The following is a 144,179-nucleotide window of genomic DNA, read 5'->3' as shown; positions in this document are numbered from 1 at the left end:
TAGTTGTGATTGCAGTATCCCACTCTCTCTGATACTCATCCACACAAAAAATTCTGTGAAGAAACAAGAGTTAAACTGTACTACGGGTTAAATTAACAGACATCTACAGAGCATTCTATTCAACAGCAGCAGAGTATACATTCTTATAAGCACATGGAACTTTCCCCAAAATATATCATATTTTAGGCCATAAAGCAAATCTTAGAAATATAAAAATTTGAAACAACTTATTGCAACTATCAGATCATAAAGGAATGAAATTAGAAATCAACAGCAAGAGAAACTACAGAAAATATACAACCATACTGAAAGTGAGCAATACACTGTTGAAGGACCAGTGGGTCATCAAAGAATTAGGAGGAGGATTAAAACCTTTTATAGAATTCAATACAAATGAAAAACAACATAAAAGAATATGTTGGATATACCAAAGACAATTATACATGGGAAATTTATAGCTATAAATGCCTACTTTTAAAAAAATCAGAGAGATCTTAAATAACCTAATGATGTATCTCAAGGTCTTAGTAAAATAAGAACAACCTAATCCCCAAAACAGGTGGGAAGAAATAACAAAGATCAGAGCAGAAATTAATGAAATAAATACTAAATTAATAACATTTATTAATTCCCTGAGGAGCAAGTGGCAAAGCACTTCTTCCATTCTGTAGACCCTTCCTTCACACTTAAATGTTTCCTTTGATATGCAGAAGCTTTTAAATTTATTTGGAAGCTATATCACAATAAGGGGGGATAAAAAGGAGGGGAATTCCATGAAAATAGGAAAGAGATCAGTGGAATAGAGGTAAGGATTTGAGGGGAGGGAGGAGGGACAGAAAAAGGGAGGAATGGTAGAATAAATCTAACCAAACTTTCCTGTGTACATATTTGAATATTCATAGTGAATTTAATCTTTATGTATACCCACAGTATACTAATTTAAAAAAATAAATAAATAGAAAAAAAATCAGTGGACTAGAGGAAAAGGAACATTGGGAAGGAGGAAGGGAAGGGAAGGGGCAATACTAGGGACCAAATTAAAGCAAATTATAGTCCTTGCTTATATAATTATGTCAAAATAAATTCAAGTATTATGTATAATGATAAAGAACAAATAAAAAAATAAAAAACTTAGACCAATAACAAGCAATGAAATTAAAGAATAAAACGTCTCCCCCAAAATAAAAAGCCCAGAACTGAATGGATTCATGGCTGAATTTTACTCCTCAAACTCTTCCATAAAATATAAAGAATGGAACACTTTCCAAATCATTATTCAAAGAAAATATTATCCTAATATCAAAACTGGGTAAGGACACAGCAAACAAAAAAGCTACAGACCAATATGCTTGATGAACACTGATGCAAAAATTCTCAATAAAATTCTTGAAACCAAATTCAGCACTGTTTAAACTGATCATACACAATGATCAAGTTGTTTTGATTTCAGGAATGCTACTATGTTAAATTTGTTTATCAGATCTAAAAGTCTTCTGATAGAGTTTTTAGAGACATCTAAGGATCATTCAATACATGCAAATAAATAAATGTAATACACCAAAAAATCAGGAATAAAAATCTCATAATAATCTTCATAGATTCAAAAAAAGCTTTTGACAAAATTCAACATCTTTTCATGATAAAATTCCTGAAGACACTACATACAGAATGCTCTTACCACAAAATAAATAGGCTATATATGACAAAAAACATACTAAATAAGGAAATACTGATATTTCCCCTAAAATCAGGAACAAGACAGAGCTGTCTACTCTTACTATGCCTGTTCAATATAGTACTTCAAACTTTAGCCAGAGTCATTACACAAATGAAAGAAGTAAAAGGAACACATATAGGAAAAGATGTCAAATTATCACTGTTTGCACATGAGATGATTCCATTCTTAGATGTCTCCAAAAACTCTACCAGAAGACTTTTAAGGGCTGGGGATATAGCTCAGTTGGTAGAGTGTTTGTCTCGCAAGCACAGGCCCTGGGTTCAAATCTCCAGCACCACACAAAAAAAGAAGACTTTTAGATCTGATAAACAAATTTAACATAGTAGCAGGATACAATATCAAAATACAAAAATCAATACCTCTTCTATATCACTAACAAACCAGCTCAGAAAGAAATCAAACAATTCAATTGACAATAGCTTCAAAAACTTAAAATACCTAATAATAGGAGGTGAAATGCCTCTACAATGATAATAAGAGAATGCTGAAGAAATTGAAGAAGACCCTTGTAGATGGAAAGACCTCCCATGCTCATGGATTGGCAGAATTAATACTGATAAAAGGCCATATTACCAGTCGTGATCTACAGATTCCATGCAATCTAGAAAAGACAATCCTAAAATTCATGTGGAAGAAAAAAAAAATCCTGAATTACCAAATAAATCCTCAGTAAAAGAAAGAGCGAGCAATGCTGGAGGTTTCAAAAAATCCAACTTCAAAATATACTACAGAGCCAGGTTAAAAAGAAACAACAAGCAAGCAGAATAATCATTTTTCTATGGTATAATTGGTTGCTGATACCATCTTGGCTCTCCAGGACATTGAGTCTACTCTAATGTCAAGTTCTTCCTCATGTTTCCAAAGGTAAAGAAATAAGTACATCTCTGAATACTACTACAATTTTACACTTGGATTAGAGAAACTGTGGAAAATATTAGCAAGTAGTTCCTAAGGCTGATTATTTCATGACTTATGCTGAAGTGATTATGGTAAATAGAGTTTAGTGTATTCTCTCAAAGTGGTGCTGATACTAGGAAGAGCAGAGGACACACATTAAGTGAAAGAATGAATACCTGGTTAATCACTCAGCTCAGGGTTCTTAAGATAAATAAGCTTGCTAAATAGTCCCTTACGAAAAACTAGAAGCAATAATCATTCCAACAGATGGGTAGGCATACAAGCAGTATAAAAAAGGAATGGAACAAACCACCCCAAACAGACCACAACAATTCAACAGCTGATCCCATTAATATCATAGTGAAAGAAATGTCAGAGAAAGAACTCAGAAAATCTATAGTTAAAATGTTCAATGAGCTAAAAGAAGAAGTAAAAAAGGAACTTAGAAAATACAGGAAGCAAAATAATCATTTCAATAAAGAGAGATTCTGAAAAAGAAACAAATGCTGGAAATGAAAGGCACAATAAATCAAATTGAAAATTCAATAAAAAGATCACTAATAGATTAGATCGCTTTGAAGATAGGTTCTCAGACCTTGGAGGCAAAGTATATAATCTTGAAAATAAAGCAATAAAGAAAATATGTTAAGCAACCATGACCAGAGTATGCAAGCAATGTGGGATAACATTAAGAGACCAAATTTAAAAATCATTGGCATAGATGAAGGCTTCAAATAAAAACTAAAGAAATCCACAACCCTGTCAAAGAAATAATAACAAGAAATTTTCCACACCCTAGGAATAAGATGAAAATACAAGAGGTATATAGGGCTGGGTGTGGTGGTACACATCTGTAATCACAGCAGAGGGAGGCTGCGGTAGGATGATCACAAGTTCAAAGCCAACCTCAGCATCTTAGTGAGGGTCTCAGCAATGTAGTGAGACACTGTCTCAAAATAAAAAAATAAAAAGGACTGGGGATGTGGCTCAGTGATTAAGTGCCCCTGAGTTCAATCCCAGTACCAAAAACCAAACAACAAAAAACCCATAGAGAACTACAAATAGGCAAGATAAAATGACTTATACAGAAAAAATACAGAATTTTAAAAGCCACAATGGAAAAATGGCAGGTCACATTTAGATATAAGCCAATCTGGATTTCAACAACATCTCAATCCAGACCCTAAAAGAAAACAGATGCCAACCAAAATTGCTATGTCCAGCAAAACTATCCTTCAGAATTGAAGATAAAATAAAAACCTTCCATGATAAGCAGAAACCAAAAGAATTCATAACCACTAACCCTGCACTATAAAACATATTCAATGAACTATTTCATCCAAAGAAATGAAAAATAAAAATGAAAAGAGCATAGGGGGAATTGCATTAGAGAAAGAGTCAATTAAAAAAGAATCAATTTTGAATTAAGCATTAGAAATAAATAAAAAGCAGCTCAGAACATGAAAATAAGGAAGCAGAGTAAAAGAACTCTTAGTCACCAGGGACAAAACATAAATTTCCCAAAGGCTCTGCCCCAGTGATCTATCTCTTCCAGTCATACTTTTCTGCCTAGGGTTATCACACAGTTAATCTCTATCAGGGGATTAAGGCACTGATTAAGTTAAGGTTGTCATAACCCAATCCTTTCACCTCTAAACTTCTCTTGCATTGTCTCACACAAGAGCTTTTGAGGGACACTCCATAGATATGTCCTTAAAGAGCTCCAACATTAAAAAATAGAAAGATACAAAATAAATACTCTAACATTACATCTCAAGGATCTAGAAAAAGAACGAACTAATACCAAAATCAGTAAAATACAGGAAAGTTAAGATCAGAACCAAAATTAATGAAATTCAGAATAAAAATTTATACTCCAATAAACTAGAAAATCTTGAAGATATTGACAAATTTATGGACACATATGTTCTACCCAAATTGAAGCATGAAGATATAGAAAATTGAAACAGATCAACATCAAGGAATGAAACTAAATTTGCACTTAAAAAATATTTAAATAAATTTCTTTTAGTTTTAATGAGTTGTACAATTAGTCACTAAATTATTTGTATTTCAAATACAACTTACCCTTGAGGAATTTAAGAAAAATTTTTTTCTAAAAAGCTTTCACTTAACATTCTGTTTTGTTATATCCAGGTAAAGAAAACAAAACAAATATCAAATGCTAATATTGATGAGATTTTTGCCACTTTAATGTTAATGGGTAGGGTAGCCAAGAAATAAGGAAAGAGTAGACTAGAACAATAACTATACACCAAATGAATCTAGCAGACTTATACAGAACCTTCCACTTGCTCTGGACTGAATTTTTATAATGCTTGAGACTGAATGCACTGAAACCTAATTCCCAATGTGAAGGGATCTTATGGTGGAACCTTTGATAGGCAATTAAGTAGTGAAGGCAGAATACTCATTAGTGCCCTTATGTATTTAAAAAAAAAATCCCTTGCCCCTTCTGCCATGTGAAGCAGACAACCATCAGCAAATAAGGATGCAGGCTTTCACCAGACAATGAATGTTCAGTGCTTTTTTAAAAATTTTTTTTAGTTGTTGATGGACCTTTATTTTACTCATTTATTTATATGTGGTGCTGAGAATCGAACCCAGTGCCTCACACACATTAGGCAAGTGCTCTACCAATGAGCCACAACCCCAACCCCTTCTAGTTCCTTGATATTTGTCTTCTTAGCCTTCAGAACTTCTAGAAATAAGTTGTTCATCAGCCATCCAATGTATGACATTTTGTTTTAGTAGATTTAATGGACTAAGACATCATTCAATAGCAAAAAGATAAACATTCAATAAAAAAAGAAAAAAATTTAAAATTATATGAAATGGAAAAAACAATAAGCTTTCTTCTTAAGCACATGCTATACATTCTCCAGACAGACCAACCACATGTTGATCACAAAACAAGTCTTAACAAATTTAAGATTAAAATTATTCCAAGTATCCTTTTGGACAATAGTAGAATGAAACTAGAAATTAATAACCAAAGAAAGTTGAAATAATTAAGAAATATATGAAAATTATAAAACATAGTCTTTAACAACCAATGAATGGAAGAAATCAAAATGACACAAGAAATTATCATGAGAGAAAAGAAAATTAAAACAGGACATAAGACTTAGTAGTTGGAGAAAAGAAGTATCAAGTCAGAAGTTTCTAATGATAAACACCTACATTAAAAAAAGATCTCAACTAAATAACCTAACACTTAATGGGACTAGGAAATGAACAAAGTTCCAGGCTAGTAGATGGAATAAAATAAGAAAGATGAAGGAGTAATAAACAAATAGATACAGAATGATAAGGAAAACCAATGAATTTAAGAATTGGTTTGTTGGAAAGATAAGCAAAATTGATAGTTAGATTATGAAAAAAGGAGAAAAGTCTCAAAATCAAGAGTGAAGGAGGATAATTATGACCAATACCAAGGAAATTTTAAAAATATGAGGGACTATTATGAATAACTATATACCAACAAATAGGGTAACCTAAAAGAAAATTGATAAATTCCTCAAAAGAAGCATCTGACCAATCTTGAATCAACAAGAAACGGAAAGCCAAAATATAAAATAAACAAAAAACTGATTGAATCAAAAATTTGAATCAAAAATCTGATCTCCAGATTCCCAGATCAGATGGCTTCACAGATGAACTCTACCAAATGTTTAAGTTAGAGTTAACATCAAACTTTTTCAAAATATTTCCAAAAATATGAGAAGAATCACTCACAAACTGTTGTTTTGAGGACAGGATTGGTGTGATACCGAAGTTAGACCAGGACACTACAACAAAAGAAAACTGCAGGTCAATATTCCTGATAAACATGGATGCACACACCATCAATAAAATAATAGAAAACAAAATTTAACAGTACATTAAAAGAATTATATGGCATTTCTAACTTGGATATACCTCTGGAATGCATGGATGATTATATTGTAGAACACCTCAACAGATTCAGAAAAAAGCATTTGAAAAAATTCAACACCCTTTCATGAAAGACACTCTCAACATATAATGTATAGACGGAACTTACCTTAACACAACACAGCCCACATTTGAACATCTCATAGCCAACAACATATTTGATGATTAAAAACTGACTGCAGATTTTTCTGTAAGATCTGAAACAAAGCAAGAATGTCTGTTCTCACCACTTTTTTCAGCTAGTACTGGAAGTCCCAGCCCAAACAAATGGGCAAGAAAAGAGACAAAAAGCAACCAAATTGGGGGGGATGAAGTAAAATTACAAGTTTGCAGATGGCATGATCTTAAATACAGAAAAAATACATAAACATATTATATATACATAAATACATACATATGTGTGTATACATATATATATATGTTCATATTTTAGACAGGTGCAATAATCCTAGCAACTCAGGAGCTGGATACAGGAGAATCACAAGTTCAAGGCTAGCCTCAGCAACTTAGTGAGGTTGTAAGCAACTTAGGGAACCTGTCTCAAAATTAAAAAATTAAAAAGGGATGGGAATGTTAGCTCAATGGTAAAGCACACTCAGGTTCAATTCCCAGTATACATCATATTTATATATTTATTATATATACTTTATATAAACTATAACTACATATTTTAAAGTAATAAATTCAATAAAATGGTAGGATACAAAACCAACATGTAAAACTTAGGTACATGTTTCTATACATTAACAATGAACTATCCAAAAAGAAAATTAAGAAGAAAATTTCATTAATAATATCATCAAAACACACTTAGGAAAACTTAACTAAGCGAAGGACCTAAATACTGAGTATGTCCGCTAATATCGGGATCTCAGTTGTCTATTCATCCCCAGGGTTTTCCACATCACACAGGCATTATCTTGCGCAACCTTATTAACACTAGGGTCTTATTTTCCTATTAGGAGGCTTCTCCTTAAGCCTGTCCACAGCAATGATGTTTCTCTTCTTTATAGGCAGTCCATTAGACAGCCCCCTTCATTTAAGGGTCTTCATCACACGAACAGATTTATGGGTAACCGGCCCCCTGTAGGATGTTTCATTTCTATTGGCAAGTTTCCCCTTAGCACCACCCACATCGTAATGCTTCTCTCTTCCATGGGTCATTTCGAATGCTCAGGTAGGATTCTTTATCATACAGGAAAGCTGTACCATAAGTGCACATTTCTCTTTTGCTTCGTTAACTTAACGGGATAGTGCCGCCATAACAGTGCTTTTCTCTTCCTCATAGGTAGTGTTCCGCTCAGCTCAGCCTCTTCAGGGCCTTTCTCCTCAGTATAGTAGGCTTTTGGTCATCAACTGCTAAACCTTGGTCTCTTCTGCAATAAAACCACCTTCAGGTAGTTCATTGTAACCTTCCACAACTGTATTTCACCATTTCAACTCGGTGCTATTCAGTCTTCCAACAAACAATGGATTTGTTCTAAAAGCATTTTAAAAAGCTGCATAGTATTCCTTAGCCGCTTTTTTTAACCGTGTTTAGTACACCTGTTTTTACACTGCTATTAAACTATTTTTGAGCATTGCAAGCAGTATTGTGGCATATTTACAAGTGTTTTCTAGAATACATACCTAGAAGTAAAAATTGTTGGAAGTCTTCAGACTGTAATTTTTAATAGCCACTGACTAATTGCTCGTTGAAGTGGTTACACTAATTTATACTCCCACAAGTGGTGGATGAGAATGTTTCACTTGTTTGTCAAAGCTTGATATTTTTGCTTGTTTTATTTGTTTTCATTTTGATACTAGGGCTTGAACAAAGGGGCACTCCGTCACTGAACCGCATCCCTGCCCTTTTATTTTGAAAAATTGAGAAAGGGTCTTGCTAAATTGCGTAGGGCCTAGCTAAATTGCTAAGGCTGGCCTGGAACTGTCAATCCTCCTGACCTCAGCTTCCCAAGTTTTGGGGGTTATAGGTGTAAGCCAAGCGGACAGCTTTTTTTTTTTTTTAACTTTCCAAAACCAGGGTATAAACTAATACCTCAAAATTATTTTCCCCACATTATAACTTCATTTAAAATTCTCTGTGTATTTCTCCCTTAAACCTATTATTAAACTTCTGTTTTTAAATCTAGATATTTAAAATAGTATTATCTTGAAGCCTTTAAAACTTCATTAAATGATGACATATACAATACACTAGTTTACAACTCTTTATTCAAAATTATATTTTTGAAATTAATCCATATTGAAAAGCTACATATTTAGATAGGTAGCTACAATTCACATTCTAATATTAGAATAGGCCATTATAATGATTATATCCTAATGTAGATACCTTTTTCCTTTCTATAAAGACTAAGTATTTTGCTTATTTTTTATTTGTTCTACCATTTCACACTGTGCAGTTTTCCTAAATATTTCTCAGTGTACACGTGTGAAAGAATTTTTCTTGAACATACCTAAAAGAAGAATTACCAGGTTGTTTTAATTGTCTTCAAATTTGCTACCTATTATTAATCTGATGTGTAGCTTCTCCTTGGTTTGTGGGTTGTTTTGCATTTCTTTGGTTACTGTTGAAGCACCTCTTGGGTTTTATTGCCCATTCAGGGTTCTTTTGTTCTGTACATGGGCCTTTTAATATACTTTGCGTATTGTTAGGTCATCTTTTCTCATTGATATGTCATAGTAAATTGCACTGTGATCAGCAAAAGGGTCTGAATGTTGTAGGTTATTTGAACTTTTTAAGACTTCCATTGTGACCTAGTGTATGGTAATGTTTTGGAAATTCTTGAATTTTCTATTTCTTTGATGCAAGGTTTTATTTATATGTGAGTTGATCTTTTCAAATTTATTGTTCAAAGTTTCTCAGTTTTATTTTTTTCCCTTGATCTGCTTATAATAGAAGGGGTGTGATTCTGTCTTGTTCGTATAAATGTCTGTTTGTAATTCTTTGAATATTTGTTTTATATATTTTATTGCCACCTTGTGACATATAAGTACATGGTATTTTTTTATTATTTTGAATTATCCCTCTTTATTATTAGTTATTTCTGTCTTTAATTCTATTTTCCCTGATATTAATAGTTTACATCCACTTTTCTGTTTGGGCATAGCTTTTCATACTTTGATCATGTAGTGTTTTCTTTTTTAAGTGTAGTTTAATTAACAGCATGTAACTATTACAAAAAGCTATTCTGGTAACTTTTCCTTTATCAGGTGAGATCAATTTTTGTACATTATTATGCTTTTTGGTATATTTTGACCCATTTATGCTTTTTATCTGTTTTCAGTTCAACATCATTTTTCTTGGCTTTGTAGTCTCCCTACTATTCTCTGCTGTTTTGGATGCTGTTAGTTTTATTTATGTTCCCACTGTATGTTTTTTAGAAATATACATGACTGTAAATTTTTGTTACAGAGTCTTCATTTATTTAACATTTTTACCCTTCCTATTCTCTCAGTTATGGCTTCATTATGTCATAGCTACTCATTGAACTGTTCATTATTTGGGATAGTTTTTTTTGTTTGTTTTGTTTTGTCTTTCCCCTCTTAAACACACAACAGTTATTATAATTCTGTAGATAGTCTACTAGTTGCTTTGCTCACTATCGTACTCTTTTTCCCTCTGGCTCACTTCTTTTATTGCTTACAATTATTGTATACCTTTGTGTGTAGTGATTATCTCTGACCAACAATTGAAAATGTCTTTATTTTCTCCTCAAACTTTACTAATTTTTTGAGTACAGGGATCTAGATTGACAGTTTTTTTATTTCAGCGTTTGTAAAAATTTCCATTGTCACCCATCAGACTAGTTGATATATCTTTAGAAGAAAGCATCTTTGTCCTCCAGTGGCTTTTATGACTACTGCATTATTATTATTATATTATTATTTTACATAGGTATATGCAATGGTCAAAATTGATCAAATGGCATATGTTTATTTCATGAATTAAATATAAGTAAGTTATTTCTAAATTTTTTTTTTACAAAAATTATTGAGAAGGGCTTCACAACTTCCTGCAAAGAACTCTTAGCACCCTTTGTACAAAGGTCTCAGAAGAGTCCTTATGAAACAGTCGGGAAAATTCTTCAAAGAAAAGAAGCATGGTATTTGGATCTGTATCTTCTCCAAATTACACAGCCAGGTTTGAATCAAACTGGGCTCCAATCTACACTGTCATTTTTATATTGTAGGTGAACCAGTAGTTCTGGGTCTGCACTCTGGCTTTATCATTTAAAATATTAGTCTTACAGACTGTCTAAGCATTAATGTTAATTTCTCTCTTTCAAATCTGGAAAGTAATTAGCAATTTCTCTTAATCAATGATTCTTTATCATTGTACTCATATTCCTTTGAAACTTCTACTAGATGAATGTTGGAATATATATGTGTGTGTGTGTGTATATATATATATATATATATATATATATATATATATATATATATATATATGTCTTTTACACATGTTGGGTGGTAAATCCTCTATCTTCCAGTTCACCATTTTACTCTCTGTGTCTCATCTGTTGCATTTTAAATTTTCATTGATATTTTTCATTTCCAAATCTCTCATTCTATCTCTTCCTTTCATTACAGACTTTTTTTTTTTTTTTCAGTGCTGGGGATCGAACCCAAGGCCTTGTGCTTGCAAGGCAAGCATTCTACTGACTGAGCTATCTCCACAGCCCCGTTATATACATTTTAATGTATTAGCTTGTCACTTTCAGTATCCTGAAAATACTTATTTCATTTTCCAGATAGCTCTATAATGTTTTTTGAAGTGAATTCATGATCTAATTGTTTCCTTATTAGTAAATTTCTTGATTTATTTTGGGATTTTGGTTTTCAGCCTAATTTGAATGGAAGGTTTTGATTCTCCTCCTCTTGCCTACCTATATTCCTTAGTCTATGCTTCCCCCCATCCATGTCTAGAATATTTTTGCTGATTCCTCGCAGCATTTTCGGCTTTAGTCTACCACCAGATCTCAGGATAAGAGTTCCTAGTTACTGCCAATTGATTTTACTGGGGGTATCACAGATCCAGTAGAACAATTTATAATAGCTCACAGTTGCAAGGTTTTTGTCCGTGACTTTCTGCTGTCTTAGCTTTTTTTTTTTTTTTTTAATTTGCTAGAGTTTGACAGCCATACTTTGAACATTTTTTTTTTCACAAGCAGATGTAGCCCTTGACTTTTGGTCTCCTTTCCTCCCCACAAACAAGCTGGATTTCTAATTCTTGCTTTATATTCCAGAGTCCAGGAAGCAAATAGCTTAATTTCTGCTCACCATTTTGTGTTTCTGGTCTAATATGATTTTTTCTTATATTTGAACCTGATTGTCTTTCACAGTATCTGTTTCTCTATGTAATTTTTTTCTTTATTGGTTATATGTTCAGAGTAAAGGGGAGAGGATTACAAAAGTATGTGGAATCACTGTGCCATACTGACCTGGCTACAATATGTGTTTAATATATGTATAGTTGTCTGACTTGCTCTCTTGAGAATTACAAAAAGCAGCTGAAATGGTATGAAACATATTCTGAACCTGAGATCCTGACTCTGCTTTCTGTCCTTTCTATGTCCTTGAACAAGTGTCACTTAATCCCTATTGTAGAACAATTTCTTTGCATTTAACAATGTGAAATTTGTCCTGGGATATAGCCATCTTGACAGAGTTTTCATTTGATTTTATGTTTTGTTTTGTAGAGAGTCACCTTCCTAGGCATTTGAGGTCAAGCCCTTGGAAAACAAGTAGTAAGTGACAATGGGTTATTTGATCATCAAACTATCTCATAAAACTTGGGAAAATGTATTCCAAATAAAAATATACTTTTACCTCATAGTTTCAGGACTCTCCAATCTCTAGAATAAAATAAGTCTTAAAACTTTGAGACTTTGGATCTCATATTACAGCTCCCAAATTTAGTGTTAATATCCACTTTCAAGATTGCCAAGTTAAGTGAAATTTCCATGCATAGTAATTAAAATCAGTCCTCTTTGTTTTCCAATGTAATTTGTGTATAACATATTCATGTTTAAGAATCTACATTCCCCTTAAAAAGAACAGTATAATTAAGAATTTATATTTATGGAATGATGTTAAATTAGGTCTTAGACCTTAATTGATAATTATCTCATCTTATATTCTCAATAATTCATTAGGGTAGAATCTTTATTATCTCCATTTATAGATAAAAAAAATTAGTAAGATGTAGCAAAGATAAGTTGATCAATCAAATGGCAATCGGTTATTTTAGTAGCCTACCATAATTTGCTACATACATAGCTTCAAGCATAACATGTCTAAAATTGAACTTTTGTCAGTTGGGTACACATAAGAACACTGAAGAGGTCTCCAGAAACTTGGAAAGTCAGTTTGATTACTAGACAGAGGAACTAATGAGAGTAATGTTAAAATAATGAACTCCTGTGATTATTTAGTATTCCATAGCTTTTATACATTGAGAGGAATACATGCTACTATTTGTGCTTTGTTTGCTGCTCAATTTTACTAATTTCAAATAGCTCATGAACAAAACATTTTAAACTATTTTTATAGGCCATCTAAGCATTTGTCACCAATTTGATTAATTAAATTCCCTATGAGTTTTAAACTTCAATTATAAATTTAATGTGACTTTTTGAAACATGTTGAACAGTTGTAGTAGCATATGAAAGCTATACAAATATAAGAATTAAAATATATACATAAACTTGCTTTTGATTCTATTATAAAATATGAACATCATGGTTTTAACTTATTTCTCCTTTATTTCTGCTGCCCTTACATTTTTCCTACTTAGGTTAATGTTCTACTTATTTAGATATCTTCTCAGGATTTCACTAATTTTACTTCTTACTTCTTTTACATTTTTTAGGATTTCAATAATCTTACCAGATTGAGGGAAAAGAGAAATACCATCTCAGACTTGCCAAGGTAACAAAATGCAGATTATCAACTAATTGATTTTTAGGGGGAAATAGTATATGATTATGTAGTAAAGTGATTTAATTACAAGGTATTGTCTGAAATCCTTTCAATAGCAATGTTTTATTGGTTATCTCATGGTACTTCTAATTCTCTATCACTTGAGGATTTTTTTTGGTGACTTGTCTTTAGCAAAAATGAAACATTCTCTGATTTGTGCATGTTTATTAATAACCACTATCCTGTCCTTTTGATATATTTTAGTAGTACGTTCACATTATTTCAATTTATATAGTCCTTATTTGTATTTTGTTATAATTAGTGGGGTTTTCTAGAGGACTCATTTTCTAGAATATAAGGGATTAGGTCATTTTTTTTTTTTTTTTTTTTTTTGCGGTGCTGGGGATCGAACCCAGGGCCTTGTGCTTGCAAGGCAAGCACTCTAGCGATTGAGCTATCTCCCCAGCCCAGGGATTGGGTCTTTTTAGTAGTTTTCTTCTTTATATTTATGTTGTTAGTCATCTTGCAACACCCTATTGGACTTATTTCTACTGGATTATTATGTGTATCCTTCAATGTTAATTTCTTTTGCCAGTTCTTGGTATACATTGCTACTAATCTGTGCATATGTATATGTGTATGTATATGTATATGTATATGTATATCAAGGAAAAAGATGTCCTCTCTACAAGGACATAATTTGTGGCACATAGCAATTGGATGATACCAATGTAAGAATTAGGAAATGGTACCTCCTATAGATTGAAACAGCCTAGAACCGGAGCACTCAGTGTGGATAAGAGTTCAGGCTGAATTTTGTGCTCTCTTATTGGGTACCCTTGGGCGATTTACAGCCCATGGGCTGTTTACATCCCATAGGACAGCAGCCATTGTATGGTATTTGTTTTTCTGAAACAACATGTGACTTCCTCATTGTTTTTCCTGTACTCTTTCCTGCTTTCCCACTGATAGAAACAAGTATGTACCTATATTACATATAATTAAAATGAAAAAAAAATCTGTGAACATTCAGCATTTTCGTACATAAAACAACAGAACTTAGATATGCTGTAGCATTTGCCGTTTTTCACTACAACTACCTTTTCATAAAAGCTTTGGGGTACCATCATGTTCCTCATAGCCTTTCACTAACTGAAAATAGTTTCAGTTAATGATAATGTGTTTGGTCAAAAATTACAATTAGGTAGTGAAAGTCACTTGAAGGTAATTTTCCATCCTTTTAACACTGGCTCTGACTTCCTTGAAAGACAGTTTATTAAACAAAACTGGAACTTTTAGTCATCCAAAACATGTATTAGCTACCTGTCTTACCAATCCTGAATATGGACCAAAATCTGCTTCTGAATATTGAAGACAGGCCAACATACTGCTTCTACTGTTGTTGAACTATTTGTGTGTCTGCACTTGTGCACATGCATGCATGTGTGGCTATGTAAGAGAAAGAGGAAGTATAAACATACTTATGCTGGAAAAGGATATTTTTTTTATACTGGGGATTGAACCCAGGGGCACTTAACCACTGATCCACATCCCCAGCCCTTTTTATTCTTTATTTAGAGACAGGGTCTTGCTAAGTTGCTTTAGAAACCCATGATCCTCTTGCCTCAGTCTCCCAAGCCACTGGGATTATAGGAATGTGCTGCCACCACACCCAGCTGGAAAGAATACTTTTAAGATCATTATGGGTTCCACGTTTTTCAATGTAACTCATTATGTTCTTCTATCCTACTTTGCCTACAACATGGAGTTTCATAAATCACTGACATTTTTGTTTATATTAACACTTGGCATGGGTGGGGCCTGGGAAACAGAATATCCACAAGCATGAGTTTATATATTTTTTCCAGAGTGTGTGAACACCCCAACTCCTTTTTTGAAGCACACTTCAAGTTTCTGGTTACCTGACTGGCACATGCTGGCCTGTTCTCCATGTCTCTGCATCTGGATAACATGTCTTTTAACCTCAGGAAACACTTACTATGGGGATGCTTTCTGATTACTACCATCTGGTTTGTTTCACTTCTTTATACTTTCTTAGCATAGTGTCTAGCATGTATCATACTGTATTCTAATTTTCTCTTCACTTGTCTGTCTTCCATTGGGCTTTTATATCCTCTTGGGTTGTGTCTTATTCACCTGGCAAGCCTGTTGCACACTGCATGGCACATGGTAGATGCTCAATACCTAAATATTGAACATTTTAAATGAGGCTTAAAGAAATAGACTACACAATTATGACCTGGTTTCACTAGCCAGTCTCTCAATATTGAACTGTGTTTCCTAGTGAAAATAGAAGAGAAATTCTACAACACTTGAGCCTACACATAAGGAATAAGGATCTCGGGTATTGGCATAATAAGCTAAATATTTCAGGTTCTCTCCCCTGTTTTGCCCAGGCCAGTGCCCCTCTATGAAGGGGATCCATTAATTCCCTGCATGGAGGTGAATGCAGCATTTCTGCAGTCTTAAAAATGAGTAGGGGTTAACCAAGTCAAGGTAATTGGGCATAGACTATTCTCAGCAAAGGTTCTTGAACAAAAGTTAGGTGGGATGTGTGGTGAAAATCCCAGCAGTTTAGAATTTTCAGCATATGAAATATGAAGCAAAGAAGCTGCATGATGTTACCTTGGAAAGGTAAGCAGGAGCGGGATCCTGGAGGACCTTTTATACTTCATGGAGTCATAGAATTTACTGTTGTAGTACAGAAACAGAAGAGACTAACATAATGGATAAAAGCACGTCTTCTGCAGCAAAACTACCTGGGTTTGAAACTCAACTTTTTACTAGCTATATAACTTAGTGTTCTTTGTGTTGTATGATTTTTATTCTGCAAAGGGAGAATAACAGTAATCACTCCATTAATGAGTTTAATGAATTTAATTACTCCATTAAGATTAATGTGTTTAATCACAGAGTATTTAGAGCATTCAATAAGCATTAACAGCTGATACCATTGTTATTAATTTTTATATTAATGAAGTAGAAAGACCATTCTGTCAGCCTCTGTGAAGGATGATTTTGAATAGATTAGAACCAGAGAGTGGAGAAACCATAGGGAAATTAGTGTGCCCCTTTCATAGCTTCCATTGGCATTTGCTGCATACCTCTGTGATAAAGTTCTAAGTAATGGTTTTAGTGAAATCAAATACTTTATGGATGGATTTTTGCAGATTGGACTAAATGAAACCTTCTCATCTTATTCTTTAAAAAATGTACTTGGCATAAACATACTAGAAAGACAAACTCTGGAGCTTCCAGGACCTTGCATGGCATGGCTAAACATTGGACCTGCTGTCTTCACAGTATATTTCAAAACTCATTTTCTGAGAAGGTAATTTGGAGAAAGGGAAACAAGTTGTTTCTCAGGAAATGATTGGAAATAACAACAAGGTTGGGTTCTAGCATGGGTTTGAGACTAACGGGCCAACTTCTGATAGTTACCATTTTATTCTAAAACCCAGGTTACACATGATTTTTACTTGTATCTGTCTTTTCATTAAATGAATCCAGCAAGAGTTGGAAGATAGGCCAAATAATCACCTGATATGCAAGCTACCCTAGTTTTTAGATAAATCAAAGTTTGCTGGTTCGCCTGTGGGGAACTCCTGCTTTCAGTGAAAGCTCAGGAAATATACTCAGGACTTTTTTCCTGTTAAGATGCTCTTTTAAATTATGTCCCTGTTTTTATCTCTGTTCCAGAAAGCTGAGTTTTCTCCAGGTCTGATCACTGACCATTGAAGCATTGGTGTCCCTTTTTCCAGTAGTTCTGGAATGCCTTCTCATAAACTCCCTGGATAAGAGAGACTGCATCAGTGCCCCAACAAAAGTTTGAGAAGTGCCTGAGAGACTTCTGTCCATTCGGAAATTTTCCTCCACCTGTTTCTACTCTAAAGATGGACCTAAAGCTAAAAAATCCTGATTTCTGGTACAGTCTTCATGGACAAGTTCCAGGACTTCTGGACTGGGACATGGGGAATGAGTTCTTCTTGCCTTGCACCACTGACCAGAGCCCTTTAGCTGAGCAGAACCTTGCCAAATACAAAATTCGAGTAATGAAGCCCCCAGAAGTACCTCAGGAGTGTAAACCTGGTCCTGATCAAGATGCTCCTTACTCTGAACCCAACTTGTGGATGTGGGTGAACCCCAACATTGTGTGCCCTCTCAGTAGCCAGGAGGCTTCAAAGCCCAGCAGTAAGGATCTGACAAGCATGGCTTCTTCCCCTGAGGCACCCACGAAAGATGAAGAGTCTCGCTTCTCAGAGGCTCAGGGAATGGTGGAGTCCCTGCCACTTTCCTCCAGTGAGCAGTCTCCCCAACAGAAGCAACCTGTCTCTTCCTCAAGTGACTTTGAGCTCACAGAAGAGGAGGCTGAGGAACAAGAAGACAAGTCTTCTATGACCCTCAAGCCCCTTAACAAAAGGAAATGCTTCCAGAAGCCAAAGCTGTGGCAAGCTAACAACCAGGAAAGGAAATCCTGGCCACGGCCCCCACTCAATTACAGCCACCTGATTGCCCTAGCATTAAGAAACAGCCCTCCTTGTGGCCTCAATGTGCAACAGATCTACAATTTCACTCGACAACATTTCCCCTTTTTCTGGACAGCTCCAGATGGCTGGAAAAACACCATTCGCCACAACCTCTGTTTCCTGGGCAGCTTTGAAAAGGTGCCAGTCACTCCTCAGGATGAGGCTGATGCAAAACCTCGATCTTGCCTCTGGAGGCTCACCGAGGAGGGACACCGCCACTTTCAGGAGGATACTCGTCTCTTGGCCTCTGCTCGAAGAGAAAGCATCGAACAGTGCATGAGCCAACCAGATTTAATGCCCTCCCTCTTTGACCTTTGAACAACTGCTCCCTTTTTGGATCACTGCTCTCCTTTCTATGCCTACCCATGTTCTGTCTGACCTTTATTAATCCCTCAGCCTACCCTGTCTGATTGGTGCCAAGTTGATCTTTAGTTACTATTACAAAAATTGTGTAAAATAAGGTGAGAGGTAGGTACAGAGGAGGTGGGCCTTTAATCCAGGTGGGAAATCATAGAAGGTTTCGTCAGGATAGTGGCAGTTGTTTTACACCTTGAACAGAGGCAGAAAATCCCAGAAACAATGGCATGAAAGCTAAGGAAAGAAGGGAATATTTTTATGGGAGAAAGGAATTCTGTTTACTATTTACTTTCCTGTTTTGAGCTGTTTCAGAAAGTTGAGGTTTCTCCAAATCTGATCTCTGATCAGTGAGATAGCCATGCCCCTTTTCCCAGTACACTGGCAGGCCTACTGCTGAGCTCTCTAAATGAGATAACTACGTAAAACAATGCATCAGCAAACATTTTGAGAAATGTCTGAGGAACCTCTGGCCTTTTGGAAGTCTTCCTTCACCTATCCCTATACTGAAGACCCAAAGTTGAAAATCTTGTGACTTTTGATAGAGTTTTCATGGTCAGGTTCCAGAGCCACTATATGCTCACACATGAAAGCAAATAGTGGGATATAAAGCATAAAATATAGTATGGACCCAGACTGTGGGCAACCCTGAGTACCTTGTGAAGTTCTATATACATAAAAAGAACTGAACCTGATGTTTAATCACTTTTTAAGTGACCCGTCTTATTCTTCAGATCCTCAGTTTTCTCTTTGTGGTCCTGGTCTGCTCAGCCTTGTTCTGTTGTCATGCAGTTCCAGTACTAACAAATAATTCCAAGCAGCTACTTTTAGTTTGACCATTGGAAAACCTTGAATTGCTCTGGTATTAACTCCCAAAGCTTTTTGATGACAAAGCTTGGTTTCTTATTTTTTCGTTCACCAAACCTATATTGAAGAAATGCCAATATTTCAAGGTTCACCTTAGGTGCTAAAGATAGAAGAAACTGATAGATATTAGGGGGAGATAGATAATTCTATGTAAATGTGATAAAACAATGAAGTTGTCATGGAGATGAGACAGTCTTCCTGGGAAAGACATAAAAAGCATTGAAAAGAAAACGTTTTTTGAGCTAGTTTCAAAGAGCAAATAGGAATTTGTTAAGCAGATAACCAGAGAAAGGACATTACAGAGGCAATAGTATTAACAAAGTGAATGGGGTGTTTGTGGGAATAAGAAGTTCAGTGCAGTTTAATTATATTAGGGCCAGGAATGGCTGTAAGAAAAGTAACCACAAGACATTTTATGTACTAATTAAGTGTTTAGACTTTATTTTGTAGGCTTTGGGGAATCAAGAGACATGAGTGACATGTTAGAAAAGAACAAAAACAAAACAACAAATGTTTCATCATTTGGTTTTCTAATTTCAAAATTTATCTTTTTTGTGCAAATAAGCTTTTTTAAAAATCAGACTTAAGCATGATTTTTTACTTTCTATGTTAGTTTATTATTAAACAAATATATACTAACTAAAATCTAGAAAATAGATTTTAAGTTTCCATTTAGTCACAAAACTTTCAACTGGGGGTACAAAAATGTTAAATACAAAGAGTTAATTCAGTATTTAAACAATTGAATGATTACATTTCTAATGATTTAAAATAGCTGATGCGAAGCTATTTAGGTTGTATTTCAAAAGCAAGATATTCAAACAATTCTTTCAAAAATATAATTGTAAATGCTACAGTTATATTGTGTTTATTGTATTCTAGTTGTTCTGACCAAGTTGATAGAATATTTTGGGATTAATAAAAAATATTGTAGTTAAAAATATTGTAGTCAATGTTTGCTGATCATTTTCTTCCCAAATTAACACTTATAAGAAAAAGTCTAAAAAGAACAAATAAAAAAAATAAAAAGACACTGTTTTGAAATCGATGAAACTGTTTTTATAACAAACAGTGTTTCTAATATATCTACTCTAAATTTTCCAAACAGGCCAAACTGTCATTTTCAAAAGTGAACCTGAATTTTTCTACTGCAACCTTGCAACTTTGAGTATTAAATCCCTCTGTTTAGTTTTTTCTTTTTTCCTGATTCTTTCTTCTGCTCTTGTTGCTTGGAAAAAGCAGTCACTGAATCACTTCTTCTACATCTGAGATGATGCAACTGAAGGATGATCTTCCTTTGAAGGAAGTTTTTGCTCCTGCTTTTCGGCCTTCCCTGTATCCTCACTAGGATACTGCAAAACCACTGTTTTCCATAGCTCTTCCTTGTTCATTGATGACGGCAGCATTGCTTGCTCTGGCATTACTAATCTTTCCATTGGGAACTTCAGAACAGATTGGGGAAGGGGACGTATTCACCACTCACCACATGAATACAATCTTTGTAAATCTCAACATTTGCTTTGAAGATTGGCAGGCTGGCATATAGCTGATAGTCTTTTGCTTACACTGACACTCTTGTCAGTGAATTTGTGTGGTTTTTTTTTTTTATCCTGTATTTACTTAGGCCTTTTTAAAAGGTTAAGCAGAATGAAAAAAGAATACATACTTCTTGGCATAGAATTATGTTCTAAACTAGTATTATTCATTGATCGCACACTGGGGTTTGTATTTGTAACATCAATTTGAGAACTGCCTTGGATAAGAGTCAGTTAAGTAACACATTTTCATGCCTCTTTTCTCTGCTTTTCTTCTCTTAAGAGATTTCATCCTCTTTCACTGTAACAGCATGAGGATTTCTGTTAAACTTATTTATCAAATCTCCCTCTTATTTCTTCTGAATCCCACAATTCTATATCAGTAGACAAATTGGTTTTGAACATTATCTCTGCTACCAAGTATACTTCAAAATCTTGTATTTGGGGGAGTTTGAAGGAGGTTTAAAATCAAGCAGCTTCTTTTCTCTAATTTCCTTGTCCCTTTTAGTAATTAAAAATAAAAACCTTTGCCCTCTGGCTGCTCATACACAGGTAACTGTTATGATCCTCTGCCAAAGCAAGATTCCTTCTGTGGATTTGAGCTCACTTTCCAGGTTCTTTAATAATGACTTCTCTAGGAGGCAGCAGAGAGGGCAACAGCAGGTGATAGGACCACTGGGCTGACAGGTGCTGGGACCATGGGGTTGGTTTCTCAAATGGCTATAGGACCAGATTTGGGGTCTGCGATATCAGAGCAAGGTTCAGGACAAACAGCAGGGTCGGGGTGGATTTCAAGAAGGGAGGAGGGGACAAGAAAGGTTTGTTCAAGATGAGAAGGACAGGCAGGTCTGGGTTTGAGCAGTGAAACACTGAGTTCCTCTTCCTTGGTGATGATGGGGCTACCCAACCAGGTATTGTGACTGGGGTAGATGGAGGATGGTAATGAAAGCATCTTCTGAGGCATGACTTAACTCCACCTTTGCACTCCTGCACCCTTTTATAGCAGCCTATGTCAGCCCTCAGTGTCTGGTGGTCAACACCCAGAGTGACGCTGAGGCAATTTTTGTTCATATTTCTAGTCCACCAATCTGGTACTGGCAGTAACAAGTTGCCCTCAATAGCATCGCAACATTGTTGTATAGCTGCTGTAAGAGAAAAAAAAATTTGGTACTGGGGATTGAACCCAGGGGTGTTTACATCCCCATCCCTTTTTATTTTATATTTTGAGACGGGGTCTCATTAACTGCTGAGGCTGTCCCCGAACTTGGGATCCTCCTGCCTCAGCCTCCTCAGTAGCTGGGATTACAGGTATATGCCATCACATCTGCCTAATGAGAGAGGGTTTTTGTTTTTAGTTTTTTTTTTAAGGGTAAGTAACATGCACATTTAAAACCTGGAACTCAGTTAATCAGCTCCCCCTCCCCATATTGCCTCCCACTCGTCCTCACTAGTCTTGGTGATTATGAAGACAGCAAGTAGGAACTCTAAAAATACTAAATGAATAACATAATAAACAGTTGTTCCCCTTTTTTTTTTCCACATAACCAATCTGCAGGGATTTATTTTGGGTGAAACATTCTTATTTTAATTAACGATGAATTGCCTGGTGCTTATCAAGGAGAAATCATTCCCCAAAACAAAAAGCAAGAAATGGGACAGGGGTTGCTCCCTTAAAAAAGATTAGTTTGGTAGGGACTAGAGCTTGTTGTCAAAGAGAGGAGCAAATAAACTTCCTAGACTTGATGAACTCCAAGGACTATTTTACTACCCATAAGTAAGTTATTCCAGAATCTCTTTCTTCTCATCTGTAAGATAGATGAACTAATATTTACTTTAAGGATTGCTATGAAAATTAAGGAGAAGTTTTGTGGAAAGTGCCTGCTATATAATAGGCGTCATATGTTTATTCTTGCTTTCTCACCATTTGGGAGAATTGCAACACAGAAACTTAAATCCTCTTGACTAGAGGTCAAATATGTCTAGTTGCTGGTTTTTCTCTTTAATTTACTAGGAGTAAAAATGTCTATGCTCTTTGTTTAGCCTGTTAGTGGATAAAACAGAGAAAGATTAGATTGACCCAATTTTTCTGAAACAGCTAGAAAACCCCTTGCTACATCCATTAGATCAAACAAATATTTTAGCAGGTGATTTTTCTTTTTAACTTCTAGAATTCTATCATTTGAACATTAAATAGGTATATATCACAAAATTTCTAACAACATGAAAAAGCTTAATAGAGAAAATTTAGTTATGAGCCCTTTTGATTGTAAATTTCTAAAATATCATTTATTCAATCTGTTACAGGTGATTTTTCAGAAAAAGGTAAACTCATGACTCATGCAATTACAAAAAGGAACAATTGTTAAATATTATATTTTACTCACTCAATGAAGAAACTTGAAATGTTACAACCAATTCAAAGAAAAAGAGCAGCAAAGATTTATAGGTATTAAGGGAATATTGAGTTAAATTGCAAAAGGATGCAAAAGTGGTTTTCCAACTGGGGAAGTTATAACTGAACCTGAAGGATGTAACAAGACTTTCAAAATAATTTGAAGACAAAGAACAGTCCTAGATTTGGAAAACCCCAAAGGCTTATTATAATCAATGAATAATTTTCCATAGAAATACAAAACTTCTCTTCAGTAATCTCTACACCTTTGATCAAAAATGGTCTCAAGGAAAGATTATTCTTGCTTACAAAACAATAAGACTGAACTCATTAGGTTTAGTCTAATTGTTTACATAGCTGCCTCAAGACCTTCTTAAGTTTGGTTTTCTGGAAGGTTTTATAGGAAAGGATTCTTAAGGCTAGAAGGACAATGAAATCAATGACTCCCTACCAGATTTTCCTTATAGTGTCCATAAGTTAGGGTAAATTCTTCTTAAACTCTCCCAAATATCATCAGTTGCCTGGGCCTGTCTGGGAGTGACCTTCCTTACCTATTTCAAAGGCTGGGGACCCTGTAATCCAGAAGGCAGGCTGGTTTTCTCAAAAGAGCTTTGTAAGCAATATTTCCATAAAGGCAACCTTAGATCCCTAAAAGTGTTTTGTCATATGTAATTGAGAATCATTCTTAAATATGACATTCCAGTCTAAACCTTAGTTATATAACTTTTAATTCCAGAATTGTCCTGTTAATAAGAAAAACAGACTCTTACTGAATCTTGTTATGCAAATAGTTATATCATCATGAAAATAAGCATACTCAATAAGAATTTCCAAATTTTGGAGGAATCAGGCAAGGAGAAAAATATAATGTAATAATGTTTAATTTTGAAACTGAAGATACCCGAATAGAGTTATCGAGTACAAAACTCTTCCTCCATAAAGAAGAATCGCAATATCAGGTGTATAAGCAGCATTTTGAGGTGAGTGTTCATGGGAGAATACTGGAAATAGTAAGATAGTGACTGTGTTATGGAAATTATGCTCAGCAAGAGGGGGGTTTGGAGAACTCAGGTTTATTTATCCTGGTAAATCCAGGTGAGCCTAGTGCTCTGAAGTTCTGGGCACCAAACTGATGTTACATGGGACTTTTATAGGAAATTCGACATCATTTCTTAACTATAGAAACATTGGTGGATTTGAATTCTTGGTGTACATGACCAAAGACCATTCACAGGGAATAAGTAGTTCACAGGTGTAGAACAAAGACAGTAAAACACCTGCCAATTGTTAGTGTGAAGTGGCTTTCACCACAGACAGCAGTAACTCAGGATAACTTGAATTTATCTCCCTAAAAACTATATTTCTAAGAACTAAGCCAACAAGGTTATTTTTCAGATAGCAGTTAATTGGCATAGTAACCTACAATTAACACTAGCAGTTAAATAATGTAGCTACATTCCTACAGAGTTCAGACAGTTTCCAAGTATAGGAAAATTAACCCTTTCTCCAGGCATTGGTTCTTCATCATAATCTTATTATTTCATTTTATAATTAGGTCTGGTATCTCCATCAAAACTGTTGAGTTTGTAAGATTCAGAGACCTAGGACAAAAGCATAGAAAGAGAGCCATCTACCACCACAACTCCACAGCAGAAGTATGGGTGAAAGAGAGAGTCCTGGCAAATGACCAGCATGGATGCTGACAATCCTAACTACTGGGAAGTTTCAAAGTCTTACTAAGATAAGTAACCTGAAAATTACAGTAGCCTTGCTTTGGAAAAAGTTCTCACATTATTTTCCAACAAACTTCCATGGTGCTGTAGCCAGAAGCCATCTTTAGAAGGGAGCTATTATCTGAATTTGGACTTCTCTCCAAGTCATAAAGCCTTTCATATTCCCATATCTAGACCCCATAGACATTCCACTGCATTGACTAATTGTCTTTTGAACACAATAACCCAGAAGAGTGATTGTGAACCATTCCTACCTACTAGATATTCTGCACTGTGGGGGATGAGCAAAATGATATGGGGAGTAAGGGGTTGGAGGGTGCCACTCTACCAAACCAGCTGATCAGGGAGCTTTTCCTATGACACCAAAGGTTATGGCCAGCCATGTGCAGACTTGTGCATGTGCCAGGACCAAAGGTAGATGCCCATGCAGTTCCCACCACTCCTTCCACCTATGCTATATTCAGGTGTTTGTTATTGACAGGCTGGGGATGGAACACCATAATTCCTATTGCTGCCTTATCCATAGGACATAGCGAGGGGGCCTTATCAAACCCATGGCTCCAGCCATCAGCCTTCCACCAGGGGCACATGGCTAGAGAAGGATGAGAGGAACTTTGCCTGATTCCAGCTCCAGTCCTGCTGCGAGGTATGTGCTGAAGCCTGAACTAGATGGGGAAAAAAGGCTGTGGCTCCAGTATTTGTCCCACTTCCAAGTGAGAATGGCCAAAGGAGACAGAGGAACTTCAACCCACACTGGGTGCTGTCCCATACCTGAAAAGGACATAGATAAATTATTTAATGAAATAATAGCAGTAAACTTCCTTTTTCTTGGGAAAGACATGGATATCCAAGTACAGGAGACTTACAGAACCTTTAGACATGACCAGGATAGATATTCACTATGGCATATTATGGTCAAACTGTCAAAATTGCAAGGTGAAGAATTACAAATTTTGAAAGAGAAAGTTGCCAAGTCACATTTAAGGCTATCCCCTTTAGACTGACAGAAGATTTCTTGTAAGAAATCCTATAGGCTAGGATGGAATGGAATTATATATTCTAGGTCCTGAAAGAAAATAACTTTCAACCAAGAATACTGTATCAAATATAGCTACCCTTCAGAAATGAAAGAGAAATAAAATCCTTCTGAGATAAGCAAAAACTGAGGGATCTCAAGACAAACAGACCATCCTTACAAAAGATGCATAAGAGAATCCTAGATTCAGAAATGAAAAATGATAGCTACCATCATAGAAGTTTGTTAAAGTATAAGTCCCAATAGAAGAGAAGATACACAAAAGAGAAATAGAAAAGGATCAAATATTTTAAATACAGTAAACCATCAAAACACAAAAATGAACAGAAAGAAAAGAACAAAGAATATTCAAAGCCACTAGAAGAAAATCAACAAAATGACAAGAACAAGTCCATATTTTTTAATAATAACACTGAACATATATGGAAGAGATTCTCCAATTAAAGAGACTGGCTAAATGAATTTTTAAAAAGAAAGAAAACAAGACCCAATAATATGCTGCCTAGAAGAAACACCACCAATAAAGACACACAGACTGAAAGTGAAAGAATGGAAAATGATAATCTAAGTAAATGGAAAACTAAAGAAAACAAGAGAAACCCTACTTATATTTGGGAAAATAGACTTTAAGAGGAGACAAAGAAGGTCACTGTGTAATGGTCAAGAAATCAATTCATCAAAAGATGTAACACCTGTAAATCTATATGCACCTAATGTCAGAGCGCCTAACTTTATATTAAAAAAATAAAAAACACCATTTGACCTAAGAGGTAAGATTGGTTCTAGTACAATAGTAGTGGTGGACTTCAACACAACCATTGTCATCAATGTGTACGTTATACAGACAATCAAAAGGCAACAAGTGTTAAGCTCTACTATAGATCAAATTAACCTAACAGATATTTACAGAACATACAATTGTACCATAATACTCTATTCATCAGGACATATAATTTCCTCTAGAATAAATCATGTATTAATTTAATATATGAGGCTATAAAAAGTAATAAAAATGTTAAAAAATTGAAATCATATCCTGCATTTTATGATCAAAATGTACTCAAACTCGAAGTTGACAACAAAATACATTTTAGAAATTATACAAATACATGGAGATAAAACAAAAACATGTTTGCATGAACTATGAGTCACAATGGGAAAAAAAGCATACCAAAGCTTATGAGATACAGCTAAAGCAGTACCAAGCAGGAAGTTTATAGTAATACATGTGTACATGAAAAAGTAGAAAAATTTCAAATAAAATTTTGATGTATCTCAAAAACTTACAAAAATAAGAACAAACCAAAGCCCAAACTAGAAGAAATAATGAAGGTGAAAGCATAAATGACCAAAATAGACATTAAAAAGTATAAAAGGACAATGAAACTAGAAATTGGATTTTTTAAAAGATAAAAAAATCAACAAAACTTTAACTAGCCTACCTTAAAAAGAGAGAGAAAGAAGAACCAAATAAATAAAATCAAAGGTTAAAAAAGAAACCTTACAACCAAAACCACAGAAATACAAAGGATCATTTGGGATTAATATGAAAAAAATAAATATATGCTAACACACTGGAAAACCTGGAAGATGGGGTGGGTGGGGAAGGGAAAGATGGTAGAGGGTGAGACAGACATTACCCTATACACATGTAAGAAAAGAATTTTCTTTAAAAAATATTTATCACTGTCAAAGTTAATGAAAATAAATAAATAAAAGTTAAAAAAAAAAGGAAAACCTGGAAGAAATGGACAAATTTCTAGACAAATATGACCTGCCAAAATTGAATCCTGAAAACATAAAAAAATCTGAATAGACCAAAACAAATAATGAGATTGAATCAGTATTAAAATGACTCCTAGAGGAAATCAAATATGGTAAATGAGAAGAAACCACAATATCATAGCTACTCCATGACTGTGAATTGAAACAGCAGTTCTGCTGTTTCTAGAATAGAAAGAGCATAAATAAAAATATCAGATGACAGCATTATCCAACAAGTCGTAGCTCAGTGGTGAAAGGGAACTCCCCTTCAATGAGACAAAAGAAATTCTCCCATCAAGTTTAAGAAAAGCAAATGCCTCTGTCCATCATGGTCACAATCTGAGCAGAAAATAAGCTCAGAAAAAGCAGGCTGAATTGGTGTGGGAGAAAGCCCCAGCAAATCCCACAGGAAACAGTTAAAGGGGAGAAGCCAAGACCGCTTAAAAAGACTACTTGGACTTCCTGAATGGCAGACCAGAAATTCCAGGTAACCTTTGTTTCTCATATTACCTTCCCTATTTTTCCTCTCCAACCCCATGTTATAGTTTAGCTATGAGGTGTCCCCCAAAAAACTCATGTGTGAGACAATACAAGGAAGTTTAGAGATGGTGAATGGTTGTGTTATGAAAGCTTAACCTAATCAATACATTAATCCACTTGAATGGATTAACTGAGTGGGGTTTACTGATCACCATGTCCTTGAGCTACTTTCCTGCTCTGCACACATCTGCCATAATGCTCTGCCTCATCCTGGGTCCATAGTAAAAATCCTCAATAAACTATTAGCAAACAGTATTCTAAAGCATTAAGAAGATAATACACCACAACAGAGTGGGCTTCATCCCAGGGATGTAAGTTTGGTTCAACATCCACAAATCAAAAAATACAATTCTACACTCAATAGAATTAAGAATAAAAATCATTTAATCATTTCAATAGATACAGAAAAAGCCTTGAAGAAAAACCAGCACCCATTAATGGTAAAAACACTCAAGAAATGAAGGATAGAAGAAACTTACCTAAACATTATAAAGCTGTATTATTCATCCATGAGAAGGAACACAATTACGTCACTTGTAGGAAAATGGATAGAACTGGACATCACCATGTTAAGCAAAATAAGCCAGACTCAGAAAGACAAGTAATGTTTCTCTCATGCATACTAGGGGGAGAAAATGGATGCTATGAATACATAAAGGAAACCTTTAGTGTAGAAGAAGGGAATCAGGTTTTAGAGGAGGTAAGGAGAGGTATCAGGGAGTGAGACTGATCAAATTGTTTTATGCATGTATGGATATGCCATAATGAAACCCATTACATTCTGAAATAGGTGGTCTCTTGGGGAGAGAAAAAGAGACCCTAACTACATGGAGAACAAAATCTATGTACAACAGCCATGCTTGTCTCTTTAGTTAAAATGAACAAAAACTCCAGCATATGCTTGTACCAGATCAACTAGAAAAAAATGTAATCAATTTTTTTTGTTCTAATTAGTTATACATGACAGCAGAACGCATTTCAACTCATTGTACACAAATGGAACAGAACATTTCATCTCTCTGGTTGTACATGATGCAGTCACACCATTTGTGCAATCATACCTGTACATGTCTCCTTCCACCATCTTTCCCACCCGCACACCCATAATCAATTTAAATATCACCAAATTCAAAGATATACAAAATGTGCCCTCAACTTATTTATGGCTACACTACTTAACCAAGGAGAAACATTCTGAATACCAAATAGCAAATGATTAAAATAGGATTATATTTAAAAAAAAAAAAAAACTTGCCTGGGAACCTACACATTTCTTCCCAGAAAAATCCTATATATAGTCAAAGAACTCAATCCTGGATGCATCCCTTTTTTCTCTTCTCTTCTCTTCTCTTCTCTTCTCTTTTCTTCTCTTCTCTCTTTTCTCTGAGAGGTGAGGGGCATCCAACCTTGCCTTTGGTGTGTATTTACCTTTACTTTGCTGTCTTTTAATAAATCTTTGCTTTTGTCTTGCTTTCAACTTTTAAATTCTTTTCAGCAACATAAGTCAAGAATCCACCAGGACCAAGCTGAGGTAGACTGCCCCTTGGAAAGACCTCTCAGATCCCTGTCTGGTGACAGTTAATATGCATCAACAAAATAAATAAAGCACTGCAGTGGTTACTATAAAATTAGTCTTTCATATGGTAATTTGGGGCTGAGGTTATAACTCAGTGGTAGAGTGTTTGTCTAGTATGCATGAGGCCCTAAGTTCAACCCCCACAGCATCAGAAAAAGAAAAAGAAAGAAAATGTAGGACAGGGTTGTGGCTCAGTGGTAGCGCGCTTGCCTAGCATGGGTGAGGCAGTGGGTTAATTCCTCAGTACCACATAAAAAATAAACAAATAAAACGAAGTTTAAAAAAAGAAAGAATATGTATATGCATTTATATAGAGAAAATAAGGACTGTATACTAGCATCTGATTGGTTTGGTTAATATTACTTGAAAATAAACCAGCAGCTATTACTGACTATGTCAGTAATGTGAACATATTTGTTTAAAACCACATTTAGTGTTATGGCTAAAAGGTAAATGAGGAAATAAACTAATTAACTTGGAATTTTAAATTTTGTAAAAATTTTACATAAATACCCTTGTTTATAAATGTCTATCTACATTAAAAATAATCTGGAAAATTTTTTTAAATTAGCATTTTTGCTAAATTAATTTAAGCATCAACTGTATATACATAAATGTTTTCATGTAAATGTACATATACACAATATACATACATAATTATTTTGTACACAAAGAAGTTACTATTTATTCTATTTTATGGATAATGAAACTGAGGATTAGAAAGGCAGCATAGTCATTTGAAAACAAGCCACGTGTGTCCTATAAGATTCATCCATTATATCCCAAATGGCACTCATTCTCCAAGTAGAAGTGAGCATCTACTATGTTCTAGACTTTGCATTCAGCACTCTAAGATTTATAAATGAATGAATGATCTTTCAAGGAGCATATAATTAATCCATAAAGGGACACAAACAGGTAAATAGATGATTAAAATACAAAGTGCCATGTAATTTCAAGGCTGTAGGAGCACTAGGAAAGGTGGGCACCTGACTAAAAAGAGTGGTTATCATCAAAATGAAACCACAAAATTTAAAACTTCTCATAGAACTCCTTGGGACCCAAGTGTATGTCTGTAGAACTCTAGGTGTCCTCAGACTCTTAAGTGAAGAACCTAGACTATAGGAAGTATAGCATGAAACGGTGAGGAATTAACACCAGTAAGTTTTCATACTAGGAAAGAAAAAGTGGGGCAGAAACAAGCCTTGACTGATTTGAGTTTCAGGATCAGACTACAGCAGGCCTTGAAGTATATATAGAGGTATATGTAGAAGTATAAGAGTATAAATGAATCCATTTATACTCATTTTATCAAAGTGGGGAAGACAAATGAAGTATGCCTTTGAATATTATGAAAGAGTAGAGAACCCCTTATAAAAAGAAATAGGTAGAGACCCTCTGATATAAAACAAGTATATATAGTTAAGATCAACCAACCAAAATGGGTGTGAATGAAATCATTGAGTTGTGCTGACTGTGGTAAATACAAGGACATTACCCGAGATAAAATAATGTGGCCGTGAGTTAAGGACATTGTGACCATTTCTGTGAAGCAAACCATCCCTTCAGAGGCCCAAGAAGCTGCCGGTTTCAGACATGGGTAGTCTGGCTCCCCCCACCTAGCTCACCCTGCTAACCCACCAGGTGCAGCCTGAAATAGATAAGCTGGAGCTGGCTGCTTGCATTCCTTGAGGGGCAAAAAAAAAGGAAAAAGGCCCCTATTGTAAGTGTGCCAGGATTTTTTTTATGGTTTTCACTTTAAAAACCAGCTTGCCTGAAGTCACTCACTACTACTACTGTCCCACTTTGAGTAGTGATTCTGACGCGTCAGTCTGTTTTCCTTTATCTCTCTTTCCCAAAAATAAATTTTTTTCCTACTTTAGTTTCTGGTGGTCTCACTATGTGTCGATAACCAGACTCCACAACATCTTGGGGGACTCATCCCGGATTGACCGTGTGAAGATCCCAGCCCCGGACTACCACAGCAGCTGCTTAGATTTGGAGTGTTGTCTGCATGGTTTAAACCCTCCTTGTCCCTGGTGCCATTTGGTCCCTGGCAAAGATCTCTGCAAGCCTCCGGAGGTCAGTTAGTATTCTGTTGTGCACACTTTTCAGTAGACTCATGAGAATCTGGATGCAGCATTACTCTCTGAGTCAGGGGAGCCATGAGAAAGCTCTGGGCTCCCTTTGGTCTCACTCAAGGTGGCTGAGGGGGATTTTGGTTTCTCTGTAGCTCCTTTCGGAGTGGCCAAATGAAGGTCTGATATCTCTGTACTTTCAATTCTTTCACCATGCAGCCGCTTTCATATTGTTGCACTTTTGTTTTGTGTTCTGTGTTCTCTTATAGTCTTTTCTGCCCTTCTTTATCTTGAAATGGGACAATCTCAATCTAAACTAACAACCCCCCAAAACTAAATGAGCTTCATCCAAAGATAAATCTGCCCCGGCAAACTGAACACTCTTTGTTCACTGGAGTGGCCCACTTTTGGCGTGGGCTAGCCCTCTGAAATATTCCCACACCCAAGTCAACTGGGAAAGGATAATGAAAATCACTCAGGGATAGACGCCCCTCCCCTCAGTTCAACCACCTTTCCAAGTCCCCTAATGCCTCCAAGGATCCCCAAGTTACAGGGATGGTGCAGGGCCAAGAAGCAGGCAAATATTCCCCTTTTGAAGAGATTTTAAGGACACAACTAACTGGCAAATAGCCTCCCTTAACACTGACCAATCCAGCAGCCAATGGCATGTCTCAGTAAGGAACATGATGATGTTTCATAATTTTCTGCATCCTAACCTAACCTGAGACCAACCGATGGTAAAAAATAAAGAGGGGGGGGGGCGGGCTAAAAAGCCCTAGGCAGCAAATTCCCTGACTTGGCCTTACTAAAGTCTGCACTGGAATGTGCCAGGAAATTCAGCTAGGGACTAACCTGAGACTGAAGAAAGAAAGTGTCCCTTTTAAACTACTGTGTTACAACACAGAAAAATGGTTTTAAGACTCTCTCTCTCTCTCTCTCTCTCTCTCTCTCTCTCTCTCTCTCTCTCTCTCTCTCTCATACTGCTTTACAGAAATAATTAATGGCTGTGTTATTTTTTCTAGGACTCTCATTTTTTCTTTGATTCTCTATTTTTCGAGCTCATAATCTTGATCCTAAATACCTAGGTTAATGTTTTTCTGATCAGTCCTATTTTTATTCAACTATGGAGTGTTTTAAACATCTATAACATTGCAATGGAGATTCATCTACAGAAAACTTCAAGGCCTTTGCTTTTGTGTTGTGTGTATATCATGTTGTTTGTCTATATATGTCCATGTGTCCATTTATCATGTACATGATGTCAAAGTTGATACCTAGATAATGAGTACTCATGAACTAAAATTCAAAATATGGATCCAAATACCTTTAATTCACGTGATTTAAAAGGTTCAATTTAAATTGGGTAAACAAAAGTAGAATGTCTTAAAATTACTTAACTCACAAGTCTCTCTAGGTGGTAAAACTAATGTTTATTATAAAATGTCTAATATCCATTGTTCCTAGGACTTTTCTTCAATAAGGAGGAGAGAACAAATGCTGTTCAATACAGTTGTCTGATATCTTGGTTCTTATAGGAAAAATGAGCAAATTAGATTTAACATATATGGGATTAATCATGACTGTGTTTGTTAGAAACATCTGGTTAATTGACAAAGTTAAAATACCAATGGTTAATATAGCATCAAGTACTCCTGACTTCTTGAATTCCATGGGATGATGTACTGAAACGTTTGTGTTTTCACAAATTGGTAAACATACTGATGTAATTCTATGTATGACAGTTTTAAAGTTTCAATTGTTTCAATTAGAGTACTGTAAATAACAAAGTATTTCATCTTATTAAAATGGAGTAATTTATCTAAGTTCAGAAATTTCATAAGGGTTGTTTCAGAATGTGAACAAAAAAAAATAAGGTCAACAGGAAAAAAATGGGAGGTTCTACATATGGAAATGTATTTAGTAGAAAAAATGTTTCTGGGTAAGAAAGTCTTTATGTGATGAAATACATGAGGGTCTAAGTAAGTGCTAAGAAAGTCTGTGTGTAAGTAAAGGACAAATTTCAACAAGCTTGTGTGTAACTAATACATATATTGGTTATATGTATGTGAGACAATCAGTTAAAGCTATTTAAGTTTTTTTCCTAAGGTCAAATACTAATGTACTGATATAAAACTAAGGTTTAATCTATATGTTAAACTGACAAGGATTTCTTTGGAACACTGATTTGCTCTTAACATTGTATCTGTTAAATTTTATCCTTTAGAGCAATTAGTCTTAAAGAAATTGGGACTTGTACAATGATGGTTAAACAACAAATGTTAAAGTATTATACTATGTTGGAGTCTGAGTTATCCTTTAGAAACTAAACTTGGTTAATATAAAACATTAATGTAATTGTGGTACAATTACTCTTCTTTGTATACTAAATGTGTTCATATTTTCCAGGTATACAAGTATTTTAAGCAGAAAATTTGAAAGAATGTTTTTATCAAGCTGTTGTTCTCCAAACTAAATGGTAATGGTAATTCTAAACTTATAAAAATAGCAAATTTTATTGGAGATTTGCTTATATCATTTAATGTTCTATAACAGGACTTGTTATCAATAAGGTATATATAAAATTTTATATTACCTTTTACACTGAGGTAAAAATTTAAAATATATTTTTAAAGAAAGATGAGAGCCTGATCTATTTAAAGGTTAGTATTGTGAAATATAAAAATGTTTTGCCAGTTTTCCACACAAAAGGAAAGTTAAAAGCTCTCTCAAACTTTCTTTAATTTGTGTTTTAAATATAATGTTATATTATGTTAACTAATGTTTATATAGACTCTGGAAGCAATATATGCAAACTTTGTAAGATGACATTTAAGAAAGAGTGTGGAGAGCAATAACAGAGGATGGGACAGCAGTGACTGAGATTGAGGGTCTCTGATGACCTCATGGCTATGGCAATGCCCTACATGAGGAGGCTCTGTGCAAGAATACTATCAACTCTGAACTTGATTTTGGGCACACGGCTCCTGGGCAGAAAGGAATTCTTTTGCTAGACAACAATGTTTTCCCAGCGCCCTTCTACAGTTCCCGCCCACCTTATAGTAACTTTAAACAATGGACTTTCTTGAGAGCTACACAAATCTCCTAACATTACACTTTGCAATTGTGAGAAAGCTACATAGAAGTCCTAGTTTCTGTAACTTTACTGAATACAAAGAATAATGCTTACATAGTCTTTAACCTGATAGTGAGACATATATAAATAAAGATTGCGGGTATAACTCTTTAGATCTGCATCTCCAATACAGAATAGAACTCCATCTGATCCCAGCTTAATCTTCAAAATCTGTGTTTGTAAATCTTTATTTTCTGATCCTTCTTTGCCCCTCACTGGACTGAGAGTTTGGTCATGCTGGTCATGGCAAAAGAGGCAAAGATCAGCTTCAGAACTAGAACACTTTACCTAATATTTATAAAGAGCCCCGCCTCACCTGAGATAAGGCTCTGCCTCCCACCTTACTACATGTCAGAATGGCTCCAAAATAAGCCAGGCTTCAGTTTCTTTAGAGTTATATTCAAAGATTGGTTTTTTTGTTGTAAAGTTACTGTGATCTCAAACAGGGGATATAATGTGGAGCTCAGTCAAAATTCAAGATAGCTATTACACAAACTAAACATTTTTACTGTCATTAATTCCATTTTGTATTTTCCTTGTAAACTCTGTTGCCTGATTGATGTTTTTCAGAAGTACTACTTCAAGAATAAACAACCTAAATTAGAGATAATAAGTTATCACCTATAGGACAGATAAAATAATATAAACCCCAATTAAATAAAAGGGGGTAAAATGGCTGTAAAGTCATAAACATTAAAGTTAAAGTTAAGTACTCTTATTTTATGACTGGTGAGACTGACTTGCTGGATATTTAAGATCAAACTTAGAGATTGAGATTAAAATAAACGGGCCAAGAAAACAAGTATTTGGCTCTTGCCCTCAGAGTCAGCCTGAATCCAGAGAACAAGAGAATGTCTCTAAGAAGCTTTACAACTCTGGGTCACATGACCTCCCAATCAGGGAGATTGATGAGACCACTGGAGGATGAAAAGTCAATCAGTGCACCTGTTGCAGAGGAGGATCATTGAAAAAAGGGAAAAGTCCTGATGCTTCCAAAGGGAGCCACCTCATCAAGGAAACCCTACCTAGCAAATGGCAGGCACTAAAGGAACTAAGTTCCCCATGAGTGACCCCTGTGGGAACTCAACTGACTCTTTTACAGGAGCAGGACAATTTGACCAGTTTGGTCTTGAACACTTAGCAAAACAGTTAAAACCAAAATATAGCCATTCTTGAACATTTTAAAAAAAAAACAGTTAAGTGTAAATTAAGATATACACTTGTGTTAACCCCCTAGAATAAGTAAAGATTGGAAGCTACAAAAGAGAGATTCTTACAGATGTGCATGATAACTACCAAGAGAAACTGTCAGAGTCAGAAATTTTTAGTCAGTGTAAGGCCTACAGATCTTCCTAAACTACACAGGTAGGCTTAATCTACGTTTGCTAGTATGATTATCTAGCCCTAAGTAACAAAAATATAGAGATCTCTACTAAACAAATGTTATATCAATAAAAGGATATTTTACAAAAATCAGATAACATTAAGTGGCTTAACTATATTTTCTGGGGACATCAATGACATTAAAAATTAAATGTTGTGTTTACATTCCTGATAACTCTGACAATGTTAAAGTTCCCAAATACAGGCCTTGTCCTCTCCAGCCTTTGTTAGGCATTGTTATGGGAAAACTTCTCAGTTCTTCCACCTCCTGGTGAGAGATTATTGACTTCAGTCATTTTCATGATATTCATTGACATGTTCCAGATAATACAACATTTATTTTGTATTAATTTCATTTCAGTACTCACTTTTGCCTTACTAGGGTTCTATGCAATGACACTAAGATTCAATGACAAAATGTACATAATCAGTTGAATCTTTTTTTTTTTTTTTGGTACTGGGGATTGAATTCAGGGCCTCATGCATATGAGGCAAGCACTCTACCAACTGAGCTATATCCCCAACCCTGAATAATGCCTCTTTGGATGTGTTAAAATCACGATCTCAGGTTCTGGCCATGACTAATGCCCAACCACCTACTTTTGATAATAAGGAATTTGGAGCAGTTTAGCTGAAGGAGTATCTTCCATTAACCCTTTTAAGTACCTTTCCACACATATAGCTGGGTTACTAGCCTTAACAATACTGTTAATTGTGTCTCTGGTCTTATTTTATGTAATATGTCAAGCAGGATGGAAACAACTGAACCATCAGGAAAGTATGGTCCCAAGATTAATCATGTTTGCTATGCTCCAAAGGAACTGAGCCCATGAACTCATGGGAGAAGCACCCCAAATCTGATTGGGCCTCAACTATAATGTTTTTTCTTCTCCCTGTATTTAGTTTTACCATTTTTTAATAAGGAGGTCAGCTCAGTCGCAACTGCCAGAAAACATCCCAGAACATCCCTCTTCCCACCGCTCACCACCTGAACTCCTAGAGCAACATAAAGAGAATTAACATCGTTTGGATGACCTCAGGACTTCCCTCACATGCCCCTATGTTCACTTCCAGAATCTGAAGGGAAGCCCTTTCCCCCACTTCACCCCCTCCCAGCTCGAAGAAGCCAGAGAGTCGTCGCCGGATTTCCCCTTTCCTTTCAAAGTCTGGAATAATAGATATGGAAAATAAGAAATTCCCAAAATAAGAGGTCTAAAAACAAAGTGAGTGAAAACAAAGGCCATACATTGACAGCTTTCATCTCTCAAGATGAATGTTTTCCAGCTGCTGGTTGCAGGCAAAGAGGATATGTTTTATCACCCTCAAAAGAAAACAGTCTCTAAGAGGCATTATCTCCTCCAAAGCAAAATCTTTTTAGGCACTGTCCATAGACCTTGACTGAAAGGACCTCAAAGCCCAAGAACTTATTCAGTAAAGCTAATAGTCCTTCAGTTCCATTATACCTCTCTAACCCCAAGCTAGAATAAGTCAATTATTTGACTAATATTCTAGAGAAAGGGGGGAATGTGAAAAAATAGAGAGCCCCTTACAAAAAGAAAAAGGTAGAGACCCTCTGATATAAAACAAATATATATAGTTAAGATCAACCAAACCAAAATGGGTGTGAATGAAATCATTGAGTTGTGCTGACTGTGGTAAATACAAGGACATTACCCGAGATAAAATAATGTGGCCGTGAGTTAAGGACATTGTGACCATTTCTGTGAAGCAAACCATCCCTTCAGAGGCCCAAGAAGCTGCCGGTTTCAGACATGGGTAGTCTGGCTCCCCCCACCTAGCTCACCCTGCTAACCCACCAGGTGCAGCCTGAAATAGATAAGCTGGAGCTGGCTGCTTGCATTCCTTGAGGGGCAAAAAAAAAAAAAAGGAAAAAGGCCCCTATTGTAAGTGTGCCAGGACTTTTTTATGGTTTTCACTTTAAAACCCAGCTTACCGGGCTGGGGAGATAGCTCAATTGGTAGAGTGCTTGCCTTGCAAGCACAAGGCCCTGGGTTCAATCCCCAGCACTGCAAAAAAAAAAAAAAAAAAAAAAAAAGAAAAGAAAAACCAGCTTGCTGAAGTCACTCACTACTACTATTGTCCCACTTTGGGTAGTGGTCCTGATGTGTCTGTTTTCCTTTTTTTCTCTTTCCCCAAAATAAACTTTTTTCCTACTTTAGTTTCTGGTGATCTCACTATGCGTCGATAACTGGACCCCACAACATTTTACCCTCCCATTTAGTAAAAAGGATATTTGGCCCAAATTTCTTATTCATAAAGGGCTTCAAATTTAGACATTCAACATGATCTACAAAGATCTATTGTTACAGATACAGAAATAAATGAATAGATATTGAACATTTAAAATATGCCAAAAGTTTGTAACCTTGTTTTGACACTCCTTTTTCTTTTTCTCTTCCTCCTCCATTAAATATACAAATAAAAGTTTCTCTTCAGCTCCAAGAAACCTTGTATGAATTACTTTCTTCATTTAACAAATTCTTAATCACACTCTTGATAGAATTTAGTATACTTGACTTTGTAAATTGGACAAAGCATTTAAATTTATTTTTAGATACAAGTTGTATCAGAGACTTCTTTTCAGGAAAGTGGAGTAGATGTGCACTATCAATATTCTAAGGCTATTCTATTAAAGTATCACAATGTTGCTGGCTTAAAACAATAGAAATTTATTCTCTCAAAGATCTGGAAACTAAAAGTCTGAAATAAAGTTGTTGGTAGGACAAATCTCTTTCTGAAGTTTGTAGGAAAGAATCCGTCCTTGTTTCTTGCTAGCATCTGGTGGCCCCAAGTAGTCCTTTAGGCTTCTGGCAGCAGGATTCCAATCTCTACCTCCATCATCACTAAGTCTTCTTCAATGTATCTATGTGTGTCTATGTTTCCTTCTCTTTTTATATGTCACCAATTATATTGGATTTAAGACTCACCTTAATTCTCTACAATATCATCCTAATTACAAAGACACTCTTTCCAGACAAGGTCACATTCTGAGGTTCCAAATGGACATAAATTTTAGTGGTGTTTTACTCAACCCAGTAGCTGTATTTTCCCCCATTGATCTCACTAAATATAACTATAAACCCTGTACTCAAAAAAACAAATGACAAGACTCTGAAAGGTAGACAGAAGGCAGGCTGGCTAGGACTAGGCAAAGAGTCCTTAGATTTGATACCAAAAGCAAGAAACAAAAAAGGAAATACTGCAATTGAACCTCATTGAAATTTAAAACAAAAAACAAAACATTTTTTGCTATCTGAAATCCCATCTGCAGAGAATGAAAAGACAAATTACAGACTTGGAGAAAATATTTGCAAATTGCATATATGATAAAGGAGTAGTACTTACATGAGCTGGTGGTGGTGTTGTTATTATTTAGTGGGAATTACCACTGATCTACATTCCCCAACCCATTTGTAGTTTTTATTTTGGGATAGGGCCTCACTAAGTTGCTGAGGTCAGCCTGGAATTTGCAATCCTCCTGCTTCCGCCTTCTGAGTAGCTGGGATTGCAGGTGTGTGTCACCATGCCTTGCTATGTAAGTTATTTTTTAAATGATACTATAACTCATGGGTAACTTAATTTAGTAGTATTCTTGGATCTGAACAGGATGTGTCACCCAGGAAATATAAGGTGTAGCTTTATTTATAGTTCTTTTTTTTTGACATTCTAAAATAAATTTAAATTTGTTTTAATTAGTTACACATGACAATAGAATGCACTTTGATACATCATATATAATGGAGTACAATTTCTCATTCTTCTGGTTATACAAAATGTAGAATGCTGCTGGTCATATAGTCACAGGGTAATAATGTCTGATTTATTATACAGTCCTTCCTACCCCCACACCCTCTCCACTCCCTTCAACCCCCTCTCCCTAATCTGAAGTAACTCTATTCTTCCCTAGCCCTCCCATTGTGAATTAGCTTTCACATATCAGATTTTCTCTGATGTTTTCAATCGTTTTTTTTTTTTTGGATTGGCTTATTTTGCTTAGCATATTATCCTGCTCCATCCATTTACTGGCAAATGCCATAATTTCATTCTTTTTTAAGGTTGAGTAATACTCCATTGTGTGTATATATGTGTGTATATATATATATATATATATATATATATATATATATATACCACATTTTTTTTATCCATTCATCTGTTGGAGAGCACCCAGTTTGGTTCCATAGTTTACCTATTGTGAATTGAGCTGCTATAAACATTTAAAGTTCTTTATTAGCGGTTTATTTGAATTTGGCAGTGTGGTCTTCCCTATACTAGGTCTTAATATTATCATTAATAAACTATTTTTAGAGCAGTTTTAGGTTCATAGCAAAATTGAGCAGAAAATACAAAAAGTTCTATGATACCCTCAGTTTCCACACATGGACAACTTCCTCCACTATCCATATCCCCCATCATTGTAGTACTGTTGCTAAAAATCAATGAACATATGACATATCAATGAACATAATGACATATCATTATTACCCAAAGTCCATATTTTACCTTACAGTTTGCTCTTGGAGTTAAACATATTATGGCTCTTGACCAATATAATGATATGTATCCACCATCATTGTATCATACAAAATAATTTATAACCCCCAAAATCTTCAGTGTTCTGCTATTCGTCCCTCCCTACTTGGCAATCACTGAACTTTTTACTGACTCCATAATTTTGACTTCTCCAGAATGTCGTATAATTGGAGTTATGTGGTGTGAAGTCTTTTCAGGTTGGGTATTTTCATTTTGTAATGTGAATTTAAGATTCTTCATATCATAGTCTGTTAGCTTGTTTCTTTTTATCATTGAAAAAATTCCAGTGTCTGCATACATGACAGTTTATTTATCCATGCACTGACTGAAGGACATCTTGGTTGCTTCCAAGTTTGGTAATTATGAACAAAGCTGCTATAAACATCTATGTAAAGGGTTTTCTGCAGAAATAGTTTTCAACTCATTTGGATAAAAACCAAGGAGTGTAATTGCTGGATCATATGGTAAAAGTATGTTCAGTTTTGCAAGAAACTGTCAAAGGCTGGGAGTGAGTATGATGGTGGATGAGGAGAATATAATCAAGGGTACAAAGTCTTGAGGAGACAGGAGGAGTGCTTTTTTAAAAAAATTAAGATATATATTGCAAAATAAAGTGATTATAGTAAACAGTAAAGTTTTGTACATTTCCAAGTTTCTAATAGAGTAAACTTCAAATGTAACTGGCAAACTGTCCAAAAATGTGACTGTGTCATGTGGCATGCCCATCAGAAATGAATGAGATTTCCCATTGCTGAACATTCTCATAATCATTTCAGATTGTCAGGGTATTAGATTTTGTCCATTCTGATAGTTGGAAAGTGTTGCCTTATAGTGTTTTTCATTTTCGATTCCCTAAATACATATGGTGTTGAACAAATTTTCATCTGCTTACTTGCCATTCTGCATATCATCTTTGGTGAGGTGTCTATTTAGGTGTTTTGCCCATCTTTTAATCTTTAATCTTTAATCTTCCCTATACTAGTTTGTTTTCTTGTTTTAATCTTTCCCTATACTTGTTTGTTTTCTTATTGTTAAGCTGTCAGATATATATTTTGTTTTAGATATCAGTTTTTGACAGATGTGTCTTTTGCAAATATTTTATCACAGTCTGTGTCTTGTCTTCATTCACTTGACAGTGTCTTTCTTAGAGCAAGTTTTTATTATTTTATTTTTCTTGGCAAAAATGATTTCATTTTATTTTTCCATATTTTTATTGGTGTATCTCTGTTGAACATAATGGTGGGATTGTTGTTAAATATTCATACATACACAAATATAACAATATAATTTGGTAAATATCATTCTGCAGTATTTCCCTTTCTCTCCCTTCCTTCCTCACACTGATCCCTTTCCTCTATTCTCTTGATCTCCCTTCGATTTTCATGAGATATCCCCAACCAACATTTCTTTCCCTTTTTCTTAACTTCCACATATAAGAGGAAACCTTCTGAGTTTGGCTTAATTCACTTAATATAATGTTCTCAAGTTTCACTGATTTTCTTACACCCCAAAGATATTATTATTATTATTGCCATGCTGGGTATTGAACCCAGGGCCTTGTGCTTTCAAGGCAAGCACTCTACCAACTGAGCTATACCCCCAGCCCTGATTTTCTTACAAATGACATAATTTCATTTTTATTTATAACTGAATAAAACTCCATTTTGCATGTACACTACATTTTCTTTATCCATTCATCCATTGATGTATACCTAGACTGGTTCCATAGTTTGGCTACTGTGAATGTGTTGCTATAAACATAGGTATGCATGTATTACCATAGTATGATGACTTAATTCTTTAGGATAAATAGCAAAGAGTAGTACAGCTGGGTCCTATGGTTTTTCCATTCCTAGTCTTTGAGGAAACTACATACTGATTTCCATAGTGGTTGTATTAACTTACAATTCACCAACAATGCAAAAGTGTTCCTTTTTCTCCACATCCTCTCAGAAGTTTTTATTTTTAATGAAGTCCAGATTATCAATTGTTTCTTTGGTAGGTTGTGCATTTTTGTTGTATCAGAAAGGTAACATCAGATGTAAGGAAGATTCTCTAGGTTTTCTCTTCTGTTATTTTCTAGGAGTTTTATAGTTTTGCATTTTATATTTAGGTTTATAATCCATTTTGAGCTACTTTTAGTGACGAGTGTAAGATTTTTGTCTAGATACGATTGATTGATTGATTGAATGTAGATATCCAGCTGTTCCAGCACCGTTTACTGAAAGACCATTGTGCCTCCTTTGCTCCTTTGTGAGATTTCAGTTGACTGTATTTATCAGAGTCTTTCTGGGTTCTCTGTCCTGTTCCATTAATTGTCTTCCTTTTCACCAGTAGCACATTGTCTTAGTGAATGTAGCATTATAGTTGAAATTGAGTAGTGTCAGTTCTCCAATGTTGTTCTTATCCTTCAATAGCAAGTTAACTGTTCAGGGAATTTTTCATTTCCATATATACTTTACAATAATTTGTTCAGTATCCACAAAATATTTTGCTGGGATTTGGATTGGGATTACAGTGAATCTACAGATCAATTTGGGAAAAACATCCTGAAATATTGAGTCTTTTATCTATGAACATGGAATAGATCTCCATTTAATTCTTCTTTGATATCTTTTATCAGAGTTTTATAGTTAATCATATAGATCTTACACATAACTTTGTAAATTAATACCTAAGAATTTTATTTTGGGGGATAGTAATGTACTTGGCAATGTGTTTTTTATTTTCAATTTCCACTTATTGATTGCAGGAATATAACAAAGTAATCGACTTTTATAGATTAATCTTGTATCCTGCAATTTTTTTATAATAACTTATTAGTTTTAGGAAATTTTTTGTTGAATTTTTTCTCAAATTTTTTACATTGGGAATATCCTATCTGTGAAAAAAAAAAGTCTTATTTCTTCCTTTCCCCGTCCATAAACCTTTATACCTTTCCTTATCTTGTTGTCTTAGAAATTCTAGTATAATGTTGAAAAGCAATGGTAGGAGGGAACATCCTTGCCTTGTTCCTGATCTTAGTGGGAAAACTTTTAGTTTCTCCCTATTTAGCATGATATTAACTGCAGTTTGTTTTTGTTTTTGTTTGTAGGCATTCTTACTTGAAATGAGGAAGTTTCCTGCTATTCCCAATTTGCTTAGAACTTTCATCATGCATGCATGTTGGATTTCATCTATTGATATAATTATGTGATTTTTCTTCTTTAGTTTTTTAATGAGATGAATTATATTAATCGATTTTCATATATTGATCCACCTTTGCATACCTGGGATAATTCCCACTTAGTTGTTGTATGTAATTCCTTTCATACATTGACGGATTTGATTTGCTAATATTTTTTGAGGATTTTTGTATTGTATCTATGTTATTGAGAGATGATGATCTGTAGGTTTCTTTTCTTATAATATCTTTGGTTTTGCCACTACAGTAAATTAGTAAATATCCCTTTTACTTCATTCTTCTGTAACAGATTGTCGAAACATGGTATGATTTCTTTTTTAAATGGTTGGTAGAATTGACCAATGAACCCATTTGAGATTGATGCTTTTTTTTGAAAGGTTAGTAATTTAATTTCTTCAATAGATACAATATTAGTCAGATTGCCTATTGCTTATTCTGGGAGTTTTGGTAGAATATATCTGCCAAGGAATTAGTTCATTTCATATATCAAATTTGTGGATATATGCCTTTTGAAAGACAAATGAAAAGAGAAAATGTGGTATATATGCACAATGGAATATTACTCAGCCATAAAAAAGAATGACTTAATGACTTTTGCCAGTAAATGGATGGATCTGAAAACTGTTATGCTAAGCAAAATAAGCCAATCCCCCAAAATCAAAGGTCAACTATTCTCTCTGATATGTGAATGCTCACACAACAAGGTGGGGGGGAGGGGAAGAAGTCCAGTAGATTAGACAAAAGTGGAATGAAGGGAAGGGAGGAGGACAGAAATAGGAAAGACAGTGGAATGAATCTGACTTAACTTTTCTATGTACATATATGAATACACCACAGTGAATCTCCACATCATGTATGATCACAAAGACTGGGATCCCAATTAGAATAAGATGTAGTCCATGTTTGTATAAATATGTCAAAATATACTCTACTGTCATGTATATCTAAAAAGATGAGATAAAATATTGTGAGTATAGAGCTGTTCATATTATTCATACTATTATTGAAGATTATGTCCCCTTTCATTTCATACTAGAATTTCATAATAGAATTTTGTCTACTCTTTTTTTCTTAGACTGACTAGAGTTTACTTGATTTCACTGATATTTTGAAAAACCTACTTTTATTTCATTGATATCTTCTATTAATTTCCTGTTTTCAATTATATTTATTTCTGTGCTAAATTATGTTTTTGCTTCTGCTAAATTTTAAATTGTTCTTGTTTTAGATTATTCTCTTTTACTAGCATATGCATTCAGTGCTATCAATTTTCTCCCACACAGTAATTTTGCTACATATCTCCACTTTTTAAGTTGTATTTGTTTTTCATTCTGTTCAAAATATTTTAAAATTTCCCTTGAATTTCTTCTTAAACTCATGTGCTGTTTAATTTCCACACATTTTGGAATTTGCCAGCTATCTTCCTATTATTGATCTCCACTTTAATTTGTTGCAGTTTGAGAGCATACATTGTATAATTACTATTTTTTATATTTGTTAAATATGCTTTGGGGGCCAAATATGTTCTATCTTGGTGAATGTTCTATGTGAGTTTTACAAGCTTCTGTAATCTGTTGTGTTAGATGAAATAGTCTACGGATATAAATTACGTTCAGTTAATTGATGGCTTAGTTGAATTCAACTACATCTTTACTGATTTGCTACCTATTGACTCCTTCCAATTTTTAAAAGAAAATATTAGTGATATATAATAAACAAACAGAAAGCTGTGCATATTTGCTGTGTAAATTTGATGAGTTTGGAGACAAACATGCACCATTAGAATCATGACCACAATCTGTTCCATAAACATGACTATCACTTCACAAAGTTTCCTCTCAACCTTTTATTTTTTGTATCAGTAATTTTGTATTTTATTTGTGTAGTTCACTTATGCATAATTTTGGGGTTAATTTTCACATAATCATACAAGCATGAAATATAATTTGTTTCAACTCAGTCCCCAATATTTCCCCTTTCAATTCCCACCTCCCTCCCCCTGTTCCTCCACTCTATTGGTCTTCCTTCTTTTTATTTATAGTTTTTTAAAAATTAGTGCTTTATTGATATACAAGTTGAAATTCACTGTGGTATATTCATATATGTATATAGCATAGCTTGGTCAATTTCATGCCACCATTACTCTCTTTTCCTATCCCTTCCTCTCCCTTCCTATTCAATCCTCTTCCTCTGCTCCATTGATCTCCCTTCTATTTTTGTGGGATTCCTGCCTCCCCTGCTTTTTTCCCTAATTTTGGTCTAGCTTCAACAAATGAGATGAAACCATGACTTTCTTGTTTATTGTCATTATTTTGTGATAAGAATACTTAACCTAAGGTCTACCATCTTGGGAAAATTATGTCTTCAAAACAGGTTGTTAACTATATTGTGCTGTATAGTAGATCTCTCAGACTTATTCATCTTTAATAACAAAAACTTGATATTCCCCTTCTTCCCACCTCCTGGTAACCATCATTCTACTTTGTTTTTATGAGTTTGACTATTTTAGATTCATCATATTATTTATATCATGTAGTATTTGCCTTTTTCTGGTTTATTTCATAATACTATCTTCCAGATTCATCCATATTGTCACAAATGACAGTATTTTCTTCTACATCTGAATAATATTCCATTGTATGTTTAGAGCACTTTTAAAAATGTATTCATCCATGAATGAACATTTATGTGACTTTCATGCCTTGGCTATTGTGAATAATGCTGCAATGAACATGAAAGTGCAGACAATTCCTTGAAATCCTGATTTCAACTCCTTTGGATAAACCCAGAAATGGGACTGCTGGATCATATGGTCATTCTATTTTTAATTTTGGGTGGGGACATACATACTGTTTTCTATAAAGGCAGCATCAATTTCCATTCCCATCAATGATGTACAGATTTCCATTTTCTCCACATCCTTGCTAACAGTTATCTCTTTTTTTTTTTTTTTATGATGACGGCCATTTTAAGAGGTATAGTAATACCTCATTGTGGTTTTGATTTGCATGTCTCTAGTGACTAGTGATGGCAGGCACCTTTTAACATACCTGTTGTCCATTAGCATGTTGTCTTTGGAGAATATCTATTCAAGTACTTTGCAATTTTAAAATTGGTTTTTATTTGTTTTGCTATTTAGTTATAACATTGAGTTAATATCCATATTTTATTAGACATGATTTGCAAATATTCTCTACCATTATGTTAGCTGCCTTTTCATATTGTTGTTTGTCTCTGTGCTATGCAGAAACTTTTTAGTTTTATGTAAACCCACTTCTCTACTTTTAGTTTTGTTTTCTGTGCTCTTTGCTGACATATCCCAATAGTCATAATCAATCAGTGTTGAGAAGTTTTTTCCATGTGTTTGTATTATAATTGAATCTGAAATGTCCCCAAAAGCTCATGTATTAAATGCTTGTTCCATACCTTATGGTGCTTGGAACGGTATGTCACTGGGGAATGCCTTTGAAGGGTATACTTTATTTTGAGTCCTGGGCTTTCTCTCTCTTTTTATTTCCTGTCCATAATGAGGTAAAGACACATTGTTCCACTACATGCTCCCTGCCATGATGTTCTGCCTTATTTGGGTCAAGAGCAATGAAGCCAGGTAACCATTGACTGAAACCTCTGGAACCAAGAGCCAAAACAAATGTTTCCTCCTTTAAGTTGTTATTTTTCAGGTGTTTTGTCACAGTGATGAAAAGCTGACTTAAAGTTTTCTTCTAGGAGTTTCATGGTTTCAAATTTTCCAATTAAGTCTTTAATCCATTTTCAGATGAAGTTTGTGTATGTTGAGATAATGATCCAATTTCCTTCTTTTGTATGTGGATATTCAGTCCACCCAATACCATTTACTGAAGAGACTATTTCTCTCTGAAGTGTATTCTTGGTACTCTTGGTGAAGATAAGTTGATCATATATGCATAAATTTATTTCTGGACTCTCTATTCTGTTTCATTGGTCAATATGTCTCTTTTTATGCAACTACCATGTAGTTTTGAGTACTGTAGCTTTGCATTATATTTCAAATCAGGAGGTGTGAAGTCTCTAGGTTCATTCTCTTTGCTTAAAATTATTTTGTGTGAGTATTTGTGGTTCCATAAAAATTTTGGCATTTTTTTCTATTTCCATAAAATGCCACTTGGATTTTTTTAAGAACTGCCAAGTTGCTGCAAGAAACTAAATGTGCTCAGAAATGGGTTGGCAAGGCAAAAACATTTATTTTTCTGAAGAATGGTGTGTCCCCAGAGGGAATCTGGTGAGCAAGTACACTAGGCACCCAGTCTGCCTGCTTTTATCCATAATGAAGCACTGCCCCTTGCACTGATAGGAAGAGTTCAGGGGTATGATCTATACGATTAGCTAATTTAAAATTGGATAGGGCATGGAAAAGTGCTACAGTTGTGATTGAATAACTGTTTGGGAAATTTAAAATGGTTCCGCTCTGACCACATGGTTTCCTGACTTAAGATGCCTCCATTACATATGTGAAATTTAGAGTAAATATTTTCGGGTTGCATTACAGGATTAACTTTGATAGAAAGGAAAACATAAATCATTCAGACTTGACAGGGATTGCCTTAAATTTGCACATTATCTTGGGTAGTTCATAGACTGGATCAGTAATAATTCTTTCAATCTTTGAAACCCTGATATCTTTCCATTTGTTGGTGTCTGCTAATTTCTTTCACCAGCATTTTACAATTTTCAGTGTACCAGTCGTCATTTCCTTTGTTAAATGTAGTCCTTAGTATTTTATTTTTTTTAATGCTACTGTAACTGGGATTATTTTCTTTTTTAACTTTTTATTTGTTCTAATTAGTTATACATGGAATTATTTTCATAATTTCATTTTTGGAAAATTCATTCTTAGTATATAAAATAGAACTGATTTTTATTTTTATTTATTTTTTACTGTTTGTTCTCTTTAGTTATACATGACTACAGAATGCATTTTGATTCATTTGTACTCCATTTGTGTACAACTTTTCATTTCTCTGGTTGTACATGATGTAGAGTCACACCATTTGTGTTATCACACATGTACATAGAGTAATTTCACCATCTTTCCTTCTCCTGCTCCCTCCCCTCCCCTAATTTCCCTCTATACAATCCAACATTCCTCTATTCTTCTCTTACCCTGTCCCCCTGTTATGTATCAGTATCCACTTATCAGAGAAAACATTCAGCCTGGTTTTTTGGGATTGGCCTATTTCACTTAGCATAATATTCTCCAACTTCATCCATTTACTTGCAAATGCCATAATTTCATTCTTCTTTATGGCTAATATTCCATTATGTATATATACAACAGTTTCTTTACCCGTTCATCTATTGAAGGGCATATAGGTCAGTTCCACAGTCTAGCTATTGTGAATTGAGCTACTATAAATATTAATGTGGCTGCATCACTCTAGTAAGCTGATTTTAAGTCCTTTGGGTATAAACCGAGGAGTGGGATAACTGGGTCAAAATGTGAGTCCATTCCAAGTTTTCTGAGGAATCTCCGTACTGCTTTCCAGAATGGCTGCACCAATTTGCAACTCCACCAGCAATGTACAAGTGTGCCTTTTTCCCCACATCCATGCCAAAACCTATTATTGTTTGTGTTCTTGATAATACTCATTCTAATTGGAGTGAGATGAAATCTTAGGGTATGGAACTGATTTTTAAATGCCAATTTTGTGTCTTTCAATATTTCTGAATTTATTAATTCTAAGTTTTTTTCTTCATGGAATCTTTTGTGTATTCTTACATAAAAAAATCATGTCATCTGGAAACCAAATTTTACTTCTTCCATTACAGTTTGGAGACCTGTTATGTTTTGTGTGTGTGTGTGTGTGTGTGTGTGTGTGTGTGTGTATGTGTGTGTTTTGCCTAATTGCTCTTGCTAGGAATTTCAGTACTTGTTGAATCTCTCCATTTATTTTTTTTAATTTTTATTTTTTTATTATTATTATTTTTTTATTTAGCTTTTAATTTTTTACAAACTGCAGTTTGATTCATTGTACACAAATGGAGTACATCATTTCGTTTCTATTGTACACAATGTAGATTCATACCATTCATGTAATCATACATGTACATAGGGTAATGATGTCTGTCTCATTCATGATGGAGATGTATTAATGTCTCACCTATAATAGGTTTGTCTATTTCTTTTTGCAGTGTTATCAATTTTTTATGCCAGATATTTTGACACTCTATTCTTAGATTGAGACATAAAAGATTTTAATGTCATCTTTGAGGACTGATCCTTTTATCATTATGTAATTTTTCTCTTTATCCCTGATATATTTCCTTACTCTAAAAATCTACACTGCTGAAATTAATATAGCAAATCCACATCATTTTGATTAGTGCTTGCATGACAAATCTTCCCCTACTCCTTTACTATTAATCCATATATCTTTGTATTTAAAGTGAGTTTATTGTAATAAGTAGTTGGATCTGTTTTTTAAAATCTTCTCTGCTAATCTCTTTTATTTAGACCATCGACATTTAAAGTGATTACTAAGAGGGTTTGGGGTCTGTGGTAGAGTGCTTTCCTAATGTGTGAGGCCCTGGGTTTGATTCCCAACAATGCAATAAATAAATAAAGTAAATAAGTAAATAAATAAATAAAGTTGGAGTGGTACATACCAAATTTGTTACTTTTATTTATTTCTTGTCCAGTGGTTAGGGAAATTGATGCAAGAGGATCACAAATTCAAAGCCAGCCTCAGCAATTTAGTGAGGCCCCAAGCAATTTAGCGAGAACCTGCCTCAAAATAAAATAAAAAGGGCTGATATTTCTTATTTTGAGAGAGGGTCTCACTAAGTTGCTTAGGGTTTCACTAATTTGCTGAGCCTGGCTTTGAACTAGCAATCTTCTTGCTTCAGCCTCCTGAGTCACTGGGATTATAGTTCTGTACCAGTGCACCCAGCTATCTTATTGTTTTTGATCTATAGCCTTTTAAATTCTTTTTTTGGTGGGGGGTACTAGGGATTGAACTCAGGGACACTCAACCACTGAGCCACATTCCCAGCCCTCTTTTGTATTTTTTTTTTTTTTTTGAGCTGGGGATTGAACCCAGGGCCCTCTTTTGTATTTTATTTAGAGACAGGGTCTCACTGAGTTGTTTAGCACCTTGCCTTTTTGCTGAGGCTGGTTTTGAGCTGGAGATCCTCCTGTCTCAGCCCTGCCCCGAGCTGCTTTGATTACAGACATATGCCACTGTGTGTGGTTTAAATTCTTTTTAGAACTTCATATCCCTGTTTATATCATCCATTTTTTCCATTAAATGTTGTCTATTTTTTTCCACTAAAGGTGCGGGCTTCTACTCCGAAAATCTCTCATTCTTTATATCTGCTTATGTGACTCTCCCATTTGGGGCCAGGCAGCTTTTTTGTCCTGTGCCTTTCCTTCTCTGAAGAATCTAAGAATTGTTGATTTTCTGCTCGTTCAGCTTTTAACTTACTGTTAGCATGAAGAGGTGAGTTTAAAGTTCTTTACATGTGGAACTGGAAACCAAAAATTCCTCCACCAGGTCTTCATTCATCAAAGCTTTAAGTCTAACCTGAGAAACATTTTATTATATTCCAAGCCAAGGGATGGGAATATGGAGGGAAAAGCTGCCAGTAGGGTGTAGGAATGAAATTGTGAGACTCTGGGAAGTAATAGGGAACTACAGAAAAGGAAGAAGAGTAGGGTGGAGAAGAAAAATGGTAGGCAACTTATGAATGGCAATTTGAATACTGGAGACCTAAGAGTGGGTTTAAAGATAAAAGTAACTAGATTGAATTTAGAGATTATATGGAAACTGAGATTTTGTGGAATCTTTGTTAAAGGTCTTAGTACTTTTTCTACCTGAGATGAATGGCTGAAAAAAATTCCATATTGGGGTTTGGACAAAGAGAAGGCTGATGTGTTTGTATGTGTGTGTATCTGTGTGTGCACAGAGTAGAGCTGTGGTGTTAAGACCAAAACACTTGACAGGTATTGGGTTCTAAATAGAGTGATGTTTGTATCCCTATCATCCATCAAAGTTCCTAGCAATGAATGGTCGTTCCGTAAGTGCTTGTTGAAAAAGTTTGTAAAGAATTTAATCAACACTTTCTGAAAATAATCTAAGAAAAATTTTAAAAATTGACAATAATAAAAAGTGAACTTCGTCTCCTATTAATGAAAAGTTCCTTAATGAAAGTGTAAGAATTAAACAGTCAAAGGCACCTAGGTGGAAACCAGTATCTTAACAGCTAGACAATACAGGAATACATTATACCAATAGACTTATTCACCATTCTTTGGGATCAACCCTTAATGTATTTCATTCCAAAAGCTTTTTCCACTCCCTTTCTCTAATCCCTATTTCTCCTCCATCCTCTTCTCCTTTTCCCTCTCTTCCTTACCTCTTTTTATCTCACCACTTCTCTCCCTTTTTTACTTCATACATCCTCTTCCTCTTCTTTTTTTCTTGCCTCTTGGTACATTGAGAAAATATTAGCAATTCCTTATGAAGCTTATGGGAGGTGGAGGTGGTGGAGAAATGCAGCTGGTAAAGTTGCTATAAACTGGATCTTGAAGTTCCCTGTGTTGACACACTTTTTTCCTAAGTTACACAAGAGTTTTAAAGCAGAGAAATAGCCTTCACTTGGTGGAACTTCAAAAAAATCACTCAAGCAGCCAGTAGAAAGAATGGATGGTTTGGGAGAGGAGGAATTGGAAAACAGTATTAGTAGGAAGACATTAAATTTCTATAAACAGTAGTTTAAAGGAGCAATTTAGCTGGTGAAACCTGGGAGTTGTAGGGGGTTGAAAGACATTTGAAAGCTGATTTTACAAAGTAAGCACGTATTCTTTATATGTTGGGGGTGTGTGAGATGACTTGATAAAAATTATTTCACCCACCTCCAATCCATTTAGAGTTGCCACTGTAGGAAAACCAATTAGGAGACTGTTTCAGTGATTCAGGCTAGAGTTTATGACAGCAGAAGTAAGACTAGGGAGGTGTATAAACATTGTAGAAATCCAACTAAAAATGACTTGCTCTGAATGACTTGCATGGTGGGCAGTGAATCTAAAGTGACATCATGGTTTTGTATACAAGCTCTTTCACCAGGCAGGAAAAGCTAGAGTAGGAATGTGTGCGAGATAGCTGGTGGAAGGAGACAACAGATTAGCAAGTGACAAGGCTAAGAAAGGGGTTCTCAGAAAAAAATATTTTTTTCTTGTGGCATGCCAGTTTTGGGGACAAGGAATCGTATAGGACCTTTAGTGGGAAATATGGGAGCAAATTTTTGCGTGCTGTTTCTCTTCCTTCATTTTCTTATCTAAGTAATATACTCACAGGGTAATACATCATATATAAACGTATGTAACATTTATATATGATTAATATATTGTACAGAAGGTCTTAAGAGGGAAAGAAGGAATTCGCTAACCTATCTATTCCCTGCCCTGCTCTCCAGAGACATGGCTTTTGAATTCTTTGGAGGTGTGCTTCCTAGAAATCTCCATATCCAATGTATGCACATGCATACCAGTCATCAATTTTAGGCTTTATTAACTTCTTACTATAGCAGATGAGAACGTATTTCCCACAGTACCCCATAAATATGTACAAATATTACATGTTAATCAAAAAAATTGCCAAAACATTTTTTTTAAAGTGGAGAGAAGAATGTGAATACTAAAAGTCCACATGAATCCCTGGTCCCAGCAATAGTAACTTATTGAGAGCTCTCTATGAGAACGTCACAGTTTTAAGCACTTCAGATATATTATTAATTCACTTAATTGCAAGCTCGGTTACTGAGACTAACAACAAAAGGCAGGAAGCCAAAAAACGCTTGGCCTTCCCTGCCAAGAGCCCTTTAAGGGTAACCAGCAGTAAAAATGGCTAGCCTGGAGGCATGGAAATGCAATCTTCGCTTTTAATTCTCCTCAGCGTGTTGAGGGCGGGGTTAGCGGGTCGGCCCACTCTTAAAGAGCCTGCAGGCTCGCAGAGCCCGGCGGGGCTGGTGGTGCGGAAGGTAGAGCTAATGCCACGTGATAGCGACAAGCTACACTCTGGCTTTCCGGGAGTAGTCTCTATGGTATTCTTCTCGGCCCACCCTCCCCTTGGGCCTCGGCAGTCACGTGGCAGGCTCCGGGTTTACGGCAGGTGCCCACGTGATCCTGGCCTGCAGTCGGGTGGCTGCGGTGAGGTACCTGGGCTCCTGAAGGGCGGGCGGTTAGGTCGTTACCGCCGCCGCCGCTGGCTGACTAAACCGGGCAGCCAAGCGCGGGAGCAACCTGGCGGCTGAGGAGTTCACCGCACAGTGCCTAAGGCATCGGGTCAGCTCTTTCTGCGACCTCCGCCTTCGCGGTCCCCACCTTTTTGAGGGCGAAATCACTTTTGGGTTTCGAGACCTTGCGGTGTGAGGCCCCAAATCGGGGCGACTCCCCCGTTTACCTCTTTTCCTCCATCTCTTCCTTTGCACCACTGAATCACTTGGTTTTCGAGCTGGCCTGCGCGGCCGTGCCTTGAGGCCAAGTTCTGGGCGGTAAAGGTAACGGTGGGGAAAGCGGCCCCCCAGTGGACAAAGGCGGAGGCAGAATAGAGCAGGCCTGAGGGCCGCAGGCCATGAGAATAGGCAGCTGAGGGGGTGAACGAGGCAAAAAAAAAGAGTACTGCGGATTTAGAAGGGACTGGAAAGGACTTGTTGCACGATGGAAGAATCTGACTCTGAGAAAAAGATGGAGAAAGAGAATCTGGGGCCGCGAATGGATCCTCCACTAGGGGAACCGGAAGGCTCGCTTGGGTGGGTGAAGGGTATTGTGTCAAACCTGGAAGGGAGGGTGTTTGAACTGAAGAGTATTGTGGCTAAGAACACCCCCACCCCCATGATAAATTGCTTCGGTTTGCAAGTATGGTTGATTGATATCATACTTTTGACAACATAATAAACTGAAAAAGTAACTGGTGCTAACTGGGCAGACACAGCCTTTGGGATGGGGCTGATATTCACGGTGTGTGTGGTGGTTGTAAATGAGACAGGTCTACGGTGCTTTGAATTATCAGTAAAGGAGATTAGATCTCACCATGTGGGGGGATAAAAGGACTAGCATTTCCTAGTCAGAGACCAGTGACCTTAGAGTGTTTTCTGTGCCGATTTGTACCTGAATTTGAGACTTGCGTTATGTGTATTTTGTACCTAATATTAATGAATGTCATACAGCTTGGAAGAACTGCCAAGGTCCAAGGATACTTCCAAATTTTAAAATAGAAAGTTGAATTTAAAAAATATATAAAATTTAAACATGAAAATGTCCTTTGACTTAAAGCACCTCAATATGTTGTTGATTAATTTTTTAAGATAAGGAAAAGTCAAATCTTGGATTTTAATACCTCATTTATATTCTTGAATATAGCCTTCTAGGAGCTGTCTCCTGAGCTTGTAGTTAGGGACCAGGAGCATGAACCCAGTTTTATAATTTAAGAAAATGAGGACTTTTACTCAACTAAGATTCCCTACACAGCTGTATTCAGCTGTTGTATTAAACATGTTCTTTTGCACCTCCACATTTATTTATATTTCTTTAATTTCAATTTCTAAGGCAATTGGATCATGGGAACTCTTGTTTTTTGGTTTATATCTACAGGTGGGTGCTACCAAATACAGCCATGAAGAAAAAGGTAAGATGTGTTGGGTACATCAGAAACATGGTGGTAAAGGTAAGAAATTACCATTCAGGAAAAATGTAGTGGAGATATACCATCTTTCCTGTACTATTCCAGGAACCTTCCTGATTCTCACTCACTTTGATGTTAGGTTTAATTTTTCTAAGATTATGTAAATCTGATTGGGTGAATCCACATATGTACCCACTACATAGGAGTCTGCTGGCACATTTATTTTCAACCCAAATCAAAATATTACACTATAAGATCTTATATTAGTTCTCCAGCTAGAATTGTCCACTCTTTCTTTTATATTCTTGTGGTTCTATGCCCCACATTGGGTTTTAGGTAGAATCCCTAAGAGTGCAACTCTGGAGCAAATTTTTTAAACTTTGAGGCTTCAGTGTTCTTATTTTTGAAATGGTGATTTTACAAATCACCCATCTCATAGGCGATTGTGAAATTTAAATGAGTAAAATGCCTGCAGAGCACTTAGAGTGTAACATGATTGACCTTGGTAAGTCATAAGCAATTGAGGTAAGACCTTTTTATTAAAAAAAGAAATGTGCTTAACCTTAATTTCATATAGTAATTCAGTTCTGACTCCAGTTTGCTAAGGAAATGTTTTTGATGTTCCTTTCTAAAGTTATCAACAAGGATGCCTAAAAATACCAGAAATTTTTACATGATTAAGAACAAAATTTGGCTTACTCATTGCACAGTGTATAAATGTAGCAAAATATCACATTGTACCCCAGAAATATATAGCTAACTGTTGCTCAGTTAAAATGTTTTTTAAGTAACAAAAAAACACTTTTTTGTATCAATTTTTGGCTGGCTCAGTAGTGACATTTTCTTAATGAGGTAACGGTACACAAAGAAATTATTAGATTGAGTCAAGCCTGAGTGCAGTACATTTTCATTAATATTCCTTACATTCGTAATCAGACATTTTTATAAACTATCTGGGATTGAAAACAAAATATATATATCCATTTCATTTGAAAAGCAAGGTAATTGGAAACTGTATGTCATAAATTTTATATTTGAAAGGATTCTTTAAGTAATTTTATCCAATTCCCTTCAAGTGCAAGAATATACAGCATCTTTGACAGGTATTTTTCTCTGTGTTAAATGCTAACATCGACAAGCTGTTTACCTTCATAAGGTCATGCTTTCCACTGAACACTTCTCCATTGTTAGAAACTCTCTTTTGTATCTTTGTTTTGATAGCTTGTTTATTCTTTGAAGAACATAGTTTGAGCACTTATTATATGTTAGGCACTGGAGATACAAAAGGGACTCTCCCTGCTCTTTGGGAACTTAGATGCTTGTGAGAGTCAGGCTGAAAAATGAGTAACTGCGATGCATTATGTCCTTTGCAATGATAAAACAGTGCCATTGGGAGACTGAGATAAGATGCCTAAGTCAGCCTAGGGTTTTGGGGTCAGGGAAGCTTCTTGAGATGATTACAAAACCAAGTCTTGAATGATAAGTGACATTTAATTGAAAGAAAAACAAAGAATGGAACATTGCTGGGAGAGAGTTTGATATAAAACAGACTTAGAAGCAGGACTCCCTGGAGTGCTGGGAACAGAGACTATAAGCTGTTCTCAGTTCAGTGTGGCTGGTTGCTTAAAGTTCTAGCTCAGGAGGGGCAGGAGATGAAGATTGTGTAGTAGATAGGCTAGATCTTATTTATAGTTTAAAGGCTCAATCCTGTAGGTCATGAGAAACTTGTAAAAAGGAGAGACAGAGTAATTAAGGAAACAAAATCATAGAGGGAAGTGGAAGGGAAAACTTCAAGCGCTCCAGAAAGGTAGAAAAGTTGACCTTGAGCAGGAGGAGGAAGAAATTTCAATTATGGCAAACCCCCTGCTAAGTAGTTCAGTGCATAAAACATTAGGTTATAGGAGAATAGGGTTTAATTTCCTCTCAAGATGGTATTTTTGTAACCTAGTTCTAAGTATATTAATACTGCATATTAATAACATAAATTCAGCTGGGTGCTTTGGCCCATACCTGTAATCCCTTGGATGGCTGAGGCAAAAGGATCACAAGTTTGAAGCCAGCCTGGGCAACTTAATGAGACTCTGTCTTAAAATAAAAATAAATTTAGAAAAGGGACAGGAATGTAGCTCAGTGGTAAAGAACCCTTGGGTTCCATCCCCAGTACTACAAAACAAACAAACAAAAAATATAAAGCCACTGTAGTTCTGTAGCCAAAAGGATATGTGACCTGTGACAGGTAAGTGCCTGGCTCCTGGAATGCTAGGTATATGTGCATTCACCATTAGTTGGGGAACAGTTTAGTTAGTTACAAGTATCTATCTACATCAGATTGTTGATACTGTCATTTCACTAAGATGCCAAATACAGGAGAGAAATAGGTCCTGTTACGTAAGATTTACTCTAGATTATTAACATTTTTCTTTCTTTTTTAGGTGCTGTTGATGGGTAAAAGTGGGTCTGGTAAGACCAGCATGAGGTCTATTATCTTTGCAAATTATATTGCCAGAGACACACGTCGGCTTGGTGCAACAAGTAAGATGTTTTATCTTATTGTAAAGTGAGGTGATCTTAACTATTAATCTGCATAACACACTTGGTTGCATAGCTTGGGAATGCAGAGGTTGAAGGATTTTTGGAGCATGTTCCTCATTTTGCGTTTCACCTCAGAGAGGTGTGGCCTAATTCTGATTCTTAACTGCTCACTCCTGGAGGGCTTCTTTCCTTTCTAGTTTGCTTACAAAGTGGGATGCCCTCTTCCAACTTCTTGTTTATCCTGCTGTTTCTTAACCAGCATAGGTACCCTTTTGTTTGTTTTGGGGGTAGAGTGTTTGTTTGTAATTGTTAATTATACAAAGGGAAATTATTAGGTATTAAGAAGCATACAATAAAATCTAGCATACAATAATAATTTTTGAAGCTGTAGTTAGTCTTTGTCCTCATTCAAAGGTAAACTACAGGGGTGGGAAGTAGGAAAGTTAACCTGAGAAGTGCTCTGCTGCTTCTCTTCCTAGGTACACATAGATATTCTCATTGGAGTTTTCTACTCTGACATGGGAAATACCTTATTGCTCTTCATGGTTTAAATGTTGGCATAGATTTACTGGGTTGCTGTGGCTGTCAGGCCAGTGAATCTAGGATTCTAGGAGAGCCCTTCTGTCTGTGAGCTGCATGTCATTTCATTCTGTGGCATCCAAGCATTTCTGGATTCTGCCTTGGCCTTTGACTTCCAAATGAAGAAGGCCTGACCTTTAAATATTCCTGATCTGGGTTTCTAGCATCTTGAATGCTTTTAGGAATAAGTCAACCATTAAGAATAGTGTCTCACTGTGGTTTCAAGAACAATAAACATCTTTCAAACACATTATTCTCCAGACCCTGAGATACAAAGGAGAAGAAAACCTTATTTCTGTTCTTAGAGGGATAGGAGTGTAGTATTCACTTACATAATTGGGACAGGTTTGATGACTACAAAGCTATCTCTTAAGTAGAGACCCAAATCTATTTTCCTTTATTTCCATTAGCTGGTTTTCTCTGTGTTCTCATAAGTCTCTACAAATACTTGAGGATGTTCAGTGTCTCAATTTATCCTAGTCATCCCCTGCCTCCCAAATCTTGTCTTTCTTAAGTTAAGCATCTTCAGTTCCTCCATCTATTCCTCATTGGACATAATTTGGAAATATTTTTAAGGACTTATTCAAACTTGTTTACATTTTTCTTATGTGGTTGTAGCCTGATGAGGGCAGAGTAGGCTTATTACATCTCTTATTCTGGATCTTACATTGCTATTAGTGCAGAGTAACTCCCACCTTCTTTAGTGGAATGACTTTCATTACACTGAGTTATACTGAAAAGTCCCAATTCCTCTTCAGATATATTGTTTTTAAAACATATCCTCTTGATTCTTGTACAGTTAATATTTTGAACCTAAGTGTAAATGCTTATTTTTACTAAATTTTGTTTCATCCTGTGATATGTTTCTGTACTCTGTGTATATTAACTCTAAAATTCAAAACAAGTCACTGCCTCTCTGGGCCTCAGTTTTCTTATCTACAGTAAAGGATTTGGATCATATGTTCATTGTTACTACTTATTCTCTCATCTTATATAGTATCTGCCCTTCCAGCCCTATGCAGTTTGTACATTTGATAAGTATCTCATTTGGTTTTGGTATTGGTCAAAAATTTTGGTCAAGATAGTGTTTAATGGCCTGTAGTGCCTGTAGAGTTGACATCTGACTTCTGGAAAATCTGTTCTTCCATATTTCTGTCTTGATTTGGTAAATTTTGAAATTTTTCTTTTCTTCCAAGTTAAATATCTAGACCTAGAATCTGTATGATTTCAGTACATTAAGGGAAGCAAATATTTATTGAACAACTGTCATTTGCCAGGCTTTTGTATTCTGTTTTATTTATGTTAGTCCTCATATTGACTTTATTCTAATAGATAATGAAAGTACAACTTAGAAATTAATTTTACTTAGCTAGTAAACGTAAGAGCTAGAATATCAATCTTTGCTCAACTTCTGTTTATTACATCACAATCTATCTTGCTTACACTATTCTTAACAATTCCTGGTAGACTTCTTTTTCTTTGTGTTTAAAATTCTGCATACTTTGTTGAAGAACCCTTTTCTAGTTATAGTGATGTTTCTGATTTTAGCTGATCAGCAGAGTTGGTTTATTACTGAATCCACTGAAAAGACTCAACAACCAAAATTTCAGAACTATTCAAACTGCTTAAAATAGTTTTGACATAATCTTAACAGCATCATTATGAACAGAATGTTGCAAGTTATATGGATCCTGTTCACTAAAGTAGGCCATTTATTAAATGGGTAATTTTATGGACCTTCCCTATGTGCTCGGCACTGTGAATGGGCTCTTGTCCTTAAGAGTATCTCAAGTGGAAGCTTTATTAATAATACTTTTTAGCAATTGCTGTGTCTCCTTAGAGGTGGTAAAGGTAAACTTAAAAATATTATGTTGACCTTAATGCTTTAGCATATCATCATTAGCTAGTTTGTCATTGCTGAAGAAAGGTCTGTTTTATTGCTAAATATATAGACTAGCTCAAAATACCTATGGTGCATTGCTTTTTACTTGATATTCCTTTTATGCAGTTGCTAATTTTCTTTAAAAGTTGCAAAAGAGTACTTCTTTTAAAATTTACATTGCCTTTAATGTTTTAGTGTTTTCCTAGTTTGTCATTTCTTGAAAAAATCCAGTTTTATTTTGTTAAACTTAGAGACTACTGTGTTTGGAAATTTGAAGTAAGGATACAGAATGATGATGTTATTAATTTATTAGGGGTATATTAAAATGTGTTAGAATAGTAAATTTGTCAATAAAAATATGATTATGAAGTATTTTAGTCTCAAACACTGTTGACAGCTCCAAGATTTCCTACCTTCTCAAAATTCTCTTTTCTCTGGGCTTTTATTTAATGCTTTATTACCCTGGTTTTCTTCTTTTATCTTTAACCATTCCTCCCTGCTTTTAAAAAAGATAATCTTTATCATAATATTTTCTTCTTTCTGCCCCATAAGTGTATGCAATTCCCCAAAGCTCTGTTTTTGCTTCTTTTCGGTTTCTCATAACATCAGGGCAGGAAGATTAGAAGAGCCAAAGGGCCAAGAGTGTAAGAGGGAAATAGAAAATGTGGGTTAGATCATTCTGAGGTTATCCTCTGACCCATTTTTATCTGAGTATATGCAATCATGCATATTCAGAGAGACATATTCTCTTTCTTTTAAAAGAATGTAATAAAAATATGCCTTTTGGAGAGACTGCTCTATCTGTAATATGGAATATAGATCAGAGGGAGGCAAGGATAGAAACAAATTGTCTAGTTAAGAAACTATTTTATAGCAAACTAGGTAAGAGATGACTGCTTGATTTGATTTAGGGTGTTGGTAGTGGGTTATGTTAAGAAACTAATGGATTTGGGATATATTTAAGAGGTGGAGTCAACAGAGCTTGCTGGTAGATTTGGGGAGAATGGTGAGGGAACAAGTGATCTGAAGGATGAAACTAAAGTTTTATTGTAGACAACTGGTTGAATTGACTGAGATAGAAAAGACTGAAAGAAGAATCAATTTGAGGGGGAAGATGGGAGATGAGTTATATTTGGTTATGCTGAGTTTGGGATACTTAATGGTTTATTCAAATGGAAATGTACCATGTGAGTCAGAAAGGTAGGAGAGAAATCTGTACTGGAGCTGCTTATTTATGAATTATCAATATCCAAATGGTAAATAAAATAATATGAATATATTATCTTGCTTTGGGGAAGAATACATAGATGAGAAGGTGGCCAAGAATGGAGACCTGAAGAACTCCAACATTTAAGGGACAGAAAGAAGAATAGGAGCCTGTGAGGGAGGATCTTCCAGAGAGTTTGTAGGTAAATCAGAGACCAAGAAAAGAGATTTTTTTGAGAAGAAGAGAGTAGTCAACAGTGTCATGCTGCAGAAAGTAAGACAAGGACTAAAAAGTCCACTGGATTTGGTAATGGGGCTATTGGTCACTTGATGAGAACAATTTCTATCATATGGGAATAGAAACTAGATTTCTTTCCCATTTGCCCCATATCTTAAAAGTCACTGAATCCTGTCACTTCTTTTGTTATTGTCTTTCCCTTTCTCAGTAGCACTTCTTTCCATTTTTTTTTAGTACTAGACCGTATACATAGTCTTCAAATTAATAGCAGTTTGAGCACCTACTCTCTCGTAGACTCTGTTGGAAATACAAAGACATGTAAGATATGATTCCTTTTCCAAGGAGGGGGAAGTAAAGGGGAGAAGGGAAGTAGTTTGAGCACTTACTATGTGCCAGGCACTTTATATATGATAACTCGTTGAATCCTCACAGCTATCCTGTGAGGTCAGTTCTATGCCCCTTTTTTTCTTTTTAAATAGAAATGGAAGCTAATACTCAGAACTTAAGTGACTTTCCCAAAGTCACAGAGTTGTGGAGCTGGTACTTGAACTCAGATCTGTTTGACTCCAAAGCCTATATGCTTTACTTTTTAATGCTTTGCTATCTATGATCTAGTTTCTGAGAATGTAAAATTGCCCAAAAGTTAGACAGCAGTTAATTTAAGCAATAGCTTTGAGATAGATAATCAAAGAAGAAATGCTATAATAACATTTGACTATCATATAAATTATATAGATGATAATTTTTAGACTTAGAGTAATTTTCAGGACAAATATTTTCATTATTCCACCTTGGGATTTTTAGTGCCTGGCAGAGAGTAGATGCTTAATAAATGTTTGAATGAATTTAGAGGGAGAAATGACGGTAAGTGGGGTTAGCTAGGTAGGGCTTTCAGAGGAGGTGGGATTTAGTTTGGGTCTTGAAAGATGAATATAATTTTGAAAGAAAGATGGGGTGGGCTTTCCAGGCCAAAGGACAGAGTAGGTGAAGGATAGCGGGGAGGGAAGTGTAAGGCAGAGGTCGCAAACAGGCAGCCTGTGTGTTGGATAAGGCCTGTAGATGTGTTTTGTTTGGCCTGTCCATTGTTTTAGAAAAATTGGAATTATTGGTATCACACATCAAAATTTTCATAAAAAATGTGAATTTCCTGCGACTATTGAAAAATTGAAAGATTTGGCAAACCTGAGCCAACATTCCTGTAAGAGCTGAGTGACTGCTACCCATTCTACTGGGTGGATGTTTATCTTCTATATGTGGCCAACTTTGATGGTATATATTTACTGGCCTGGCCCATATTAGCAAGTTTGCGACCCCTGATGTATGTTGGGGTTGGGGAGGTAGTGGGGTTTGGGAGGACTGTGAATAAACCAAATTGGGCTGGAATGAAAGGTTTTATTAATGTGAATTATTGGGGAATGTATAGGTAGATTGGAAGCCAAATTGTGAAGGACCTTGAATGTCCCCCTTTAGGGACGGAGGAGCCATTGAAAGTATTTGAATGGGGAGTGACATGTTCAAAGTAGTGTTAAGAAGATGAGCCTGGCAGTAGCCTATAGGATGATGTAAAATGGGTAAGGTTTTTCTGGTAGTGAGGTCAGTTATGGATCTCTTGTAGCAGTGTATGCATGAGATGATAATGGAATTGAGAGATATTACAAAGGACTAGCAATGAATTGAATGTGGACAGAGGAGACACAATTGGGGGAGAAGTAAAGTCGTTAACTGAAAAGGAATCAATACAGGAGTTAGTTTGGTTATGTTTTATGTTTGTTTTGTGTTCGGTTTTTGTTATTGTTGTTTACTTTTTCATGGGGGATGCTGGTGAGGGCAGGTGGGACAGGGAAGATCTATTAAATGGTATATGTCACTGTCTAACCTGTGGAAATTTAACATTGGTATTATAATTGGAGATTGTTTCTACTCTGAGTACTAAACTACTAAAAAGTAAAATGACTTACATAAGAGCCAGTTCCATAGCTCAGGGTAGTTTAGGTGCCCAGCTTGCCACTAAACCACATTACTAAGCTGAAAAATCACCTTCTTGTTGTGGCTTTGAGCATTTCACTCCACTTTGGTCCTTCTAAATTCCATGGGTTAGCGCTTTGCTTATTTTGAATTTCACCTTGCATGTTGCAATTACTAGATTTGTCATACTTGTCTTCCAGTTGATGTAGAACATTCTCATGTTCGATTTCTGGGAAACCTGGTATTGAACCTGTGGGATTGTGGTGGGTAAGTACCATCATCTACTTACTTGTTTGTAAAGCCAATGGCAATAACCATGGCTTCTAGTATAATCAAGTATGACAAATATACCTAGAGTAACTGTCATTTATAATAGACACATTGCATAGAATTATTTTGTACTTGGCACTTGATTAAATAAAGATCTCTGATTTTTATTAATTGTGGAAATGCCTTCTGTATGTGATATGTTTAAATAGCTCTAACACAAACTTCACCTAGATATGTGTAGTACAGGGTAATCATTCCCTCTTTTGCAGAGGCATAAATTGGCTTTCTTTTGCAATGGCATAAATTAGGTGATTTGACACTAGTGCCAAGCTTTCTAGCTATTCTTATTAGTTTCAATCTCCAAGAAGTCTCAGCACTATAGATCAGACTCTAAGCATGTATAATCTGGCTGAGTTACCCACTGTTGGAAGAGTAGGAGACAGCTGTACTCACGAACAAGGTACTCACCAAAAAAATATCCCATGACAAATGCACACACTCACTGTGTTTCTATGCTAATGTTGACTGCTACTCTTTGGCTGTTTACACCTCTGATCTGAAGCAGCAATGTGTAGTGCACAGTGGTTAGGAATATAAGTACTTGAGTTGGGTTGCGGTTTATATCTCAGCTCATTATCTTGGGTAAATCATTTAAACTCTGAGCCACAGTTTCTTGTACAAAATGAATAGTAATGGCACCAATTCAGAGTAATTTTGATAATTAAGTGAGATTATATATATATATGAATAAATACATACCAAGAGAGGAGCAGAGGATGGTGTAAATTGTGTCTGAAGAGTTAAGGTAAAGGGCTGGGGAGAGCTCAGTTGGTAGACTGCTTGCCTGTCAAGCACAAGGCCCTGGGTTCAATCCCCAGCATTGGAGAAAAAAAAAAAAAAAAGAGTTAAGGTAAGACCAGACCTGTTTGCTGTTGTTTGCTCTGAAAATTGAAGCCTTAAGATTATCTTTTGCTTTGATGGAGCTTGAACTGAGGACTTGCTTACTATGTATTTTTCCTACCAGACAAGATACTTTCATGGAAAATTATTTCACTAGTCAACGGGACAACATCTTCCGAAACGTGGAGGTTCTGATTTATGTCTTTGATGTGGAGAGCCGTGAACTTGAAAAGGACATGCACTATTATCAGTCATGCCTGGAAGCCATTCTGCAGAACTCCCCAGATGCCAAAATTTTCTGCTTGGTTCACAAAATGGATCTGGTACAGGAGGATCAGCGGGACCTGGTAAGAAATGGAAAAGGTGCTGCACAAAATGGTTGACATGCTTTGCATATTCCTTTTGCACAGATTTGGGTAAATTTGTCCCATTCTCTTTTCAGCAGAAAATGTCTCAGAATAAGCTTTCAAATTGAAATCCTATCATTTGTTTAAAATAAAAATTCTTAAACACATTTTTCATTGTAAGAGAAATACAATATTCATTTAACAAATAATTTTTAGAATTAGGTAAGGAATCTGACCATGTGACATCACAAAGCATCCTTTATTTATTTTTAAAATATATTTATTGCTCCGTGTTTTACTGTCAAGTATAAAAGCCCCATCAGGATTGAAAGGAAGAAAGGTTGTTGCTGGTTTGAGTTAGAAACTGGTAGGCATCAGTTCAAGTGCAAACTATACTATGTTAGGCTGTATGCCAGGTTTCTCATAACTGCAGTGATGTATGTTTCTCTTGTTTTCTAGCATAAATGGATTAGCACTAGAGAAGACAGTAGGAGGTGAAGTCACCAAGATGGAATAGTAGGAAATATTAGCTTTCAACACCTCATTAAAAAAATACATATAGGTAACTACCTGTAAACTAGTATAGCCCAGAGAGGGCTTAAGGACCCATCAGAGAAAAAAATGGAGTAGAAGGCATAAAAGCCTACATAGCTTTGAGACTCCAGGACTGAGAAATCAAAAACTTAGTCTAGTTCTAGTTCACTTAATATAGGAGAATTAGATTTAAGGTCTGAGGTGAAAGAGAAGATTCTCCCTCTATTTATTTCTTAGGATATAACTCAGAAAAGCAGTTTTAGAATATAATGATCATATAGAAAAATACATTTCTTCCTTTGGTTGTAATGTTAGAGTTTAAGGATATTATTAGACTAAAGGAGTTTTGGTAATAGCTATGGTAAGGAATACTTTTTTCCATGACTAGTTACAGGATTGCTTGTACTATTCAGTGTTTTGGTGTTTCTAGGTTAGTTTGTAGGCTTTCAAAAACCATTTGATAGTGTTCTGCATTTGACTCAGAACTCTACTTTTGAATATCCAGTAGTCTTTTTTGTTCTTTCCCCCTCTGTCTCCCAGAAAACTATATATAAGCGTGGGTCCTGCCAGGCACAGTGGCACACACCTGTAATCCCAGCAACTCTGGAGGCTGGGGTTAGGAGGATTGCAAGTTTGATGCCAGCCTCAATAACAGTGAGACCCTATGCAACTTAGTGATACCCTGTCTCAAAATTAAAAAATAAAAAGGGCTGAGAATGTGACTCAGTGGTCAAGCACCCCTGGGTTAAATCCCTAGTACCAAAACAAATTTTTTAAAAAATAACTGTGGGTCCTGAGTTTGTGAAGCTTTAAAAATAACTTCAATCTTTGGCCAAAATTACAATTTAAAAATCTAGGGGATATAGCTCAGTTGGTAGAGTGCTTGCCTCTCAAGCACTGAGGCTCTGGGTTCAATTCCTAGCACCACAAAAAAAAAAATCTATTACTTTTCAATAAACGAGCTCCTTATGAATGTTCTAATCACTTATAATTTTGAATTATCATCTTATTGTTTTCTAAGTTTCATAGACCATCTCCCAAAGATGTATTAATATTCTTTAAGGGATTTTAAGCTTAATATCTTTAATTTCATTACAGATTTAAAGTTGGATGTTCTCAATTATAAATAGTTACAGTACTTTCCAAAATACAAAGTTCAGTTAAGATTTATTTCCCTGCATGTGCATGTATTTTGTGGTTTTCCAGAGAAATAGAGCAAACGAAATATGTTTGTGTATGGAGAGACAGAAAGAGATGGGAGGAGTATTAAGGAATAGGCTCCACTGAATGTGGAGGCTGGCAGTTCTGAAATCTTGAAAGCGGGTGGTCAGACTAGAAACCCAGAAAAAACACTCAGTGTTGTGGCTCAAAGCAGAAGGAAATGAGAGGGCAGAATCTCCTCTTCCTTAGAACATCAATCTTTTTCTCTTAATATCTCTTAGATGAAACCTACCCACATTATGGAGGGCAATCTGTTTTGCCCAGAGTCTACCGAATTAAATGATAATCTCATCTAAAAAAGTACTTTTACAGTGACATCTAGGCTGCCGTTTTACCAAATGTCAAGTACTATGGCCTTATCATGTTAACACATAAAATTAACCATTATAGTTCACCCCTTTTCAACTAGGCACTCATACATATCTTCTGAAAGCATAATTAACTTCCAAATAAATATAATAACATGAATATACTTCCACTTGATATAACTTTGTTGCATACAACTAGAAGTACACTTGGGTAATGTTTATTCTTCTCTCTATCCTATAATTTAAATATTACAATGTAAACAGTACTTAAATATAATACTGATATAAAGTCTATATACCATATGTTCATCATAAATGGATAAAAGAGAAAGACATACTTAGTATATATCCACTTATTCATAACAAAATCATAGAAGATATATATCAAGGAGAATTTTAAGTTATAATTCTCAGTTACAACTACTCATGTGGCCACAGCTGGTATTTGTAATTGCCTTGTTCAATTCTGGATTACCTTTGTACACAGCAAGCACCTCAGCTGGTTGTATTTCTTTATTGGTAGGGTGACCCTAAAACCATTAGTAGACCTAATGGTCTAGGCCATTAGTAGAACTGCCTGAATTGGGTAGTCGTCAGTTTCCATTACTTTAATTACAGGGTATGATATTGTTAAGGGATTCCTTGAAGGACCTCTTTTATTCTTGACATACCTTTCCCTACCTCCATTGTGAAGTAGTAGTCCAGTTTCTACTATGATATTTAGGATTAGTCACCCCATTCAGCCCAGCAACTCCATTTTTTGCCATTTCATTCAAAGTCATGAGGAGCCCATAGTGGCTGAGTGGCAGTTTTAATCTCTAGTTCAGTTGAATTATTATTATTTTTCCTGGTGGACTCATTCCTGCCATTGGAACTGAGACCTCTAGGCCACAGAGTGTAAAGTCATAGAGACAAAAACCAAAAATTTTGTTCTTTACCCTTAGTGATGGTTAGTGGATTACTAAGGGTAATGGTGTCACTCCCATTACCACCCTTTGAATCCTAGAGTCATGAATCCTCACTGTGTTAGAAAAAGCATGAAACATTGGTTGCTGACTGAGAGCATATACAGTTTCCTAGACTGTCTTGCCCCAGCCCTGCAAATTTTTGCCAACTAACTGGCACTGCAGCTGAGCTTTCAAAAGCCTACTCTATCATTCTGTCAAGCCAGCACTTCAGGATGATTGGGAATATGATAAGAACAATAAAGCCTAGATCCATTGCTTTATTTTATTTGCTGTGAAGTGATTTCCTTGATTAGAAGCAATGTCATGTGCCATACCATGATAGTAGATGAAGCAGTATGTAAATCCACAGATGGTAGTTTTGACAGAAGTATTGTATAAAGGGAAGGTGAATCAATATCCTGAATAAGTGTCTATTCCAATAAGTATAGAATGCTGCCTCTTGCATGATGGAAGCAGACCATTGTAATCAAGTCATCATCACATAAGGACTGGTGCCATTTTATGGATTTGGTGTTAGTCTCTGTTGATGGCAGATTGGGCACCCATCTGTGGCCAGAGCAAGGACAACCTTGGTGAGTGAAAGTCCTTGTTGCTGAGCCCACATATTACTTCCAGCCCTGTCACCATGTCCATTTAGTTTCCTGAACCCACTGAGGTGGGGAAAGATACTGACTGGTATCCACAGAACAGGTTATCCTAGCCACTTGATTATTTAAATCCTCTTTTGTTGAGGTTACCCTTTGATGGACATTCACTTGAGATACAGATATCTTCACATTTTTTATATATTAAAAGATTTATCTATATACCTTTTCCACAGACCTTGTCGCCAGTTTTCCAGTTACATTCCTTCTAAGTCCCTGGCCATCCTGCAAACCAGTTTCTGTAGCTCATGAGTCATAGCTGTATATCGGGTCATTTCTTCTTCCAAGCAAAGTGAACAAACAGGTGCTCAAGGTTCTTTTCACTGGGAGGATTTCCTTTAGGGATGTCCCAGAAATGGGCTGCAGACCTACAGCTGTCCACTTCTAGGTGGTGCCCATTTATCTTGCAGAACCATCTGTAGACCAAGCCTTAGTCTTCTCTTCCTCAGTCAACTGATTATAGGAAACGCTCCATGAGGTCTTAGGTGCATACTGCAAGAAAAGGCAATGTAGCAGGAATGGGGGACCACAGGTATTTGGGACACTTCTTAAAATGTAACTTATTTGTGCCCGCAAGGCCTTCTTGGACCCAGTCTCTCATATATGACTTTAATTTGGTGATGGAATGCTGCTGTACATATCTGACTTTACGGCTTGGTAGATTAAATAACAACCAGTTTGTGATGAACAGCACAGTTCCCACGGTAGCTTGGTGGCCTGTGGGTACATGTTCAGTTTGTATGTACTAAGGCCCAGTAGTGGACCAAGAGCTGTTTCTCAAAGGAAAGTAATTATCTGTAGAGAATGGTAGGGCTTTGATTCAGTATCCTAAATGTGTGCATTGCAGTTCACCAATAGTGGTCAGAGGCTCCAAAAAGCTTCCCTATTTGCTGCTGACACTTAGAGCATCATTGTATTTGCTAGACAGTATGGGCCAAAAGCAGCTTGCACAGCTGCCTGAACCTGTTGCAGAGCTGCCTTCTGTACTGGGTCCTACTGAAAAGTAGCAGCTTATTGGGTCACTCAGTAAACAAGCTAGAGTAATACATCCAGAGTAATCTTCTGCTTTCACAATCCACATAGGCCTACTAGATGATATGCATCTCTTTTAGGTTCCTAAAAAGTTGAGGTAGCATACCCCTGAATTTTTAGTCACAATATTTCCAGCCTTCTGACATTAGAATGTCTTTCCAGTAAGTCTAGTGTAACTACTTCATGCTCACTGGGTTCAATCAGCATAATGTCATTAGTGTGATAAACCAGTGTAATAGCTTGTAAAAGTGAAAGGTGATCAAGAGCCCTATAAAACTAAATTATAACATAGGGCTAGAGAGTTGGTATCTCCCTGAGTAGGTCAGTGAAGGTGTTTTGCTGGTCTTGCTACCTAAAAGGAAACTGCTTCTGGTGGATTTTATGGGCAAGTATGGAGAAAAAGGCATTTGTCAAAAAAATATGTGCATATATGTACCAGGGGATATGTTAGTTTGCTCAAGGAATTGGACCACATCTGATAACAGCATTTGCAACTGTAGTCACCACCTGAGTAATTCTATGTAAATCCATGTCCAAGAGCTAACTGCCTTCTATAGAGCCTGAAGAGGCAAACTGAATTGGAATGTGGTGGGAATTGGTAATCCTGTATCTTTTAAGTCTTTGATGGTGGCAGTAATCTGCACAATCCCTTCAGGAGTTCAATATTGCTTTTGGTTTACTGTTTTCCTAGGCAGAGGCAGGTCTAATGGTTTTCATTTGGCTTTTCCTGCCATAATAGCCCTCACGTTACAGGTAAGGGAATCAATGTGGGAATTCAGTCAGTTGCCAAGTATGTCTATTCCAAATATGCACTCTGGAATTGGGATGTAACCACAGTATGGTTTGGGGGACCCACTGGGCCTGCTGTGAGACAAACCTGAACTAAAACTTTATTGACCACCAACTTTCCTACTCTGGTGGACTGCATTAACATTTTGTGTCTCCTGGAGTTAGTGTCAGTTCAGAGCCATTGCTTACTTGTCCTCCCGAACGTCAGATCCTTTCCTTTTTTCCCAGTGCACAGTCACCCTGGTAAAAGGTCTTAGGTTTTTTGGAGGAAGCAGAGAAGAAAATTAATAGTATAAATTTTGGGCAGTATAGTGGTGGTCTTCCTTACCTGGACCCAGCCTCCTTTTCATTCAAGATGCTCTAGGTCTGTAAACTGGTACAAGCCTGAGTATCTATTGAGGGACCATGACTCTGTTCTTATGGTTCAAGTTAGATTTTGGACCACTTGACTTAGACTCTTCTACTTATATAGATCAAGTGAGAATTTAGTAGACTTCCCATTTATTTCACTTCTAAGTACCACCATGATCAACTACCTAACACCATAGGTCTCTGAGTCAGATTACTCTAATTGTTGTTTTCACTCTGCTGTACATTAAGACAACCACACCTACCTTGCATTTGGTGAGTGTCTCCGCCTTGCTCCTACTCTATGATCCAACTACCACCACTGCATTTACGTTTCCCAATTCAGTGGCAGCAGTTCCCAGTGTCAATTTTGGCCTATAGAGTGATCAGAGTGCAGGGAAGGAAGCTGGGCTCCTCTCACAAATTTATTTCTCACAGTCATGGTGAAAGGTCTCTTCTGGAACCTCCCAAGAGTGGTAAGTAGGTCTTAAATGACAAATACATTTGAACATTCCAGTCTTCCTAAGCTTTTGGATTCCTTCCCTTCCATACTAATGTAGTGTAGTCCACTTTTTGGTTCATTTTTTAACCAATCAACCAAACTGTTAGAACCATGTCTTACTCCTTGAGCTGCAACATTAAATGCAGACCCTCTGTTAAATGAACTCATATTGGTATGTTTGCCCTGATCCAACTTCATGTTCCTTTCCTTATCCCACACTCTTAATATCCATTCCCACACATATTCCTTGAATTTCCATCTGTGTAAGTTGGAAAAAAATTGTAGTTGTTTTGGAGCATGGGATACTTCCTCATGACTGACACTTTATACCTCACCTTTAGGAGTCTTTTGGGAATTGAGTCTAGCTATAAGTATAAAGCAAAGAGAGATGGTGAGGGTAAATCAGATCTATTGTGAGGCAGCTACCTCAGGGAAAATTGTTACATTTTCCTTAGGCAAAGTACCGTTAATTTTAAATAGCAGTGGAGTGACTGCTTTTGTTTGCAAACACTCATGAGAATTTAGGAGTTCAGTGTCCTAGTCTTCATCAAGATCTTCCCATATGACCCTCATTCCTCATTGTTTTCCAGAATCCCATTCTTTCAGTCAGCACCCTAACAGAAAATACTCTGCTTGGTTAGGAATTAAATTTGCATTGTGATTTATCCACTCACAGGATGAGAATCCAAGTTTAGTTTTCAGCAGTCTTAGTTCTGCAGTTAAGGGGGTTATGGGTTTCTTTTAGGGCACATAGAGAAAATATGGAATTATTTATATGGTGCTTAAACTGGGGATTGAAACTTCTGACCTTGTCTTTTTCTTTCCCGACTTGGTCCAGCACAGTTAGGATCAGCCAGCCAATTTCATTACATACTCATTGTTTTGACAAAAATATTTAGTTATATACATGCTCACCCAGAACCTTGGCTCTTACAAATATTTGATTAGGAATATTCAGTGGTAGTATTTTATGTATCTCTTCTGCCACATCACTGTGCTCTCTTTACTACCAGAAATAGAATTTATTAGCACCTTTAACTCTAATCAAATTAGAGAAATTCCAGAAACCCCAAAAACCAATCAAGAAGACTCATCCTTAAAATTCTCTTCTAGAACCCACAATCAGTGCTAACATCTGTACTGGGTTTCTAATAGAATGTGTGTGTGTGTGTATGGGTATGCGGAAATGGAGAGAGAGACTGAAAGAGGGAAGAAAGAAGAGTTATTAATTTTAAGGAATTAGCTCTCTTGATAATAGAGACTGCAAGTCTGAAATCTGCAGGGCAGGCCAACAGACTAGAGACCTGTGAAAAAGTTGATGTTACGGTTAGAGTTTGAAGGTAGTCTGTAGGTAGAGCTCCTTTTTTCTCAGTAGTGGAACTTTCTCTTAAGACCTTCAACTGAGAGGATGAGTCCCACCCCCATTAAGGAAAGTAATCTGCTTTACTCAAAGTCAGCTTCTTTAAAAGTTAACCTCTTCAAAAATATCATCACAGCAACATCTGGATTGATGTTTGACCAAATGCCTGGGTTCTCTGGCCTAGTCACATTGACACAAAAATTAACCATCATGCACATGCTCCCAATCCATTCACTCATGGAAAAATAGCTGTGTATATGCACCTCTATAAAGGTTTTCCCCATGTACATATGAGCATATATACATAGAAACATATCTAAGATTGGTAGATATTTGCATGTATGTGGGGGAGCTATATCTATATGTTGAAATATGTATAGTGCATTTGTAAATAATATATATGAATAGACATATATTTGGGAGAAATGTATATTAAAAGATTAAATTAAATTTTGATTTATAAAATCTCTGTATGGGTATGACTCTTACAATTACCCAGATTTAATGATTTGGAGTGTTAGATATTTTAAGATTTCTCTGTATGATAAATTTTATTTTCCATTATAGTGTTCCCAATGTGTATAGAGCACACACAGTATAATCCTGAAGAATTCTAGTAACCATTAGCACTTTTAGATGTGTCCTGAAATAATTTCTGTCATTCCAGTTTGTGAAATAAGGTACATACTCCAAATTCTTCTTAAGGAACAAAAGCTCCTGATTAAAATATGTTGAAATAGTTACATCATAGATTTTGCAGTAAAAGAGGAGAGCTGTTATGCTGATCAGTATGTTGGACCATTTAATTCAGATTTTTAAAGAGCGAGAAGAAGATCTGAGGCGTTTGTCTCGCCCATTGGAATGTTCTTGTTTCCGAACATCTATCTGGGATGAAACTCTCTATAAGGTGTGTATGTTTCCTAAGTTCTTCCATTTTAAGAGCATGAAAAAGAGCTAGAAGAATATGAACAAAATTGAAAGAAATTGAAATTTAAACAATTTCATATCCATCTTGATATGTTGTACTAAAAAATGAAATAATTTGCAACAAATTGTTTGAAGAGTACCAAACTTAACATTAACAGATTTTGGTTTTGATCTTACATTGGGTCGACATTGTTACCAATTCACACTGAACTTGCCAGTTTGGGTATGATTAATTTGATACTGAGCTTTGTGAGAGAGAAATTTTACTCACTGGCCATCATCCATTTTGACCTGTTGTGGTCTCAATGCTGATTTGAGTTGTATCTTGTATACAGGTACCTCTACATGATAATGATATAAGCTAGCCTACCTAAGTTTGAATAGCAGTAGAAGAAAATACTTAGTGGAGAGACTGGAGAAGGGAATCTTAGAATGAAACATGTTATGCCTAGTGTATAGTAGCTTCAACTTTCATGCCAGAATGGAGACCAGCATTCTTTCAACCAGGATTGTTCCCCTTGCTGGAATGGATACCACACTGCTTGAAGTAATTGTAGAGGTTATAACAATAATTCTGTATGGATGAAGCTGAAATTACCTATTGGCACATAAGCTCCTGCTTCTTCCCTTTTTCCTACTGATCTAGTGATTTAAGGACTGTCTCCTTTTGGATCCTCCTGTGGTCAGACCTTTCCTTCAGACTGCTTCTGGTATTCATTGACAAGTCTGACTCTGGGTGGCAAAGGATCCTTCTCTGTCATTGATAGCTAGAGCCTCAGTATCAACTGCATCTGACAAGTGTCTACAACCAGAAGCACAGAAACCTGACTTGCCAAGGAGAAAAGCCATTGGACTTTAAAAAATAGCCATTTTTTAAACTCATTCACTTTTTTCCCCAATATTATGTTGACCCAGCCTCACTCTAATAACATCATTTTGAGATACCTATCTAGGAAGTACTGTTCTAGATTAATATGGGCCGAATTTCTCTCAAAGCCTTATTCCCATAGAACAGGTAACCGTGAATAAGGATGGACATGACGCACTGATAAGAACCAACTGCGGTGTGAAGGATGGCAATACATAACACGACCAAAGACAATTGGCTAATCACAACACTGCTGTGAGTGACAATGTCTCTGCTGTGGTTAGCTTTGGTGCCTTCTCCAAGGTAAATTCAGCAGTGACATTAACACCGACCTGGGAACTTGGAACCTGAACCCCTATGCCTAAGTAATAAAACTAATTGGAACAGAGACATGGCACTACTATCCCTTACATCAATGTTGCATAGAACTGACTTAAATTTTTATATTAAGTTTTATTCAACAAGCACTCATTGCCTATCTGCTTGATGCTCTTGCATACCCAGCTGACTAAGATCAGGTTCCTGCTGTCTAGTAGGGGAGAGAAGAAGAAAGTACACCTAACCAGTCAAGTTGGAATGAAAGTGAAGAAAGTATTATAATGGAAATACAAATAAAAGGGTCTTAAGAGAATAGAGGGAGGGTGTGGATAATTTCAACTGCTTACATTAGCCATACTCCTCTGGATGAAGTCAGTTTTAGGCAAACACACAATGGATTTTAAAATTCAGTTGGATCAATAATTTTTCCACATGACAACGAACATTTGGGAATGATAATGCCACTAGTTTCTCTTGGAATGGTATATTGCACCATTGAAGGGAGGAGCCATTTGTCCATGTGGCTCTAATATTTTCACAAAATTGATTTGTGGGTATATGTTTCATATAGCATTATTAGGTTCTGATCTTTAAAGAAATTTGCACTGTTGGATTTAAATGTTTGTCAAAGGTCCAGATTAAAAGCTTTTTAACACAGTAGATCATATTTTGCTACTTTTTTCCTAAGGCAACATAATGGCATTAAATCATTTGTTTACTTTTAATTATCAATGGAAAGAAGTTTCTCCAGCATTTCAAAAAAGTGTTTCAACTTAAAAATATTCAATTCAAAAATAAAAATCAAATATTAGCTTCATTTTCTCATTTCATTTGTGTTGTATTTAATGTCAGTATTTGGGATTCAATTGTCATCATATTTTGCTGTTTGTATGTGGTAGTGTATTTACTCATTTCAGAGGTCTGGGACTCGCTGCCTGTTACCAATACTGCATTGTGCTTCTGTTCTGTTAGGCTTGGTCCAGCATTGTTTATCAACTGATTCCCAATGTTCAGCAGCTGGAAATGAACCTAAGGAATTTTGCTGAAATTATTGAGGCTGATGAAGTACTTCTGTTTGAGAGAGCTACTTTTCTAGTAAGAACTTTTTGTTTTAAAGATATATTTCACACTGTACCTTCTATTCAGGAACAGAGAATAGCACGTTTCTGTTTTAAGAAGAAACTTTTTCCCTTGTGTCATTACTTCAGCATACTCAGCCCTATTTATAAAGTAATATTGCTGACAAGTGATCTGAATGAAGTCCTTTGGTGTTTAGCTCTTTCGTGTTTAGCTCTTAAACCATAGATTTTTGCAGGTATATCTTATTAGAGGGTTTAGATTATTTCTGCTAATAACCATTTATTTGTGATGAAGGATTCCTATTTCCTCCTGACTTTTATTATTAAATTTAGGGTATTGTCCTTTTGAGATAATTATTTTCCCTCTCTTTTCTCCAAAAGACTGAGGTGAAAACTTTTTAACATGGAAGAAAAGTAATGGTCAACTCAGTGATGTAGCTAAGAGCAGATGGAGAATTTAAGGGGAAAAGATGCATGTCGGTACTTTTACTTTTGTATAAATTGAACTTAGAAACTATATAAGACCACACTGTTTTGTACAGCCCTGAATAGAAGATGCAAAAGCTAGTATTATCTTTATGAATAATTTTTAATAGCAGTGATAGAAAATAATTTGAGATGTTACAACACAATGGATAAGTAAGTAATTGTTAACCAGCTTAGGAAATGTAACTCTAAGAGCAGCTCCCAGTAAATACTTTGTTTCTGAATTCTACCACTACTTGGTAATTTTAGATGCATTTCTTAGTTTCTCTGAACTTGTTTCCCTTTTTTGAAAATGGGGATAAAACTATCTGTATCATAGGTTTATCATGTAGATTAAAATGGGATATGGTAAAGTTAAGCACATATCATAAGCTTTGACATAGAATTGGTAAACTATTAAATGTTGGTTCCCTTTGATACTATAACAACAGAGGGTAGAGATTATAAAGTACAATTCCTCTGTTCCTTTGTAGAAATATTACTTATAGTCGTAGCAGCACTGTGGAGCCATCCTGCCTGCTAGCTGATGTAACTGAGGTAAGGAGTCCTAACTAGAGTGAATTTCTGCCTCAGTCCAGTGGCATGGATTACTTTCTTGAAATTACTACTCCAAACCCATTTTTTCCTGCTAGTGTGAGTGACAGCAAGCAAGTAAACTATTCCATCTGTCTCAATATGCATGACACAACAGGACTCTGCTTCTGCTGTATTCCCCTGCCATATCTACACATGGTCATAGAGGATAACCTAACATGAACTCTATTACTCAATGACAATAACAGGTAGCTTTTGTTTCTCTTGATGACCAAGCTTTAATGTGATTGACAATTTTTACTGAGGGGGATAAGTCAAGCAAGGTGGATCTGTCCTGCTCTTTGTTATACAAATTATAAGTTGAAGGTTTCATGTTATCTCAGGGTATTTCCCTGTGAATTTTCTTTTGGCAATTGACTCATTTTTGCTTTCTACTAGAAATATTGCATTTGACCTTTAGGATGCTTATATGATTTTACTAAAATCTGAAAGTGTTAAGAAAAGTATTTTCAGGTTTTTAACTGGTGTGGGTATTTACCCTGAGTAGATTCATTTAAGGATAGTCAGTTCTCAAGGGTTGAAATCATCTAGTTAAGCTTCTTAAATATAATTCCGAAAGCTACTTGGTTATACACTTCATTAAAGTTAAATATATTAATAACACCTCGAGAATGGATAGGGCTGGGTGCAGTGGCACTTGCCTGTAATCCCAGTGGCTCAGGAGGCTGAGGCAGGAGGATCATGGGTTCAAAGCCATCCTCAGCAAAAGTGAGGTGCTAAGAAACTCAGTGAGACCCTGTCTCTAAATAAAATAAAAAATAGGGCTGGGGATGTGGCTCAAAGATCATCCTGTGAAATATTGAAATAAGGTGAACATTTAATGATTAAATGTTGAGAATTAAAAATCAAATTAAAAATTAAGAATGAACATCAGTGAATCAAAATACAGCTACTGCTTGACTCGGGATGGGTTTGTGTCCTGAAAAAACCCACTGTAAGTTGAAAATGCATTTAATGGACCTAACGTACCAAACATTATAGCTTAGCAACACAAGTACACTGAGATGTATCTGTTGTTTACACTTATAATCTTGTGGCTATCTGGGAGTTATGGCTCACTGCTGCTGCCCAGCATCAGAAGAGATTATCAGTATCACATATCCCTAGCATGGGAAAATTTAAAATATGGTTTATACTGAATTCCTATCACTTTCACACAATTATAAAGTCAAAAGTTGAACCATCATAAGTCAAAGACAATATGTAGAATACTTAAATGATCTAATAATGTTATAATCAAACAATACTGAATAGGTCATCTGGATGAATGTTGAAATCACATACAATCTTAAAAAAGATATGAGACAGAGAGAAGATGGTAAACCAGGTGATCAAGAAACTAACAGATGTCTGCTTTGAGTAACAGCAGAGGGTTATATGAGTATTTTGCCTGGATTCAAAGAACAATGTTCCTTTTCACAGGTGATTTCTCATTATCAGTGTAAAGAGCAGCGTGATGCCCATAGATTTGAGAAAATCAGCAACATTATTAAGCAATTCAAGCTAAGCTGCAGGTAAGAGATCTTATAGGTATGATATATTAATTTCTGGAAAAAAATATCATTTTTGAGAAGTTCAAATAACTATAGTTGTTGACTGAACTTCTGTGTTTGTAATGATTGTATAAATCAAAAAGAAAATTGAACTCCAAGGGAGCCTGCAGTTGACTAAAATACAGATCATCGTCCTTTCATGCAAACTCAACTAATCCAGAAGCATTTGAGAAATCTGAAACGTGTTTAGTATTATTTGGAAAGAAAGAAACAGAATATTCAAAGAGTTTTGAAAAGAAAGAAAGAGACTTTGCCTTACAAAATACCAAAATTGACTTATAAAACTATAGTAATTGAAGTAGCTAGATACTGATTCAGAAATGATACAGAAGAGAGTTTAGAAATGTCTAATTATGGTGTGTATCTGCTTTGATTAAAGAAAATTTGAGCCTCAGTATTACAAATAGAGGGAGAATGAATGGCTGAACATCATAATTAAGTAAAGACTTAAAATCAAATTCTTACCTGAAAAAAACTTGATGCCTAGAGTAGGGATAAGTTTACCTACTTTACACCTTAGTATACTTTGAGACTTTCTGGAGTGTTTATGCTAACATTTTTCAAGAAGAAATAGCAAATAACACTTTCAAAGAAATGGGGCAATTTCTTGAATATAAATGTAACATCAAACAGATATAAGTATTAATCACCAAGATAGAGAAAATCCAAATAAGGATGCTTCTTAAATATTAGAGAAGTCATTTTTAACATGATTTTACAACATAGATCTAGATCTAAGCCTATTTTCATTTCTTAGTCAATATCACATCCTAGCCTACTTTCCATTCCAGTCACACTCTAAAACATGTTAAATTCAATTTTAGACTTTCCTTGTAAACTTTCACATGATAAATTAAGGTATAATAATATTATTAAAATGTTTAACTTAAAAGATAAGAGCTTCTTATATTTTTATTATTTTATTTGCTTTAACCACTTCATTCCTTTTTTCTACAGCAAGTTGGCTGCCTCTTTCCAGAGTATGGAAGTCAGGAACTCTAACTTTGCTGCTTTCATTGACATCTTTACATCTAACACTTATGTGATGGTTGTGATGTCTGATCCATCCATTCGTAAGTTTAAACTTACATGACATATATTCAAAGCCACATATTCTTTAAGCACCTGCCCTAGAGGTAGTACTTTACTAGATATTTAAAAACTATTTTACATTGGGGATGGTCATACAACAATATGAAAATACTTAATCATACTCAATCATACACTTGAAAATGGTTAATATGGCTGGGCACAGTGGCACATGCCTGTTAATCCCAGCAACTTGGGAGGCTGAGGCAGAATCACAAGTTCAAAGCCAGACTCAACAAAGGCAAGGTGCTAAGCAACTCAGTGAGACTCTGTCTCTAAATAAAATACAAAATAGGGCTGGCCTGGGGGTGTGGCTCAGTGATCTAGTGCCCGAGTTTAATCCTTGGTACTCCCCCCACCAAAAAAAAAAAAAAAAAAGGTTAGCATGGTAAATTTTATGTAAATTTTACTATAATAAAAAAAATTAGTAACAGTGGTGAATAGGGGTTTTTGTTTAGTAGACACATTTTGAAGCTGAAAAATAATTTTACCTCTAGGGTCTGGTGTTTTTCTTCATTGGAACTTCAGAAAGCAAGTGACTAAAACTAAGAATTTTAAAGAAAAGAGAAGCCAACCATGATTTATGCTTATTGGATCTTTTTAGTTATACATGACAGCAGAATCCATTTTGATATAATTATACAAGCATGTAATATATCTTATTCTAGTTAGGATCCCATTCTTAGGGATGTACATGATGGTGGCATTCATGTACATGGGGAAGTTATGTCAGATTCATTCATTTCCTTTCCCTATCCCCTCTCCCTTCCCTTCAGTCTCCATTGTCTAATCTACTGAACTTCTATTCTTTCCTTCTCCTCCCCCCTTATTGTGGGTGAGCTTCCACATATCAGAGAAAACATTTGACCTTTGGCTTTTTGGAACTGGCTCATTTAATTTAGCATGAATGTCTCCACATTCATCCATTTTCAGTCAAATGTCATAAAATCATTCTTCTTTATGACTGAGTAGTATTCCACATTTTCTTTATTCATTTATCTGTTGAAGGGCACCTAGGTTGGCTCCATAGCTTAGCTATTGTGAATTGAACTGCTATAAATATTGATGTGGCTACATCACTGTAGTATGCCGGTTTTTAAGTACTTTGGGTATATACCAAGGAGTAGGATAATTGGGTCATTCCAAGTTTTGTGAGGAATCTCCATACTGCTTTGCAGAGTGGTTGCACCAATTTGCAGTCTTATCAGCAATGTATAAATGAGCCATTTTCTCCACATCCTCACCAACAGTTATTTTTACTTGTATTCTGAATAATTGCCATTCTGACTGGAGTAAGATGAAATCTCACTGGAGTTTTAATTTACATTTCTCTAATTGCTGGAGATGTTGCACATTTTTTCATATATTTGTTGACCATTCATATTTCTTCTGTAAAGTGTCTGTTCAATTCCTTTGCCCATTTACTGATTGGGGTTTTGTTTTTTGTTCTTTTGTTTTTTGGAGTTTTTTTTGATAAGTTTTTTGAGTTCTTTTATATCCTGGAAATGAATGCTCTTTCTGAGGTGCAGGTGGAAAAGATTTTCTCCTATTCTGTAGGCTCGCAATTATTTCCTTTGCTAAAAAGAAGCCTTTTAGTTTGATGCCATCCCATTTATGGATTTTTAAAAAATATGTTTTAGTTGTCAATCGACCTTTTTTTATTTATTTACATATGGTGTCAAGAATCGAACCCAGTGCCTCACACATGCCAGGCAAGAACTCTACTACTGAGCCACAACCCCAGCTCCCATTTATAGATTATTGACTTTACTTCTTGTGCTTTAGAAGTCTTGTTAAGGAAGTCAGATCCTGAGCATATATGTTGGACTGTTGGGCCTATATTTTCTTCTAGTATGTGCAGGGTTTCTGGTCTAATACCTAGGTCTTTGATACACTTTGAGTTGAGTTTTGTATAGGGTAAGAGATAGGGGTTAAATTTCGTTTTACTACATATGGATTTCCAGTTTTCCTAGCACCATTTGTTGAAGAGGCTATTTTTTCTCCAATGTAGGTTTTGGTACCTATATCTAGTATGAGGTAATTGAATTTGGGGGGTGGGGGTTGTTCTTGCATCTTCTGTTCTGTTCCATTGATCTTCATGCCCATTTTGGTACCAATACCTTGTTGGTTTTGTTATTATAGTTGTTTAGTATAATTTTAGGTCTGGTATTATGATGCCTCCTACTTAGTTTTTCTCACTAAGGATTGCTATGGCTATTCTGGGCCTCTTATTTTTCCAAAAGAATTTCATGACTGCTTTTTCTATTTCCATGAAGAATGTCATTGAAATTTTAATGGTAGTTGTATTGAATCTGTATAGCACTTTTGGTAGTATGGCCATTTTGACGATATCAATTCTGCCTATCCAAGAACATGGGAAGTCCTTCCATATTCTAAGGTCTTTTTCAGTTTCTCTTAAAGTCTTTAGGGTTGTGTTAAAGATTTTTCAAAGGATGGTCTATATAACCTCTGAACTTTTAAATGCCAGTTTTATGTCATTGCATAATCCTATGTGCCACACGTTCCCATCTTTCTGTTATGTGCATTAAGGGAAGTATAATAGCCATATGTACTACAAACATTGAGATAAAACTTTTTGCAGTATTTCTAGAAGTTTAAATTTTCTGTCATTTACTGACTTTTCCTATACTAGGCTAATATTAAAGCATAACATAAGGTAATGGATTTTATTCTGTTAGTCCCAAACCTAAGTTTTGTGTTTAGAATATGAGCAGATGTCCTTCAGAAAGATTAAACTTTGATAGCTTGGAAGTGCCTTTTCGTATATGTTCTCTGTGACATACACTGAAGGATTTGGCTCTCTTTTGTGTATTTGTTTTACTACTTAAACATTCCTTTGGCTCCCCATATTTATTCTGCTGTGTATTTCCCCACTCCTACCCTCAGCTTCTGCAGCTACTCTGATCAACATCCGCAATGCCAGGAAACATTTTGAAAAGCTGGAAAGAGTGGACGGACCAAAGCAGTGTCTTCTCATGCGCTAAACATTGCTTAATACTATTTCACACAAAAATTAAAACACTGTTTATTAATTAATCTTAATGTCGTATTTATATGTGTAGGCCCTGAAATGTTCTGATGCTTACCACTTCTGTGTTTCTTCTCTACTCCCTAGTCTTAATGTTTAACTTTGAATGCTATTTACTCAAATAGCCAGTGAGGAGTTAGGTGAACTGTCCTTGAAGTTGGTGTAACATAAAAGTAGGTGATATATGTAAGTGTTCTGATAATCTGGTTCTAATAGTGTTTAAGTGTTGTGATAATCTGGTTCTAATAGTGTTTACGTGTTCTGATAACTTGGTTTCAGTAGTTGTGTATGCCAAAGCCTTTCCCAGCATCCTCTTGTATTCCTCAGTAGATAGTAACCTACAAGTTTGAATATTACTGTTTTCTCAGCATGCATTAAAATATTCCTTAACTTCAACTGTAAATAAACTTTTGCTGTTAGGGATTTCAGTGTCTGTTTTTTTTCCCCTTGTTTCTTCATCTCTGCCCTAAGAAAGAGTGACGGAATTGCACAATTATCCTAGTGAAGGAGACAATGTTGGATGGAAGAATGGAGCCAAATTATAGCCTTAAAGCTAGACAGAAGAGTTTAGACATACAGTATCTAAATGTAGTCAGAACTAGGAAAGCATTGTGAACAATTGAGCACGAGAATTATGTAAAAGCTATTTGGAAAGAAAATTTGCCATGGCTACATGGACTGACAGCAGTTGGGGAAGCTGCTAATGATCCATGTCCAAAGTATCTGGATTGAAGGTCTGTTGCAGGATACAACTCAAGAAGTAATAAATAATAAGTGGATGGGAAATATATGAGGATTTATGAGATGAAATCTTTCTTCAAGGTCCAGCAACAGTTAATTTTATATATTCCATAGCACTTCTTGGGATGTAACTTCATTATTCTTGTAGAACTCTATGAAAACCTTTTATAAGCTGGGAGTTTAATGAGTTGTCTCCCAAAAGCTTGCATGTGAGACAATGGAAGAAGATCAGAGAAGAAATGATTGAGTTATGAGAGTCTTAACCCAATCAGTGAATTAATAGCCTGATGGGATTAATTGAGCAGTATCTGAAAGCTGGTGTATGACTGGGTATTGGGGGGTGTGACTTTGGGGTATATATTTGTATCTTGTGAATAGAGTCTCTCTGCTTTCTGATCATCATGTGAGCTGCTTTCCTCCACAACACTCTCACCATGGTATCCTGCCTCACCTTCAGCCCCAAGAAATTGAACCTGCTGTCTGTGGACTGAGACCTCTGAAACTAGGAGCCCCCAAATAAACTTTTCCTACTCTATAATTGTGTTGGTCAGGTCTTAGTCACAACCATAAAAAAGCTGACTGATACAGAAATTGGTACCGAGAAGTGGGGTTGGTGCTGTGACTAACCTGACCATGTGTTTCAGAAGATTTTTGCACTTTTTGGAATTGGTGGGAGACATTTTGAGATGTTTAGTAGTGCAAGCTGGGAATGCTTTAGATTGTTGTAAGCAGAGCTTAATTCTGGTGGGAACTTAGATGATCAGAATGCCAATAGGATGTGGACAGTGAAGACAGGGCTCAAGAGGGTTTAGAGGGAAAGGAGAACACTATTGGTAATTGGACTAGAGGCCATTCATGTTATGTTCTGACTGAGAAGTTGTCTGCATTTTGCCCATGTTCTGAGACTTGTGAGACTGATTTTAAAAGTGATGGACTTCTTAATCTGGCGGAAGAAATTTGTAGACAGCTTAGCATTTAGGTGGTGGCATGGATATTACTGGTAGCTTTTAAGCAAATTTATTGTGATATTCAGGAGCAGAAAGCAGAACAGAAATATTTAAAAACTTAGACTTGACAGGTGGGAGTAAAACTGAGGCTAAGGAAGTTGCAGTCCTTAAAGACATTACTACCACTAAAGAAATGCTAAAGACTGACCAAAGACAATAATAAAGATGGCTTGAGGGCACCTCAGGAGCTGGTAAGCCCACACCTGTCTCAGGCTCAAGGGAATAAAGTTGAAAATTCTTTTGAGATGAGACCAGTGGAGTACCCTTCTTGCATAAGGAGACCTAGGACATTCTTTCAACATGCTCAACTCCCCAGGCACTCAGAGGCTTCGGTGCCCAGGGTCTTTGAAGGTTTGGCTATAGCTTGAGATGGCAGCAGATCTGGGCATCAAACACATGGTGCTAGTTGTGCAGGAATGCAGGAAGCTAGAGTTAGGTTATCATGGAAGCTTCCACTAAGATTTCAAAGGAAGCCCTGGGAGGCCAGGCAAAGTACAGCAGGGTTAGAATATTGCAGGCAACCCCTGAGAGGGTGATGCATGGAGATGTGAAGAAGAAGCCAAAGCTGCAGTGGAGACCCCCAAAGATTAAGAAATGCCAGTGCCATGGAATGCCCACTGAGGAAGGCTGCAGGAATTCAGCTGAGACAAGCGAACAGAAAGGCCACTTGGGCCGCAGGGCGGAGCTACACAAGCCCTTTGGCATGACATGTACTCCAGATGTCAGATGGAACTACAGAACTTGTTTACCCAGCTGAATTTCAGTCTTGCTTTGATCTTATCCCTTCTTTCTATGCTCCTATTTTACTAAATGGAAATGTTTACTTTGTACCATTATATATTGGGTACTTGTAAATTGCTCTGAATTTTACAGGAGCTCACAATGTGAGATTGCCTTGAGCCTCAGAGAAGACTTTGGGGTCTCGAACATTGAACAGTCTCAGAAATGTTGACTACAGGAACTCTTGGAAATGGATTACATGTATTTTGTATTGTCAGATGAGTGTGATCTTTTGGGGGCTGGGGTGGAATGTTATGGTTTGGATGTGAGGTATCCCCCAAAAGCTCATGTGTGAGACATTGCAAGAAGATTCAGAGAAGAAATGATTGGTTTACAAGAGCATTAACCCAATCCATGAATTAATCATCTGATGGGACTAATTGAGTGGTAACTGAAAACTGGGGTGTTGCTAGAGGAGGTGGGACATTGTGGGCATGGTTTTGGGGTATATTTTGTATCTGGCGAATAGCATCTGCTTCCTGATCATCATCATATGAGCTGCTTCCCTCCACCACATTCTTCCACCATGATGTCCTGTCTCACCATGAGCCCCAAGGAATGAAACCTGCTGTGTGTGAGACCTCTGAAACAGTAAGCCCCAAATAAACTTTTTCTACTCTATAATTGTGCTGGTCAGGTCTTTTAGTAACAGTGGCGAAAAAGCTGACAAATACAGAGTCATGTTTAACTTTAGTCCCCTAAAGAAAAAATGAAGCACTCTGCACTGCAAGAAATGGCGTGTGAGAACACTGACTTGATTTGCTTAAAGCCCTAACCAATTCAGTTTCCATTGATGGGATAAGAAAACACAAACACATGCACATACATAGGGAATCTATAGCACAATAGACTCATCTCATTTCTCCTGTCATGTCTAAATTTTAGAAACTTCATCAAGACTACCAATCTCTCACCTTTCCTGTCTTAGTTTATTATTTCCAGTAGAAGGATAAATGGAGTTTTCACTGAGCAACAAAGAACATGTTTTTCAGGTAGCCTACATTCTGTTGTCTAAAAATCTCAAGTCTTAAAAGAACTCCTGGGACTAATTTTATCAGTAACTTTATTCATAAAAATCTGCAAGAGAGTTCTAAGTACATGCTCCAGATTCTTTATCTGGTTAGCATCTAGGAATAAAAACAGCAAATGAATAGTATTCTGTTCTGTGACTAATATGAGTCATGATTTGGCATGTTCACCTTACCTTCTGTATTTGGGGTGAAATTTAGAAGGAGCCACTTAAGTCTTTTTGTAAAGTTAGATGAGTGTAGAAAAATAATCATTTCTATATTTACCACTGTTTCACTCCTTGCTCAGATTCTACTTATAACTTGGACTTGGTGGATGTATTGCAAGGATGAAAGGCTAGAAAATAAGATAACGATTTGACTTAATCCTTATTGTGATGGCCAGCTAACTTTCTTTGTCATTGAAGACAAAACGTGTTTCAAGATATAAATTTGTTCAAAGCAATGTAGAGACTGAAGTAAACAGGTATGTATTAAAGGCATGCACACAGAAACATAAAACTAGGAAACCAAAATTAGAGATGATTAGTGACACAATGGAGTGATTCATTTCATAGGCCATGTTAGCCATGTGAGTAGTACAGGGCAATGGTTCTCAAACTGTAAGCAGAAGCATTTCTACCTGGTTCCTAAGTGATGCTGATGCTGATCCTACTGGTCCAGAGACTATTCTTTGGAAACTGGTTTAAGGGAATAAGGAGAAAATGTAGATACTGGAGCAGGTTTGTGAAAACATGTTCACCAGATAAGTGAAGACATAATTATATGAAGAAAAATTTGTTTTATATCACTGGTTCTCAGAATGATCTAAAAATCTGAGATTGCAGAACATTGTTTTAAACAAAAGCAATGAGTTGGATGATTTGTTTCATAAGTAATATATTGCAAATGGAAACTTGCTAGTATAAGGAGAGTATGGATACTGATTTATAGAGGGACTTGCTTTTTCCAGTCTCAACTACCTTTATTTGATGACTCAGTGGGGTAACATGAAAAGTTAGGCAGGTTGCCAAATAAAAAGTGTTTTCTTTAGCAGAGTTCTTACTCTGTCTCAGGTTATAAGTAGATTATGAGAATTACCTTATTTAATCTTCACACGTACCTCATATGGAAAGGCCATTTTGCAGATGAGGAGACCGGGCTCAGAAAGGATAAGAAATTTCTGTACAGTTATGCAATACTGGTAAAGCTGGGATTTGAACTTCAGTCTAACTCCAGAGCTTGTGTACTTAATCTGAAGTTATATGGCCTTCCTGAACTTCAGAGCCTACTCAGGATGCAGTGGAGAGTATGAGGTGCACTTGAGTTGTGGTACTTGACCGAGACTATCTCAGTGTTGGCTACTATGGAAATAGTAAAACAAACTTGTAAACCAATTTCACTCCTGTTTTCACTGGGAATCTGCCACATGCATTAGGAGGTTTGCTACAATAGGCAGTGCAAAGTAAAGTCGTCAGGAAAAACAAAGCAAAACAAAAACCCTCCAACTTGAAGAATTTAGGTCAAACATAATCAGTTTTTCAATATTTACAGATTTTTCCACCTGAATTGGGCTACTGTGAGGAATTATAGGTGCTTTTTCTGTAGGGCCCTTTAAAAAGAGGGGGGAAGAAGTGTAACATTTTTAGGTATCCTATAACAATGCATTACGAAGTCCAGTTTATAATTTCCCACTCAGATTCCTGGCATTCCTTAAAGAGCCCAAAGGTACTAAGGAACTCCAAATCCTTAGCCTTCACTAATGAAATTGTTTGCTTCATTAATATAGTCAAAAATGTTTTGTCCATTCCTGTTGTGTTTCAGATACTATTTTCAAAGTCCAGGATATGGGAGTGACAAAACAAAGCCCATGGAACAAAACAGCTCACGGAGCCTCTTTTCTAGTAAGAGGAGACTGACAAAAACCAATTAAGTAAACATACTATACATTAGAAGAGGTAAGTAATATAAAGAAAATAAAAATAGTGATGGAAGAAGGTGTTGGGGTAAGCTAGCCACCCGTATATATCTACATCCTAATTCCTGGAATCTGTGAACATGTTATATTGCATAGCAAGGAGAAATTAAGGTTGCAAATGGAATTAAGGCTACTAATTAGCTGTTCTTAAAATAAGAAAATAATCCTGGATTATCCAAATAATCACAAGGGTTCTTTAAATATGGGCAAGGGAGGTGGGAGTGTCAGTGTCAAAGTGACTCTGTGAGAAAGGTTCAACTCCTTGTTCCTGGCTTTGAAGATGGAGGCAGAGGGCCATAAACCAACAAATGTGAACAGTCACTAGAAACTGGAAAAGGCAAAGAAATACCCATTCTCTTCTCTAGCTCAGAAGGGAAATAAGCCTGCTGACACCTGCATTTTAGTCTAGTGGAATTCACATCAGGGGCTGGGGATATAGCTCAGTTGGTAGAGTGCTTGCCTCACAGGCACAAGGCCCTGGGTTCAATCCCCAGCACCACAGAAAAAAAAAAAGAAAAAGAAATTCACATCAGGCTTCTAACCTCCAGAACTGTAAGATAATAAATTAGGCTTGTTTTAAACCACTAAATTTCTGGTAATTTGTTAGAGCATCAATAGGAAACTATACTAGGGTTTTCCAGAAAAAGAAAATCAACAGGATGAGTGTGCGTAAAGATTTATATAAGGACTTGGCTCACATGATTGGAGGCTGAGAATTCCCAAGGTCTACAGTTGAGAAGCTCGGGATCCACAGGAGTCAGTGGTGTACCAGTATGAGTCTAAAGGCCAGAGAAGCAGGGAAACAGGATATAAGTCCAGTCCAAATATTGGTAGGTTTAAGACCCAAAAAGAGCCAGTATTTTATTTCACATCTGAAGGCAGGGAAACACTAATGTTCCAGCTTAGGGCAGTCAGGCAGGAAGAGTTCCCTCTTATGAATAAGGTCAGCCTTTCTATTCTATTCATGTCTTCAGCTATTTGGATTAGACCCACCCACATTAGGGAAGGCAATCTGTTTTACTCAATCTGCCAATTCAAATGTTATTCTCATCCAAAAACACCCTCACAGACACACCTAAGATGATGTTTGAGCAGATATCTGAGCACCTGTGACCCAGCTACATTGAAACATACAATTAACCACCATGGAAACTTTAATTAGGGAGATCAGAGGTAGCTTCCATGATGGGATCAAATTTGAGCAAAGACCTGAAAAAATGAGAGTGAGCCATGTGTATATCTAGGGAAAATCTAGGTAGAGGAAAGAGCAACTACAAGGCTCTAAGTTGGGAGAGTTTTAAATATTTGAGGAGCAACAGCAAGGTCAGCATAACTAGAGTGCAACCAAAAGTAGTGAGAGAAGTAAGAGGTAAGGTGGAGGAATGAGGTAAAGAAGGAGTGGAAGGGAAAAATTGGGGCCCTTTAGCCAATTGTAAAGATGTTGATGTCATTTCCTGTAAGATGGGGAAACCACTATAGAGTTTTAAGCAGTGGAGTGATATGATCAGACTTACTCTTTGAAAAGGATCACTGCCAAGGAATACACTATTTTGAGATAAGAGTAAATGTGTCCTTAATGCTGAATGCCTACAACAATAATCACAGCTAATATTTACTGATCTGTTAACATGTGTCAGGCACACGATCTAAATGTTACTTATATATACTAACTTGTAACTGTCACAGCAGCCCTATGAAGTGGATAATGTTATTATCTCCATTTTGCATGAAAAAACTGGGTAATTTGCATTATAATCAAGATTCCCTATGAACTTATGACAATTGTGTAAATGTAGAGTACTTTATAATTTTCAAATATATTTTTTGTTCTCAACAGTCTTGTGAAATGGATAGGGAAGGTAGTAGTACAAATTTATAGATAAGACCAAGGAGAGACAAAGAGGTTGTGATATATCCTAGGTTACAAAACTAGTGAAGAGTGTAGCTGGAACTGACACCCAATTCCACTGATTTCAAGCCAGCTTTGCTTAACTTGCACTGTCCAATAGAACTTCCTGTGATGATGGAAATGTTTTATATCTGTTCGTTTTCAATATGGTAGTCACTCAGCATGTGGCTATGGAACACTTGAAATGTGGCTAGTGAAATTAAGCAACTGATTGTCATTAAATTTAAACATGCGTATGGCCATTTCTGACAAGTAAATAATATATTGGACAGTATGACTTGAAAATATTTATAAATCACTAACAAAGGAAGATTATAAGAAATATTACTAAGGTACCCCCTTATCACTACATCACATGATGAATTTTTCCAACTATATCCAATATGGTTAATCTTACCTTGTACTATTTTGAAATATAGAAAAGGATGGTATGCTTTCCAGTTCGATAAGATAAAATAAGGTCTATAACCTGAAACCCCAAAATAACTTTACAACAAATTAAAAGTTCAGGCTGATCATAATGTATGAATATCAGCCATTCTTGGCAAAGCACATATTGAAATACTCTTTGGTATATAGAAAAAAATTGAAAACTAAAAGTACAATGTATGATACACACAAAAATTTAGGTTAAACCACCAATATTTACTTCAGGCCTATTAGGCATTTGCATATCCTCTTCCCCTTCTGTTTAGAATGGATCTAGAAACTCTTTTAACAAATACAATTTGGCAAAAGTGATGGGATGTCACTTCTGAGATTAAGATACAAAAACTGACTTCTGCCTTGCTCTCTTTCTCACATGTTTACACTGAGGAACTCAGGGTGACATATGGTCAACAGCTAGGAAGAAACTGAGACCTCACAAAATTGTCAAGTCCTTCTAGCTACCACATGAGTGAGCTTTAAAGGAAATCCTTTCTTAGCATAGCTTTCAAATGAAATTACAGCCCCAGTCAACATCATGATTGCCAGCTTATAAGACACCTGAAGGCAGAGATATTCAGCCAAGGCATAACTAGTTTCTTTACCTGCAGAAACTGTGAAATAATAAATATTTATTGCTTTAAGCTCTTACGTTTTATTGTAATTTTTATACAGCAATAAATAACGAATATACTAGGGAAATCAAAGGTATATTAGACTTAGCTCTGCACCATTAGGGAACTTCTTTTTTAGTGGGAGAAAATTCATGAGGCAATATACGAAGTAGATTATTTTGTAGAAAACTGCACTGCATATCAAATCGTCAAAAATTCATTTTAAAGCCAAGTGTAGTGGAGCATATCTGTAATCCCAGCAACTTGGGAGGCTGAGGCAAGAGGGTCACATGTTCGAGGCTAGTCTGGGCAACTTAGCAAGACCCTGTCTCAAAACAGAAAGGGTTAGAGATGTAGCTTACTGGTAGAGCACCTCTGGGTTCAATCCCTAGTACCAAAAAAAAAAAGAAGAAAAGCATTTCAGGGTTCCATTATGAATCTTTCAAAATTCAAAGAAAAAAAATGGCAGAGTTGTTGTATGCATGCATATTGCTGAAAGCCCCAAATTTGTCCTTTCTGACAAGTAAAATGGAAGAAGTAAAAAAAAAAAAAAAGAAAGAAATATTACACAATATTTCTAGCCCTTCAGTATGGTGACGATTACTTTTTTTGGGGAAAAATATCCTTTAAAATACCCAAATCATGTTTGTAGGTACAGGAATAATTTTTTCAATGTTTAATGCTGTTCAACAAATAATGCTAAACAATGGGAACATTTTAAATACTTAACAGTTGATTAAAGATGTTCATTTGATGCTGCAGCTTAATGTGATACAGTATAGTATTATATTAGGATATCATATTAGGATTAGGTTTGACTACAGATAACAGAAAAACACAAAAAGACAAATATGACTTTTTTTTTTTTCTCCATAGTAGTCAGAGACTTAAGTCTTGTTGTTTTGTTATCCTGAAAATGTCACCTCATGGTCCAAGATAGCTATTTAAACTTCAGCCATTACATCCATATTTCAAGCAGATAATGTTTTAGAAGACTTCCTGAAATTCATGCATGACACTCCCATTCATATCTCATTGGTTAGAATCTCCTCACATGGCTAGGGGAAGTTGAAAATGTCACCTTTTAGTTAGGTACATGGCCTCCCCAAATAAAATAATATTTTGTCATTAGGGAGCAAGGGAAGAATGGATGTTGGAGTAGGAAAATCAGATTTTGCCACAAGCTCATACTTATTAAGTCTATGGACTGAATTGATAAATGGAGAGTTGCATAGGTGACTCTAGCATTTATGAAGGGGGTCTCCTCAGAAATTGTAAATATCTTAAATCTGTAAAAATAAAAATGTTAATTTTAATGGATGTCTATTTCTGGTCAAGTCACTTACTATGCCTAGTCTCCTGACACAAATTAATCCCTCTCCAATTTCATTGTTTCCTTGATAATCGTTTTTCACAGATTATTTTTTCTTACTTAGTAAGAGTGCTACTCATATAACAATGAGTAGAACGTCAAAAGGAAAAGGAGAGAGTGCTAGGTATTTTTTTAGTGGATGGGTGACTTGCTGTTGTATAATTTGAAAATTTATATCTGAGCAAAATGACTAATTACTAATTCTTACATTTCAGGGTTGCTTATTTTAAAGTTGAAACATTCTGATTATGTTCACATGTATACACTGCAAGAAATAAAAAATAATTTGAGAATTATAAAGAAGCATAACATTTATTGAGTTGTTTATTTTCTATAAAATAATTTATACTTACTAAAAACAGTGGCATGTTTGGATACATTGAATATTTTCTTTTATATTTCCATTAAATAGATTTTGCTCTGGACCATAGGAAGACATAGGATGTAGAGGAAAACACTGCTGCTATCTCACCTGCCTCTACCTAGGGCTACAACATAGACAAATAGAGTGGGACTTAGTAAACAGTCATGGTGACACTTCCTTTACCATCACAAAGGACCATGTGACTGCAACTCAAGGTCTACTCAAAATAGCCAAATGTGTCATTTTAAAGTAGTTGTGCTGGCACACTATCAATGCTAGTTTGGAGTTGGCAGTGCTCGAATATAAGGCAAAACATCTTTAGCAAAGCCTTATATTCTAAGGAATAAATAAGAGAAGCTATGTGCTTGACTAGCCACCCTGATCTCTTGAAAGTCTCATGTGAAGAGAGAGGTGTGGATCTTTGTCTCTTCCTTTGGATATCTCCTGCACTCATTCTGCTTGTAGCCTTGCTGCTCACAATGCTTACTGAAGCTGCCCCACTATGATGTAGAGGAGCTGACTGGATAGATATTAGAGAAAGGGACTAATGCCTTTTCATGGTCTTTCACATGATGTATCAGAATGGGATTAATGTTATTGTGCTTATTTTTTTTCCCCCAAAGATGATTAAGTTTATTTAGGAATAGCAGAACATTGAAATGGTAATACATGTGTCAAAGGAAAATATGAGTATAGTCAAGGAGGATAAGGGAAAATTCTTACAGCAAAATAAGCAGGACTCCATAAGATACTCTGAAACTGTAATCTTGACTACAAAGATCGATGACAATGGTAGCATCAGTCTGAGGCTGAACAGTCAGTCATTGAACAGATGTCCTCATAGAAGCATATTCTGTGTAAGGTTGCAGTGGTTTATGTGCAAGGTTGTGGTTCTGTCAAAATCTTTCATGAATAGATCTTGTTATCAGGCACCCATCAACAGATCAATGGGTAAAGAAAATGTGATGCACAAACACATATATACAATGGCATCTTACACAGCTGTAAAGAAAAACAAAATTGTCATTTGCAGGTAAATTAATGGAACTGGAGAACATTATTATACTAAGTGAAATAATCCAGACTCAGAAAGTCCAGGGTCATGTGTTTTCTCTCATGTGTGGAAGTTAGAGAGACAAAAGGAATGAAAACCAAGATCTCAGGAAAATAGAAGGGAGATAAGTAAATTGGAGAAGGAAGGTCAGAGTAGGGAAGAAGGAAGGGGAAAGGAGGTACTGGGAAATGAAATCAATAAAATTCTGTGCATGCATAAATAAATCATAATGAATTCCACTATTATATGTAATTATAATAGACTTAATTTTTGGAAGATGTTGAATTACCTGTTTGTTATGCTACTCCTTTTGAGCTTCACATGAGGGACAGAATAAATTAAAGATATATTTTAGGAAGGAGTCTACCCATACACATATCTACTAGAAGACCTTTGATAAAAATTTTTTTTAACAAACTTTTTCTTTTTGGTACTAGGGCTTGAACCCAGGGGTGCTTAATCACTGAGCCACCACATCCCCAGCCAATTTATTTTTTATTTTTTTTATTTTTGGGACAGGGTCTCACTAAGTTTCTCAAGGCCTTGCTACGTTGTTGAGGCTGGCTTTGAACTTGTGATCCTCATGCCTCAGCCTCTCTGGTATCTGGGATTACAGGTGTGTGCCACTGCACCTGATTTTTTGTAATAAACTTTTTTGTTTATAAGAGTTTTAGGTTTATAGAAAAATTAGCAAAAGGTACAGTATGCCTATATATTCCTGTACCCCCTCTATTTTCCCCTATTATAACTTCTTGAATTAGCATGGTACATTTGTTATAATTAATGAGCCAATATTGATACATTACTATTAACTAAAGTCCATAGTTAACATTAGGATTTATTCTGTGAGCTTTGACAAATAATGTTATGTTCCTACCAACATCATGCAGAATAGTTTGCCCATGTTTTATCTATTCATCCCTCCTTCTCTCCCTTCAGTCAAATTCCCTGACAACCACTGTTCTTTTTACTGTCTTCATAGTTTTGCCTTTTTTAAAAAATTTATATTATTTTTTATTGTAAACAAATGGGATACATGTTGTTTCTCTGTACATGTAATAAAGGCATACCATTTGTGTAATCATAAATTTACATAGGGTAATGTTGTTTGATTCATTCTGCCATTTTTTCCCTCCCCCCACCCCTCCAACCCTTCTTTTCCCTCTATACAGTCCTTCTGTCCTCCATTCTTGCCCCCTTCCCTAACCCTAACCCTAAAACTAACCCCTCCCACCCCCCATTATGTGTCATCATCTGCTTATCAGCAAGATCATTCGTCCTTTGGTTTTTTGAGATTGGCTTATCTCACTTAGCATGATATTCTCCAGTTTCATCCATTTGCCTGCAAATGCCATAATTTTATCATTCTTTATGGCTGAGTAATATTCCATTGTACATATATACCACAGTTTCTTTATCCATTCATCAATTGAAGGACATCTAGGTTGGTTCCACAATCTGGCTATTGTGAATTGAGCAGCTATGAACATTGATGTGGCTGTATCTCTGTAGTATGCTGATTTTAAGTCCTTTGGGTATAGGCCAAGAATAGCTGGAATAGCTGGGTCAAATGGTGGTTCCATTCCAAGCTTTCTGAGGAATCTCCATACTGCTTTCCAGCGTGGCTGCACTAATCTGCAGCCTCACCAGCAATGTATGAGTGTACCTTTTTACCCACATCCTCGCCAACACCTCTTGTTGCTTGTGTTCTTGATAATCGCCATTCGAATTGGGGTGAGATGGAATCTTAGTGTAGTTTTGATTTGCATTTCTCTTATTACTAGAGATGTTGAACATTTTTTCATATATCTGTCGATTGCTTGTACATCTTCTTCTGTGAAGTGTCTGTTCATTTCCTTAGCCCATTTGTTGATTGGATTATTTGTATTCTTGGTGTAGAGTTTTTTGAGTTCTTTATATATTCTGGAGATTAGTGCTCTATCTGAAGTATGAGTGGCAAAGATTTTCTCCCACTCTGTAGGCTCTCTCTTCGCATTGCTGATAGTTTCCTTTGCTGGGAGAAAGCTTTTTAGTTTGAATCTATCCCAGTTATTGATTCTTGCTTTTATTTCTTGTGCTATGGGAGTCCTGTTAAGGAAGTCTGATCCTAAGCCAACATGTTGAAGATTTGGACCTACTTTTTCTTCTATAAGATGAAGGGTCTCTGGTCTGAGTTTTGCCTTTTATAGAGTGCTATATAGTTGGGATCATACAGTAGAATAAAGTTTCTACATTGTGGGCCTAGACAGACAGAGGCTTACCCTCTGCATAACCCTCAATGTAAAACAAGCACTTTTCCTCCCTGGAGTGCCTACCTAACTCTTTCCTATTTCAGAAAAAGAAAAGAAAACCTTCCTCTCAAGATTCCACATACTTCCACAGGTAACATCCTAACTATCTCCTTTTCATAGCCAATTTTTTTATTGTTTTCTCCACTCCCTTTTATCCTCAACACAGTTCATCTGCCTTCCTTCTTCTCTGTTACAACAACACAGCTCTTGCCATCAAGTGCCATCATCAGTGCGATCCAGACATCCATGTTATGAAATCCAATGGACAAATTTCAGTATTCATCTTACTTGACTATTAAAACAATATCCAGCACCATGAACCACTACTTCTATTTAGAGCACTTTCCTCCCTTATCTTTTCTGATAGCAAAACTGCCCCCAACTCTTTGGCTGCTCATCTTAGTATCCTTTTCAAAAAAGAAGAGGCTTATTTTCTTCTCACTCTGTATTATCTACCTAGACAAATTTTATTAAATTTTTTTATCAATTTTTTATTTGTTCTAATGAGTTGTACATGACAGTAGCATGCATTTATACATTTTGATAAATCATACATTAATGGAGTATAATTCCTCTCTTTCCTGATCATACATATTATAGGATCACATTGGTCTTGCAGTCATATATGTACATGAGGTAGTAATGTCTGTTTCATTCTACTATCCTTCCTATCCCCATACCCTTCCCCTCCCTTCACTCCCCTCTACTCTAACTCTACTCTTCCCTAGGTTCCCCAACTTATGGTGAATTAGCATCTGTGTATCAGAGAAAACATTCGGTCTTTGGTTTTCTGGGTTTGGCTTATTTTTCTAGACAAATTTAAAGGTTTCAAATTCCATCATATGCCAAGCCTTCCACCTGCCTATGTAATACATGCAAATGCTCACATCACATCTCCACTAGCATCTCTACTAGGATCATTTTCAAGGCATTTCATATTTACCAAGTCTAAAAAGAAACATGCAATCATCCCCCTAATTCGTAATATAGAAGGATCACACAGGTTTGCCTTACATTTGATCATACGGGTTTACCATTATGAACTGAAGTCTGGGGTGGGGGACAGGGGTACTTATTAAATGTTTTACAATCTGTGCAGCCTTGGGATAGCAAGTGGGAGATGAAATGTGGTTGAGGTGCATTACCAATGTGTTATATTGATTTTCCTATAGTCTGACAGGATGGGGCATGAGTGGGAGTGCTTAAAGTTACACTATGCACAAGAAACTTTTCAGTCTACTTAGGGTCTACTTAGGGTCACTTTAAGTTGAATGGAGAAACTTAATCACTTTATAGTTTTCTCTATTTCTATTGTTTGTACCCCTAACATTTCTGACACAAAATATGTGACTTTTTTTAAAATTTAAGGACAGTCAATAAATACGACATTTCTTACATATCTAACTTTGTAGAATAGGATTCATACTTGTCATATAATTACATATTCATTAGTATGATTAATTGATTAAAGTCAATTTCTTGCACTTACCTGTATGCTTCATGAGTGCACGAATTATGCCTGTTTGTTTATCTTCAGGCTAGTGTAGTGCCTGGCAATTAGTAGGTTGTCAATAAATATTTGTTTCATGAATGGATAAGTACTCTGTGCCTTCTGTTATATGTAATAGTATGCCTTAAATACTAGTCTGTTTCACCCTTATTCTTTACCCAAACATATGCCTCTGTGATAAGAAAAGTTTCAATTAGGCAGATTTGACTCAAAAATGAATAATACTAGGCATATTCTCAGACTATTTTGTTAGCAATAACAGATATAGTGAAAAACCGGACCTGTTCTTTCAAAAGAGTCATCTGTTGCTTCATCTCCTCTTAAGTAGTTTGTCATTCTCAGCTTTGTTTCATTCCTGGTCCTTGTGCTTTTATCAGATAGTTTCAAAAAATTATGTCTTTTCAAAATCAGAACCAAAAATACCATAGTGAGAGTTGTCAGGGCAGGGCCATAGAAATAAATTAACATTTGAGTATGTAATGTTTGAGGGTTACAAAAAGCAAGGATGACAGGGTGTGTGTTTTAGTTTGGATCTGGAATAGTCTCCATAGGCTCATGTGTTGATGGCTTTGTCCCCAGTTGCTGGCATCTTTGGGAAGTGGTGGAAACTTGATGAGGTGAGGCCTAGTTAAAGGATGTAGGCCACTGGGCACATGCCTTTCAAAGATATATTTTGTCCCTGGCTTCATTCACACACACACACACACCCTCCTTCCTGGCTCCCATTTGGTAAGCAGCTTTGCTCCTCCATGCTCTTCAACCATGACATACAGTCTTACCCAGGCCCAGAAGCAGTGGAGTCATTTGACCATGGACTGAAACCTCTGAAGCTGTGAGTCAAAAATTAATGTTTCCGGTTCACCACAGCGCTTGGACTCGGCGCAACCCACCCGGGCTCTGGGAGGCTGCCCAAAGGAGAAGGTGCTTGGTGAGCTGTTTGGACTGAAAGCGACCACCCCTGAACACAGGGGGCTGCCCAGAGGAGGAGGAGAAATACGGGCTCGGCACATCGCTTGGACTTGGAGCAGCTGCGCCAGGGCTCTGGGCGGCTATCCGGTGGAACAGCGTGGTGAGTGGTTTGGTCCCAGAGCATCCGCTCCTGAACACGGGGGTTGTCTGGAGAAGGAGGAGGAGCGCGGCGGGGTGCTTGGGCTCGAAGTGACTGCACCAGGGCTATGGGTGGCAGTCGGGACAAGAAGGTGCACAGTGAGTTCTTGGGACTCGTGACGCACCAGATCTCTGGGTGACTGCCTGGTGGAGAAGGAGGTGCGTGGTGGGTCACTTGGACTTAGAGCGACCGCACGGAACACCAGGTGGCTGCCGGAGGAAAAGGCGTGTGGCGGGTCACTGGGACTCGGAGCGATTGTAAGGGGCTCCAGGTGGCTGCTCAGAGGAGGGGCCGCATAGCCAGGCGAAAAGTGCAGAGCAGGGTCCCAGGGCCTAGGCGGCTTCTTGGTGGAAGAGCCCCACAGACAAACTGAGGGGCGGAGCGAAGGCTCCAGGACTGCAGGCAGCTTCTCTGAGGAGAGGCAACCTAAGAAGATTCATCTGCGAAGGGCGAGGCTTCCAGGCCCAGGAGGTAGGTCCGGGTCCCTGGGAACATTGCAGAAGAAGGCTGCCCAGCCCAGGCGGTAGTTCTGAATTGAACGGAACCTCTGGGAGGGAAACCGACCAGCGAGACCTCCCCACTGGGTGAGTCCCCCTGTCGGGTGAGGTTCTCCCAAAAGGACTGTAAAATCAGAGACACAGACCCAAAGTGGCCTTGCATCAGCCCACATCCTACTTCCCCTTTGGATGACCATTCATCGGCAAGTGAAGGTACCTCTGCCCACTAGCAGGGAATGTACCCCACCGGAAGGCCACCTCCCCTAGGGAGTCAGCTTCCTTGTGGAGCACCGCATTATCAACTTCCTCCAAGACTTCAGGCTACTGAAGGCTAAGAGGGGATATACTAGAAAGCTTCAGGGATATTATAAGACAATAGAGGAAATCTGCAATATCACAGCGGTCAACTGATACCTGAACAATATGAGAAAACAAGGAAAGAAAATGCTGCAAACAAATCTAGATGTTACATCAATGAAACCCAACGACAGCATGGCAGAAGAAATGACAGAAAGGGAGTTCAGAATGTACATAATTAAAATGCTCAGGGAAGCAAATGACGAGATGCAAGAGCAAATGCAGGCACTGAATGATCGCACCAATCGACAGTTAAAAGAGCAAATACAGGAAGCAAAAGATCATTTCAATAAAGAGTTAGAGATATTGAAAAAAAAACAAACAGAAATCCTTGAAATGAAGGAAACAATAAACCAAATTAAGAACTCCATAGAAAGCATAACCAATAGAATAGAACACCTGGAAGACAGAACATCAGACATTGAAGATAAAATATTTAACCTTGAAAACAAAGTTGAACAAACAGAGAAGATGGTAAGAAATCATGAACAGAATCTCCAAGAACTATAGGATATCATGAAAAGGCCAAATTTAAGAATTATTGGGATTGAGGAAGGCTTAGAGAAACAGACCAAAGGAATGAACAATCTATTCAATGAAATACTATCAGAAAATTTCCCAAATCTGAAGAATGAAATGGAAGATCAAGTTCAAGAGGCTTATAGGACTCCAAATGTACAAAATTACAACAGACCCACATTATAATGAAAATACCTAACATACAAAATAAAGACAGAATTTTAAAGGCCGCAAGAGAGAGGAATCAAATTACATTCAGGGGGAAACCAATACGGATATCAGCAGATTTTTCAATCCAGACCCTAAAAGCTAGAAGGGCCTGGAACAACATTTTTCAAGCCCTGAAAGAAAATGGATGCCAACCAAGAATCTTATACCCACCAAAACTTACCTTCAAATTTGATGATGAAATAAAATCCTTCCATGATAAACAAAAGCTAAAAGAATTTACAAAAAGAAAGCCAGCATTACAGAACATTCTCAGCAAAATATTCCACGAGGAAGAGATGAAAAAGAAAGAAACAAATCAGCAATGGGAGGAACTATCCTAAAGGAATTGTCAAATAAAGGAAGAACCAAGTCGCCTCATAATTAAATAAATAAATAAATAAATAAATAAATAAATAAATAAATAAATAAATAAAATGAACCAAATGACCGGGAATACTAATCATATCTCAATAATAACCCTGAATATTAATGGCCTGAACTCATCAATCAAAAGACATAGACTGGCAGATTGGATCAAAAAGAAAGATCCAACAATATGTTGCCTGCAAGAGACTCACCTCGTAGAAAGAGATACCCATAGACTAAAGGTGAAAGGATGGGGGAAAACATGCCATGCACATGGACTCAGCAAAAATCTGGGGTATCCATCCTCATTTCAGATAATGTGGACTTCAAGTCAAAACTAGTCAGAAGGGATAAAGAAGGACATTACATACTGCTTAAGGGAACCATAAATCAGCAAGACATAACAATCAACATCTATGCCCCAAACAGTGGCTCATCCATGTATGTCAAACAAATCCTTCTCAATTTCAGAAACCAAATAGACCATAACACAATAATACTAGGTGATTTTAACACGCCTCTCTCACCACTGGACAGATCTTCCAAACAAAAATTGAATAAAGAAACCATAGATCTCAATAACACAATAATTTAGACTTAACGGACATTTATAGAATATACCATCCAACCAAGAGCGAATACACTTTCTTCTCAGCAGCACATGGATCCTTCTCTAAAATAGACCATATATTATGCCACAAAGCTAATGTAAGCAAATACAAGAAGATAGAGACACTACCTTGTATTCTCTCAGATCATAATGGATTGAAGTTAGAAATAAATGAAAGAGTAAAAAACAGAAGCTACTCCAACACCTGGAGATTAAACAATATGCTATTACATGATGAATGGATAACAGAAGATATTAGGAAGGAAATGAAAAAATTCTTAGAGGTAAATGAGAACAAAGAAACATCATATAAAAATCCTTGGGACACTATGAAAGCAGCACTTAGCGGAAAATTTATTTCATGGAGCGCATTCAATAAAAGAAGTAAAAATCAACAAATAAACAACCTAACACTACAGCTCAAAGCCCTAGAAAAATAAGAACAGACCAACACCAAAAGTAGTAGAAGACAGAAAATAGTTAAACTCAGAGCTGAAATCAATGAAATTGAAACAAAAGAAACAATACAAAAAATTGACAAAATAAATAGTTGGTTCTTTGAAAAAATAAACAAAATTGATAAACCCTTAGCCACTCTAACAAAGAGAAGATGAGAGAAAACCCAAATCACCAAAATTCGGAATGAACAAGGAAATATCACAACAGACACGATTGAAATACAAAACATAATTAGAAGCTATTTTGAAAATCTATATTCTAACCAAATAGAAAATTTCGAAGACATCAACAGGTTTCTAGAGACATATGAATTGCCTAAATTGAACGAGGAGGACATACAAAATTTAAATAGATCAATTTCAAGTAATGAAGTAGAAGAGGTCATCAAAAGCCTACCAACAAAGAAAAGTCCAGGACCAGATGGGTTCTCAGCCGGGTTCTACAAAATCTTTAAAGAAGAGCTCATTCCAATACTTCTCAAAGTATTCCATGAAATAGAAGAGGAGGGTACCCTCCCAAACTCATTCTATGAAACCAATATTACCCTGATACCCAAGCCAGACAGAGACAAATCGAGGAAAGAAAATTTCAGACCGATATCATTAATGAACATTGACGCAAAAATTCTCAATAAAATTTTAGCAAATTGCATACAAAAATATATTAAAAAGATAGTGCACCACGATCAACTGGGTTTTATCCCAGGGATGCAAGGTTGGTTCAACATCCGGAAATCAATAAATGTAATTCACCATATCAATAGACTTAAAGTCAAGAATCACATGATTATTTCAATAGATGCAGAAAAAGCATTTGATAAAATACAACACCCCTTCATGCTCAAAACACTAGAAAAAATAGGGATAGTGGGAACATTCCTTAGCATTGTAAAGGCCATCTATGCTAAGCCCATGGCTAATATCATTCTAAACGGTGAAAAACTGAAAGCATTCCCCCTAAAAACTGGAACAAGACAGGGATGCCCTCTTTCACCACTCCTATTCAATATCGTTCTTGAGACTCTCGCCAGAGCAATTAGACAGACCAAGGAAATTAAAGGAATACGAATAGGAAAAGAAGAACTCAAACTATCCCTATTTGCGGATGATATGAGTATATACTTAGAGGAACCAGGAAATTCCACCAGAAAACTGTTAGAACTCATAAGTGAATTCAGTAAAGTGACAGGTTACAAGATCAATGCTCATAAATCCAATGCATTTTTATACATAAGTGATGAATCCTCAGAGAAATTATGAAAACTACCCCATTCACGATAGCATCGAAAAAAATAAAATACTTGGGAATCAATCTCACAAAAGAGGTGAAAGACCTCTACAATGAGAACTACAGAACACTAAAGAAAGATATTAAAGAAAACCTTAGAAGATGGAAAGCTCTCCCATGTTCTTGGATAGGCAGAATTAATATTGTCAAAATGGCCATACTACCAAAAGTGCTATACAGATTCAATGCAATCCCAATTAAAATCCCAATGACGTACCTTACAGAAACAGAGCAAGCAATCATGAAATTCATCTGGAAGAATAAGAAACCCAGAATAGCTAAAGCAATCCTTTGCAGGAAAAATGAAGCAGGGGGTATGGCAATACCCGAACTTCAACTTTATTACAAAGCAATAGTAACAAAGACGGCATGGTACTGGTACCAAAATAGACAGGTAGATCAATGGTACAGAATAGAGGACACGGACACAAACCCAAATAAATACAACTTTCTAATACTAGACAAAGGCGCCAAAATATGCAATGGAGAAAAGATAGCCTCTTCAACAAATGGTGCTGGGAGAATTGGAAATCCATATGCAACAGAATGAAATTAAACCCATATCTCTCACCCTGCACAAAACTCAACTCAAAATGGATTAAGGACCTTGGAATCAGACCAGAGACTCTGCAGATTACAGAAGAAAAAGTAGGTCCCGATCTTCAACATGTCGGCCTAGGACCAGACTTCCTCAACAGGACTCCCATAGCACAAGAAATAAAAGCAAGAATCAATAACTGGGATAGATTCAAACTAAAAAGCTTTCTCTCAGCAAAGGAAACTATCAGTAATGTGAAGAAAGAGCCTACAGAGTGGGAGAATATCTTTGCCAATCATACTTCAGATAGAGCACTAATCTCCAGAATATATAAAGAACTCAAAAAACTCTACACCAACAATACAAATAATCCAATCGACAAATGGGCTAAGGAAATGAACAGAAACTTCACAGAAGAAGATGTACAAGCAATCGACAGATATATGAAAAAATGTTCAACATCTCTAGTAATAAGAGAAATGCAAATCAAAACCACCCTAAGATTCCATCTCACCCCAATTAGAATGGCGATTATCAAAAATACAAGCAACAGGTTTTGGCGAGGATGTGGGGAGAAAGGTACACTCATACATTGCTGGTGGGGCTGCAAATCAGTGCAGCCACTCTGGAAAGCAGTGTGGAGATTCCTTAGAAAACTTGGAATGGACCCTCCATTTGACCCAGCTATCCCACTCCTTGGCCTATACCCAAAGGACTTAAAATCAGCATACTACAGAGATACAGCCACATCAATGTTTATAGCTGCTCAATTCACAATAGCCAGACTATGGAACCAACCTAGATGCCCTTCAATTGATGAGTGGATAAAGAAACTGTTGTATATATACACAATGGAATATTACTCAGCCATAAAGAATGACAAAATTATGGCATTTGCAGGCAAATGGATGAAATTGGAGAATATCATGCTAAGTGAGATAAGCCAATCTCAAAAAGCCAAAGGACAAATGATATCGCTAATAAGTGGAGGATGACACATAATGGGGGGGAGGGAAGGGTTATGTTAGGGTTAGAGTTAGGGTTAGGGAGGGGGGCAACTATGGAGGAAGAAAGTACTGTATAGAGGGTAAAGAGGGGTGGGAGGGGTGGGGGGAAGGGAAAAAATAACAGAATGAATCAAACAACATTACTGTATGTAAATTTATGATTACACAAATGGTATGCCTTTACGCCATGTACAAACAGAGAAACAACATGTATCCCATTTGTTTACAATGAAAAAAAATAAAAATAAGAAAAAAAATTAATATTTCCACCTTTAAGTTGTTTTTCTCAGGTATTTTGTCAAAGTGATGAAAAGCTGACTACCACAGTGTTTTCACAGATAACTCAGCAACATGGCTAGTATTGCAATCTCTTATGAAGCATAGGAATCAGATGAACTAAAGAATGAGTATCTGTTGAAAGCTTTATCCAAGCAGGTAGCAGTCAAGAAGGAACTGGGGTTGGAGGTGTGATGGACTAAATCTTTCTGTTTCCTTAAGTAGGTCATACTCTAAACAAAAGCACCAGAATTTTGCTGTGATTAGATTACCTAGCATTTCAAGGATTAAGTGGTCTTCCAGATCACTTACCTATTGTTCTGGGTTTGGGCCTTCTTCTTTTGGTTCTGTACTATCCTGTTGGGCTTGTCATGACAGAAAAAAGTGTGAATTGTCCCAGCTCTTGGAAGTAGTGCAGTCCTGGATGTTCTACCCAAGTATCTTGGGTTTCCATCAAGGATTATCCTTTGAGCCCTTTCTAAGGAGCAAGAATGGAAAAACCTTGTGGCCATCCAGTGGACAGGTAAACAGTACTGGAGATTCTAAGGAAATGAAGTATTTCTCTGTCATTCTTCAAACTCATTTTTACCACATGGAGGTCCATAGAATCATGGATTCAAATTCAAATTCAAACTCCACTACTGATATACTCTGAAATTCTGTTTAACTCTTTTTATTTGCAGTTTAGTGAAACATTTTTCTATAAATTTTTTTCTTATCTGAAACCCATTTTCTACTCTTTATTTTAGATACTTTAGACACTTCATTGTGTCTGGCAAGGTACTCAGGTGTCAGTATTTGGCACGTATATGTGTATGCATGTGAGAGGGTTATAAACCCCTTAATAAATGCGCTCACGTACACAGAACATTTATGATAATTGTATAGTAATAACAGTTATATACTATTTTAAATACTACCCCAGAGCCAAGTATATTAGAAGACTCATCTGATTGACTAAGGAAATAATATCCTCTATCCCATTCCTCCTGTTATGGAACCAGGGACTAGCTTCTCACTGCCAAACAGGAAGAGCCAGAAAAGTGACAAGGTTTTAGAATGGGAGAGTAGTGATCAATCAAAAGACGTGGTTGCCAAATAATGGGTCTGGCTGCTCCCTGTAGGAGAGAACAATTAAGATGAGAGACAAGTTGTTGAGGCAGAGAAGATGACTTTATTTGAAAAGCCAGTTGAGTGAGAAGATGGAGGACAGTCATCCAAAGTCCATGTTGCTCCTTGGCCCAGTGACTGGTTTTTAAAGGGAGTTTTAAGGAAGTGGGAACAAAGAGGTACAAATAAAATTCAGAAGGTATTCTTGAGTTGCAGACTACAGGTGTCATGAGGGTTGGATGCATTCAGTTGATGCTATTGTACCTCCTGAGGTTTCTGTAATTCAGTTTCATGTTAGCATAGATGACCATTTTAAGCTATGCATTAATAGATCATACACTTTCTGCTACCTACATGCAGGTTGTTTTTAAGATTACCTATTCCGTTCCATAACATTACCAATGAACTGTTAAGTTTTGGCATGCCTCTATCCTCTAGGGCTAACAAATGTTTTAATATGTAGTTAATGCTGATACAATAACACTTGTCTCAGACATAAATTCTATAGATTGTGCCTTATGTATGGAGAATGGTGATCTAGCCATAGCCTTACTGCCCTGGGTGAACAAGATGGGACTGCTATATGGAAAGGTTGTTCTGTTACTGAAAGCTTGGACCTTGTCCCCTATGCCAATCTAATAATGAGGACATGGTTTTGAGAAAAAAGAAAAAGAAGTTTTATTGCTTTGCTAGCAAAGAAAAAAACACAAGGGACTCCTGTCCCAAAGGCTGTTATTCTCTCCATCAGGGGGAAGTGGAGGTTTTTTAAAGTGGTGATTCAAAGACTACTTTCCATGTGTTCTCTATCTGGAGTTGTAAGTCATTTGTTAATTTTGGAGATAATCATTTTATAGATCTTTCTAGGGCCGTACCCAGGCCTGAATTATTTGTTTCTGTGCTCAAGAACAGATAACTCTGCTTAGGATGGGGAAGAAAGGTAATCCTGTTTCCCCTGAGGTTAGGGAGGGGGAGAGATTAGAGAGGGAGGAAAAGAGGAACAGAAAGAAATGTGTTTTTTAAAAAATTAGTCACAGTGACTGAGCAGCAAGGGCTATACTCAAAGCATAAAGTGAACCACTGTTATAGTTCCTTTAATGTATTCTACTGGATAATTTGAAAAGAGGCAGTTATATGATAGGAAAGAAGATAAGGAGAAACATTTCATGAGCAAATATGTGATCTCATTTTATTTCCACAAGAATCCTATAAGGTAGGGTCTTAAATATTTCCCATTTTACAAATGAAGAAATAGAGCCCCAGAGAGGCAAAGGAGCTTGCCCAAGGTCACACTGCCAAAAAATGAAATTCTAAACCATACCCTTCTAAATCCAACACCTGTGTTATTTCTGCTATACTATTTGGCATGAACAGTATAGACAATGGTTAAGAAAGGAACTGGATTGCCCTAGGATGAAATAGATGTGGGATACTGGCAAGTTGCATCTCTTATTCTCAGTCTCATTATCTTAAAACAGGAATAATAACAATACCTACCTCCAAGGGTAGTTTGAAGATTAAAAGAGTTACAAATAAAAAAGAAGAAATAATAAAACAAGATCAAAAGAGCTAAACACAAGAAAGTTGTGCCTGGAGCAAACACATTAGCTATTTAGTGTTACCTTACAGTACTTTGGAGCCTTGGCCCTCAGGGTATACTGAAGGCACAAAGTTCCCATACTTCTGGTTTTCATCCTCCCATACATGGCCTGGGGCCTATTTGGCAGGGCTTAACTACTGCTAAAATAAGTACGGAAGTTTCCTAGTGGCCTGCCATGAAATTTAAGCTTTTGTTGAACTGATGAGATCATCCAATTGACTTTTAATGTTATTCAGTTCAGCTTCTTGAAAGAGGGAACTTTCAATGCTTTGGGGTCACTGCCATTTAGAAAGTAAAATATTAAATGGATATTTTAGACATAAAACAGCTTAATTTTTAAAGGAATACATTTATATTTTAAAAATTCAAATAGTGCATAACAGCAAAAAAACCAAAAACAAACAAACAAACAAACAAACAAAAAAAACCAGGTCTCCCTCCCACTTCAGTCCTACATGCAATTTTATCTCCCAGAGTTTCAGAATCTGGTCTCCAGCAGTTAACAGAAAGTTTCCTGAGGAATGTAACAGATTCTGTCCACTTAGGGAAGGCAGAGTTGCAGGTAAATTGCTTCTTGGAAAAGAAAGCATGTGAGGGTCAGCACAGTGAGCCCATTCTATAGAATTTTCTTAACTTCATGTTCCCACTATCCTTATCTGTCTCTCCCCTAACATTTTTCCCTCAAGTTCTTTTAGGGTATTTGGGCACCAACTTATTCTGGCTATTTCCTGCTGAAGGAGGGTGAAGTTGGGGGAAAGTGACTGAAGTCCTTGATCCCCATCAGGTGTGGTGTTGAGAGTTAAAGGTATTTGGCATCAGGACAATCCAGAAGTCCATGGAGGTAGTTGGTGGTTGACTGGAGAAATATACACAGGACAGGGATCACACTAAGACAACAATAAATAAGACAGCAGAGCATTATTTTTTGTAAACAATTAGCATGAAAACAATCAGTATTATCAGCTGGTCTCTGAAAACCATAAAGATGGTAACTTATTAAAGTTTAGGTGGGATCCATGTTACTGATCTGTGAGTGGAGTCCAGTTAAGGATTTAGAAACATTAGCTGAGTTGTTAGAAACACATACACAACATTTAGTTTTCATAAAGTCTCAGATGTCCTCATGAGCTATAGTTATCTAATGCCATCTGATTTTTGTAAAAGACTTTTCTATTTGCATTACCTCTGTGTTTATGGAGATCCCTTTATTTCTGTCAGTTGGGGCTTGATAATCATACTAGCAGACACAGATCATGCCTGCCTATGTAGGTTAGGGATATTTGCAGGTCTCAAATCGACTCAAAAGCTTGTCACTCTGACCGTCTCTTTTGTTAGTAATCGGGCACTCCTGTCTATGAACCCTTCCTTTATAACCTCTAGTTTTACTTATTTTTGCTGGGACTGACACAAGTGTACATCTTAAGTTACATTAAAAGAACTATTCATGCTAAGTGAGATAAGCCAATCTCAAAAAACCAAAGGACGAATGATCTTGCTGATAAGTGGATGATGACACATAATGGGGGGTGGGAGGGGGGCAAGAATGGAAGAAGGAAGGACTGTATAGAGGGAAAAGAGGGGTTGGAGGGGTGGGGGGGAGGGGGAAAATGGCAGAATGAATCAAACACCATTACCCTATGTAAATTTATGATTACACAAATGGTATGCCTTTACTCCATGTACAGAGAAACAACATGTATCCCATTTGTTTACAATAAAAATAAAGAACTATTATCTTTTCTTTATCATTTTTAGTTTCAGACCCTTTCTTAAATTTATATTCTGAAATAACCCTTATGAATGTTACCTATGTATTTAATTTACACAACAAATTTTATCCCAGGAGAGGATCAGACAATATAGCATATACAAATCTGTGCCTTAATCTTTTTTTTTTCCAGGTTGCACTCAAGGGGTTGGAGCAGGATATTTCTGAGCCTGATCTGACTCTCTTATTATCATCAGAATGTCATCGATGTTAAGTGAGTTTACAATGTCAGTTTTACCCAGAGTTTCTTGTTGGGCCTTTTCCTTATACTTGGCATATTGATATTCAATGGAGGAGGCCCCATCGAGATCATCTGCAGCTGTCTTAGGGCAGACTGAGAAACAGTGCTGGGACTGTCAGCAAGGGGTTGAAAGGATTTAACTCTTTTATAATCCTTTTTTTTTTCCTTTGATGTCCTGCTATCCTTGCTTACCACAGGCAGTGCCTTTTGGCACTTTCAGCTTAGTTCCTGACTGTTTGAACTCCTTGTCATGCAACTGCATAAATGCCTGTACATGCAAAATCTCTTCCATACACTTTGGAGATCAACTCCAACTGCAAGATTGTATAATAATCCAGAAAACCATTTAAAGGCCAGATTGTGTTACAGTAAAACATCTTTTTCTTAGACAGGCTTATACCTATAGGTGGCCAAGATGTTTCTTTCCAAGGGACTACCAAAAAACAGACAAGAGAGGGCAACCAAAACTAGTGTTGTCAGATGGGAACCTTTAAAACAGACAAAGTTGCACATACAAATTTTTTGCTTAGAAATAAGCCATTTCCCCAAATCCAAAGGTCAGATGTGTTCTCTGATATGTGGATGCTAATTCACAATAATGGGGTGTGGGTACTAGGAAAGAGTAGAGTTACTTTATATTAGGTAGAGGGGAGTGAAGGGAGGGGAAGGGGTATGGTAGTAGGAAGGAGAGTAGAGTGAAACAGACATTATTACCTCATGTACATATATGGCTTGCATGACTGATGCGATCCTACAATATGTACAGTCAGAAAAATGAGGAATTATGCTCCATTTATGTATGACTTATAAAAATGAATAAATGCATCCTGTCATGTATAACTAATTAGAACAAATAAAAAAATTTTTAAATTTTTTTCACTTAGCTTAGATAGTGGGGAATATAGGGTAGCTAGAGGTATGGGAGTCACTGCCCCAAGCTTAGATTCTCCTCCCCACTCATCGTTGGCATGATTTCTGGAGTCAGAAGTCAGGAAGTGTTGCCTTAAGGAGCTCTAAAGTTTGAGTCAGAATATTAACGCTTCTTGAGTCTAAATAAAACAACAGTATTTTATCATCTTTGAGTTTTTTTTCTTTTATCCTAGATCTCTTTCTAGTATATATAAGGCCCAGAAGGCCATCTGGGGTAATTTTGATGTCTTTTCTCCTGTCCTCACCCTCTTTCTCTTGATTAATTTTTTAAAATTTAGAGTCTGAACCCCCAACAGGTGCTTTCTTGCACTCTTCCCCATCCTGCTTTCCTTAGTGTGATCTTGTTTCCCTATTATGCTCAACTAGAGAAAGGAGGAAAAACCACAGAAGTAAGGTACCCTCTGATATGCTTGGGTCTTTCAGGCTTTCTTAACAGGCATTGCAGATTACAGAGTTAATCCCTGCAGTTTGAGGCAATGCCTGTATTGTCACAAAGGAGAATGCAGACCTGCAAAATCCTTAAAAGGTCTAGGACCTGGTCTAGTTGGCCTTTTTAGATTCCCCCCTTCTCTCTCTCCTCTTCTCTAGCATTAGGAAAAAATTCAGCAGAATCCGAGTACAAGAACAGATAAAACAACTATTCAAGTACCAGAGCAGCTTGTATGAAAAGTGACACTTTTTTCCATGTTTCACCCAGTGTCAGTATTGCAAGACAAAGGAGGGGGGTTTCAAACAAAATGCCCACTTGTCTACATGCCCAAAGGGAGCTTAGGCACTTCTTGACTAAAGGCTTACCAGTATAAACCCTGGACCAAAGAGGTAAAGTTATAGGATGTGAATCACCATTACGCCATACGAAATCACCACAGAAACGCAGCTTAGGACTTACTCAGACTCCATACCACAAAGCTGTGGAACCACATTTAATTTCACTGTCACTCATATATGCACTCAAGAATTTAAACATTGACTCCCTTGCATCCCCCCTTTCCTGGGAGCTCAGCCTGTACTCAAGCTCCCCCTCCCGGCCACTTTTCCTGTAGAGCTGCAGTTTTCACTCTAAACTACCATGGAGTGTAGTAGTGCTACTCTGAAAGGTGATCAAGGTCTTCTTCTATTTGTAGGGATAGGCCTGACTTGTGTCCTGGGACCTTACCTTATCTTGCAGCCATTCCTGGTTTCTGGTGAGTTAGTCCTTCCCTCCTTTGAGTTCATTTGTGGCTCAGTCTTTCCAGGGAATGGTGACACCAACCCAAAGGGATCCCAGAAAACCATTAAGTAGTGCACTCTCCCATCTGCCTTGGCACACCTTCTCTGGTCCCACTGAGCCAGGAATCTACCAGCTCAAGGGGCCTGTGTGGTTGGAATGTCACTGGCACCTCCAGAAATGTTGTGGAAATCATGTTGAGCAAAAGATCAAGTACCACTTGGAGGGTTGGAGAACTCAGGTTTATTTACCCCAGTTGACCCAGATGAGCTAGTGCTCTGAAATTCTGGTCCCTGAGCTGAAATTATACATGGTTTTTATAGGAATTGTTTTTTAAGGAGAGGAAAAGTTTATTTGGGGGTTCATGGTTTTAGAGGTCTCAGTAGGCTTCATTCCTCAGAGCTCAAGGTGAGGTGAGTATCATGTCAGAAGAGTATGGAAGAGGGAAGCAGCTCACATGGTGATCAGGAAGCAGAAGGAGGCTGACTACACTTGCCAGATACAAATATATCTCACTACCAATAGCCTCACTACCAATGAACTACTTCCTCCAGTTACACCCCACCTGCCTCCAGTTTCCACTCAATTAATCCCACTAGGGATCAACTCACTGATTAGATTAAGGCTATGACCCAATCATTTTTCCTCCAAACCTTCTTGCATTGTCTCACACATGAGATTTTGGGAGACACCATATCTAAACCATAATATTCCACCACTGGTCCCCAAAAGCTTGCACTCATCTGACAATGCAAAATACATTTAGTCCATTCCCAAGAGTCCCCATATAATCTCAACAGTTCCTAGATTGCTCAAAGTTCAAGTCCAAAGTCTTCTCTGAGGCTCAATCAATCTCGCATCGTGAGCTCCCATAAAATTAAAAACAATTTATGGTACCCAATATATAAAGGTTTTGAGGGAAAATTTCCATTTACAAAATAGGGGCATAGAAAGAAGAGATAGGACCCAAGGAAGATTGAAATCCAGCTGGGCAAACAGGTCCTGTAGTTCTATGTCTGGCATCTGGAGCACATGGCATTATGTCCTTCTAAAGGGCTTGTGCAGTTCTGCCTTTACAGCCTTGTTGGTTGCAGCCCAGATGACCTTTCTTTTGACTTGTCTTTGCTAAATTCCTACAACTTTCCTAGGATTATGCCCCACATTACTTTCATTTCTTAATCTTAGGGGTTTCCATTGAAGCCTTGGCTTCCTCCTCAAATCTCCACACCTTGCCTTCTTAGGCAGTGCCTACATGGACTCTGACATGCTGCACTTTGCCTGGCTTCCAAGGCATTCCTTTGAAATCTTGGCATAAGCTTCCATGAACCCCTAATTCCAGCTTCCTGCATTCTTGCAGAACCAGCACTACGTGGTTGATGCCAAGGTCCGCTGCCATCTTAAGGAGTAGACACATCTCAAGTTACCATGGTTGCAGCAGCCTCTGAGTGTCTGGGTGGCTGAGCATGTTGAAAAAACTTCCTATGCCCCCTTGTCCAAGAAGGGTGCCCCACTGTTCTCTTCTCAAGAGAATTTTCACCATACTACCTTGAGCTTGAGATGGGTGTGGTCTTGCCAGCTTCTAAGGTGCCCTCAAGCACCTTATTGTTATTTCTGGTCAAAGTCTTCAGCATTTCTTTAGCAGCTATAATGTCTTTAACAACTATAACTTCCTTTTTTTGTACATCTAAATATTTCATAAATTCCCTTAATTCTTTTTTTAAATTTATTTTTATTGTAAACAAATGGGATACGTGTTGTTTCTATTTGTACATGGAGTAACAGCATACCATTTGCGTAATCATACATTTACATAGGGTAATGGTGTTTAATTCATTCTGTTATTTTTTCCCTCCCACCCTTCTTTTCCCTCTATACAGTCCCTCCTTCCTCCATTCTTGCCCCCCTCCCACCCCCCATTACGTGTCATCATCCGCTTATCAGCGAGATCATTCGTCCTTTGGTTTTTTGAGATTGGCTTATCTCACTTAGCATGATATTCTCCAATTTCATCCATTTGCCTGCAAATGCCATAATTTTATTATTCTTTATAGCTGAGTAATATTCTATTGTGTGTGTGTGTGTGTGTATATATATATATATATATATATATATATATATATATCAGAGTTTCTTTATCCATTCATCAATTGAAGGACATCTAGGTTAGGTTCCACAATCTGGCTATGGTGAATTGAACAGCAATGAACATTGATGTGGCTGTATCTCTGTAGTATGCTGATTTTAAGTCCTTTGGGTATAGGCTGAGGAGTGGCATAGCTGGGTCAAATGGTGGTTCCATTCCAAGTTTTCTAAGGAATCTCCACACTGCTTTCCAGAGTGGCTGCACTAATTTGCAACCCCACCAGCAATGTATGAGTATACCTTTTTCCCCACATCCTCTGCAACACCTATTGTTGCTTGTATTCTTGATAATCGCCATTCTAATTGGGATGAGATGGAATCTTAGGGTAGTTTTTATTTGCATTTCTCTTATTACTAAAGATGGTGAAACTATAACTTCTTTAGACCTAGTTTTACTCCCACCTGTCAAGTCCAAGATTTAATATTTCTGCTCTGGTTTCTGCTTCTGAATGTCACAATAAATTTGACTAAAAACCACCAGCAATATTCATACCATTACCTAAATGCTATACTGCCTAGACATTTCTTTGGCCAGATTAAGAAGTCTATTGCTTTTAAAAATCAGCCTCACAGAAGTCTCAGGACATGGGAAAAAAGGACAACGTCTCAGCCAGAACATAACATGAATGGCCTCTAGTCCAATTACCAATAGTGTTCTCCTTTTCCTCTAAACCTTCGTGAGCCCTGTCTTCACTGTTCACAGTCCTGTTGGCATTTTGATCTCTTGAGCTCTTATCAGAATAAGCCATTAAGCTCTGCTTACAACAATCTAAAGTATTTCCAGTTTGCACTGCTAAATATCTCAAAATTCCTCCCACCAATTCCAAAAATGCTGAAAAAAACTTATGAACCCATGGTTAGGTTAGTCACAGCCATGATCCCAGTTTTCAGAAGCAATTTCTGTTTGAGTCGACTTTTTTGCTGCTGTGACTGAAAGACCTGACCAGAACAATTGTAGAGCAGGAAAGATTTATTTGAGGGCTCACAGTTTCAGATGCTTTAGTCCATAAAGGCTGGCTCCATTCCCAGGGCTCGAGGTGGGGCAGAACAACATGATGAAGTATGGCAGAAGGGAACAGCTCACATGGTGATCAGGAAGCAGAGAAAGTTTTAATAGGACATTTGACATTATTTCTTAACAATTACAACATTGGTGGGTTTGAATTTTTGACCTATGTGACCAAAGATCATCATGCACAGGAATTCTTGTGATAAGCAGTTTGCAGATGCAGAACAAAGGCAGTGAAACACCTGTGAGTGTATTGTGAAGTGGCCTTCACCACAGGCAGCAGTTCATCATATAACTATAAGCTTACATCCCTAAGAGCTATAAAAAAAATCTAGCATAGAAATGTTACAATTTAAATGAGTGTTTTACAGAGGCCAATAATTAAATAACACTCTTGAAGCCAGAATTGAGGACAGGAAGTTAGTTAGTGTAGAATAAGAAATCTGGTTGAATTGAGGAATGAAGGCCATCTGAGTCTGGGAAGTTAGAGACTGCCCCTGGGAGATTAGAATGTCAGTGGTCTCCAGGGACTTTTTGATCCCCAAAGTTAACTGCCTAACTAACCCTCCTGAAAAAAAGCTGCAGGCAGGGAATTGCTAATTAATGCCCCATGGGCCCCTACCTGCCTGAATCCTCCCTGTGGTCCTTCCCCCTGCCATCTGCTTCTCACCTTTTTTGTCATGTCATGGCATCTGCTGGGCTGGCCTAGTCACATAGGCAGGAAGGAGAGATAAGTGGGGAGAGAAGAGGAGAACAAAGAGACCCTAATCTATAAAAGATGCAGGGTGTGCTCACTTTTTGGGATTCTACAACATCAGCCATGGCCCCCTTCTCCCTCCTGGGAGAAGTCAGTGTTACTACTTTTAAATAAAATCTGCTTAATATATGCTTGCCTTGGTGTGCTTCTCTGGTTGTTATACTTCAACAGGAAGCAGAACTCATCACTGGTAAATTGCGGTATCACTCATAAAGAGACCAAGGCTATAAAGTAATATTTCCTTTTTCATTTAGGGGTTTGTCAGGGAAAGGTCCTTATAGTATTACTTTCATTTATGGAACCAGGTGTTTTTCAGGAATTCATTCCCTGACAACAATTTCCTTTATTTGCATGATGATGGAGTATTATTTGGGCCTCTTTGCATGATGATAGAGTATTGTATCCGGACTTTTTGCATGGTGATGGAGTATTGTTTGATGATTCTTTGCAGGATAATGGAGTATTATCTGGGGTTTAGGGTAGGCTGAGTCTGAGTGACCTTGAGGTGACTCTTGTTCTAAGATGGAGGATGTGATTCAAAATGGCATTGCCTGTAACAAGTTCTTTCTACTGTGACAGGGCTGGGGCCTTCTGGGAAACTGAAGCAGCACAAAGAACCTTCCTCCTTAAAACCCTGATTCTTGCAATCAAGTCAAATATTTCAGACATGCTGCTCAGCATAACAGTCACGAATTTATTGAAGGCATAGGAAAAGGGAAAGGACATACTCTGAATGGAGAGAGTGGGTCCTTTCAGAAAGGTGAGGGACAGTGTGCCTCTCCTGCAATACAGTTTCATTGGGGATCCCAGAGAAGCTTCCAAAGAGTCCTACCCAGGTCCACCTCTTGACTTTTGACTGACAGCAGAATGATCTCATAATTCTAAGTCCCAACTGACGTGACTCTCAGTCACCTTGGCCCATAGGTTCTAATAATTGAATTCTCAAACATAAATTCTTATAGATTTTATGGTTAGGGGGAATTATCTTTACCTCACTGAGTTTTGGGTTATGGTCTATGAAAATTGTCACAAGACTCTCCCAGTTCAGGGTAATTTGGGTTCCTCTTGTAAATAGTGATCCACTTAATGCTTTGAATATACCCCTTCCTACTCTACCACTGGAACTTATTTTTTCTTAATGTAAATCTTTCTCTTCCTTTTTTTTTTTTTGCTTTTTCTTATTGTAAACAAATGGGATACATGTTGTTTCTCTATTTGTACATGGAGTCAAGGCATACCATTTGTGTAATCATAAATTTACATAGGGTAATGTTGTTTGATTCATTCTGTTACTTTTTTTCTCCCCCCCACCCCTCGCACCCCTCTTTTCCCTCTATACAGTCCTTGCTTCCTCCATTCTTACCACCCTCCTTAACCCTAACCCTAAGCCTAATGCTAACCCTAATGCTAACCCCTCCCACACCCCATTATATGTCCTCATCCGCTTATCAGCGAGATCGTTCGTCCTTAGTTTTTTGAGATTGGCTTATCTCACTTAGCATGGTATTCTCCAATTTCATCCATTTGCCTGCAAATGCCATAATTTTATCATTCTTCATGGTGGAGTAATATTCCATTGTACATATATACCACAGTTTCTTTATCCATTCATCAATTGAAGGACATCTAGGTTGGTTCCACAATCTGGCTATGGTGAATTGAACAGCAATGAATATTGATGTGGCTGTATCTCTGAAGTATGCTGATTTGAAGTCCTTTGGGTAGAGGGCAAGGAGTGGGATAGCTGGTCAAATGGTGGTTCCATTCCAAGCTTTCTGAGGAAACTCCATACTGCTTTCCAGAGTGGCTGCACTAATTTGCAACCCCACCAGCAAGGTATGAGTGTACCTTTTCCCCACATCCTCTCCAACACCTATTGTTGCTTGTGTTCTTGATAATCGCCATTCGAATTGGGGTGACATGGAATCCTAGGGTAGTTTTGATTTGCATTTCTCTTATTACTAGAGATGTTGAACATTTTTTCATATATCTGTTGATTGCTTGTACATCTTCTTCCGTGAAGTGTCTGTTCATTTCCTTACCCATTTGTTGATTGGATTATTTGTATTCTTGGTGTCGAGTTTTTTGAGTTCTTTATAGATTCTGGAAATTAGTGCTCTATCTGAAGTATGAGAGGCAAAGATATTCTCCCACTCTGTAGGCTCTCTCTTCGCATTACTGATAGTTTCCTTTGCTGAGAGAAAGCTTTTTAGTTAGAATCTATCCCAGTTATTGATTCTTGCTTTTATTTCTTGTGCTATGGGAGTCCTGTTAAGGAAGTCTGATCCTAAGCCAACAAGGTGAAGATGTGGACCTACTTTTTCTTCTATAAGATGCAGGGTCTCTGGTCTGATTTCAAGGTCCTTGATCCATTGTGAGTTGAGTTTTGTGCAGGGTGAGAGATAGGGGTTTAGTTTCATTCTGTTGCATATGGATTTCCAGTTTTCCCAGCACCATTTGTTGAAGAGGCTATCTTTTCTCCATTGCATATTTTTGGCACCTTTATCTAGTATGAGAAAATTGTATTGTTTTGGTTTGTGTCCATGTCCTCTATTCTGTACCATTGATCTACCTGTCCATTTTGGTGCCAATACCATACTGTTTTTGTTACTATTGCTTTGTAGTATAGTTGAAGTTCTGGTAATGCGATACCCCCTGTTTCATTCTTCCTGCTAAGGATTGCTTTAGCTATTCTGGGTTTCTTATTCTTCCAGATGAATTTCATGATTGCTTGCTCTTTTCTGTGAGGTATGTCATTGGGATTTTAATTGGAATTGCATTGAATCTGTATAGCACTTTTGGTAGTATGGCCATTTTGACAATATTAATTCTGCCTATCCAAGAACATGGGAGATCTTTCCATCTTCTAAGGTCTTCCTTAATTTCTTTCTTCAGTGTTTTGTAGTTTTCATTGTAGAGATCTTTTACCTCTTTGGTTAGATGGATGCCCAAGTATTTTATTTTTTTTGAGGCTATTGCAAATGGAGTTGTTTTCCTCATTTCCCTTTCAGCTGTTTCATTGCTTGCGTATAAAAATGCTGTAGACTTATGCACGTTGATTTTATAGCCTGCTATTTTGCTGAATTCATTGATGAGGTCTAGAAGTTTTCTGGAGGAGGTATTTGGATCCTCTAAATATAGAATCATGTCATCCGCAAATAGTGACAGCTTAAGTTCCTCTTTTCCTATTCGTATCCCTTTAATTTCTTTAGTCTGCCTAATTGCTCTGGCTAGAGTTTCAAGGACAATGTTGAATAGAAGTGGTGAAAGAGGACATCCCTGTCTTGTTCCCGTTTTTAAAGGGAATGGTTTCAGTTTTTCTCCATTAAGAATGATGTTGTCCATGGGCTTAGCATAAATAGCCTTTACAATGTTCAGGTATGTTTCTACTATCCCTATTTTTTCTAGTGTTTTGAGCATGAAGGGGTGTTGTATTTTGTCAAATGCTTTTTCTGAGTCAATTGAAATAACCATATGATTCTTCTGCTTAAGTCTATTGACATGATGGATTACGTTTATTGATTTACGAATGTTGAACCATCCTTGCATTCCAGGAATGAACCCCAATTGATTGTGGTGCACAATTTTCTTAATATGTTTTTGGATACGGTTTGTCAATATTTTGTTAGTGATCTTTGCATCTATATTCCTCAAGGATATTGGTCTAAAATTTTCTTTCCTTGATGTGTCTTTTCCTGGTTTGGGTATGAGGGTGATATTAGCTTCATAGAATGAGTTTGGTAGGGTACTCTCCTTTTCTATTTCCTGGAATACTTTGGGAAGTATTGGAATGAGTTCTTCTTTGAAGGTCTTGTAGAACTCAGCTGAGAGTCCGTCTGGTCCTGGACTTTTCTTGAATGGTAGATTTTTAATGGCTTCTTCTATTTCATTGCTTGTTATTGATCTGTTTAAATCATGTATGTCCTCCTGGTTCAGTTTGGGAGGAGCATATGTCTCTAGAAATTTGTCAATGTCTTTGGTAGTTTCTATTTTGTTGGAATACAGATTTTCAAAGTAGCTTCTCATTATGTTATATATCTCAGTAGTGTCTGTCATGATATTTCCTTTTGTATTTTATATTTTAGTAATTTGAATCTTCTCTCTCCTTCTCTTTGTTAGTGTGGCTAAGGGTTTGTCTATTTTGTTTACTTTCTCAAAGAACCAACTTTTTGTATTGTCAATTTTTTGAATAGTTTCTTTTGTTTCAATTTCATTGATTTCAGCTCTGATTTTAATTATTTCCTGTCTTCTACTACTTTTGCTGTTATTCTCTTCTTCTTTTTCTAGAGCTTTGAGCTGTAATGTTAGGTCACTTAGTTGTTGACTTTTCATTCTTTTCTGGAATGCGCTCCATGCAATGAATTTTCCTCTTAGTACTGCTTTCATAGTGTTGCAGAGATTTTGATATGTTGTATCATCATTCTCATTGACCTCTAAGAATTTTTTAATCTCCTCCCTGATGTTTTTTGTTATCCATGTTTCATTCAATAGCATATTATTTAGTCTCCAAGTGTTGGAGTAATTTCCCTTTTTTATTTTGTCATTGATTTCTACTCTCAGTCCATTATGATCTGATAGAACACAAGGCTGTATATCTGTTTTTTTGCATTTCCTAAGGGCTGCTTTGTGGCATAACATATGGTCTATTTTCGAAAAGGTTCCATGTGCTGCTGAGAAGAAAGTGTATCCACTCGTTGATGGATGGAATACTCTGTATATGTCTATTATGTCTAGGTTATTGATTGTGTTATTGAGTTCTATGGTTTCTATGGTTGGATTTTGTTTGGAGGATCTATCTAGTGGTGACAGCAGTGCATTAAAGTCGCCCAGAATTATTGTGTTGTGGTCTATGTGATTCTTGAAATTGACAAGGATTTGTTTGATGTACAGGGATGCACCATTATTTGGGGCATAAATATTTACTATCTTTATGTCTTCCTGATTTATGGTTCCATTAGGCAGTATGAAATGTCCTTCTATATCCCTTCTGACTAACTTTAGCTTGATGTCCACTTTATCTGATATAAGGATGGAAACCCCAGCTTTTTTACTGAGTCCATGTGCATGGTAGGTTTCTTCCCATCCTTTCACCTTTAGTCTGTGGATGTCTTTTTCTATGAGATGAGTCTCTTGCAGGCAGCATATTGTTGGGTCTTTGTTTTTAATCCATTCTGCCAGTCTATGTCTTTTGATTGATGAGTTTAGGCCATTAACATTCAGGGTTATTATTGGGAAATGATTTGTATTCCCAGTCATTTGGCTTATTTTTGGTTTTTAAATTGGCTTGGTTTCTCCTTTGAGTGCTTTTTCTCTAAGGTAGTTCCTCCCTTTGCTGACCTCCATTGTTGTTTTTCATTTCCTCCTCATGGAATATTTTGTTGAGAACATTCCGTAGTGCAGGCTTTCTATTTGTAAATTCTTTTAACATTTGTTTATCATGGAAGGATTTTATTTCATCTTCAAATCTGAAGGTTAGTTTTGCTGGGTATAGGATTTGTGGTTGGCAACCATGTTCAGGGCTTGAAATATGTTGGTCCAGTCCCTTCTAGCTTTTAGAGTCTGGGTTGAGAAGTCAGCTGCTATCCGTATTGGTGTCCCCCTATATGTAATCTCATGTTTTTCTCTCACGGCCTTCAAAATCCTATCTTTATTTTGAATGTTATGCATTTTCATTATAATGTGCCTTGGTGTGGATCTGTTGTGATTTTGTGCATTTGGTGTTCTGTAAGCCTCTTGTATTTGAATTTCCATTTCATTCTTCATGTTTGGGAAATTTTCTGATATTATTTCATTGAATAGGTTGTTCATTCCTTTGGTTTGTATCTCTGTGCCTTCCTCAATCCCAGTAATTCTTAAATTTGGTCTTTTCATGATGTCCCATAGTTCTTGGAGATTCTGTTCATGATTTCTTACCATCTTCTCTGTTTGGGCAACTTTATTTTCAAGATTAAATATTTTGTCTTCATTGTCTGAGGTTCTGTCTTTCAAGTGGTCTAGTCTGTTGGTGATGCTTTCCATTGAGTTTTTTATTTGGTTTATTGTCTCCTTCATTTCAAGGATTTCCGTTTGGATTTTTTTTGAGAATCTCTATCTCTTTATTGAAATGATCTTTTGCTTCCTGCAGGTGCTCTTTCAGCTTATTGGTATTATCATTCATTGCCTGCATTTGCTCTCTTATCTCATCCTTTGCTTTGTGAATCATCTTAATCATGTATAATCTGAAGTCCTTTTCTGACATTTCTTCTAACATACTGTCATTGGATTCTATTACTATAGAATCTAGATTTGTTTGGATCATATTCTTCCCTTGTTTTTTCATGTTGTTCATGTATCTTCCCCTCTAGCAGTGCAGATCTGGGGTATTTCAGATTTCCCCCTATAGGCTTATAGTGGCCCTATAGGTTTCCAAAACCCTTTCTTTAAGGGGAGATCATTATTAGCAGTGCCCAAATCGGACACTATGCAGTCCTAGACCAAATAGCCCCTGACAATGAGCTTCAAGCCTCCAGCAGGAGTCTCAGGATGGGATTTGCCCCACCCAAAGATTGGAGCTACAGAGTCCAGGATTATCCAAGATGGCTGCTCTGGCTTCGAAATGTGTTGGCAAATGGGGAGCTGCAGCTCAGGGATGGATGTGGTCAGCTGGAGGTCCTGGAGATGGGATGCAGTTGGTCCGGCAGGGGTCCTGGATGTCCCGTGTGTTTAATGTGATTGTGGGATCCTGGAGGCCAGGTGCATTCAGTCCATCTGGGGTCCCGGTGATAGGGCGCAGTCAGTTGGTCTGGGGGTCCTTGCAGCAGGGAGCAGTCAGTTGATGTGAGCGCCCCAGAGGCAGGGAGTGATCGGTCGGGCTGAGGGACCTTGGAGACGGGGCTTAGTCAGTCCGGCTAGGGGTCCTACGGGGCCTGGCTGTTGTCTCAAAATGGCGGCAGCCACGTGTAATCAAACCTGCAGGTACTGTGACAGTGAACTTCCAGGCAGCAGCAGGCAGCTGGTGCTCCACTGGCAGTTGGCGATCAGTTTGCTGACTGTTGTCGGACAATCGGGAGGTGAACCTCGAGCGTTGGGTGATGGATAGGAGTAAGGCAGGTGATGGACAGGCAAGAGGCAGGCAAATGGCGGATGATAGACGCCTGACAGTGAGCAATCTGCTCTCAAAAAAGGCGTTGATATGCTGGCAGACTGCAGGTGATCACAGCAGACAAATGGGTAAACACCAGGGGATCAATAAGCAGCAAAAACTGCCTCATAAAAAGAACCAAGATATCAGACAAGTGTAAAAAAAATAAGATGTTAGACAAGTGTAAACAGTATTTGCCGTCTCTTTCCTGTTGAAGAAAAGTTCTAGAAAAATTGATGTTAGACATTTTATAAACATCAACATTTTATTAGTTTGACCACCTAGAGTCTTGTGAGTTAATTTTAAAGACATTTTACTTCTATTAGTCTACCCAATTTAAATTGAAGCTCTTTAAATCATGTGAATTAAAAATATTTGGATCCATTTTAAAATTTTAATTTTTTTTAAATTTTTTTATTGTAAACAAATGGGATACATGTTGTTTCTCTGTTTGTACATGGCGTAAAGGCATACCATTTGTGTAATCATAAATTTACATAGAGTAATGTTGTTTGATTCATTCTGTTATTTTTTCCCTTCCCCCCACCCCTCCCACCCCTCTTTACCCTCTATACAGTACTTCCTTCCTCCATACTTGCCCCCCTCCCTAACCCTAACTCTAACCCTAACACTATTTTTATGTGCACTTATATTTAACACAAAAGCAAAGGCCTTGTAATATCTATCTCCATTGCAATGTAACAGATGTTCAAAAATAACTCTGGAGTTGAATAAAAAGAACTGATCAATAATCATTTACCAAGGTATGTAGGATCACAATTGTGATCATTTAAGAAAAACAAGAATACTAGAAGAAAAATGATAATGGCCATTAATTATAGCATGAGAAAATGGGAAGGAGAAGAGCAGAGAGAAGAGGAAAAGGGAGAGATAAAGTGTTGTGTTGTGGCCCACGAGAAATTTAAAATGGACACTTTATTTTCCTTGGGTTTGAGACTGGTCTTCCACTGAGCATTCTGGCTTCCTCCATTTACATTTCAATGTAAGCCTTGACTGAGATCTGGATCTGAAAGGGTCTAAAATGTTCTAGCAGAAACTTGATGCCTAGGGCCTTTTAACCCTTTTTCCTGGTTGGTAATCAATTCAGGTTTGGACGCAGAAAATTGTGAAACGATTATCTCCCACTACTTGTGGATAATGGGGCTGCTTATATTATACTCCTTACTAGGACATGCTACCGATGGTTGGGCTGGTTACTCCCTCCACACTGGAATATGTGGGACCTTGTGGCAGGAGGACTAGGTGGACTGGGACGGGGACTGGAAGCAGAAACAGAACGGGGTAAAGGAGATGGAGAAGCAGGGTCTGGAGGCACCTGAGCCTGCAGGAAGAGCCAAGAAGCAAGAAAGAAGAGACTTGAAGATAAGGAATCCCTTTCCATCTGCCCGCTTGCTCACAGAAGCTGTGTGCCATTACACAAATGAATGTTGATGGCTTTAAGTTGGGGTTGGGCAAAGGGTTCCCAGGGTTGAATCTGCCAGATTGGAGGACCCAGATCCCGTGGTGGGGACTGATACAGCTGAGTCTGTGCCCTGGCGTCCCAAGGCCACAGAGTAGTGGACTAGAGATGAGAAGGCGGCACATAGATGGTGTCATCACACAAACATCAATGTGGGCCAGGCAAAAGCCGAGAAGAGTTGAGGACCTGATATCAGGGTTTTCAATTGTGAATGCCAGTACAAGATGAGCCTCAACCCTGAGAGAGAATCTCCAACATAAAATCAGGAATCCACCTGGCAGATAAGACCGACTATAGGGGCTAGCCGTAACTATAAAAGTTGTGGCGGGGGGTACCCCACTCCTCAGCCACCTCGAGGGTCCTGGATAAATCGGCCTAGGGGAACCGGCCTAGAGGACTCACCAATTTGAAGTTCGGTGATGAATGCAGAGCAGAGCGTCCAGGCAGAATGGAAGGAGGGGCTGTGTCCAGGGGGCACTGGGGCTCAGATGGGGTTCCACTAGCTTAAGAGACAGTGGAAGGACCCATCTTGAGTCACAGCACAATGTGGTTTCCAATCCACGGAAACCACACCGGACAGGGGAAATCACATAAGGGAGTTTATTAAGCAAACAGAGTGTCTCCCTGCAGGGTAAGAGAGAAAATGAGAGGAAAAGAAAGGGAACGAGAAAGGGCGCGTGCTCAAGAAAGAGTGTGAAAGCGAGGAGGATAGAGAAAGTGAGTAGGAGAGACAGAAGGATGGGAAAAGATGACGGGGTAGCTGCAGTAAAGCAGTTGAATTCCACCGGGCTAACAGGGGACCAATATTGGAGAAGGATACTTGCAAGTTGACTGATGAACCAATAGCTAGCTAGGATGTTCACAGATTGACAAGTGGTTGGGAGGTGGGGAAAATGGCTGCACTGGAAAGGTCAGGGGGAGCAGTTTTGTACATTACAGAGTTCACAACCTCTCTGGAGAAGAAAATGTACCTGATCAATATTTTTTTTTAATGGTACTGGGGATCAAACCCAGGGCCTTGTGCTTGTAAGGCAAGCACTCTACCAACTGATCAATATTTTGATTGGACTAAAGGCTATATGAATACCTTGTGGACCCTGAGTGCCTTACACAAGATTAGGCAAGGGGGTGGCTTCCTTAAATCTATAGATCCATATAAAACCCTAGACAAGAGTCATATGTTGGCATCCCTCTTAGGACTCCTTTCTCTTTGGGAGCTCTGCTTTCTTGCTTTCTTTTTAAAATGCATTTCATTTCATTGTACACAAATGAAATGCAAATTCTCATTTCTCTGGTTGTACAAGATGTAAAGTCACACCATACGTGCAATCATATATGTATACAGGGTATACATTTATCTTTCTCATTTCACCATTTTTTTCACCCTTTGCCCCTCCCCTCCCTCATTCCCTTCGGCACAATTCAAAATTCCTCCATTCTTCCCTTACCCCCCCACACCCCTGTTATGTATCAGCATCCACTTATCAGAGAACACATTTGGCTTTTGGTTTTGGGGGATTGGCTTATTTCCCTTAGCATGATATACTTCAACTCTAACCATTTACCTGCAAATGCCAAAATTTCACTCTTTTTTAAGGCTGAGTAATACCACAGTATCTTTAACCATTCATCAATTGAAAGACATCTAGGTTGGTTTCACAATTTAGCTATTGCGAATTGATCTACTATAAACATTGATGTGGCTACATCACTGTAGTATGCTGATTTTAAGTCCTTTGGGTAATGGCCGAGGAATGGGATAGCTGGGTCAAATGGTGGTTCCATTTCATGTTTTGTAAGGAATCTCCATACTGCTTTCCAAAGTGGCTGCACCAATTTGCACCCACCAGCAATGAATGAGGGTACCTGTTCCCCCAAATCATCACATTTATTGTTGCTTGTATTCTTGATAATTGCCATTCTGATTGGAGTGAGATGAAATCTTAGAGTAGTTTTGATTTGCATTTCTCTAATTACTAGAGATGTTGAATATTTTTTCATATGTTTGTTGATCGATTGTATATCTTCTTGTGTGAAGTATCTGCTTAGTTCCTTAGGTCATTTATTGATTGTGTTATTTATTTTTTGGTGTTAAGTTCTTTAGTTCTTTGTTAATTCTGAATATTAGTGCTGTATTTGAAGTGTGTGTGGTAAAGAATTTCTCCCACTCTGTAGGCTCTCTCTTCACATTACTGATTATTTCCTTTGCTGAGCAAAAGCTTTTTAGTTTGAATTCATCCCACTTATTGATTCTTGATTTTATGTCTTGCACTTTGGTAGTCTTGATAAGGAAGTCTGGTCCTAAACTGACATGATGAAGATTTGGGTCCACTTTTTCTTCTATTTGGTGCAGAGTCTCTGGTATAATTCCCAGGTCTGTGATCCATTTCAAATTGAGTTTTGTGCAGGGTGAGAGATAGGGGTTTAATTTCATTTTGCTGCATGTGAATTTCAGATTTTCCCAGCACCATTGTTAAAGAGGCTATCTTTTCTCCATTGTTTGTTTTTGGCACCTTTGTCTAGTATGAGATATCCATATTTATGTGGGTTTGTCTCTCTGTCTTCTGTTCTGTACCATTGGTCCACCTGCTTATATTGGTGCCAATACCATGCCATGTTTGTTACTATTGCTCTGTAGTACATTTTGAGGCCTGCTATTGTGATACATCCTGCTTCATTCTTCCTGCTAAGGATTGCTTTGGCTATTCTGGGTCTCTTATTTTTCCAAATGAATTTCATGATTGCTTTCTGTATTTCTATGATGTATGTCATTGGGATTTTAATTGGAATTGCATTGAATCTGTATAACACTTTTGGTAGTATGGCCATTGTGACAATATTAATTCCGCCTATCCAAGAACATGGAAGATATTTCAATCTTCTAATGTTTTCTTTAATTTCTTTCTTTACAGTTCTGTAGTTTTCAATGTAGAGGTCTTTCACCTCTTTTGTTAGATTGTTTCCCAAGTATTTTATTTTTTTTGAGAATATTGTAAATGGGGTAGCTTTCCTACTTTCCATCACAGAGGATTCATCACTTATGAATAGAAATGCATTAGCATTATGAGTGTTAATTTTATATTCTGCTAATTTTCTAAGTTCATTTATGAGTACTAGAAGTTTTCTGGTGAAAATTTTGGATCCTCTAAATATAGAATTTTGTTCTCAGTGATAGTGATAGTTTGAGGAGTTCTTTTCCTATTCATACCCCTTGAATTTCTTTCATCTTTCTAATTCCTCTGGCTAGAGTTTCAAAGACTATGTTGAACAGAAGTGATGAAAGAAGGCATCCCTGTCTTGTTCCAGTTATTAGAGGGAATGCTTTCAATTTTTCTCCATTTAGAATGATGTTAGCCTCGGGCTTAGCATAGATAGCCTTTACAGTATTGAGGTATGTTCCTACTATTCCTAGTTTTTCTAGTGTTTTGAACATGAAGGAGTGCTGTATTTTCAGTTTGGGAGGATCATATGTCTCTAAAAATTTGTCAATGTCTTCAATATTTTCTATTTTGTTGAAGTGTAGATTTTCAAAGTAGCTTCTAATTATGTATTTCAATGGTGTCTGTTGTGATCTTTCCTTTTTCATCACAAATTCTAGTAATTTGAGTTTTCTCTCTCTCCTTCTCTTTATTAGAGTGGTTAAGGGTTTATCAATTTTGTTTACTTTTTCAAGGAACCAACTTTTTGTTTTGTCAATTTTTGGAATCATTTCTTTTGTTTCAATTTCACTGATTTCAGTTCTGGATTTAATTATTTCCTGTCTTCTAGTACTTTTGGTGTCATTCTGTTCTTCCTTTGCTAGGGTTTTGAGATGTGATGTTAGGTCATTTATTTGTTGACTTTTTATTCTTTCAATGAATGAGCTCAATGCAATGAATTTTCCTCTTATCACTGTTTTCGTAGTGTCCCAGAAATTTTGGTATGTTGTATCTTTGTTCTCATTTACCTCTAAGGATTTTTTTTTTTATCTCCCACTGATGTCTTCTGCTAGCCATGAATCATTCAATAACATATTATTTAGTATCCAGGTGTTGGAGTAGTTTCTATTTTTTTATTTTGTCATTGATTTCTAATTCCATTCCATTATGATCTATAGAATGCAGGGTAATATCTCTTTTTTTATTTGCTAAGAGTTGCTTTGTGGTAAAACATATGGTGTATTTTAGAGAAGGATTCATGTGCTGCTGAAAAAAATAGTATATTCAGTTGTTGATTGATGGAATATTTTATATATATCCTTTATATATATCCATTAAGTCTAAATTATTGATTGCATTATTGAGTTCTATAGTTTCTTTGTTCAGTTTTTTTTTTTTTTTTTTGGAAGGTCTATCCACTGGTGAGAGAGGTGTGTTGAAATTACCCATTATTATTGTGCTGTGGATTGTTTGATTCCTGAAATTCATAAGGGTTTGTTTGATATACCTAGATGCTCCATTGTTTGGGACATAAATATTTACAATTGTTATGTCTTGTTGATTTATGATTCCCTTAATCAATGTGAAATGTCCTTATTTATCTTTTCTGACTAATTGTGCTTGAAGTTCACTATATCTGATATGAGGATGGAAACCCCTGATATTTTACTGAGTCTCTGTGTGTGATACTTTTTCCCCCATCCTTTCATCTTCAGTCTTTGGATGTCTTTTCCTATGAGATGAGTCTCCTAAAGGTAGCATATCTTTGGGTCTTTTTAAAAAATCCAATCTGCCAGTGTATATCTCTTGATTAATGAGTTTAGGCCATTAACGTTTGGGGTTATTATTGAGATATGATTTGTATTCCTTGTCATTTTGTCTTATTTTTGGTTTTTAAATTGATTTGGTTCCCCCTTTGATTGTCTTTTCATTTGGTGTAGTTCCTCCCTTTGCTGACCTACATTGTTGTTTTTCATTTCCTCTTCATGGAACATTTTGCTGAGAATATTCTGTAGTGCAGGCTTTCTATTTGTAAATTCTTTTAACTTTTGTTTATCATGGAAGCTTTTTATTTCATCATCAAATCTGAAGTTTAGTTTTGCTGGATATAAGATTCTTTGTTGGCATCCATGTTCTTTCAGGCCCTGAAATAGTTTGTTCCAGGCCCTTCTTGCTTTTAGGGTCTGGGCTGAGAAATCTGCTGATATCTGTATTGGTTTCCCCCTTTATGTAATCTGATGTTTTTCTCTCACAGCCTTTAAAATTCTATTTTTATTTTGCATGTTAGGTATTTTCATTATAATGTGCCCTGGTGTGGATCTGTTGTAATTTTGTACATTTGATGTCCTGTATGCCTCTTGTATTTGATTTTTCATTTCATTCTTCAGATTTGGGATATTTTGTGATATTATTTTGTTAAATAGGTTGTTCATTCCTTTGTTTTGTATTTGTATGTCTTCCTCTATCCCAATAATTCTTAAATTTGTTCTTTTCATGTTACTGCACAATTGTTGGAGGTTCTATTCATAATTTCTTAGTATTCTCTGTGTGGTCAAGTTTATTTTCCACATTAAATATTTTGTCTTTATTGTCTGAGGTTCTGTCTTCCAAGTGACCTAGTCTGTAGGTGATACTTTCTTTTGAGTTTTTAATTTGATTTATTGTTTCTTTAATTTCAAGGATTTCTGTTCGATTTTCTTCAGAATCTCTCTCTTTATTGAAGCAATCTTTTGCTTCCTGCATTTGCTCTTCCAACTCTTTATTGAAGTGATCTTTTGTTGCCTCATTTGCTCTCTTATATCATCCTTTTCTTCACAGATCATTTTAATTATGTACATTCTGAAATCCTTTTCTGATATTTCTTCTACTGTGCTATCAATGGATTCTATTAACATAGTATCTTGGTTTGTTTGGGGTACTTTCTTCCCTGGTTTTTTCATGTTGTTCATGTGTCTTTCCCTCTAGCTGTGCAGATGTGAGGTATTTCAGTTTCCACCCTATAGGTTTATAGTGTCCCTGCAGGTTTCCAGTACCTCACCTTTAAGGGGAGATCAATATTAACAGCACCCAAGCAAACAATGTTCAGTCTTAAACCAAATAGCCCCTATTAAGATGTTAACAGTTTTGTCACAGTAAACAGAGATGATGTGTTCAATAATTATCTGCAACATAAATCATAGGTTTGCAAGAATATCTACAATTTCTAATGGTGGATAAAGAGAGAACAGGGAATTGGTGTGGGATATGATGTTAATGAGGTAAAAGGTGAGAATATAGAGGTACCAGATCATAGGAGCAGTGAAAGAGGAATCAAAAGAGGTTGCTTGATAGCAGGAAAATAAAAGACAAAGAGACTCCTAGGAAACAGATAGAAAAGAGAATAGAGAGCATGGGTAAAAGAAAAAAAGGAAAAAGAAAAAATGTAAAAAATAAAATAAAAGAATATAGAACAAAACTGTAATATTCTATGACAACCTCCCAGTACTCAGTAGCCTGATATATGAAAAGTACTTGATTTCAAAGATGTTGAGGATGTGAAAGGAGGAAATGAAAAAAGAAAAGAGAAAAAATAGGGGGGAAAAGTGTCTTGAAGGGAAATTGAACTGTTATTTCTGTTGGAGTTCAATATCATTTCTGTTTCCCTTCTCTTCTGATAGGCGTGGTTATCTGGAGTTTGCTGGTAACTCCACCCTCAGGATGATGACAGTTACTAAGGTGGGAGGATTAGACTTGCAGGCAGGACTCCTGGAGGCAGGGTATAGCAATTGCCAGTCCTTCTGGAAGCCTGTACCCCAGGACTCTACTTTGGGGTTCACTTGTGTGACACAGGAGCCTGGTCTTAGACACTTCCCTCACTTGTGGACCCCACAGTTCCTGGTCTGTAATTTAGTCCCTAAATTATATCTCTCCTACCCCTGCCCTTTCAACTTCCCAATCAGGAACCTCTCTTCCCAGAGGTTCTGAGGGCTGAGTGCTGGGACCTATATTCCTGTCGTGGAAAGCTGTTCTGTATCAGGCAAATCAGGACCAGGCATTGAGAGTGGTGCACCAGTCATGCAGCTGGAAGCACTGGGCTGGCTTGGTGGCTAGAGCGTGGTTCAGAGACTGGGGATTGACAAAATGGAGGGCCCTGTTGATTGTCAAAATGTTGGGTCCAAGTGATCTGTGGGTGCTGTATTGGGGAGGGAGTCATAGACCAGGCTGATGTTGGGTTCCATGAAGTGCTGCCTGAGTTGTCTCTCGGATCCTGTTGGGTGCTGGGCTAATTGGCTGAGTAAGCTGGGATTGAGATGCCCTCACACCCTTTTCCCACCTACCAACCCCTTGCAAGGCTTCCTCCTGCCTCTGCAGCAAGATGGTGGCTATTATCACACCTAGCCTCAGATGTAACCAAGCCTACAGGGCCCTGGGTGGTGATCTTTCAGGTCCTGGCTGTCATCCCTAGATGGAAGTGGCCACGTCCTTATTTGGTGGCAGCAGCAGCAACTAACCTGTAGGTACCTTGATTATAGGCTTCTAGTTTCCAGCTGGTGTCCCAAAATGGAAAGTACCCCAAGTAAAGATGGCAGTGGCAGCAGAGGTAATCCAAGATGGCAGCAGAGGTGACCCAAGATAAAGGCTGCCATGCATCAGTAGATGGGGAGCCGCATTGGCGTGGCACTTCCATGTGGGGTGCTGACCTGGATTCATGTGCTTTCTTTTAATTACTCTAATAAATCCTGTTAATTTGCTCTCACCATTGTGTCCATAGATTTCATTCTTTGAATTCATGAGACAAAGAACCCACCTGACATTCATGCTTCTCTATTGCACTTCTCCCCAAAACCAATTCAAGAATGAAGACAAAAGTTTGAGAAAAAGGTAAAAGAAGTTTTATTACTTTGCTAGCAAAGGAGAAACACATGAACTCGTGACCCAGAGGCTATCCCCATCAGGGGGAATAGAGGGTTTGTAAACAGGTTATTCAAAGGTTACATTACAGGTGTGCCCTGGAAATTCACTTGCTAATTTGGAAGAGGGAGATAGCCATTTCTTAGATCTTCTGGTGCCATCCCCTAAGTCTGAATTACTTCATTCCTGTGGTGTACATTGCTTAAGAACAGATAACTGGGCCTAGGATGGGAAGGATGACAATATAATATATACCTATATATAATTTACCACGCGGTTAATCCCTATCAGTGGATTAACACAGTGATTATTTTAAGGATCTCATAACCCAATCATTTCACACATGAGTTTTAGATTAAGCCTTATATCTAAACCATATCAGTGGGGTGTAAATTTCAGGAGATCAGGTTGCTAAGAGCTACCTAGATGTCTAAATATGTAAAAGATAGTGATGTTTATCTAAAGTAGCCTAGCATAGAAGTAAAAATAAGGAACACATCAGGTTTGCACTCTCTAGCTGACTAGAATGACTTGAATGTCTTTTAACCTCTCCCAGCAATAAAATGTTAAAAATGCTTTCCCCAGCAATAAGATGTTGAAAATGCCACCACACCAGGTTTACAAGGTTATATGAAGAATGAGATGAGATAAGAAAATGTGTCTAAGTCTCCCTAACAATGCCAAGCAATATTTGATACTCAACAATTGTAGATCATAATAATAGCAACAATAAAATTTCATCCAGTTTTAGATCCATGGTGAGATGTAGCTATAATATCTAACTCAGGGTGGTGTAAAGGGGGTGAAGCCTTAATTGGCTCCCCAGAAACTCAAACTCTGGATGGGTCATCAAAATGTCATGAGTGTCAAAAGCATACATTGGGAAAAAAAACTATCATTTTTAACAAATGGTAATGGGAAAACTCGATATCCACATGTATAAGAATGAAACTAAATCCCCACCTCTTCCCTTACACAAAAATGAACTCAAAGTGTGGATCAAAGACCTAGGTTTTAGACCACAAACAGTAAAAGTACTAGAAAAAAATCCACAGGGTCAACACTCCAACATATTGTTTCAGGTACCAACTTCCTTAATAAGACTCCTAAAGCTCAATAAATAAATTTAAGAATTGATATGTGGGATGGCATTAAATTATAAAGCTTCTAGTCAGCAAAGGTTACAAGAGAATGAAGAGAGAACAGAATGGCAGAGAATCTTTGCCAGGCACTCCTCCAACAGAGGATTAGTATCCAGAATATACAAAGAACTTAAAAACTTAACACCAAAATCCCCCTAATACCCACTCAATAAATGGGCCAAAGATCTAAATAGACATTTCTCAAAAAAGAAATACAAATGACCAAAAAAATATGAAAAACATATTTCAAATCCTTAGTGATCAAGGAAATTCAAATCAAAACTACACTGAGATTTTTATCTCATCCCAGTTAGAATAGCAATCAAGAATATAAATAATGACAATTGCTGGAAAGGATGTTGGGGGAAAGGTAAACTTACACATTGTTGGTGGTTCTGCAAATTAGTAGGACTACTTTGGAAAGCAGTTTGAAAGACTAGAAATGGAACAACCATATGACCCAGCTATCCCACTCCTTAGTATTTATCTGAAAGAACTAAAATCAACATACTATAGTGATACATGCTTACCTATGTTTATAGCAATGAAATTCAAAATAGACAAGTTATGGTAGCAGCTCAGGTGCCCATCAATAGAGGAATGGATACAAATAATGTGGTATATATACACAATGGAATGCTACTCAATCATAGAGAAGAAAGAAATTATGGGATTGAGGTCAAGGGGCAAAAAGATAGTCAAGGTAGGTAATGAATGATTGCATCAGGAAGATGGGGCTGATTCAAGAGGAAATAAAATGCTAATACCTCCAGAGCACATCCCACTCCTCCAAACTGTTGCCAAGGTCACCTGCCTCCAGGGAATTGTTCCTCTCTGCACAGAGTTGTTAATAAATGCCCCTAGGGCTACTACCTTCCTTCCTCTACCCTGTAAAGCTCCTTTCCCACTTTTTGGTCCATCTTTTGGCCCATTTTTTGGTCGTGGAGGCAAGACAAGAGGAGGAGGAGGGCATGAAAGAAAGGTAACCTAAAATGTATAAAAGGGGGAGGACATCCCCATTTCCTCTGGCACCAACTTGGACCTCCTCTCCTGCAGAGGACCCTCTGTCCCTTTTTCTGTTCTACCCTTTAAATAAAACTTTTGGTTCTCACCTCAACATTTCTTGGGTGTTCAGTCTTCAACACTGGGGGAGTGTGACTTGAACCTGATTCTTAACACCAGTATCAGAATTTGCTGGTCAATAAATGGAACTGGAGAGCATTGTGCTAAGCAAAATTAGCCATATTTAGAAAGTCAAAGGTCTAATGTTTTCTCTCTTATTCAGGAGCCAGAGAGAAAAAAAAGGAATTTAAAAAGTGGATCTTGTGAAAATAGGACGATCAGTAGAGTTAGAAGGGAAGGGAGGAGAGGGAAAGGGGAAGGACTAAAAAAATGTCATGAGACATTGGATCTTAAGTTTGTTAGCTTTCCATTAATGAAAAAAAAATACCTGAGATAAATTGTCTTTAAATTGTCTTTAAAAGGGAAAAGGATTATTTTGGCTCATGTTTTCTGAAGTTTCAGTCCATTACCAATTAGCACTGTTGCTTTGGTGTTGTGTGACATGGTACATCATAGTTGGAGGCCTGTTCATCTCATGGCTAGATGTGAAAGAGGGGAAGAGGAAAAGACCAGGGTCTTACAGTCTAACTTCAAGGGATTTGTGCTTCCAGCATCTGGAATATCTTCTACTAGGCTTACCTCTTAAATTGTCACCCTCCCCAATAGTGCCATGGGTTAAAGACAAAGAATTTAACACATGGAGGACAGTCCAGAACTAAACTATAGCAAATCTCTACAAACCCCTGGCTATACTGAACCTCAGAAAGGTCACCAGAAAGCTTCATGGTCATGTTTTCCTAAGGCTTTACTGAAACACAAATACTCCTTGTGCTACTGAGGGAGATGAACTCTGAGGCACTGCTCTCTGTTGGCTCTCATTGCAACCTGGCTCTGACTTGATAACCACAATGGCAATAACTTCTTTGCCAAATCTGTATCCATCCCTATTTATTCTCTATGACACCTGGCTCTTAGCTGGCTTGCCCCTCCCCATCTGATCCCTAGTTCTAACTCTACCTATGTGGATAATTCCTATCCCAATGTCACTCAAAATTTCATCTCATTCAATGACCTGACAAAGTCATACTGATAATAACTGCCACTTAGATAGCATCTACTATTAAGTAGGCATTTTATTTACACATCTCATTTCACCCTCATAAGGGAGCGCTGGCTCAAAATTCTTAGATGGCCCTTACCTTTCAAACATAAGTACTGAACTATTTGTGGATGAAAGGATAGGAAATATCAAATATGCTTCAAAATAATGGAAGTCTTTGGGGGAGTTGGTGGGTATATAGATAAAACAGAAAAAGCATGACTTGATAATTAATAAAGAAAGTGGTTAATACAAAGGAGTTTGTTATATTACGCTGTATGCTTTTATGTATGTTTGAAATTATCCATAGTTAAAAGTTTTAAAAATTAGGCAGATCCAAGATAGCGGACTAGAGGGTGACTGCATCTCCTCTCGCTCCAGAACTTGGGATTCAAGAAGGGGAGGTATTGAGAGACTTGGAACAACATAGAACCATGGGGTGAGTCTCTCCCACCGGGTGAATCTCGGCCTGGGCGGCAGGCCTGGTCAGGGAACAGATTCTTGGAGCAGGGCAGAGCAGCGAGAGTCTTCCCCAAGCAGCCCTGCTCTTTCCAGCGATAGGTGCGATCCACAGCTAGCTTCTAGGAGCAGGCCTGCCCAGTGAGAGCTTTTCCACACAGAGCCAACCCCAAGCCCCGACCCAGTGGTGGGCACGCAGGTGGCTTCTGGGAACAAAGCAGGTCAGGGAGAGGCTTTACCCAAGCAGCCTGGCTTCCTCAGGCGGGGGCAGGCCCTGTCTATAGCCAGCTTCTAGGAGTAGGCCGGCCCAGTGAGAGGATTTCCACGCAGAACCAGCCCCCAGCCCTGGACACAGTAGTGGGATAGGGACAACTTTCTTCAGAAGCACTGCATTATCAAGCTCCTCCAAGACTTCAGGCTACTGAAGGCTGGGAGGTGATATACTGGAAATCTACAGGGACAATATAAGCCAGTAGAGGAAATCTGCAATATCTCAGAGTCCCACTGATATCGGACCAATATGAGAAAACAAGGGAAGAAAATGTCCCAAACAAACCTAGATACTATATCAATAAAACCCAATGATAGCACAGCAGAAGAAATGACAGAAAGGGAGTTCAGAATGTACATAATTAAAACAATCAGAGAAGCAAACGAGGAGGTGAAAGAGCAAATGCAGGCATTAAATGATCGCACCAAACAACAGTTAAAAGAGCAAATACGGGAAGCAAGAGATCATTTCAAATTAGAATTAGAGATACTGAAAAAAAAAAAAAAACAAAAACAGAAATCCTTGAAATGAAGGGAACAATAAACCAAGTTTAAAACTCCATAGAAAGTATAACCAATAGGATAGAACACCTGGAAGACAGAACCTCAGATATTGAAGAAAAAATATTTAATCTTGAAAACAAAGTTGACCAAACAGAAAAAATGGTAAGAAATCATGAACAGAATCTGCAAGAATTATGGGATATCATGAAAAGGCCAAATTTAAGAATTACTGGGATTGAGGAAGGCTTAGAGGAACAACCAAAGGAATGAACAATCTATTCAATGAAATAATATCAGAAAATTTCCCAAATCTGAAGAATGAAATGGAAAACCAGGTACAAGAGGCTTATAAGGACTCCAAATACACAAAATTACAACAGACCCACACCAAGGCACATTATTATGAAAATACCTAACATACAAAATAAAGACAGAATTTTAAAAGCTGTGAGAGAAAAGAATCAAACTACATTCAGGGGGAAACCAATAAGAATATCAGCAGATTTTTCAATCCAGAACCTAAAAGCTAGAAGGGCTTGGAACAACATTTTTCAAGCCCCGAAAGAAAATGGATGGCAACCAAGAATCTTATACCAGCAAAACTTGCCTTCAGATTTGACAATGAAATAAAATCCTTCCATGATAAACAAAAGCTAAAAGAATATACAAAAGAAAGCTGGCATTACAGAATATTCTCAGCAAAATATTCCATGAGGAAGAGATGAAAAACAACAATGCAAATCAGCAATGGGAGGGACTAGCCTAAAGGAGTAGCCAAATAAAGGAGAAACCAAATCATGTCAAAAAACAAAAATGAGTCAAATGACTGGGAATACAAATCATATCACAATAATAACCCTGAATGTTAATGGCCTGAACTCATCAATCAAAAGACATAGACTGGCAGATTGGATTAAAAGAAAGATCCAACAATATGCTGCCTGCAAGAGAATCATCTCAGAGAAAGAAATACCCACAGACTAAAGGTGAAATGATGGGAAAAAATACCATGCACACGGACACAGCATAAAAGCTGGAGTATCCATCCTCATTTCAGATAATGTGGACTTCAAGCCAAAACTAGTCAGAAGCGATAAAGAAGGACATTACATACTGCTTCAGGGTACCATAAATCAGCAAGACATAACAATCATAAATATCTATGCCCCTAACATTGGCTCATCCATGTACGTCAAACAAATCCTTCTCAATTCCAGACATCAAATAGACCACAACAGAATAATACTAGGCAATTTTAACACACCTCTCTCACCGCAAGATAGATCGTCCAAACAAAAATTGAATAAAGAAACCATAGATCTCAATAACACAATCAATAATTTAGACTTAATGGACATATATAGAATATAACATCCAACAAAGAACAAATACACATTCTTCTCAGCAGCAGACGGATCCTTCTCTAAAATAGACCATATTTTATGTCACAAAGCTACTGAGAGCAAATACAAGAAGATATACTACCTTGTATTCTATCAGATCATAATGGAATGAAATTAGAAATAATTGACAGAATAAAAAACAGAAACTTCTCCAATACCTGGAGATTAAATAATACACTATTATATGATGAATGGATAACAGAAGACATCAGGAGGGAAAGAAAAAATTTCTTAGAAGTAAACGAGAACAAAGACACATCATATCAAAATCTCTGGGACACTATGAAAGCAGTACTTAGAGGAAGATTTATTTCATGGAGCGCATTCAACAAAAGAAGTAAAAGTCAACAAATAAACGACTTAAAACTACACCTCAAAGCCCTAGAAAAAGAAGAGCAGACCAACACCAAAAGGGGTAGAAGATAGGAAATAGTTAAAATCAGAGCTGAAATCAACAAAATTGAAACAAAAGAAACAATTGGAAAAATTAACAAAATAAATAGTTGGTTCTTTGAAAAAATAAACAAAATTGATAAACCCTTATCCACACTAACAAAGAGAAAGAGGGAGAAAACTCAAATTACTAAAATTTGGAATGAACAAGGAAATATCACAACAGATATGAGTGAAATACAAAACATAATTAGAAGCTATTTTGAAAATCTATACTTCAACAAAACAGAAAACCTCGAAGACATCAACAAGTTTCTAGAGACATATGAATTGCCTAAATTGAACGAGGAGGACATACAAAATTTAAATAGATCAATTTCAAGTAATGAAGTAGAAGAGGTCATCAAAAGCCTACCAACAAAGAAAAGTCCAGGACCAGATGGGTTCTCAGCCGGGTTCTACAAAATCTTTAAAGAAGAGCTCATTCCAATACTTCTCAAAGTATTCCATGAAATAGAAGAGGAGGGTACCCTCCCAAACTCATTCTATGAAACCAATATTACCCTGATACCCAAGCCAGACAGAGACAAATCGAGGAAAGAAAATTTCAGACCGATATCATTAATGAACATTGACGCAAAAATTCTCAATAAAATTTTAGCAAATCGCATACAAAAATATATTAAAAAGATAGTGCACCACGATCAAGTGGGTTTCATCCCAGGGATACAAGGTTGGTTCAACATCCAGAAATCAATAAATGTCTTTCACCATATCAACAGACTTAAAGTTAAGAATCACATGACTATTTTGATAGATGTAGAAAAAGCATTTGATAAAATACAGCATCCTTTCATGCTCAAAACACTAGAAAAAATAGGGATAGTGGAAACATTCCTTAACATTATAAAGGCCATCTATGCTAAGCCCATGGCCAATATCATTCTAAATGGTGAAAAACTGAAAGAATTCCTCCTAAAAACTGGAACAAGGCAGGGATGCCCTCTTTCACCACTTCTCTTCAACATCATCCTTGAAACTCTAGCCAGAGCAATTAGACAAACCAAAGAAATTAAAGGGATATGAATAGGAATAGAAGAACTCAAACTATCCCTGTTCACTGATGACATGAATATATATTTAGAGGAACCCGGAAATTCCACCAGAAAACATTTAGAACTCATAAGTTAATTCAGTAAAATAGCGGGCTACAAGATCAATGCACATAAATCCAATGCATTTTTATACATAAGTGATGAATCTTCAGAAAGAGAAGTTAGGAAAACTACCCCATTCACATAGCCTCAAAAAAAAATTAAAATACTTGGGAATCAATATAACAAAATAGGTGAAAGACCTCTACAATGAGAACTACAGAACAGAAAAGAAAGAAATTAAAGAAAATCTTAGAAGATGGAAAGATCTCCCATGTTCTTGGATAGGCAGAATTAATATTGTCAAAATGGCCATACTACTAAAAGTGCTATACAGATTCAATGCAATGCCCATAAAAATCCCAATGACGTCCCTTACAGAAATAGAGCAAGCAATTATGAAATTCATCTGGAAGAACAAGAAACCAAGAAGAGCTAAAGCAATCCTTAGTAGAAAGAGGAAAGCAGGGGGTATTGCAATACCAGATCTTCAACTCTACTACAAAGAAATAGTAACAAAAACGGCATGGTATTGGTACCAAAATAGACAGGTAGATCAATGGTACAGAATAGAGGAAATGGACACAAACCCAAATAAATACAATTTTCTCATACTAGACAAAGGTGCCAAAAATATACAATGGAGAAAAAATAGCCTCTTCAACAAATGGTGCTGGGAAAACTGGAAATCCATATGCAACAGAATGAAATTAAACCCCTATCTCTCACCCCGCACAAAACTCAACTCAAAATGGATCAAGGACCTCAGAATCAGACCAGAGACCCTTCATCTTATAGAAGAAAACTTAGGTCCAAATCTTCAACAGGTCGGCTTAGGATCAGACTTCCTTAACAGGACTCCCATAGCACAAGAAATAAAAGCAAAAATCTACAACTGGGATAGATTCAAACTAAAAAGCTTTCTCTCAGCAAAGGAAACTATGAGCAGTGTGAAGAGAGAGCCTACAGAGTGGGAGAATATCTTTGCCAATCATACTTCAGATAGAGCACTAATTTCCAGAATATATAAAGAACTCAAAAAACTCTATATGAAGAATACAAATAATCCAATCAACAAATGGGCTAAGGAAATGAACAGACACTTCACAGAAGAAGATGTACAAACAATCAACAGATATATGAAAAAATGTTCAACATCTCTAGTAATAAGAGAAATGCAAATCAAAACTACCCTAAGATTTCATCTCACCCCAATTAGAATGGCGATTATCAAGAACACAAGCAACAATAGGTGTTGGCGAGGATGTGGGGAAAAAGGTACACTCATACATTACTGGTGGGGTTGCAAACTAGTGCAGCCACGCTGGAAAGCAGTATGAAGTTTCCTCAGAAAGCTTGGAATGGAACCACTATTTGACCCAGCTATCCCACTCCTTGGCCTATACCCAAAGGACTTAAAATCAGCATTCTACAGAGATACAGCCACATCAATGTTCATAGCTGCTCAATTCACAATAGCAAGATTGTGGAACCAATCTAGATGTCCTTCAATTGATGAATAGATAAAGAAACTTATATATATATATACATACATATATATATATATGTATATATATATATATGAACAATGGACTATTACTCAGCCATAAAGAATGATAAAATTATGGCATTTGCAGGCAAATGGATGAAATTGGGGAATATCATGCTAAGTGAGATAAGCCAATCTCAAAAAACCAAAGGACGAATAATTTCGCTGATAAGCGGATGATGACATATAATGGGGGGTGGGAGGGGTTATGTTAGGGTTAGGGTTAAGGTGAGGGTTAAGGAGGGTGGCAAGAATGGAGGAAGGAAGGACTGTATAGAGGGAAAAGAGGGGTGGGAAGGGTGGGGAGAAGGGAAAAAAATAACAGAATGAATTAAACAACATTGCCCTATGTAAATTTATCATTACACAAATGGTATGCCTTTACTCCATGTATAAACAGAGAAACAACATGTATCCCTTTTGTTTACAATAACAAAATGTAAAAAAAAGTTTTAAAAATTAAAGAAAAATTCAAATCATAGACATGCACATGAGCATACATGTACACATGCATATTTATGTGTGTGTGTTTGTGCAGAAACACACAAACAAAAATAAGTATGCACAAAAGTTGTCTTCAATGGCTTCTCATCACAATTAAAATAAAATGCCAAATTCCTTAGGAAGACATAAAAGAAGGACTGGGTATATAACTCATTGGTAGAGAATATGTTCAGTATATGTGAGGCCCTGTGTTCAATATCCACTACCAAAAATTAAAGCAAAACAAAACAAAAGAAAATAAAATGAAACAAAAACATAAAATATATAGAAACCAGTACATGATCATTTTGATCTCATCTCTTATCATTCTTTTCCAGGTCTACTGAATTCCACCCACATTGTTCTCCTTGCTATTTTTTTTAAAGAGCCTACACGTACATGATGGCTTTATACTATACTTGATTTTTCCTTTGTGTGGACCATTCCTTTCTCAACCATTAATATGCCTTACATCTTGATTTCATTTAGAGCTCCACTCAAATGTTATTTCCTTAGAGAGATCCTTATTGACCATTAAAAGAATTCCATTACATTTTGTCCTGTTTTTCAATATTTAGAACGTACTTATCATTATCTGAAATGGTAATAAACACTTTTTTCTTTACTTGTTTAAGTTTTGTCTATCCTTCTAAAACATGGTTTCTTGAGGATAAGAACTTGGTATCGTTATAACCTAAGCATCTAAAAGAGTCCCTTCTCCATATTACTCAGCCATACCACTCTTTGGTATTTATCTAAAAGAAATAAAATCAGCGTACTATCATGACACAGACATATTAATTTTTATAGCAGTGCAATTCACAATATCTAGGTTATAGGACCAGCCCAGGTGCCCATCAACAGATAAGGGGATGAAGAAAATGTGGTATATATACATACACAATGGATTTTTGCTGAGCCATAAAGAAGAATGAAATTATGGCAGTTGCTGGTAATGGATGGAACTAGAGAACATCGTGGTAAGTGAAATAAGCCAGACTCAGAAAGTCAAGGATAAAATGTTTTCTCTCATATGCATAAGCTAGACCAAAATAAGGGAAAGAAGGGGAGACCCCCATGAAAATAGAAGGGATATCAGTGGAAGAGAGGAAGAAGATTTAGGGGGAAGGAGGAAGGACAGGAAAAGTGAGGAATTGTGGGATGAAATTGATCAATCATGCTATGTACATATATGAATGTATCACAGTCCTTTATATACATATATATACACATGTTTTTAAGTTGGTGCCATAAATATATGTGTGTATGTGCATACATGTATATGTGTGTGTGTGTGTGTGTGTGTGTGTGTGTATGGCTCCAACTAAAAAAAAAACAATAAATAGAATGAAAAGCAGTAGAGTAGAGGAAGAGGAGTAGGGGGAGAGAGAAGAGTAGGGAAAGAGAAGCACTGGAAACTAAAATTAAGCAAATATTTTCCCATGCAATCATGGTCATGTCAAAATGAATGTCACTATTATGTATAACTATAATGCACAAATAAATACATAAAACACAAACATTAAAAAAGAGTCCCTGGAATATAATTGTACTCAAATATCAGTCATTAAATAATTTAATTATGCTGTAATTGTCATAGGGTTTATTTTTCTTTTACTATTAAAACTATTAACTCTTTTTAATTATACAAATTAATAAGTTTCACTGTGACAGTTCTATAAATGTATATCTTGAGTTTTAATCATATCTACCCTCCCTACTACTTTCTTGCTCTGCCATTTTGCCCCATTTCCCTCAGTCCCCA

At 36.8% G+C, this 144,179-nt stretch overlaps 2 protein-coding genes across 5 annotated transcripts; both read left to right on the top strand.

Moving 5' to 3' along the window:
* Positions 1–17,433: 17,433 nt before the first annotated feature.
* Positions 17,434–18,384, top strand: FOXR2 (forkhead box R2; the record flags this gene model as incomplete). The annotated part of the gene is made up of 1 exon (XM_079123311.1): positions 17,434–18,384. The coding sequence occupies one exon, from the start codon at positions 17,434–17,436 to the stop codon at positions 18,382–18,384; it is 951 nt and encodes a 316-aa protein (XP_078979437.1).
* Positions 18,385–54,318: 35,934 nt separating this feature from the next.
* RRAGB (Ras related GTP binding B) lies at positions 54,319–111,520 on the top strand. 4 transcript variants are annotated; one of them, XM_079124133.1, is made up of 15 exons: positions 54,320–54,980; positions 55,822–55,855; positions 58,285–58,384; positions 62,524–62,607; positions 64,455–64,521; positions 65,549–65,771; positions 74,289–74,384; positions 76,563–76,685; positions 79,172–79,263; positions 80,260–80,375; positions 83,299–87,462; positions 88,800–88,933; positions 97,028–99,329; positions 105,701–109,239; positions 110,336–111,520. In XM_079124133.1, exons 1-11 carry the CDS (start codon positions 54,889–54,891, stop codon positions 83,394–83,396), a joined length of 1,125 nt encoding a protein of 374 aa, XP_078980259.1. In that variant the 5' UTR covers positions 54,320–54,888; the 3' UTR covers positions 83,397–87,462; positions 88,800–88,933; positions 97,028–99,329; positions 105,701–109,239; positions 110,336–111,520. The 4 variants fall into 4 exon arrangements, with proteins under 4 accessions (XP_078980262.1, XP_078980259.1, XP_078980260.1 ...); XM_079124134.1 differs by lacking the exons at positions 97,028–99,329; positions 105,701–109,239; XM_079124136.1 differs by lacking the exons at positions 88,800–88,933; positions 97,028–99,329; positions 105,701–109,239; positions 110,336–111,520 and having other exon boundaries at positions 54,319–54,513; positions 83,299–83,863.
* Positions 111,521–144,179: the final 32,659 nt, after the last annotated feature.

This window comes from Sciurus vulgaris (assembly GCF_902686455.1).
Source record: "Sciurus vulgaris genome assembly, chromosome: X".
In the NCBI taxonomy this organism is placed as follows: Eukaryota; Metazoa; Chordata; class Mammalia; order Rodentia; family Sciuridae; genus Sciurus; species Sciurus vulgaris.
Note: the sequence above shows the minus strand (reverse complement) of the source record. Positions and strands in the feature narration are given on the sequence as shown.

What these genes read in the sequence shown, in the direction of transcription:
- RRAGB (XM_079124134.1), top strand. Translation starts at nt 54,889, where the DNA reads ATGGAAGAATCTGACTCTGAGAAAAAGATGGAGAAAGAGAATCTGGGG. An exon ending in TGTTGGAAATACAAAGACAT is followed by an intron (nt 62,608 to 64,454) that starts GTAAGATATGAT and finishes CTTGTCTTCCAG; the next exon opens with TTGATGTAGAACATTCTCAT. An exon ending in GATGTCTGATCCATCCATTC is followed by an intron (nt 80,376 to 83,298) that starts GTAAGTTTAAAC and finishes TCCTACCCTCAG; the next exon opens with CTTCTGCAGCTACTCTGATC.